The sequence below is a fragment of the Myxocyprinus asiaticus genome, chromosome 15, assembly GCF_019703515.2.
Source record: "Myxocyprinus asiaticus isolate MX2 ecotype Aquarium Trade chromosome 15, UBuf_Myxa_2, whole genome shotgun sequence".
Lineage (NCBI taxonomy): Eukaryota > Metazoa > Chordata > Actinopteri > Cypriniformes > Catostomidae > Myxocyprinus > Myxocyprinus asiaticus.
Genome location: NC_059358.1, coordinates 38942143 through 39052345, shown reverse-complemented (window position 1 = coordinate 39052345; position 110203 = coordinate 38942143). Strand labels below are relative to the sequence as shown.

Sequence of the window (110203 nt, the reverse complement as noted above, 5' to 3'; positions counted from 1 at the left end):
CTTTAAATGTCTTTCAGGGCTAACAACAAGTGCTCTTTATTTGCAAAAATACAGAGAAATCAGTTTGTGGGCAACAAAATATATAATTACTTTTGTGGGATATTTACATATATCTTTCCATTTAATTCATGCAGTGATAATGTTCCAAATTAACAAAATAAATTTATGAAACAAGTAATTTATGGGATTTCTGTCACACTGATTGTTGTCATGACTATATTACTGGACAACTGGAGTTTTATTTTCATCAAAAGTTATTAGGAATATTTAAAATGCATAGTAACAAGAAGTCTTTAAATGATTTGAGTGCCTGCTGAAATTTGTCAACTACTAAAATATGTCAATAAAAAGTGTTTTAGTTAAAAAACAAAAACAAAAAGTTATTTTATTTTATTTATTTATATCCTAATAAAACAAACACAGTTTGCATATTGTTCGAGTCAAATGAATTAGTACAACATTTGTGAAAGGAATGATTTTACAGAACAGATTTTTTTGCAGAAATCATATTAAGCTCAAAGTATAGTCAGAACATATATCATCTAGGATGTTAATGCAAAAGGTCACAGGTTCAGTCCCAGTTATTAATGAAGAAAGAACTGGATTACATTACTGATATTATCATGTCAATTAACGTGCTTAAGTTTCCATCTTCTGTAATTGTATTGATAATCAATTCAGCAGGGGTTTTTAAACTTTTTGATGCCAAGGACCCCAACATACGATGATAGCCTTGCGAGGGACCCCCTTCCTAAAATATAAAAGCAGCATTCTATTTGCATGTTTAAAGACCCAATTTTACTGTGTGAGAAAAAATAGTGTGATACTCTAAAGATAACATGTTAGCTAAATTAAATAATTGGCTTTCATAATGCTATTTTTAAAGCCTAACGATAATTCAAAGCCCCTCGTACATCTGAAAAGTTGTAGGTAGGTGCGTAAGAGAAAGATATTATCAAGACAAAAATACAAAATCCCAGATGACTCTTGTGGTTAAATCCATATCTTCAGATGTGATTTGATAGGTGTGGGTGAGAAACAGATCAATATATAAGTCCTTTTTTTTTTTTTTTACTATAAATTATCCTCCCTGTTCAGCCAATGTCCACTTCACTTTCACATTCTTCTTCTTCTGTTTTTGGTGATTCACATTCTTCGTGCATATCGCCCCCTACTGGGCAGGGAGAAGAATTTGTGATAAAAAATGACTATTATTCTTTTAAAATGATCTGTTTCTCATCCAAACATATCATATTGTGTCTGAACACACTGATTTAACCACTGAAATCATATGGATTACTTTTATGCTGCGAGCGTTAAAATTTTGGCACACATTCACTTGAACTGTATGGACATACAGAGCTTAAATATTCTTCAAAAAATGCTGTGTTCTGCAGAAGAAAGAAAGTCATACACATCTAGGATGCCAGGAGGTTGAGTACATCATAAAAAATGTTCATCCCTTTAATCATAAACCAAACCTAATTTATGCAATTTTGCTTGTCAGGTAATTGATTTTCTTTTTTCTTTTTTTTTTATAGATCCTAAAAGTTCGATTTTTTTCTTTTACAAATATAGTGAATAAGAAAAAATATATGTTTGCAGTGTAAAACACTTTCTGACATCATCAGCCTGTTTTTAAAATAAATAAAATATGCAACATGAAAGCTTACCTTTTGTTTTATATGGTATTTATGGGTTGTCACTGCATTTCGCATCAGGATTCCTGGCAAATAGGACAGTCAGCTAATTTTATGCCCATGCTGTGTTGATTTGCAATGGTCAGTTCAACTAATGAATACGTCTGCTTTACCAGGTCATTCCACGTCGGTCAGAGTCAGGTGCGCAACACAAATCATGTTGTCTTTTACTTCAGAATGTGATTTCTGAAATAGAACACATTTCCAAGCTGATGCCCTTTGAGAATTGAAAATATCACGAGCCAAGAAATCTTTGCTCTCATTAACAATAGGCTATGTTTCCTCCATATGATGCCATGGAATGTTTTTCAAAAACAATGCATCCATTACCAATATTTCCTTTTTACTGCGTATATTTTAATGCATTTTCAAATAGTTATGTAAAATTAATATAGACTAATATCGGCTGGATAACAGTCACTTCTGATTAGAGTGCATAGTTCCATACTTTTTCATTCTAAATGTGGGTTATTATATGAAAAATGGAGTTTATAATCAATCTTTTCAGTTCATTACTTGTCCAGTTGGAGTCGCCAATTCACACACACACCAGTAAAAGAGTGTGCTCACTCAGTCAAGAGTGTGCGGATGGTGCACACATATTTACGACAGGTTTATTTAGTATAAATCCCAATGTGTGAATGGAAAATTGTGCACGCACATTTCAATGCCTATTTTGTTCATACATCAGGCCCCAGGTGATTGGCTCAAAAAAATCCAAACCCACAACTGAGTGCCCATGAGCAAAGATGGGTTGCATGCAGGTCGCATACTTCCTAGGCTGCATGTGCCAGCCAAGCAACTGCCAATGAGATGAATGGAAATGCTAGCGGATAGCTTTCTCCAGGCATTATTGACCTCCTATAGTCTACTATAGTGCATTATAATATTCCACAGTAAGGAACTCATGCAAATTAACCTTTTCCATTCATATGCCTTTATAGAAACCATGAATCCATACACTGATTGTTGAACACAGAGTCAGTGACCCTTTTTCAGCCTGGCATATTTTCTGAGACATTTTGACAGTCAATAAACCATCAGACTGAAAGTTCAGATCATTACATAACAAATCATCTACCACTTCATAAAAGGTAAAACCAGAAGCCTCTGTGACTTTATAGGTAAATAATTGTTTTGCCTTTTTTCGAGATTACTTGTGTGCTCCTGAATTCTGGCTGTTCATTATGTGCAATGGCCACAATCTGAAAAACAAAACAAAAAAACAACAAAAACATTTCACGGCTGCTGAGGATGACCACTGGTAAACCCGGCGTAAACAGACACAGATGCACACCTGAGCACAGATGGGAAAATCAGATCGCTTAGGAGGTGTCAAACAGGCAAATCTTCATATTAGGCAAATAAATGAGCTGATTTAGACACAAAAATGACAGACTAACAGTCATTGATTGAAGTTAAACAGCAGCTGCTGACACTTATGAGACAAATAGGCACAAATTTGACCATCTGTAAAACATAATCAATTTAAACAGGCTATGGTAGATGGGGGTAGGCTGGTTGCTTGGGTAATTTCTGCAATTCGGTACCTTTTGAACTCAGAAACATTTTTAAAAATGAGGTAACACTTGAAGGCGTTTTACCCTTGTCTCTTCAGCTTATTGATGAGTTGAATACATTCAATAGTAATTGTTATAATCAAAAGTTCCAGCTGGATAAGTCCTGTGTCCCATTGAGGTCCAAATCATCCATGAGAGAAAAGATAGCCTATGTTGTGTTCTGTCTAATGATGTCATTGCAGGGATTGTTTGTAGTTTTGAGAATCATGTGACTAAGCCAGTGGAACAGGACGCCAGTTTATATTATATTATATTATATATATATATATATATATATATATATATATATATATATATATATATATATATATAAATGCTTAATAAATACACTTATTCATACTTATATGAATCAAAAACACAGCAACAATTTCCCTAATTCATGATTTATGTAAGAATGCAGCAAAAATAGAATATGACAGTGAGATTTAAAGTTGTGATTATGTCATCTTGCTACAGTCTGCTTTGTGTTTATATTCATTACTGTAATGTCTTGAATCACTTGTGTTTAAAGGTCTTCAAGGGTCCAAAAATTCATGCCCGAACCCAAAGACACCCGGAAATGTACCTATCGGACCCGAACCGGACCCATCTATTATTTGAAAGCTTGGACCCATACCCAGCCCCGCTTACTTGTGGGGTTCCCCAAGGCTCCATTTTGGGCCCTGTTCTCTTTTCATTGTATATTGCCATTGGGGTCTATCTTTAGATGATATAAAATTCCTTTTCATTGTTTTGCTGATGATATACAAATCTATTTGCCTATAAAAATAAAAAGTGAAGAGTCAATTCAGCCCTTGCTGGATTGCTTAAAAGATATTAAAACCTGGATGGATTTGAACTTTCTGAATCTGAATGAAAGTAAGACTGAGATCGTTATTTCTGGACTACCGGGCCTTTTGGATGATCCTGATGGGACTCTTGGCCCTTTGGCTTCATATAGTCGATCTGATGTGAAAAACCTTGGAGTAATATTTGACAGCTGTTTTAAATTTGATAAACAGATCAGCTCAGTTGTCAAAACTAGCTTCTTTCAGTTAATACTTTTAGCCAAGGTAAAGGCCTATCTCTCTCCCAATGACTTTGAAAAGGTTATTCATGCTTTTATTACCTCTCGTTTAGACTACTGCAATTCTTTGTATGTGGGTATAGACCAGTCATCTCTCCATCATCTGCAACTGGTACAAAATGTGGCTGCTCGTCTTCTAACAGGAACAAAAATGCGTGATCACATAACACCAGTTCTAGCCTCTCTACACTGGCTTCCTGTCCGTTTTAGGATTGATTTTAAGATTTTATTGCTTGCTTTTAAGGTTTTAAATGGCTTGGCACCATCTTAATTAGCAGATCTCTTGAATCATTATAGCCTGGTTAGAGCACTGAGGTCAAACAACCAGATGCTCTTGGATGTTCCGAGATCCAGGCTCAAAAAGAGAAGCGATTGAGCCTTTGCGGTGGCTGCTCCTAATCTATGGAACAGCTTACCTTTCCATATAAGGACTGCTCAGACTATAGACATTTTTATGTCGCTACTGAAGACCCATCTCTTCACATTGGCGTTCAACTCGAGTAGAGCTTGACACCCTGATTTCTTACTCTGTGTTGTAACTCTATAGCCCTGTCATAATTTTATTGTTTTCTTTTATTTATTTATTTATTTATTGTGTTTATTGAGTTCTATGGCTTTGCTTTTCTAATTGTACAGCACTTTGGTTCAACTCTTGTTCATTTTAAATGTGCTTTATAAATAAATTTGATCTTGACCTAGACCATGCAGAACCAAGAAATGCCGGACCCGGACCCGAACCAGACCTGTCTATTATTTTAAATCTGGGACCCGGACCCGGCCAGAAGACACAGATCTCTTCGACACCGAATTCACAGCTGATTGCTATTAACAAGTTAATTTACAAGCTGTGAAAACAAAACTTCTTTCTTACCTAATGTAACGTTAGTAGCCTTCTGCCCTGTGCCAGGCCTTGATGCATATAATCCATCCTCCTGGCCAAGAAAGTTGGTAAAATACATCCAGGTTTTCTGTGATTCCTCTCTTGCTCATTGAAACAGCATAGCTAATCCACTCATTATTTCAGCTTCAAAAGTCCACTTGCCGTCATGGTGACAGATGACAAACGCGACTTGTTTAGAATCAGCTTTGCAGTTTTTTTATATCTTACATAATATATCATCCTAATTTTACATGTTACAGCACACACACACAGCACCATCATCATCAGTGCTGTCTGATCACGGCCGGGTCTTCTCGGATCGACTCGGGTATTACACATAATGTTAAACAGACCTGGGACCTGCAGCAATAGAATGGGACCCGACCCGGACCTGGCTGACCATATAAAACGTGGATCCGAAACCGTACGGCTCCCGGGTCGGGTCTCGGGTCCTCGGGTTAGGGTGGACCCGTGAAGACCTCTAGTTGTGTTGTCAATTTTCTTGTCATGTTGATTTTTAAAAGAATGGTGCTACTCCGAGTGCTGTCCCAACTTACCTAGTCCTAGTTACCTAACATCCTCTGCAAAAACACTTTTCAGCTCTTCATACTCATTCATAGAATATATTATATAATAAAGCCTGATAACCATTAAACACTACATAATTTTATATATAGGTTTCCAACGTTGGCAGCTCCTTAATAAATGCTTCATATATGTCCACTTTACATTAAGGTAAACTTTCATAGTTTACTAATGTTGAATAAGTGTTAACAAGGATTTATAAAGTGAGGTAAAATGGCTCACTATTTGGCAGATATTGTATGAAAGTCACCCTTTCTTTGAATGTTTTTATAACTGGATATCAATGATTTATAATGCATTTGTAAATAAATTATTAGTGATCACTGAACCTCTTTATAAACCTTCATCAAAGAGAACATTAATGTAAAGTGCTATATATATATATATATATATATATATATATATATATATATATATATATATATATATATATATAAAATAATAATAATATGCTTGTGTTTATTAAATTTGTGTATTTCCATAAAAAGATAAACCCGGCTTTCAGAAATATGCTCTGGTCAAGCTCAGGCACTTAAATGCTATTAATTATAACTTCATAATTTACACAATAGCAAGAAAATGTACAGGATGCCAAACTGGATGGAAATAAAAAGCTAAAGTTACACATTGCTCATGCCATTGCCATTGCTGTGTAAATTTAGCAAACTCCTTTATATTTGTATATACAGTTGAAGTCAAAGGTTTACATACACTTTGGCTGAAGTCATTAAAACTAATTTTTTTAACCACTTACAGATTTCATATTAGCAAACTATAGTTTTGGCAAGTCATTTAGGACATCTACATTGTGCATGACATGAGTAATTTGTAAACAGTTGTTTACAGACCGATTGTTTCACTTTTAATTGACTATATCACAATTCCAGTGGGTCAGAAGTTTACAAACACTAAATTAATTGTGCCTATAAGCAGCTTGGAAAATTCCAGAAAATGATGTCAAGCTTTTAGACAATTAGCCAATTAGCTTCTGATAGGAGGTGTACTGAATTGGAGGTGAACCTGTGGATATATTTTAAGGCTTACCTTCAAACTCAGTGCACCTTTGCTTGACATCATGGGAAAATCAAAAGAAATCAGCCAAGACCTCAGAAAAAAAATTGTGGACCTCCACAAGTCTGGTTCCTCCTTTGGAGCAATTTCCAAATGCCTGAAGGTACCACGTTTATGTGTACAAACAATAGTACGCAAGTATAAACACCATGGGACCATGAAGCCATCATACCACTCAGGGAGGAGACACATTCTGTCTCCTAGAGATGAGCGTAGTTTGGTGCAAAAAGTGCAAATCAATCCCAGAACAACAGCAAAGGACCTTGTAAAGATGCTGGAGGAAACAGGTAGACAAGTATCTATATCCACAGTAAAACGAGTCTTATATCGACAACCTGAAAGGTTGTTCAGCAAGGAAGAAGCCACTGCTCCAAAAACACCATAAAGAAGCCAGACTCGTGTATATATATATACACTACCGGTCAAAAGTTTTTAAACACTTTCATTCTTTATTATATATATATATATATATATATATATATATATACAATTTATTTATTTCTTTATTTTTACATTTTAGAATAATAGTAAAGTCATCAAAACTATGGAATAACATAAATGGAACTATGGGAATTATGTTGTGACTAAACAAAATCCAAAATAAATCAAAACTGTATTATATTTTAGCAACTTCAAAGTAGTCACCCTTTGCCTAGAATTTGCAGACATGTACTCTTGAAATTTTCTCAACCAACTTCTTGAGGTATCACCCTGGGATGTTGGGCACTTATTGGCTGCTTTTCTTTATTATTTAATTTTAGTTTTATAATGAGATAAATTAATATGGTGGCACAGTCATATTTTTGTCTACAAAAATAATTTCAAACATTTACGCATATGCCTTCAGATCAAAAGATTTTTAAGATCATGAGAAACATTTCAGTCGTTTTTCAAAACATTTGACCGGTTGTGTATATATATGTTTTTTTGTTGTTTTTTTTTACATTTATAACATTATTTCTTGAGTTATATTACCTTGTCATTATAGCTAATTTCTTTTCAAGAGTTACTGTAGCTTATATAAGGGTGTCAAATTTAAGTTGCTTTAGATATTTTAACCATTTTTGGAGAATTTGATGCCATACCAATTTCTGTACAGAGTATGGGATGTACAAGTACATAAACCAAATAATACCATAAAATGTCACATAATTCATAAACACAGTAAACTGCTCATTGTTACTGATGTCTGTACACTGTAAAACATGATAGCCCCATTAAGTTATGTTAACTTATTTCTTATCTTTAACTCCAATTGTCATGACAAGTTTTGGATACTGAGCTCAAGTTTATAAGTTTTCAAAAAATTAAACTTAAAATAATCCATTGTGAGTTTTCAGTGTTAATTTAACTCATGTCTATAAGTTATAAGTTGAACAAGGGGAAGGGGGAGGAGGAGGAGGGGTGATACTGAGCGGGAAATACAGAGAAGTTGCCGCCTTTTTGAGTGAGCTGGAGTAGCTGAATTTCTGTTGAATAACACAAAGGTGGCAAGGAGGTGAGTTTGTATTTTTTTAATTTGTGTTGATAAAATTTAATAATGTTGCCACATTCTTGCATGGTGAAAAGTTCAGCACATTGACTGTGCTCTGCGAATGTGACAGCACCAGTTCTGTAAAACATTGGAGAAACCTGGATATTATTTTGATGAAATAGATGTTTTTACAACCAGTCTTTATTAGAACCTGTTGTCCTACTAGGAATGAATTCCCAAACCAATGTTAAAGCTTGTGTAATATTGTTCTTGTTAAAATACATTTTAGATTTTTGAGCAGTTAAGTTGTAAGTTCATTCAGTGTAAATAAGGAAACTGGCAAACTTGCCTTTATTAGTCAAGATGAGAAATAAATTTAAGAAACTATTTAAAAACATTAGTGCTCTTAACTTAAAATGGCAATTGATATGAATATAGTTTAAGTTATCTTAATTTGAAAATGTGAGTTGAAATAGTGAGGAATTGAATGTTTATTTGACAAGATAAAGTGAGTTTTCTTGAATTGATAATGTAACATAGTAAGTTGTTTTAACTCAGAGGATTAAGTTAAACAACAAATGATCATTAGTTAAACAACTTGTAAAACGTAACTATTTGAGTTGATACAAAGGTTATCTTCAAGTTGAGTTTACTCATGTTTTTAAGGCAGCAGGTGAACTTTCGTTTCTAAGTTTAACCAACTTGAAATGTTTTACAGTTTACTGCTGTTTTCCCACCCAAAATGATAAAGGCAGGCACGTGCAGAAGGGGTGGATCTAGGGGCTCGAGCCCCTGGCCTTTTGCTGAAGTGCCCCTCTAACGGAGCAGTGGCTTGTGTTACGTTCCGTGTCTATTTATATAATATTGTTGGATGCTACATGCTGCTGTGTGCTCTTTCTCTCTCTCTTTCTGTGTTTCTCCGTGTGTTACTGCCGCTCAACCAGGTGCGGAGGAGAGGAAGGTGATCGCTCGCAACTGCCGCTCGTTACTGTGCAGAGGCTGCAAGCTCAAAAGCTGTTCAACATGCCTACCACACTGAAGCTTGACTTCCAGAGTGCTGTACTTCTCACCTGCCTTGTGGTGTTCTAGCAGTTTTGTCAGAGATTGATACTGTGTAAAATTTACTCAAGTTATGGCTTATTGTAGCCCTCCAAATAAGTAATTAGCGTTGTTGTTGCGCTACGTGTTTCTCTGTGTTGGAAGCTGTAGGGAGGTGGGTGCCATTTTATTTCTGTGAATCTTTTTCTCTTGTTTCTGCTTCGTTAGGGAGTTGGTGTACATTTCTGTTGTTAATTTTCTTTTGTTTTGTCAGTTTAGACAGTTTTACTCCTTAACTAGTTAGAGGGTCCTTTTGTTTGTTGTTTTGGCCTTTTCCCCCTCCTGAAGTCTATTTTGCTTCCTATTTTACTTTTGTCATTTGGAAATATTGTAAATAAAATACTTGACTTTGGAATTTGACGTGTCTGTTGTGCTTGGCACGGGACTGGTACTCACTCACCCCAACCAATGTTATGTTTACTTTTCTCTGTTACTCCTTACCCTAGACCTTTACATCTGGGACGTAACAGTGAACATTTGGGGGCTCGTCTGTTGATTATTCAACACTGTAAAGCAGTGAAATATTCCATTTGGTGCAAAGTGAAGCTGAAAATGTTGTTTTATTCTATGTAATACTAAAATTTGTGTTTGAAATCTTGTGCAAAGAAAAACTAAAGTTATTTATTGTGAGCATTTCAAGCTAATTTGTTTTTTGATATTTCTTGTATTGCTTAACTAAGTTTTGGCTGTTTTCTTTTTTTGGTAGGGGCGGAGAGGTTATACTATGTGGAATGGAATTTGATTTGAGTTTATCCTCGCTCCCTCAGTAGAAGTTTTCAATCGCTGCCGTAAGAAGGACTTGCTGTTAATTGCTGACCTCTTTAATATGTCTGTGTCTAAAGATGTAACAAAACCGGTTTTAAAAGATCAACTGTACACTGAGTTAACGCTGGTATTCTACCGTCTGATTCACAGACTGAAGGGGTAGAGGAGGAGAATGAAGTAGCTGTAATGGCTGAAACTAGTTCTGTTGCTGTTCCCCTTGATACAGAACCGAGCATGGATCCTGTATTAGCGATCAAGCTAAAAGAACTTGAGCTAGCCATTTAAACAACAGTATGACACTCAAGTTATCCAGCTCCATGCTATTGAAGCTCAAGCTCACTGAGACATTAAGCTGAAAAGTTTAGCAATTGAGGCAGAGACTTTACGCCGTAAGCCTGTGCCAGCTCCACGCTCTAGACCTTCCTCACCTTTGTCTGCTGTTCCGGCACAGTAGCACTGTTAATTTTGGTTCTCCGAATGATGCTCCGGTTAACTTTGATGTAGCAAAGTATATAAAATTAGTGCCTCCCTTTCGAGAAGCTGAGGTAGATGCCTACTTCATAGCCTTTGAGCGAATTGCTGAAAAACCAGGTTGGCCCAAGGATATGTGGGGTCTACTGCTTCAATGTAACTTTGTGGGTAAGGCTCAAGAGGTATGTGCTGCGCTACCAATAGAGCAGTCCCTAGATTACAATGTTGTGAATGCAGCGGTGCTACGTGCATATGAACTGGTGCCTGAGGCATATCGCAAGCGCTTTCGAGGTACAGCGAAAACAGCCAAACAAACCTTTGAGTTTGGACGAGAAAAGAGAACCCTGTTTGAGAAATGGTGTTTGGCTAGTAAAGTTACCAGTCCTGATCAACTGCAGGAACTTATTTTGCTTGAAGAGTTCAAAAACTGTATTCCAGAGAACATTGTAGTTCACCTAAATGAGCAAAAGATAAATTCACTCTCTGAAGCCGCAGTGTTAGCGGATGAGTTCGCACTCACACAGGTCAATATTCTTTTCTACACGCCAGTTTAAACGCGGGAGTTTTGTAAATGAGCAGACAGAGAGGGTAATGTCACCTGCTTTTTCCTCTGAGAAATCTGAGATAGAGAAGCCTACGCTGGATCGCTCAAGCCGCAAGCGTGTCTGTTTTTACTGCTTAGATCCAGGTCACCTGATATCCAACTGCAAAGTGTGGAAACAGAAGTCCGCTGCTGAAAAAGCTAAGAGTGTAGCTTTTGCTCAAGCTGGTTCTGTCTCTGACCACTCATTCCCACAGCTCCAGAGTTCTGGCTACCAACCCTTCTTGTTAACTGGCTCTGTGTCTCTTTCAGCTGACTCACCTGGCCGACCAGTAACCATCCTGCGAGATACGGGGGCTGCACAGACCTTTATTTTAGCTGAAGCCTTCCCTTTCTCTCCTGAAACATACTCTGGTGCAGATGTATTAGTTCGAGGGATTGAACTAGGCTGTGTTAAAGTACCTTTGCATACTGTCTTCTTGAAATCCAATTTGGTCATAGGTCCGGTTCGGATTGGAGTAAGGACTGAACTGCCTGTGGAGGGCGTAAGCGTCATCCAGGGAAATGACCTGGCTGGAGGTAAAGTGTTCCCTTGTCCTATTGTGGTGGATAAGCCTGAGGTGACAGGACAGCCAGATGTTGCTGCTCATTTCCCTGCTGTTTTTCCCGCCTGTGCTGTTACTCGAGCACAGTCCCAGAAGTGGGATGTTGTGAACCTCATTAACTCATTTATGAACCCTGTGTCAGACATTTCAGAGTGCACACTGCTCATTAAACCTGATATCTCTTCTTCTTGTGAAAAGATGGATTCTGAATCAGCCACAGCTTCCTTAAAAGTTGGAAAGGAGGACTTTGCTGCTGTTTAGAAAACTGATCCGTCACTGTCGTTCTGTCTAGATGCTGCTGTCAGTTTGGATAAAGCTCCAGGTGGTCCAGTTACATATTATTGGGATGATGGTGTACTCATGCGATGATGGCGACCACAAGTGAATGGTGACGTGTTAGCTGTACATCAACTTGTCTTACCTTCTGCTTACCGTCCCCAGGTCCTGAAGTTGGCGCATGAGCATCCCTTGTCTGGTCACCTTGGTATCACTAAGATGTATAAGCGCATCTTAAAGTACTTCTTCTGGCCTGGATTGAGGAACAGTGTAGTGAGTTACTGCCAAGCTTGCCATGATTGTCAAGTCTCAGGTAAGCCCAACCAGACTGTTCCCTCTGCTCCTCTTCATCCTATACCAGTGACGAATGAGCCATTTGAACGCTTGATCTTGGATTGCGTTGGATCCTTGCCCAAGTCAAAAACAGGTCATCAGTATCTTCTAACGCTGATGTGTGCTGCCACACGGTTCCTGGAAGCTGTTCCATTGCACTCTCTGAGAGCTAACATCATAGTCAAAGAGGTCATCAAGTTCTGCTCAACATTTGGACTACCGAAGGTCATCCAAACTGACCAAGGCTCTAACTTCACCTCAAAGCTGTTTGCTCAGGTTTTGGAAGAGTTGGGAGTTTCTCATCAGATGTCTAGTGCCTATCACCAAGAGTCGCAAGGAGCGTTAGAACGATTCCATCAGACTCTCAAGTCCATGCTCTGTACATACTGTGTGAGTACAGGAAAAGACTGGGTAGAAGGTCTGCCTTTGCTGCTGTTTGCTGTCCGAGAAACTGTCCAGGAATCATTAGGGTTCAGTCCGTCTAAACTTGTGTTTGGTCACACAGTTCGCGGACCCTTAAAACTCCTTCAAGAGCAGCTGATATCAAAAAACCCCACTTGCCACCAACCTGTTAGACTATGTCAGTAACTTCCATGAATGACTGCATAGTGCCAGTGACATTGCTAAAGCTCATCTTATGTGTACTCGGTCTAAAATGAAGTCGAGATTTGATACAAGGTCTGTTAAACGCAACTTCCAGCCTGGTGATCAAGTGCTTGTTTTACTCCCTGTTCCGTCCTCAGCACTGCATGCTAGATTTGCTGGCCCCTACAGTGTCGAGAAAAAGTTGAGTGAGACCGATTATGTCATTTCTACTCCAGATCGCAGGAGAAAAAGCAGAGTATGTCACATTAATATGTTAAAGTCTTATGTTGGCAAAAGTGAGACAGAAGTTACTTCAAGCAAGGATGTTGAAGCAGTTAAGCCTGCTGCTCTTTGCTCCTCTGTAGATGACCCAGACATGCGTAAATTGACTGCGGAACATTTTCGAAATTCAACAGTGTTAAGTCAACTTGATGACTACCTTGCATATCTGCCTCAGGATCAGAAGGAATCTATTATTTGGCTGTTTAATAAGTACCCCATGATCTTTTCTGATGTTCCTGACAGAACCTCTATGGCCACTCATGACATAGACGTAGGTAACTGTTTCCCCATAAAGCAACACCCATACCATGTTAATCCTCAAAAACGAGCGAATAATGAGGAGGGAAGTTGAATATCTTCTAAAGCATGATCTTGCCACACCAAGTCAGAGCCCTTGGAGCTCCCCTTGTTTACTGGTGCCCAAACAAGACTCAACGTTCCGTTTTTGCACAGACTACCGCAAAGTAAATAGTATGACCAAGCCAGATTCCTTTCCTCTGCCCAGAATGGAGGACTGTGTGGACAGAATTGGTTTTGCCCATTTTATCACAAAACTTGACCTTCTAAAAGGGTATTGGCAAGTACCATTGACCGCTCGTGCGTCTGAGATATCTGCCTTTGTGACCCCTGATAATCTGCTGCAATACTCCGTTATGGCCTTCGGGATGCGCAATGCTCCTGCGACGTTCCAAAGGTTGATGCAACGAGTGCTGTCAGGAATCCCTAACTGTGAAGCCTACTTGGATGATGTAGTAGTTTACTCCCACACTTGGGAAGTGTGCCTTGATCAAGTTTTTAAGCAGTTGGTCAATGCTTCACTAACTCTTAACCTGAAAAAGTGAGTTTGCCAAAGCAGTGGTTACGTATTTAGGTAAAAAGGTAGGTCAGGGTCAAGTAAAGCCTGTGGAGGCAAAGGTAGAAGCTATCTTGAAGTTTCCCATACCCCGTAATAAAAGAGAGTTAAGACATTTCCTTGGAATGGTGGGGTATTATAGGAGTTTCTGTAGGAATTTTGCTACAGTAGTCACCTCTTTGACTAACTTGCTCAGTACTGCCCGAAAGTTTGCATGGTCCCCTGAGTGTGACACTGCCTTTAATGCTGCCAAAGACCTCTTAAGTAGTGCTCCTGTGCTTTCTGCTCCTTGTTTCACTCTCCCGTTCAAACTGCAGGTAGATGCCAGTTGCTCAGGTGACGGAGCTGTGTTGCTGCAGGAAGATGCCAATGGCATAGAACATCCTGTGTGCTACTTTTCAAAGAAGTTCACAAATGCTCAGCAGAAGTATAGTACTATTGAGAAAGAGGCCCTAGCCCTGGTGTTGGCGTTACAACATTTTGAAGTTTACCTTGGAGGTAGTAATCACGTCATCACTGTCTATACAGACCATAACCCCCTCATTTTTCTGCATAGGATGCGAAATTCGAATCAGCGTCTGATGAGGTGGTCCATCATTATTCAAGAGTATAATCTGAATATCCAGTACTGTAAAGGTTCTGAAAATACTGTAGCAGATGCCCTTTCGAGAGTATATTGTGCTGTAGAGTGAAAGAAGTGAGTATTTGGTTTGTATAGCTCTTATTTTCAAGACATTGGTTGATGCTTGAAAACTTATGGGTGGGGATGTTACTTTCCATGTTTATTTATATAATATTGTTGGATGCTATGTGTTGCTGTGTGCTCTCTCTCTCTTTCTGTGTTTCTCCGTGTGTTACTGCCGCTCAACCAGGTGCGGAGGAGAGGAAGGTGATCGCTCGCAACTGCCGCTCGTTACTGTGCAGAGGCTGCAAGCTCAAAAGCTGTTCAACATGCCTACCACACTGAAGCTTGACTTCCAGAGTGCTGTACTTCTCACCTGCCTTGTGGTGTTCTAGCAGTTTTGTCAGAGATTGATACTGTGTAAAATTTACTCAAGTTATGGCTTATTGTAGCCCTCCAAATAAGTAATTAGCGTTGTTGTTGTGCTACGTGTTTCTCTGTGTTGGAAGCCGTAAGGAGGTGGGTGCCATTTTATTTCTGTGAATCTTTTTCTCTTGTTTCTGCTTAGTTAGGGAGTTAGTGTACATTTCTGTTAATTCTTTTGTTTTGTCAGTTTAGACAGTTTTACTCCTTAACTAGTTAGAGGGTCCTTTTGTTGTTTTGGCCTTTCCCCCTCCTGAAGTCTATTTTGCTTCCTATTTTACTTTGTCATTTGGAAATATTGTAAATAAAATACTTGACTTTGGAATTTGACGTGTCTGTCGTGCTTGGCAGGGAACTGGTACTCGCTCACCCCAACCAATGTTATGTTTACTTTTCTCTGTTACTCCCTTACCCTAGACCCTTACATCTGGGACGTAACACTTGGATGTTCCAGGGTAAGCAAATGCCACCCAAAATAAAAGCTTACACACCCAAATGAAATGACGTTTTTACATGCTTAATAATATTATGTAGGTGTGTACAAATGCATCAATATTACACTGAAACTTTGATGCATAGATTATAATTGATTATTAAATTACATAAAGACTATATAATACTCCAAAAATGCAAAGAATATTTTAAAATTGTTTTCTTACAGTAGTGTTTTGTTCTGTTCAACACAATGCATAACCTATTTATTTCTTATCCACAATTATGTTTTTGAACCAGTGAATGTAACCTAATCCCACTTTTTTTTTTTATTGACTTTTTTTGTGTCCATTTTTCTGTATAGTGCAAATTATCCCACAAAGTGAAAATAATTATGAATACAAAATAATTTAATCAAATTTTATGAATAATTGAGACACAGACTAATATTTTGAACATTATCAGGCCTATTTACTCCATTGATAAAAGTGTCAATAATTTGTTTAGCGTTAAAAACGTAACTGAGGTCACGCATCGCACCCACCCAGTCCAACGAAGATTGTACACCCCCCCCCCCCCCCCCCCCCCCACACACACACACACACACACAACCCCCCTAGATGGACAATTTTGAAGAGACTGCCCTTCAAAATGTTTAAAGCCCTTACCCCTCAAAATGTCTGTGCACATCTCTTGATAGAGGACTTTTTTTAGAAGTTGATGTCATTAGGGAACTGGGTTTTGTTAATTCAAGAGATAAGACCAAACAGCTGTACAAGTTACACTGCGATTTATTTGTGTTAATCTTGTTAAAACTATGCAATTTTTTGGTCCTTTTTCCAGGTAATTTGTTTAATTGGGTTCATCATTATATACAGTAGATTTGTTGAACAGTTAGACAGAGCAATCATTAGCAGGTTATCAAAAGGCTCCCCTGTAGGGTAAACACAATTGTAATGTTTCCTGGAATGGAGTTTAGCCTTATCTTGTGTTCGCTGACAGTGTCCGTGCTCAGATAGTTTCGCCTCAGTGCTTGTGTTGTCAAAGAGCACCAATTATGGAGCACTTTGGGCTACACAAGGAAATGGTGTAAACGCATCCATTACCACTGCCAATAAACAACAGCAATTACCCGTAATTTCATTTCATGTTGCAGTGGTTGAATCTAAAAGCATATTTGCAAAGGACAAAAACAAGAGCAAAGTGCACTATGGAGAATGATCACATATTCCTGTTTTTAGGATTGTGTTTTCCCCGTTTTTTTTTTTTTTTTTTATGCTACTAAAGCACAGGAAAAATACGTCCCATGATGCAAAAATGTTTACCATCATATGCTGAGGGGTTTTGTGTGCCATCGGACACGAACCAGACTGATCTCACAGTGAAATCGGAAACAGAAGTTTGACTTTTCTTAGTTAAAGTCGGTCTGTGCTTACTGAAATCAGAAACACCACCTGCAGTGGCTAAAGCAGTTAGTGTTGTTGGGTGTAAGTGCATGTGTGAGCTCCATTTCTGGGCAAAATGTCCACAGAGTGACGCCAAAAGTGAGTTGTGAAGCTAGTTGTTTTCATCTGTACTGTGCTTTCATCTTGCTATAATACAGTAAAGTGGAATACATATTTTATAAACTGTACCCCCCAACCCAAACCCTAAACCTAAACCTAACCATCAGTGGAGAAAAATACAACCTCTGAACCACACTGGTCACTGTTTATGAAGACATGATTACTTCTTGGTTTCAACACAGGTTGCGAAGCCTGGTGTCCCACACTGGTGACACAACGTGTTACCTATCTGTCACTCACTCGACATTGTGTCGAAGTAGTGACACTAGGGGTCACTCTTGGGAGCCCCAAACACCTCTGCTTTTTTGAAAAAAGGCCAATGAGAATTGGCGAGTGGAATTTGCATGCCACTCCCCTGGACATACGGGTATAAAAGGAGCTGGTATGCAACCACTCATTCAGATTTTCTCTTTGGAGCCAAGCGGTTCTATTCATTGAAGCTGAATTCATCCGCGAAGTTCATTCACCTCATCTGCTGGATTCTATGGCGCATTTCAGCGGCTTCTCCACATCTGTACCCGTGGAGTGTAGAGAACGCTCCTGGGTGCTTCGGCAGAAACAACTAAAAGTGTATATTCTAAAAAAAAGAGTATATTTTCTTTCTAAAAGAGTGGCACACACAGAACGTCTTTTGAAAGATGCCTTTCTGTCTGTGTGTTATTCCTGGTTGCGGTCGATATCTCTCCGCTTCTGATGGCCACGATCGCTGTCTTAAGTGTCTGGGCGCTGCCCACACGGAGACATCGTTTGTGGATGGGTCTTGTCCTCACTGCGAGAACATGACCATGGCAATGTTGCGGTCTCGGCTTGCATTCGTAAGAAAGCAAGCCACCCCAGCGGCTCCCCACCTCAGTCCTTCTACCTACGGGTATGAGGCCATGCCGGTTAGCACTGGGGGCGATTTGGGGACCTCAATGGGACCACCTCCGCCGGGTTTCCCCCCATGGACCTCCCATTCCCCAGCATGCTCGCTTGCTCCGGTCGGGTGCTCGGACAAGATCGCCGGCTCATCTCAGGGCGAGTTCGACATCTCGTTCGGAGCCCGGGAAGAAGACAAGTTAACGAGCACAGCATCGGAGAGTGGGTTCATCCAATCAGATGCAGAGGCTTCGACTGGTCTCGCAGTCCCAGGCCGACGCGGAAATGATGGACATGCTTTCCTGGGTGGCCGCGAGCGTCAGGCTAGAGTGGAACCCTCCGCTCTCCCCTGAACCCTCGTGGCTAGATGATCGGTTCTTGGGCTCGGGGCGCCCCCATAGCCACGCCCCACCCCTGTTCCTTTCTTCCCGGAAGTGCATGAGGAGCTGACAAGATCGTGGGAGGCACCTTTTACTGCCCGGTCCCGGTCTTTCAGCTCCCCCGCTCTTGCTACCCTCGATGGCGGAGCGGCCAGGGGGTATTCGGTGATCCTCCAGGTTGATAAGGCGCTCGCGGTGTACTGGTGTCTGCAGAGCGCCGCCACCTTGCGTGGGCGCCCAAAACTCCAGTCCAGGGCCTGTATGTTTACGTCGTCCCTGACGGCTAGAGCCTACGGTGCCATGGAAAAGACGCCTCCGCCCTGCACACCATGGCTCTCCTGCAAGTACACCAAGCCAAGGCGCTAAAAGAACTGCACAAGGGTAGTTCTGACCTGGGATTGATGCAGGAACTGTGCTCGGTGACCGACCTCGCTCTCCGGGCGACGAAGGTCACAGCGCGGTCTCTCGGGCAGGCGATGTCCACCCTGGTGGTCCAGGAGCGCCACCTTTGGCTCAACTTGGTTGAGATGTGTGAGGCTGATAAGGCACGGTTCCTTGACACCCCATCTCCCAGGTTGGCCTATTCTGCATTTGCCCAGCAGTTCTTGGAGGTGAAGCAGCAGACAGAGGCCATACAGCACATCCTGCCCCGGCGTGGCTCAAGACCCCGCACCCCGTCTGCTCGTCACCAAGGGCGTCCTCCTGCATCTACAACACCGGCTCTGCCGCAGCCCACCCCGGCATGGAGCCCAGCGCAGGAAGCAGACGCCACCCATCTCACGGCCGGCCGCCAAGAACCCGAGGAAGGCTTCGAAGTGCCCCTGAGATGGGCGACCAGACCCGTTTCTCCGGAGCTGGTGAGCAGACCACTCCATTCCCCCGGTGGAGGTCCGGGAGGAGAATCTTTTGTTTCGTTTTCATTTAATTTCGCCGCATGTCCAAGAGGCTGCGGTACCCAAAAAGTAAACAAAAGAGCGGTTTTCTTGTTCCCTGGGTCACATGTTCGGTGTGCACAGCCGTTGTCACGACCACCGTCCCATCTTTGCAGGTATGGTGCCCCAGGGGCGTTCCCCCCACCCCTGTGTGCCCAGCTGTGGCACAAACACACCCACACGGGATTGGGTCCGGTGGACTACGGGGACGAGACTCCTCCTCCCCCTCCTCAGCCAATCTTATGGTGGGCGGCAGGAGCCAGGTAAGTGCTCCAATGTCCCTGGACTCAGCACGGCCATGGGGCTCGAATCTCCTCGACGTGGTACCTCGAACTCCGCCCCGCCGCGAGGCCCCACCCGCTGGTACGTCCCTTGGTCCCCGTCACCCGGAGTTTGGACAAGTGGCTCATGCTTTCCAACCCATCGCGGTGGCTGACCCAGACCGGTGAAGGGCGAGAACGCCGCTACCTTGCATGCGGATATTGCTACCCTTATGCGCAAGGGTGCGATAGAGCCTGTCCATCCAGCCGAGATGAAGAAAGGGTTCTACACCCCTTACTTCATCGTACCGAAGAAAGGTGGTGGGTTGCGACCAATCCTGGACCTGCGAGTACTGAACCGGGCTTTGCACAGAATCCCATTCAAGATGCTGACGCAAAAATGCATTCTAGCGAGCATCCGGCATCAAGATTGGTTCGCTGTGGCTCAAGGATGTGTACTTTCATGTCTCGGTCTTACCTCGACACAGACCCTTCCTGCAGTTTGCCTTTGAAGGCCAGGCGTACCAGTACAAGGTCCTCCCCTTCGGCCTGTCCCTGTCCCTCGCGTCTTCACGATGGTCGCAGAGGCTGCCCTTGCCCCGCAAAGGGAAGTGGGCATCTGCATCCTCAACTATCTCGACGACTGGCTAATCCACTCTTGAGAGTTGCTGTGCGCACACAGGGACCCTGTGCTCCCGCACCTCAGCCGACTGGGGCTTCGGGTCAACTGGGAAAAGAGCAAGCTCTCCCCGGTTCATAGCATCTCTTTTCTCGGTCTGGAGTTGGACTCAGTCTCGATGACAGTGCGCCTCACAATGAGCGCGCACAGTCGGTGCTAAACTGTCCGAAGGCATTAAGATGGAGAGCAGCGGTTCCACTGAAACACTTTCAGAGGCTCCTGGGGCATATGGCATCCTCAGCAGCGGCCACACTGCTCGGGTTGATGCATATGAGACCGCTTCAGTACTGGCTTCAGACTCGAGATGGGCATGGCGCCGTGGGACACATCGCGTGGCCATCACGCTGATCTGTCGCAGTCTCTTCAGCCCTTGGACCGACCTTGCATTTCTACTGGCAGGGGTTCCCCTAGAGCAGGTCTCCAGGCGCGTCGTGGTTACAACAGACTCCTCCAAGACGGGCTGGGGCACCGTATGCAATGGGTACACAGCCGCCGGCTCCTGGACTGGCCCGCAGCTGCATTGGCACATCAACTGCCTAGAGTTGTACTGCTCGCCCTGCGGAGGTTTCGGCCGTTGATCCAGGGCAAGCACATGTTGGTCCGGACGGACAACAAAGCATCGGTAGCATACATCAACCACCAAGGTGGTCTACGCTCCAATTGCATGTCACAACTCGCCCACCTTCTCCTCCTCTGGAGTCAGCAGCGCCTCAAGTCGCTACGAGCCACTCACTTCCCGGGCGACCTCAACACCACAGCGGACGCGCTGTCATGTCAGGTTACCCTCAGGAGAGAGTGGAGACTGCACCCACAGGTGTTCCAGTCGATTCGGTCAAGCACAGGTAGATCTGTTTGCATGGCTACTAAACAAATAAATAGATTCATGGACATTTTGTATTGATTTGTATTGAATTATGTAATTATGTCAGAAGAAATAAATCACTGAAAAGCTGAAATCCACCTCCGGTTTGCGTCGGAGTTCTATTGATGTTTATTCTGTGAAAATTGCCATGTGACTCTTAATTATTCAGCCTGTTACAAGACTACTTGCCAGATAATTAAGTAAATAGACATGAAACATTGATTTGCATTATTAATTTATGTCATCATGTGAGAAGAAAGAAAACGCTGAACAGCTGAAATCAACCTCTGGTTTGCATCAGTTCTGTTGGTGTTTATTTTTATAATTAATGAATGTCTTATTGCTTATTATGCATCTTGTTACAAGACTACTTGCTAAATACATAAACAAATGCACATGAAACATTGGTTTGAGTTGAAATTATTTTATTAGCATATTGTAGAGATTGCACAGTAATCTGAGAAGCAGGAACGATGGCTTGCAATACCCAGACGAGCGGTCTGATACATGGATGTGCGGTTGTTACCAAAGTAACGAATTACAACTATTCTCGTTACTTGAGTACATTTTTGAGTATAAATAAATCATGGTACTTTTACTTGAGTTGATTAAAAATGAAGTATTCATCTTCGCTAATTTTTTTTCACAATTACAAAGTACAAAAAAATAAATAAAATAAATGACAACATTCCTGAATGTTCGGCAAGTTATAAATGCTAAATCTGCTTCCAAACTGAAACGTGCTCTGCATGGCAAGATGGAAACCCACAGGGCACAGAAACATGAGTGCAGGAGTTAAAATATTCCACCACCGATACTCTCTTCTCTCGCTTCTCCACAATATTTTCTGCCCTGTCAAGAACTGTAATTGTCTGCATACTTCATCTTATTATGGAAGTAGCCATTCATTCAGATAAGATGGGACTGTCAGACGTGTTTAACCACCGATCACACCTTTCAAGGTATGTCTTAACTGTATTAAACATAACATAATAGTTTGACAAACATATCTTGTTTACTTGTGTAAGGAAATACAGTTATAACCACGAGAGAGACCAGTATGTTACAATAATGACCAGGAGTCAAAGTTGAAATTTCAATCAAGAGAGAGAGAGAGTTTACTCAAGACAAAGTTCTCCACATTTCCAAAGGCAAAAGCAGAAATGAGTTGAGGATCGAACCGTGAACTAGCTTAGATTACAGAAACAACAGTAATTATAGGCATATGCAAATTAACTGACATCAACTCTTATACGGAGTACAGAGATCTGATAAGTGAACAGTACAGAAAATTCTAGAAATCTTACAAACATGAAGTTCTGTTTAACTACGTGAATGCAATAATTCAAAAGATTAGATTTTTAAAACACTAAGTCAAGTTGGTAAGCAGAAATGGGTCAGAGGTGAGTCTTCTCTTTAGATAAACTGCCGTCCTGTTCCGCTGACTTAGTCACATGATTCTCAAAACTAAAAACAATCCCTGCAATGACATCATTAGACAGAACACAACATAGGCTAACTTTTCTCTCAAGGATGATTTAGACCTTAATGAGACACAGGCCTTATCCAGCTGGAATTTTTGATTATAACAATTACTGTTGAATATATTGGAGTAAAAATTACCTTGCAATGAGTTTCTATGCTCAAAAAGGGGGGTGCTGGGTAAGAGGATATATACACTGGTGGCCAAATGTTTGGAATAATGTACAGATTTTGCTGTTTCGGAAGATAATTGGTACTTTATTTCACCAAAGTGACATTCAACTGATCACAAAGTATAGTTAGGACATAACTGATGTGTTTCTTTGCCAACTCTAGCCTTGTCTTTTTATTTTTCTGTTTCAAAAGTGGCTTTTTCTTTGCAATTTTTCCAATCAGGCCTGCATCTCTGAGTCTTCTGTTTATTGTTGTAAATGAAACTGCTGTTGAGCAGGTAGAATTAAATGAAGCTGTCAGCTGAGGATATTTGAGGCATCTATTTCTCAAACTAGAGACTCCGATGTACTTTTCCTCTTGTTTAGTTGCACATCTGGCCTTCCACATCTCTTTCTGTCCTTGTTAGAGACAGTTTTCCTTTGTCTTTGAAGACCGTAGTGAACACCTTTGTTTCAGTTTTTTGTTTTTGCTTTGGCAATTTCAAGCATTGTATAGCCTTCATTCCTCAAAACAATGACTGACTGACGAGTTTCTAGGAGAAAGCTGTTTCTTTTTTGCCATTTTTGACCTAATATTGACCTTAAGACATGCCAGTCTCTTGCATACTGTGGCAACTCAAAAACAAACACAAAGACAATGTTAAGCTTCATTTACCGAACCAAATAGCTCTCAGCAGTGTTTGATATAATGGCAAGTGATTTTCTAGTACCAAATTAGCAATTTAGCATGATTACTCAAGGAAAAGGGGTTGGAGTGATGGCTGCTGGAAATGGGGCCTGTCTAGATTTGATCAAAAATGACTTTTTTCAAATAGTGATGGTGCTGTTTTTTAACATCGTTAATGTCCTGACTATACTTTATAATCAGCTGAATGCCACTTTGGTGAATTAAAGTACCATTTTCCTTCTGAAACAGCTAAGTCTGTATTATTCCAAACTTTTGGCCGCCAGTGGGTGTATATATATATATATATATATATATATATATATATATATCTCCTCGGCTGATTAGCCAGCCCTCCTCCTCGACACACTCCTCCCTCCTTTGTCTCAGGCCGTGGTACCCCCAGCATGACGTATATATATATACAGGGTTGGGAGGGTTACTTTTGAAATGTATTCCACTACAGATTACAGAATACATGCTGTAAAATGTCATTTGTAACGTATTCCGTTAGATTACTCAAGGTCAGTAACATATTCTAAATACTTTGGATTACTTCTTCAGCACTGGTAGATATTTTCACTTGTTTTGACTACAAAAACTCTCCCAGTACAGTAAGACAAAATACACATGTTAAAAATACATTCTCTGAAAAACCTAAATATCTTATGCAGTGTTGTTAAGGATTTTTTGCTATTTTTACAGGAAAACGATACAAAAATTATTATCAAGAATACGATTTTTGCCCTAATATCAAAGGTCTTACTAGAAAAAAAAGAAATTATAATCCAACGTGAATTTTCTTGATAAAAAATATGATCGTGCCTCGTAACATGTACATGTAAAATGGCTAGAAATAGCATTTTAGATTAGCATAAAGCTGACAATTTACACAAGGTTTATTTCTATTTCTTCTGCTCCAAACTTACTTCAGACTTACTTCTCTGTCTGCTCATATGAATCTAGCACATCATAAGAAAGTGTTTCACCGCTGTTCAAATGCACTTTTGATCGCATCATTTATATGTATAAATATTTTCCATCTGAAAGGACTAAATATTAAATTAAACAAATGACAATAAAATGCAAAGTAATCTCTTCAGTAATCAAAATACTATTTGAATGTAACTGTATTCTAATTACCAATGATTTAAATTGTAACTGTAGTGGAATACAGTTACTTATATTTTTTATTTTAAATACGTAATCCCGTTACTCCCCAACCCTGTATATATATATATATATATATATATATATATATATATATATATATATATATATATATATATATATATATATATTAATCACATGAATGATAACATTTAAATTAAGTAGGGTTACAATATTTAATCATATATGAATGTTGTGAATCATTTGTGAACATCACTAGATATTACTCAAATACTAAACAAAGATGGTTCTTTAAAGTTATTTGCTGGTATTAATAGTTATATTTAGAACCACATCTTCCTGAATAGCCCTTTTATACTGAATCGGTTATTATTATTGTTGATTGTTTTTGTTTTTTAACTCTGTAACTGTCAAAATATACTTTCAAAGCCACTTTGCGACTGCTTTTCCTAAGCACTTTACTCCTGGTAGCTCAACCAAATGCAGACTGTTAACACCCAATCAAGGTACACTTAATACATCTTAATGACTTTATATTCTAACTTTTATAAATCAAAACTTTATGGAACTTTTTACCAAACATATTGTCCTAATTATTTGTTCTTTAAATTATGGACCAGAACAATTTATTTAACCAGTCAAAGAGCTGGACATGGGTAACTTTTTATTTCCTCCATATTGGTGACTGCACTGGAGAGGAGAGAGCAGGTTTTCAGTTGCCCTTAGACATCTAAACTGAGGACCATTCTAATAAAAAGACTCTCATTGGCATAACCATGTAAGTTATATGATTTAAAGATACATGATCATGCATGTTACACAGACTAAAATTCTGGCATAATGTTTTGAAAAAGGAAGTAATGTTTTTCATTTGTATTGTTATCAATCCCACCAGCAGTATGCAGCATATCCTTGACTTAAATAGTATAGAAGTACATAGGTAAATACTTCTATCTTCTTCACCACTAAGCAAGTAAGTGATGGAGATATTTAATTTTTATCCAAAATTTGTTTACCCAAAAGCTAGCCTGGGACTTCATATCACTTTTTTCACATTGTAAGAGACAGACTGTGACTCTGAACAGAGTTGTTTGTTTCTACCCAGACAGATGCTGTCACACAGCTTCCAGAGAGAGGAACTACCACTCGCCAAAATACACACATATAGTGATGCACAGGGAAGACATAATAGAGGACTGTGCGGATATTTCAATGGAATATTTATTTGTTAAATTATTTATGTTCGATATTCAATTATTTCATCCCAATCATTTATTAATGTATTCAGCTAATAATTGCTACAAGAGCATTCTTACTACAGTTTCATTCTTACTCCCATTTCAATTGAAAATAAAAGTATTTAATTGACACACAAGCTTTATGTTCCTTAAAACAATAGACATCAATTGAAAATACAAAAAGAAACGTGTGTTTCATTTTGAAGAACGATACAGAAAGATAAACAGTCATATAAGGAATATGACATGGATCCAGTGCAATACATGTGCTGGATGGTGTAAACAAAAAAGGGATAGAGCAAAACCTATTGGTTCGATGTTGGATTCCAATAGAATGGCCCCTGAAGGTTTCTATGTTGTTCTGTCTTGTCTGAGTGCTGCAAAAACATTTATTATTAATTTGCACTTTATCAGTTGACTCAATTTAAGTTGACCTCTAATTTAGATTACAGCTCTAGTTAATTTCTGATCATTCTTTTAATTTGGTCTTTTTAAATTATTGATTACTCTGAATCATCTTAATTTTCGTTATCCTTTCATTCGGGTCCCGATTGTCGCTTAGAGTCATATGCCAGCCGATTAATTTCATAGATCTTTCGGACAAAAATCGCCAGCTCGTTCATAGTCAGAGGTTGCAGTGTTTACTAATATCATCTGGATCGGCCGCCTACTGCTTGCTCATAACCAGATGAGTTTTATTTAGTCACGTTTCATACAGCTTGCTAAGACGGTGATAAGCACTGACTGGTAGTCTTACGTGGTTTTCTCCTATTCATAAGCTCCAGTAATGATCATTATCCTGGACATAAGTATGCGGTAACAAAAGGCATCCCTCGAATCTACCGAGGGATAAATGATAATACCGATAAATGATTTCGGATGAATACATAATAAATTAAAAAGTAACAATTTATTTGCCAGGTAGGATTTAAAACATAAGATACAAAATCAATCAAAGCCAATTTCACACATGATCAGAATAAACAAACATTTCTAAAAGTCAAAGTAACATACCTAGCAAAGGAAAGTGACACACAGCAATTGTGCGGGAGATCTGACTACAGATCCCTCGTAGAGAAAACTATACATAGCAATTGTGTGGGATATCTGAATACAGACTCCCCAAGCTCCTCCGCCATCCTTCCTTAAGTACCAAACGATTCTATTGTTATTTCAGATGTGTATGTTTGATGTTATTTAGGATTTGGTTTACAATTTAGGGAGTTGTAAGTAGACCTTTGAAACTTGTGATTGAGTAGGTCGTTTGATGTTTACAAAGAATGCACCTAATCTGCATACAGCATCTGATCCCTGTGAGAGACTTGGGAGGGGCATCTCCCGGATAGAATACAGTATTTTACTAAATTATTAAATCTTACTTGTGATTTGACTTGCTAAAAGTGAATGAGACCGTTTTACCAGTTGCACTGAGACCTCTTGAATGATGCCAAACATGTATGATCAGAAAACCTTTTACATTACAGAACAGGATAAGTCATAACTTAGTTTTTGGTGTCCTTAAAGTGACCAGATTTGCATTTTATGGTCCTTAAAAAGTAGGGTGTGTTGTCTCAGGTGGAGATGCTCTTCTTTGTGAGAGATTTATGACGTTGGCTCTCACAGAGCCTTTTGGGTGTAGACATTTGGGTGCCAGCCTTACAATGGCTCCATACACTGCGCAGGAGCAGATCCAAATAATGTAGGCTCTGATATTGCCTTTTACTGTGGCTGCAAAATGGAAAATCCCTATCCATTTGTGAGGTTGGTCAGCACACCAAAGAATCCCTTTCAAGTTATTAAAAGTATGCTGCTTTATGTATTCATTTACTTATTATTTATAGAACCAGGAAAGTAATGAGACAGGGACTTGTAGCAGATGTACTAACAGATGATGAAATAAAGGACACATTTTTTACTAGGAAATTTTTAGGTGAGAATGTTAAAAAACAATTATCCTCAAAAAAGTAAATATATATTATTTCATAATATATACAGATAGCGACTTTCTTAAATAGCACTTAAGCTGTGTCCTTGGGCCTGTAGAAAATGCTTTAACACTAAAACCTAAAATCGGACATTATTGCGAAGCAAGGCCTAAACAGTTAATTGTCCTTAAGAAGTAATTAACTTACAGTTTACCAAAAGTATCTTTATCCATATTACATAAAACATTGAACCTTGTACTACTATGAAGTTGCACTAAAACAAATATTTTAAGATTTACACATTTCAAATTCACAACAAAATTTCATAAAATTGAATTGTGTATTTTTGAATTAAAATGAAACGTAATAAGACATGTATTTTTTAAAAATGTATTGGTTAAAATTTTCATTATTCAAATGAAATGATTTCTGGGACCTTATTGTAAAACCCAGCCATTACAGTTGTTATATTTGCGGAATTTGATGTTTGTATATAAATATGTGTACATAAAACACATTTCTTTAAAAATCAGAAAGTTGCAGATGACCTTAAAACGGGCCAAGGTGGTGCAGCGGAACAGACCAATCAGTGTAATCTGAACAGTGTGGAAAAGGCAGTTTTTTCTCGGGATAATGGAGTTAAGGGGATCTGCCAATATCCCTTATTTAAATCCAGTGTTGAATAAAATTGATCCGCACCCAACTGATTGAGCAGTTTGTCCATTCGGGGCATTGGGTACGCGTCAAATTTAGACATCGTGTTGACTTTCCGGTAATCTACACAGAACCGGACTGACCCGTCACTCTTAGGAACAAGAACAACCGGGCTGGCCCAATCGCTGTGCGATTCTTCTATTACCCCCATCTCGAGCATTGCCTCTAATTCATCCCGAATCACTTTTTTCTTATGTTCGGGCAAGTGGTACGGCCGACTACACACTACCACTCCCAGTGGGGTCTCGATATGGTGCTGTATGAGGTTAGTACAACCGGGAAGAGGAGAGAACATGTCCGCAAACTCGTTTTGCAATTTGGCCACATCCGTGAGCTGGGACGGTGAGAGGTGGTCTCCACAAGAGACCGGGGTGAATGGGTCGGCTTTGAACTTCACCTCCGGACCGAGCTCTGCCCTCTCTGGGAACTACCATCGCCATAGACATGGGGGCCGTCATTCTCCATAATTTAAGGAGGTTGAGGTGCTAAATTTGACATGCTCCACCTCTATCCATTCGCTTAACCTCATAATCGAGATCCCCGACTCGCCGTGTAACCTTAAAGGGTCCTTGCCACTTGGTGAGCAATTTTGAGCTCGATGTGGGGAGTAATACAAGTACTTTGTCTCCCGGTGCAAATTCCCATAGCTGTGTACCCCTATTATACAGCCGGCTTTGTGTTTCTTGAACTTGGAGCAAATTTTGTTGTGACAACTGACCCAGTGTGTGTAGCTTTGCTCGAAGATCAAGGACATATTGAATTTCATTCTTGATTTGGGAAGGTCCTTACTCCCACACCTCCCGTATGACGTCAAGCACCCTGTGGGGCCGGCATCCATACAGGAGCTCAAAGGGGAAAACCCCATGGAGGCTTGTGGGAGATCCCTGACTGCAAATAATAGGGGTTCCAGCCATTTGTCCCAATTCCTAGCGTCCTCGTGCACGAACTTGCGAATCATGTTTTTCAGGGTTTGATTAAATCATTCCACCAGCCCGTCAGTTTGCAGGTGATAAATGCTGGTGCGAATCGATTTAATCCCCAGCAATTCATAAAGTTTGCGTAGTGTTCATGACATAAACGTTGTGCCTTGGTCGGTGAGGATTTCTTTCGGAATCCCCACCAGGGAGATAATTTTGAGAAGAGTGCCTCCGCAACACTGTGTGCTGAGATGTTGCGTAAAGGCACTGCTTCCAGATATCGTGTTGCATAATCCACCAGGACTAATACAAAGTGATATCCACTTGCTGACCTCCCTAATGGCCCGACGAGGTCCATACAAATTCTTTAGAAGGGGGCCTTGATTAACGGTAATGGGTGCAATGGCGCTCTTGGGGTGGACGGTGGATTCACCAACTGACATTCGCGGCATGCCGCACACCATCTGCGTACATCCCTGTGAATGCCCGGCCAATAAAAGCGGGCCATTAGACGGTGCAGTGTTCATTCTTGTCCTAAGTGACCCACCATAAGATTGTGGTGAGCCGCCTGGAAAAGTGTTTCCTGATGGCTCCTCTGGACTTATAACTGGGATGTATTTTCATGGGTTTGAGTGTCCTGCGTCGCTCGATACAACCGGCCCCTAATAACTGAAAAGTATGGATATGTGAGGGCGACGTCCAGCTGGAGCTGCTGGCCATTGATTACTCTCACTTGGTCAAAGGCATGCCTAAGGGTTCGTCATGTGACTGCTCTAGAGGGAAATCCCCCTCCGGGAACTCCCTAAGGATAGGAATGCCTCCGGCTCGTCCTGGGGGCCCATTTTTGGGAGCAGCAGCTGTGGCTTCATCGCTGCTTCCGGGGCCATGGTGGAGGAACTGCCTGGAGCTAACCAGCTCTGCAAGGCCTGCCGATCCTCGGCTTGGGCTTGGAGGAGCTCCTGGAGATGCCGATCTTGTGCGAAGAGGGCTTGGTGGTGGGTCTCCTGGATGCTGGCCAGGGCATGGATGACTTCGTCCAGTGGTGAGTTGTCCATGGCGACCAGTCTTCTTCCATTTCCTTGGTTTTGGCACCAGTGTGAAAGTTCCAGCAAGAAGGAAGGGAGCAGGAAGCAGGATGGCAGTCCAGGTAAGTCAAATTTTAATGGTCTCTCAGTTTCACAAACACAGTCTTTGGGCTTTTCAGCTTAACAAGCACAGCATTAACTCTTCAGCTTCACAGATATCAATGGTAAGCTTTTCAATAGGCATGCACACAAACAATGTCACTGGACTGTCTCTCTGGCATTCTCGGAAACCTTTTCAAGCCTGTCTCCATCATCACTGTAAGGAGCATCAATAATCACCAGGTGATGGCCCTTACCGCTTCCTCTCTACCCAATGACAGACACACGACCACGTCCCGCTCCACAGCCACCACTGACCAGTCAGAATCGAGTGCTCCAGAGAGTCATGTAATAATGTGCTATATTGGTTGAACCATCATCATAAAATCATGAAGATAAAATTAGCATACAACAATTTGTATTAACTTTTAGTAACTTCACCCAGATATTAACAAACTTGGCCAGCTCCCTAGAAACAACTGAGTTACCTTGGTAAAGGCAAATGGGCATTTGCGAGTTGCCATGTACTAAAACCATTTAACCAGCACGGTTAAGCATGATTAGCTTACTGTGCCAAGAAATCCAGGCAGAGAACCATTTGTAATCGAACTGTGCCAAACAGTGCTTAAGTGGAAATGCTATTGGAACCATTCCTCACTGTGCACAGAACTGTTCAGCCTGATGGTGGAAAAGCACTAGTGATTTTATCACTGGCGGTCGCTAGGTCGCTGTAATGTTGGTTGCAGTGAGCATTCCTACTGCCAATAACAGGTTGCCCTAATGTTACTGGTAGGCTGCACAACAGGCCATAGCTTTTAAAAATCTGATAACAAATGGGATTTATTGCCAGTAAGAAATAAATAAATAAGTAAAATAAAATCTGTTTTCTTGCTACTAAACATTTACATTTTGCAGGACAAAGAGTGTGTAAGTTGCAGTGCATAATCTATGTCATTAACAAAATGAATGATAATCAATGCATGAATCACACTGACTCAGGCTGCTGACAATTTGTGATATTGCAATGACATTGCTTTCCATGTATAATTTTTTATTATATATTTTTTTGTAGGGCAAATCATATGTAGACAACAGAAGAATTCACCACTGCTTTGAGGTCAAGTCAATCAAGTCCTGACAGAATACAAACACTGTTAATAGGTAAATTATTAAGGCAACTGTCTCGGTTTATAAAAGTAGTCCCACAAGTATAGTGCATGAAGGTGACATGGGTTAAGAACACATCATTTTGAGTGACTTTGTATGTCTATTCAGAATTACAGAACTTGACCAAACAGTGTTGAACTGCCTCATCATTACACTACTGTAAATAGATGAGCTAATGATTAGTTCATATTTCATCTCTCTATTTGACATACTGCACCATCTTGTGGCCAGTGGTAATAATGCAGTGCTTTCTACACTTACAAGTGATAGAACATGAAGAAAAATAAATAACAGATGTTCAATATTTGTTAATGAATACAGAAAACAGCCACTATATCTCCCTGTCCAGCCATCTATGTGAAGTGCATGTGAAACATTTGTGAATGTCTAGTACCACCTCCACCCCAGTAAGACAGTAGATCTGAAAGCAGATTTAGAGGATCACAGACTGATGTCTCTGCTGGCTTTGATGTTGTCACCCAAAGATCTCTCTGCAAGAACACTGTGTAAACAATGTACAAAGAGGCCTCTGCTATGTAGCAGACAACAGACTTTGTCATTAGGTTAAAGGGTTATGCTATTTGTAAAGAGTAATTCTGATTTCAGCAGCAGTGTTTATGCTTAAGGGCAGTGTGAGCATAAAAATGTTGGCCACTTTTAATTTGTCCTGGATCAGATATGCCAAGAACAGATACCAAGGACAGATTATTGACCAGACCAAAGGGGCCAGTTTATAATACAATATTCGATTATTAACATAATTATTGTTTATCATCAGATCAGTGAGAATGCATACGTGAGAACGCCATAGAGTAACTTGGAGTGCTGAATTTAAACTTAAATCACTGGTCTTAAAAATGCACATTCCAAGTGCATCATTGTGATTGACTTGAAAAGTAACTCAGTTTCTTGGAATTATTGTTTAAATAGATATGGTAAAGTTTCAGTTAATGGACCAAAATCACTGGAGTCGTGGTGCATAAACACTGACCAGATTTTGGGTAAAGGCTTTTGGTAAAATATCTGAAGATGTGAATGGATGACAAATGAGAGACACATTGAAGCCACTACACTCTGCCAAACTGGACACTTTAGACATGGTATTATCATACTTTACCTTTTCTAGACCAACCCAAAGCTTACAGAGAACTAATGTTAACATTTCAGCAGCTATGCAACTCGTCAATGTAGGAGTTTGTTACAGCAAAAGACCAATTTGAGACATTTTAAAGAGAAGTCTGCTTAAAACCTGCCCAAAAGAAGCTAAAAATAGCCCAAAATTGTAATTGGTCAATCACTGTAAAAAAAAAAAAAAAAAAATATATATATATATATATATATATATATATATATATATATATATATATATTGTGGGATTCCCATCCAGGACCTTAATATGCATGTTTAGTATCCTTATAAATAAGTATTTTTTGACTGTTCGCAATGGCACACTATCATACTACTCCATACTTTTCTGGAGTATGTATACTGTGCACAGCATGTGCATTTTCTGCATGTATGGAATTCCTGGATGAGCAACTACATTTGCTAAAATTTGCAACTAGAGCACACTGCATGAGGAAAGATGCAGATTCTCTCCTCATTTACTCACCCTCATACCATTCCAGATGTGTATGACTTTCTTTCTTCTGCTGAACACAAATGAAGATTTTTAAAATAATATTTCAGCTCTCTAGGTCCATACAATGCAAGTAAATTTTGGCCAGAACTTTAAATCTCCAAAAATCAAATAAAGGCAGTGGAAAAGTACTTACAGTAGAAGAATCATGATGCAACAACATTTGTATTAACATGTAATGCTTTATAGGTAATGCCTAAAAAGTGTTTTGATAGTTGTGTAATGGGCAGTGCTTCTTAGTATATCTGTTCGGGCACTAGTTTTATAGGAAAAACTAGTATGGAAACTTTCCTGAACCTTTGTCTATACAGATGCTCTAATAAACCACATTTACAGAGTCTCTTTCCCCTGGCATAATCTTGCAAATGGTCAAAGCGTTTAACACACAGTTGTTATGCAACACACCAAACAAACATGTTTTTTTGTTCCAGTATATGTCTAGGTTAGAGGAACAGTAGGGTTGTACTAGTACCTTAATTCCTTGGTGTCCAATTAAACTGATAGTGAATGGAGACTCAGCCGAGTTTTACTCGATTATGTGCGTCATGCATCCTTATCCTAAAATGGTCAAACATTAATGTTTGGATGTAGTATATTTACTCACACAAAAAAGGGTTATTTTTGAAGGAACATAAATTCACAATTACTAAAATAATACATTTACTAAAAGTCACTATCACCTCTAATTGGTGGTATGGTATCAGCAGGCTTTAGTCACTATAGAAACCATTGGAAATACACAAAAGTTTCCATGATACCCGCCGCGCGCTCGACACGGAAAGGCGTTCAGTGCGCAAGATGCCCGCGTGCCCCTCTCCATGCAAGACAGTCATTTAGCATCTTTTCTATTTAGTGTGCACTTTACATCATATATTATGAGATGAACATCTAGTTGGATGTTGGTTTATTACAAGATCGTATTTTTCCCCCGCTTGCACACTGGTTGTTGGCTTATTGTTTTTCAAATGCATGTTCATTTTAAACACGTTTGAATATGCATCTGTGTTGCTTCGACCGTGAGGATAATTTGCACAGCACCTCATTGGACATATAGCTGCTGGACATCCATCGCGTCCCTCACAACTTTTTTCTGTTGTTGACTTTCACCTCGCGTGGCCATGAATGCGGAGAAGCCAAACTTTCTGTCTCAACCTGAAGTGAAAAATATCTATTTTTTTCGGAATGGGGATCCGTATTACGAGCCCAGACGTTTGGTGATCAACGCGAAGAGAGTGTCGACCTTCGACACGCTGTTGCGGGAGGTGACGGGCGGCGTTCAGGCTCCGTTTGGCGCGGTGAGAAACATCTACACGCCGAAAGGAGGACACAGAGTGGACTCAATGGAGCACCTGAGGAGCGGAGAACAGTATGTGGCTGCTGGGCGAGAGAAGTTCAAGAAAATAGAGTAAGACACGCTTGAAGTTGTAGATTTGAATAGAACATTCAGTGAGACTTATTATAACATCTGACTGAACTATGTGTGTACTGTGTATAATGCGATATTTGTGAATTGTGTGTTGCATCCATCCATTCATCCTAACATCCATCCATAACCCATCCATCATCCATTTTGTTGAGGTGCTTTAAGTTGCTTTATAGCAACAACTGTAACAAGAACTTCACAAAATCTGCATCTAATCTCTGAACATGCATTGCTACTAGAACAGCTAAAGATTTACTTTGTTTTAGTTATTTACAGATAGGAACCAGGAAGAAAAGAACACTTCAACCCAATGGACTGGTAAGGACTAACACGTTTATACTTCATTTGTACAGGTGAAACCTATGCAGATGTTTAGCTTGACTGAATATTTTTTATCTGAAGTAAGTTTAAAGACCCTGTGCAAATAAAATTGGAGTTGTCTGGCTTTTAGTTCTTATTTGTTAGCTTTGAGGTCATCAATATGCTAGTGTTGTCCTAAAATAAAAAAAGAAAATAAAAAAAAACTTTTAGCAGAATATACACATTTAAATATTTACATTCTTTCTATTCCGGGGAAACAGACCTTCATATAGAGCGCAACAGTGCCCGCCCTCTTTTTCAGCAGTCTGGGTTCCGGAAATATAGGGATTTCATAAAATCCTCCATAAACAAGTTGTAAGCCATGAACCAAACCAACCAGCTCCGAGGTGGATCACAAAATCACAAACTTTGTTTTGAGGCAAAAAAGTATTTGAAAATCGGACAAAAAGACAAAAGCTCAAGGCTGTATACTTACTGTCTTTCATGAGGGCATGGACTACAATCCCATGATGCCTTACGAATTGTGTGATTGAATAAAATATGATGGGAATATATAAAACTATTGATTTTAGGTTGTTGATTATAAGTATTGAAACAATATCTTTTACGTTGATTGCATAATATTTTGATATGTACAAATAAATAAGCAGTTTAAGTAGTTTAAGGGAGAACGACTCCGAAACGTCATTCACTGGAGTGTGGCGTTGCTCCTGGGCATGTTTCCTGGGCTTTGTTGGCCGCAGCTCTCTGATTGGTGAAGCTTTCCCTGTTGTAACATGGGTAATTTAGTTGTTTACCAGGAATTCTGCTATCAAACACGATTTTTAAGCAATAAAGTTGAAATAACACAGACTGATGGCTTCAACAGAAGCACATACCATCGATGAACAACCTCGGAGCTCATGGTAGGTCTGTCTTTAATGGTTTATAAATAATTGTTGAAAATCAATCGTCTATGTAAAAAATGAATTGGATTTTTACTTCCGGAACCCAGACTCTTGTGCTCTATTGAGGACTACACAGATATTTGTCCAATCAAATGCTCTCTAGAATGTGGACACCCCTCCCCCTAATACCACCTGCCTCTGACTAGCAAAAGCAAACAACAAATCATGGTTCATGGGTAATCATGGGATGTTTGCCAATGCTAAGATCGCAAAGAACGAACTCGGGAGTACAGGAGGACACAGAGCACATCTATGCAAGTTTGAGATGTGATATGCAGACTCAACAACCTCTAATCTATTTTCTTTTTTTATGTGGTGGATGATGATGCCCTGATGGGTGAGCCCTGTGAAATGTCCCACCCAAACTTTGAACAGGAAATATGTCAACAAAGGATAGAACTTATTTTAAACTGTGCACATCAAGCCATTTCACAGGGTCTTTCACACCTATAAGAAACCCTCCTTGTCCATTTTATTGAAAGCAAAAATAAAGCTTTTTTTGTGCTGATATTCAGTGTAGCTATTCCTGACCTTGTCAGGTTGGTTGCTAATGGAGTCATGTACATGTACAGTATGTACAGTTAAATGTCCCAGAGGACCAGGTACCATAGCACTGAAGGCTGAACAGACTGTTGGCTGGCAGTTGACCCCAGTGAATAAAGGCATTGGCAAACAAAGTGAAAATTTTAAGAGCGATCCATTATGTTTTTTGTTTTTTTTTGCAAGTTAGGTATGTTTCAAGCAAGTGTATTACTTCACACATACAGTACAGTGACACCAAAATGTTTATTGATGCTTAAATACAAGCATCCAAATGACGCTCCTCAAAGCATGTCAAAGCAAACGGCATGTGCACACAAACCACATTAGACCTTTTCTAACTAAAGCTATGTTTACACAGGTAGAATTATTATTTATTTTGGCCTATCAGACTCAAATCCATTCAGGTTTTTGTAGTCTGAACAGGACAAAAATACATAAAATCCGATTATTACAACCCTGATTCAAACCACTTTCATAGGTGGTTTGGAATCAGATGAAAATCAGATTTTTGTTAATGCATCTTAGTCCGAACAGTCGGATTTCATGTTTTTTTTTTTTTTTTTTTTTGTCATTTAGCCATTTACCCATGTGCGCGATGGGTTGATGAACACACACCAGCACAATGTGTTAAGGTATTGAATGTCACGTGCAAATTCGGAATGCTTGAGCATTTTAAGCGATTCAGTATAGGAAGGGAGTCCTGTTTAAGAGTCCCGCTGTTCGACACTTTTATGCTTCAATTCGGGACACAAAGCCTTCAATATGGGATGTTTTGTTGCCCACTAAAATACAGGACAATAGGCGTCCCATGTGGGACTTCGTAATTTCGGCCAAAATATCCGACGTCCCGGCTAAAACAGGATAGTGTAAACCCTAGCATCACCTCTCCCATTTTTTAAGCCGTTGTCTGTGACAAATGTGTTAATATTTGGATACTGCCCTCATGAAAAATGGCAATTCATTGCTAAACCCTCACACATGGTGAATATACACAAGTTTGAATTGTTACTATGACCACTAATGTGGAAAACAAGCAAAAGCGTACAGGAAAAAAAAAAAAAAATCTGATCTGTCCACGTATAACTTACTATTGAACATTCAGTCTAAAGAATTGGGTTTGAGAAAAAAAAAATCTGATTTTTCCTGTGGCCTAAATTCTAACCTTTCTGAGACATTTTTCAAACTAAAACTTGTGTCAAGATAATTTCTTGTTGCTGTATGAAGTCAGTTCCCCTCAAGTTCACACAGGTGTCCTAGCAGAGTTATAGTATGTTCCACTAATGTTTGACAAAAAGAAAGTGTAATAGTTTGTCCAAAAAATGTTCAAATAGTTTGAAAAGTGAGCTTGAGATTTCTTTCTTCAAAAAAAAAAAATGTATAAAATCTAATGCACATTTTTAAGTATTGATTAAGTGTCCATATACATTTTGGGGCCACTGTATGCCTGGATCATTAGTGTGTCAGTTGAGCATAATGCACTTGCTTTAGTGTTCAAGAAAATCCACCTGAGCGAGGTGCAATGTTTAGACTCACAGTCTCCATTGTCGTCTGGGAAGAATCACGTAGTTGTCAGCTCATTTGGCAATGAATTATTAACCTGTGAATTATTATCCACCTCCTTGGATGGATATTTAAGTCTATGGCTCAGTCCCAATGCTGAAAGCCCTTCAGAGAGAATTTGAATGACACTTCATAGAGTCACTAGTTACAACAGAGAAGAATGAAAAGAAAGAGAGAAAGAAAAGAAGTACAGGGACTTTACGACAGTCTTAAAATTTTATGAACTCTCCAAGGCAAACCAAGTGAGTATCGTCACACTCAGGACCTTTTTTATCAAAACACTTCATTGAATGCGAACTAAAGGGCTGTTGTCATGGTTATTGGTGAAACAATGTCATAATCATCATTAGGTAAGCTTTATCAGGCTATTTTATTTATGATGAGTGCCACACTTTGTTCGTACCGGTTCCTGATTGTCTCAATTAGAGAGGCCCTTCAGAAAGAGACGTTCTGCACAGCTTCTCTGCGGCCTGGCACTGACCCAAATACACACTGTCCCTCTGCTCTTTACACAAGTGCCCTACAGGGTTACCAGGGGATACGTCAGGGCCCAGAGAGACACTGAAACAGTAGATGAGAGCAATTGTCTGTCTGTGTTTGGGTTGGACCTAGCAAGGCCCTCACTTTAACACACTGGTTAATTTAACTTAAGTCTGACACCAAAAAGCAAAGTGAGCAGGTAGTCATGAGGAGTAGTCATGCTTTCTTTTGTCTGGAATCTACAGTAATATACAATTTAATTCAATTTCAGTTGATCAAGTATAATTGTATTTAAAACAAAAACTGATTCAGACTGGTAGTACTGCAGTCTTCAACACCAGGTCCGGCAATTATTTTCTATCTCAAAGTAATTGTGGTGAAAAAATGGAAATATGAATGAAATAAAAACACAATATTAACCTAATGTTCATTGTTTTATTGTCCCTCCAACCTGGTCTCATGACAGATCGTGATAAGCCTTATAGGCCAAGGGCTATACAGCGATTCCCCCGGTGGATAAGGCGCTCGCGGTGCACCTATGCCCGCAGAGTGCCGCCACCTGGCATGGACGCCCTAAGCTCCCGTCCAAGCCCTGGAGGCTCATGTCGTCCCTGACGGCTAAAGCCTACAGTGCTGCTGGACAAGCCACCTCTGCCCTGCCTGCCATGGCTCTCCTGCAGGTCCACCAAGCCAAGGCGCTGAAAGAACTGCACGAGGGTAGTTCCGCCCCAGATTTGATGCAGGAACTGCGCTCGGCGACCGACCTCGCTCTCCGGGCGACGAAGATCACTGCGCAGTCTCTCGGGCGGACAATGGCCACACTAGTGGTCCAGGAGCGCCACCTTTGGCTCAACCTGGTCAAGATGGGTGAGGCCGACAAGACACGGTTCCTTGCTGCCACCATTTCCCAAGCGGGCCTATTTGGTGACACTGTCGAGGACTTTGCCCAGCAGTTCTCGACGGTGAAGCAGCAGATGGAGGCAATCCGGCACATCCTGCCCTAGCGCGGCTCAAGATCCCGCACCCCGTGTGCTCATCGCCAAGGGCGTACCCCTGCGGTGACTGCACCGGCTCCGCCGCAGCCCGCCCCTTCGGCCCGGCCCCGGCATGGAGCCCACCACAGGAAGCCGACGCCACCCGTCTCACAGCCGGCGCCGAAGAACCCACGGAAGTCCTCGAAGTGCCCCTGAGATGGGCGACCCAGAGACGAGGGAACCCACTCACGTGGAGCTGGTAAGAAGACCACTCCATCCCCCGGTGGAGGGCCGGGTGGAAAATCTTTTGTTGCCTTTTTGTTTGATTTCGCCACATGCCCAAGTGGCTGCGGTACCCAACAGTTCAGCAAAAGAGCGGCTTCCTTCCTCCCTGGGTCACATACCCGGTGTGTACGGTCGTCACCACGACTACCGCCCACAGGCTTTTTCTTGCAGGATTGGCGCTCCAGTGGTGGCCTTTCCGCCCCTGAGCGCCCAGCTGTGGCACACAGCCGCCCCCAATGTGGCAGTCTCCACGTGTTATGAGGACAGGCCTCTTCCTCCCCCATCCCAGGCTGTTCCAGGGGTGGTCACAAGGAGCCAGGTAAGTGCTTCGATGTCTCTAGACTCAGCAAGGCCACGACGTGCTGTGGCACCTCGCGCTCCGCCCCGCCGCGAGGCCCCACCTGCCGGTACGTCCGACGACGTTGTCCTCTTGGTCCCCCTCACGCAGAACTTGGACGCGTGGCTCGCGCTTTCCAATCCGTCACGATGGCTGATCTGGACCGTCCGACTCGGCTACGATTCAGTTCGCCAGGTGCCCGCCCAGGTTCAGCGGTATTCACTTCACCTTGGTCAAGGGCGAAAATGCTGCCACCCTGCGTGCGGAGATTGCTACCCTCCTACGGAAGGATGCGATAGAACCTGTCCCTCCGGCCAGGAAAGGGTTTTACAGCACCTACTTCATCGTACCGAAAAAAGGTGGTGGGTTGCGGCCAATCTTGGACCTGCGAGTACTGAACCGGGCATTACACAGACTCCCGTTCAAGATGCTGACGCAAAAATGCATTCTGGCGAGCTTCCGGCATCAAGATTGGTTTGCGGCGGTAGACCTGAAGGATGCGTACTTCCACGTCTCGATCCTTCCTCAACACAGACCCTTCCTGCGGTTCGCGTTCAAGGGTCAGACGTATCAGTACAAAGTCCTCCCTTTCGGCCTGTCCCTGTCTCCTCGCATCTTTATAAAGATCGCAGAGGCTGCCCTTGCCCCGTTAAGGGAGGTGGGCATTCGTATTCTCAACTATCTCGACGACTGGCTAATCCTAGCTCACTCTCGAGACATGTTGTGTGCACACAGGGACCTGATGCTCTCACACCTCAGCTGACTAGGGCTTCGGGTCAACTGGGAAAAGAGCAAGCTCCTCCCGGTTCAGAGCATCTCTTTTCTCGGATTGGAGTTGGACTCAGTCTCCTTGACGGCGCACCTTACGAACGAGTGCACCCAGTCGGTGCTGGCCTGTTTGAAGGCATTTAAACAGGGAACAGCGGTTCCACTGAAACTTTTCAGAGGCTCCTGGGGCATATGGCATCCTAGGCGGTGGCCACCCCGCTCGGGTTGATGCATATGAGACCGCTTCAGCACTGGCTCCAGACTCGAGTCCCGAGATGGGCATGGCACCACGGGACACATCGCATGGCCATCACGTCGGTCTGTCACCGTCTTTTCAGCCCTTGGACCGACCTCTCGTTTATACGAGCAGGTGTTCCTCTAGAACTGGTCTCCAGGCGCGTCATGGTCACGACAGATGCCTCCAAAACGGGCTGGGGCGCTGTCTGCAATGGGCATGCAGCCGCCGGCCTCTGGATGGGACCGCGACTGCATTGGCACATCAACTGCCTCGAGTTGTTGACAATTCTGCTCACCCTGTGGAGGTTCCGGCCATTGATCCAGGGCAAGTACGTGTTAGTTCAGACAGACAACACGGCAACGGTAGCATATGTCAACCGCCAAGGTGGTCTGCGCTCTCGTTGTATGTCACAACTCGCCCGCCGTCTCCTCCTCTGGAGTCAGCAGCACTTCAAGTCGCTGCGAGCCACTCACATCCCGGGCAACCTCAACACTACAGCGGATGCGCTGTCATGGCAGGTTACCCTCGGGAGAGTGGAGACTCCACCCTCAGATGGTCCAGCTGATTTGGAGTCAATTCGGACGGGCACAGGTGGACCTGTTCGCCTCCAAAGAATACTACCACTGTCCGCTCTGGTACGCCCTCACCGAGGCTCCCCTCGGCATAGATGCGCTGGCACACAGCTGGCCCCCTGGCCTACGCAAATATGCATTTCCCCCAGTGAGCCTGCTTGCACAGACCCTGTGCAAGGTCAGGGAGGACGAGGAGCAGGTCGTCCTGGTAGCACCCTACTGGCCCACCCAGACGTGGTTCTCGGACCTCACGCTCCTCGCGACAGCTCCCCCCTGGCAAATTCCCCTGAGGAAGGACCTTCTTTCTCAGGGACGGGGCACCCTCTGGCACCCGCACCCAGACCTCTGGAATCTCCATGTCTGGCCCCTGGACGGGACGTGGAAGACCTAAGCGGTCTACCTCCCGCGGTGGTAGACACGATCACTCAGGCTAGGGCCCCCTCTACAAGGCGCCTGTATGCCTTTAAGTGGCATCTGTTCACTAAGTGGGGTTCTTCCTGACGCGAAGACCCCCAGAGATGCGCAGTCGGATCAGTGCTTTCCTTCCTGCAGGAGAGGTTGGAAGGGAGGCTGTCCCCTTCCACCTTGAATGTTCACGTTGCCGCCATAGCAGCACACCATGACGCAGTCGACGGTAAGTCCTTAGGGAAGCACGACCTGATCATCAGGTTCCTAAGAGGCACCAGGAGGCTGAATCCCTCCAGACCACACCTCGTTCCCTCATGGGACCTCTCCGTAGTTCTTCAGGGTCTACAGAGAGCCCTCTTTAAGCCTTTGCAGTCAGCCGAGCTTAAGGCACTCTCCTTGAAGACTGCTTTCCTGACTGCGCTCACTTCCATCAAGAGGGTAGGTGACCTGCAAGCGTTTTCTGTCAGCGAAACGTGCCTGGAGTTCGGTCCGGGTTACTCTCATGTGATCCTGAGACCCCAACCGGGATATGTGCCCAAGGTTCCCACCACCCCTTTTAGGGACCAGGTGGTGAACCTGCAAGCGCTGCCCCAGGAGGAGGCAGACCCAGCCCTGTCGTTGTTGTGTCCGGTGCGCGTTTTACGTATCTATTTGGATCGCACGCAGAGCTTTAGAATCTCTGAGCAGCTCTTTGTCTGCTTTGGTGCACAGTGGAAAGGAAGCGCTGTCTCCAAGCAGAGGATCGCCACTTGCTCATTGACGCCATAACTATGTCATATCTCGCCCAGAACATGCCGCCCCCGGTAGGGCTACGAGCCCATTCTACCAGAGGTGTAGCGGCTTCCTGGGCCCTGGCCAGAGGTGCCTCTCTAACAGACATTTGCAGAGCAGCGGGCTGGGTAACATCCAACACCTTTGCAAGGTTCTACAACCTCCGGGTGGAACTGGTTTCGTCCCAGGTAGTGGCACGCAACACAAGCGGATAAGCCCGGGATAGCTGGCCGGGTGTATCGCTTACACATAGCGCCTTCCACCTCCCATGGAGCTGAAGACGTGCGCCATTAATTCCCAGTAGTGTTCACAAACACAGTTCAGCCAGTTGTGGCGTTTCGTATAGGGATCCCTAGTGTCACTACATCGACACTACGTCGAGTGAGTGACAGATAGGGAACGTCATGGTTACTTGTGTATCCTCTGCTCCCTGATGGAGGGAACGAGACGTTGTGTCCCTCCTGCCACAACGCTGAACTACCTGCTGAAATGGCCGGACCTTATATCGGCTCCTCAGCATAAAACCTGAATGAGTGGTTGCATACCAGCTCCTTTTATACCCGTTTGTCCGGGGGAGTGGCATGCAAATACCACTCGCCAATTTTCATTGGCCTTTTATCAAAGATCAGAGGTGTCTCGGGCTCCCAAGAGTGACCCCTAGTGTCACTACATCGACACAACTTCTCGTTCCCTCCATCAGGGAACAGAGGTTACACAAGTAACAATGACGTTTCCTAACCCCTATCTCAAACCTAAATCTAAAAATAATGTCCAACCCCTTACCCAAAAAGTTCAGTTTCAGGCTGCAGATGATGTTTGGATGACTTAGCATGTTTGGCAGACATGGGACAATGGTAATCAATACATAGATTCAGAATTTATAATGCTAAATTTTATTTTAACATAGTTAGCAGTGATTTGATGATGCTGGCCATTACTTTTAATCAGAATTATTTATTCAGCTTTATAGAAAATCAGCTGTAATGTCTATAACGTTTCAAAAACATGAATAACCAACACTCATGGACACAAAAACTATTTGATGAAAAAAATCTGACTTTCTATAGCTTGATATTATTTCACAACTTAGTCCCATTGTCCACATACAGGTGCATCTCAATAAATTAGAATGTCGTGGAAAAGTTCATTTATTTCAGTAATTCAACTCAAATTGTGAAACTCGTGTATTAAATAAATTCAGTGCACACAGACTGAAGTAGTTTAAGTCTTTGGTTCTTTTAATTGTGATGATTTTGGCTCACATTTAACAAAAACCCACCAATTCACTATCTCAAAAAATTAGAATACATCATAAGACCAATAAAAAAACATTTTTAGTGAATTGTTGGCCTTCAGGAAAGTATGTTCATTTACTGTATATGTACTCAATACTTGGTAGGGGCTCCTTTTGCTTTAATTACTGCCTCAATTCGGCGTGGCATGGAGGTGATCAGTTTGTGGCACTGCTGAGGTGGTATGGAAGCCCAGGTTTCTTTGACAGTGGCCTTCAGGTCATCTGCATTTTTTGGTCTCTTGTTTCTCATTTTCCTCTTGACAATACCCCATAGATTCTCTATGGGGTTCAGGTCTGGTGAGTTTGCTGGCCAGTCAAGCACACCAACACCATGGTCATTTAACCAACTTTTGGTGCTTTTGGCAGTGTGGGCAGGTGCCAAATCCTGCTGGAAAAAGAAATCAGCATCTTTAAAAAGCTGGTCAGCAGAAGGAAGCATGAAGTGCTCCAAAATTTCTTGGTAAACGGGTGCAGTGACTTTGGTTTTCAAAAAACACAATGGACCAACACCAGCAGATGACATTGCACCCCAAATCATCAGAGACTGTGGAAACTTAACACTGGACTTCAAGCAACTTGGGCTATGAGCTTCTCCACCCTTCCTCCAGACTCTAGGACCTTGGTTTCCAAATGAAATACAAAACTTGCTCTCATCTGAAAAGAGGACTTTGGAACACTGGGCAACAGTCCAGTTCTTCTTCTCCTTAGCCCAGGTAAGACGCCTCTAACGTTGTCTGTGGTTCAGGAGTGGCTTAACAAGAGGAATACGACAACTGTAGCCAAATTCCTTGACATGTCTGTGTATGGTGGCTCTTGATGCCTTGACCCCAGCCTCAGTCCATTCCTTGTGAAGTTCACCCAAATTCTTGAATCGATTTTGCTTGACAATCATAAGGCTGCGGTTCTCTCGGTTGGTTGTGCATCTTTTTCTTCCACACTTTTTCCTTCCACTCAACTTTCTGTTAACATGCTTGGATACAGCACTCTGTGAACAGCCAGCTTCTTTGGCAATGAATGTTTGTGGCTTACCCTCCTTGTGAAGGGTGTCAATGATTGTCTTCTGGACAACTGTCAGATCAGCAGTCTTCCCTATGATTGTGTAGCCTAGTGAACCAAACTGAGAGACCATTTTGAAGGCTCAGGAAACCTTTGCAGGTGTTTTGAGCTGATTAGCTGATTGGCATGTCACCATATTCTAATTTTTTGAGATATTGAATTGGTGGGTTTTTGTTAAATGTGAGCCAAAATCATCACAATTAAAAGAACCAAAGACTTAAACTACTTCAGTCTGTGTGCATTGAATTTATTTAATACACGAGTTTCACAATTTGAGTTGAATTACTGAAATAAATGAACTTTTCCACGACATTCTAATTTATTGAGATGCACCTGTATGTGGACATACATTTTTAGGAAAACTATTTGTTATAGAATTATTTATTTATTTATTTGCTTGTTTATTAGGTGCTACTAGTTACAAATCAAAAAGGGGAATGGAAAATGCACACAGCATTCACGATAAGGTCTCAGGAGGTTAAAGTTGTACAAAGTAATGTTTATCTTGAACAATGCTGTCAAAGTGGATATCATGCACAACAACGCTGCTACAACATGGGCCACCATCTTGATTGTTTTGGGTTGAATGGATCACATGCTGCATCACATGACAACAAATATGTCATCGTTTTCCAATGTCTCCGTTTTCCCAGTCCACAATACAGTAAACGTGAAGACAGCATTTTCAAATTTATCCACTTGGGAGAGCATTTTCGAAAATCTCAGTTTCTGCTGTCACCTCAGTGTGGACGAAAGGCTAAAACTTACAGAAAAAGATGCGTAAAAAAAAAAAAAACGTATTAGTGTGGACATAGCCTAAATCTAACCATGATTTTAACAGGAAAATTACTCATGTTTACCACAGAAGTAGGAAAATTTCTGGGTTTGGATCAAGACGAGGGAAGTACTATTGGTTGTTTACACACATCAGTTATTAATATTGCATAAATAAATGTGGAATGAGTAAGCAAATTGTCCACTGACATTTTTTCCTTTGTAAAAAGAAAGTGCTGACTAGAAGGCAAGCTAAAATTCGATGCCTGTATTGTATCGATTTGAAATTATTTTTGTTGATTGGTTGGTCTCTATGGAAATAAAAGTTGTAGCTTTTTATACAAGCCAAGTCATTTCATATATCTTATAATTTTGCCAGCTCATACAAATTATTACGAGTTGTCATGAGACTGCATTATTCCCTTCTATGTTTCAATGTAGAGTATATGATTCTGTTCAAAATAATGTTTTTTTTTTTTAATGGCTTTGCAATGTAAGCATCATAACAAAGTTTGTAAATACATTAATATCATATGCTCAATATCATTGTTCAACCTCTTTAGCATTTTGCATTGAAGTAATGCAGATCACTAATAAGCATTTGCATGAAGGCCTCTCAACGCCGTTATTACTGTTTTCGTGACAAGCACATATCTCTGGTGAGCAACGTGTTTGACACAAACCACAAATTTGCGCTGTGATGAGAGACTCTTATAATGAGATTGAGAGCGAGCATGTTTGATTGACGGACCGCACGTGTGTGCACATACTGTTTCTATGAATGTGTGCGCAGACTGTCTGCCGCTCTAATGTAACATCAGCTATATTCAGATACTCTTTGTTGTTTTTTAAATTTGTACTTATTTTTGCAGTTTGTTGCCCTCTCTAACTGTACTGCGGTTCAGCGATACAGAGAACTACACTAAATACTCTTGAAGATGGACATCTCACAATTCTTTCACATTTGATAGGCCATTGATTAATATAGTTTGGTAATGAAATTATAACACAGGCCACAAAATATTGCTCGGGGGCCGCATGTGGGCTGCGGGCTGCGTGTTGAGTGGTGCTGATGTAGACTAATCAAGATCAGATGTTAGGTTGAAAGTTCTTCAACTGAAATTGGTCTGTGCTTACCGAAATTCAAATCACTGCCCGCAGTGCCTAAAACTGGAAGTGTTGTTGAACGGATGAGCACGTGTGAGCACCGGTTTCAAGGTGAAATGTGCACAATGTGACGCCAAAATTAAGTTGTATTTTTAATTGTAAATTATGAAATGCAGTCAACAGGAATGCATATTTTACTAACCAGACTCCCCAGCCGAGACATCAACCCTAAACCTATCCATCAGTGGAATAGAAATGTAATCTTAGAGGGAAAATGCAACCTCTGAATCGTGCTAATAATTGATTAAATTAATGCGATTACTTCCTGGTTTCCATGGGACAAAAATCCTTGTCTCTGAGGCGGTTGTGCAACACGCCATCAGTAGTGCCACAGGAAAAGGTAAACGCATTTGACTTGATGCAAAAATGTCTGAGAGGGGATGGCGATTGTCGGTAATTTGTCAGATTGGGTTTGATTTCAGTGTACCAGGACATTCGGAAGCAACATATCAATTTCCTGTGTGACCATGTTGCCAAGAATTTCACCCCTTTTATTCTGTGTGACCCTATTTTGAGTTGATTTGGATAGATTTAGATAGTGTCATTCATGCTACATTTTACTCTTTTCTTCTGAACCTCACTTCTTATTTATCACTCTCCTCTGTGTGCAGTTGAAACCTGTGCCTCAGAGTCGCATGATAGTGTCTGCCAGATTCCTCAAACCCATCAAAGAACCCTGTGCAATATTGTAAGTATCGTTTACTTTTTAGGAGCTTTTCTAATTACCTTGAACTGTAGACAATTTCAGTTCATAATTGCTTAGTTGGTATAACCAGAAACCTTGGAGCTAGCTTAATATTTGAAAAGCAATATTGGAGAGAAGTCACTAAAAAGATATTTCAAAGTGTTGTGGTATTTCTGTGATTTATTGTTATAACTGTTATTATTTTCAGAATTAATCAAGTATCATAATGGGGTGCTTAGAAGCTTACGGAACGAATAACCAAGCACTTAAAATAAAAATAAAAATATTTGGACATTTTTGGACACTTAAGCCACACTAAAGAGTAAGAATGCCATTGCATAAGTTAAAAATATATTTATATCAGACCAAATGGCATCTGCAAACAAATGATGATTTGACCTTTTCTCAAAACTTCTCTTCTCTTATCTATTTTTTTTCAATGACTTTCAACCAACTGATTCAAGGTGATTTTTAGTAGATGCATAAAGTCAGTTTTCCTCAGCCAGAGAGTATCCATACTTTTTTGAATTATACTTGAACAGTATATCTTTGTGATCTGTTTTAAAAACCCAGCAAATAACTTTTTGTAAAATGTATGCTTGAATAGTCTGCTTGAGCTGTCTTTCTTTAAAATATGTTGCTCTTAGTTTGATATGTTTTTGTATCTAATACAATGATATTCATATATTTTTAAGTGTGATTTAAGTGTCCAAAAGGTTCATAGGGCCACTATATGATACACATTTAGAACTGTCCTAAGTGGAAGGGTAATGATTTTGAGTGTATTTGTGTCTATGCACCAGCAAAATCGGACAAATTAAACAATGCAGTATGTGTGTATTTGTGTGTATCCTCAGTGTTGTGGCAAATGGAGATGTCCTGAATCCAGCTGTGAGGTTTCTAATTCCGAACCGTCTGATTGGCCAGTTTGAGCGTATTCTGGAGATGATCACAGAGAAAATGAGGCTAAGAATTGTGGGGGGTGTGAGGAGGTATGCATGCATTAAAAATGAATGATTACAGTGATTACTTTGAGAATGTTGTTTACATGACAGGTACAGTGTAGTAGTAAGATTTGTTTATATTTACTGTACATGTATTTAGTCAGCATTTACACTCATCCTGATGCTTCTGAAATAATATTCTAAGAAAAAAAAAAAAGTGCTGCTGGCACTCATTTTATTCCATTTACATTTACGTACAAACTTCAGTCTGTTTACCTTCTCTAGTTATTAGTATTTAATTTTGTATATATTTTTAAGGGATTGCCCTGGGTACTACAATTTAAAAGATTTACATAATTTTAGATTCACACAATTACTATATCTACAGTACTTTTATTATTACATCTCTCCAGGACATTGCACAGCCGTGAAGTGCTCATAAAACATTATCTAGAAATGTAGTTATTTTTACTTATTTGGACAAAGAAAGCATATTATACTGTATATCACCCTGGCAATATTTTCCTAATTTAGCTTTTGAAATTTTGTGTTTCAGCCTGTATACCTTTGATGGAACTCTCATTATGGAGGGAAAAGAGTTGGAAAATGGACAGTTTTATGTCGCTGTTGGCAGAGACAAATTTAAAAGACTTCCATATAGTGACCTTCTGTTTAACAAGCCCATAGGCATGAAGAGAGTGTACGGGTAAGATAAAGAAAAATAAAGAAGTCGTTTTTTTACCGCAGATTTAGTATGTTCTCAAACAGAATGCAATTTTAATGTCAATTTAGGTCGAAAGCAGCGTCACTGCCACCTATATATAAGTACAGAAGACAAAATGGAGATGTGAGTACAAAACATACAAAATACATTTGCACAGGCTGTCCAGCCATTCAAGATTTTTAATATTAAATTAATACAAACATTCAATTAATATTTGTGTTTGTAGCACCACCTCAGTAAGTCCATGGTGGGTGGCGGTGAATGTGGACAGGACAAGATCAGTCCCCCAGCACAGAGTTCTAAAGAACAACTATCATCCTTCGTCAGAGAGATCTCTCAGGCCAGACTTATGACCGTTCGCAAGAAGAGGAGTGGTCTCACAGCATCTCATGAGGCTCAGGACAATGGTAAGACATTAAACCATGAAACACCAGGATCTGTCTGTATGAGGTTTGGTCCACTTTGCACTTATTCTGGCCAAGAGTGTGAAGAATTTACATGTTTCAGTTGATCTTTGTATAAATATTGGGGGGGGTGGGGTTGTACTTTCTTGTTTTTATTATATAAGGGTGGTTACCTCTCCCCCATCCCTCCTGGAATCTACGCCCCTACGTGTCTCGATAATGAGTGGAGAGTTGAATTATTTAATTACTCTTTACACTGCAGCAGATTTGACTGCTAGAATATGATCAGGATTGAAAAGTTGCATCTTTGTCCGTCATTGTTTTCTTTGTCATCATTTAACTGAGTTTTTCCAAGCTCCTCTTTATTAGTATGTATCTCTTTGTGTGTGTGTACCTACTTGTTGTGGATTAAAGTTTTCAGCATCTACTATTGTCTGGAAAACGGTGATGTAATTCAATGTTAGTTATATAACTCATTCTCCTGTCTGACCAAGAGATGGCAATGGTGGTCTGCGAGTAGGTGGTTGAGGTCCCAGTGTTCATGTGGTTGCTGTGGCATGAGAGGGATTACATCATCATTATCATGTTTCTTCAGATTGCAGCCGGAGGTGTGAGATGAATGCCATGCCTGACTACACGCGCCTCTTTCTTGAACATCCCATACAGTGATGACATTTCTGTGCAAAAAGAGCATTGCAGAGAAGGGCTGGAAATGCTTTTAGTTACAGAGCAGATATTAGAAAGAAATTTAATTTGTATTTACAGGGATGGTTCACCCAAGAGTGAAAATTCTGTAAATAATTACTCACCCTCATGTTGTTCCAAACCCAAATGATTTGTATCAGAGATTATTTAGCAGAGACGGGCCACTTCTATTAAAATGAATGGGAGAAATTGGACTGCTCAACCAAGGAGCTCTGAGCGCCCAACGGTGAACGGATGCAGAAAGGAAGTCCTGCCTTATAGTTAAAAGAGCCAATCACCTTTCAGATACAGACATCACCTCTCAATCAACTTTAGAATGCGCATGCGCATTAGCAGGTTAGGGAGGGTTACTTTTTAAATGTATTCCACTACAGATTACAAAATACATGTTGTAAAATGAATTTGTAACGTATTTCGTTAGATTACTCAAGGTCAGTAACGTATTCTAAATACTTTGGATTACTTCTTCAGCACTGGTAGATTTTTTTCACTTGTTTTGACTATAAAAACTCCGCCAGTACAGTGACAAAATACACATGTTAAAAATACATTCTCTGAAAAACCTAAATATCTTATGCAGTGTTGTTTCTATAACAAGATCAATCAAACTGATTTTTTAAAAAGATTTTTAGATATTTTTACAGGAAAACAATAGAAAAATTATTATCAAGAATATGATTTTTGCCCTAATCTCAAGGTCTTACTAGAAAAAAAGAAATTATGATCCAATGTGAATTTTCTTGATAAAAAAATATGATCGTGCCTGGTAACATGTGTATGTAATATGGCTAGAAATAGCATTTTATCTTAGCGTAAAGCTGACAATTTACACAAGGTTTATTTATATTTCTTTTGCTCCAGACTTACTTCAAACTTACTTCTCTGTCTGCTCGTATGAATGTAACACATCATAAGAAAGTGTTTCACCGCTGTTCAAATGCACTTTGGATTGCATCATTTATATGTATACATTTTTCCATCTGAAAGGACTAAATATTAAATGAAACAAATGACAATAAAATGCAAAGTAATCTCCTCAGTAATCAAAATACTATTTGAATGTAACTGTATTCTAATTACCAATGATTTAAATTGTAACTGTAGTGGAATACAGTTACTTATATTTTGTATTTTAAATACATAATCCCGTTACATGTATTCCGTTATTCCCCAACCCTGCGCATTAGCTACACAAGCCGGGAAAATGTTTTTTAGCGTAATAAGAGGTAAAGAATCACAATTTACAATACCAATATTGTCAGATGTTATTGTTGATTTGAAATATGTTCTTTGATCATAATCTTGACCAACCGTTTTTGAGATTTTGGTCTTTCTCCATTCAAGTAGATAGTAGCTGCACTGGCATGACTGGAAATAGCCTGCTGGGAGCATTCCAAAGATGGCCGACAGTGGACTGACTTGCTAGAAAGACTTTGTTTTTATTCTTCTGTGGAACTTTAAATAAAGGTGGAATTTTAAATAAAAAATGACAGTTCATAATAACTATGGCAGTCAAGCTCCAAAAAGGACAAATAAAAAATAAAATAAAAAACAACAACAACAACAACATCATAGAAGCAAATATGTCTCATGGACTAAGTCTATGTTGGGATTCCAAAAATAGGTCTGTGTGAGGAACAGACTGAAATTTAAAGGAATATTCTGGGTTCAATACATGGTAAGCTCAATCTACATGCAGCATTTGTGGCATAATGTTGATTATCACAAAAATACTGTCGACTCGTGCCTTCTTTTTCTTTTTTTTTTAAAGCAAAAATCAAGGTTACAGTGAGACACTTACAATGGAAGTGAATGTGGCCAATATTTGGAGGGTTTAAACAGAAATGTAAAGCTTATAATTTTATAAAAGCACTTTCATTATATTATTCGAGCTGTAAAGTTGTTTAAATTGTCATTTTTACAGTCATTTTACAGTTTTAGTGTTTGTTGACATCACATCATCTTGGCAGCGTAGTTGTAAAACTGGCTATAACTTTACACAGAAAACGTTAGTAAGAGATTTGATCACACAAAAATCATGTTTACATGCATATTGTTTAGGTCTTGTGGCTATACTTTTGAAACAGTGAGTATTTTAATGTTCAAAAACTGGCCACATTCACTTCAATTGTAAGTGCCTCACTCTAACCCAGATTTTATTTTTATTTTTTTTAATTAAGAACAAAAGGGAAGAGTCTAAATTATTTTTGTGGTAATCAACATAATGTCACAAATGCTGTCAATTAAGCTTAACTTGATCCCGGAATATTCCTTTAAGTCATTAGTCCTGATCATCAGAATTATCTTTTGAATTCAAAAATGTAATCTGAGTCAAATCATTCAAATTTTTATTAAACAAATGCAAGATGTAAGAAAGATGGCATGGCTTTAGAGGACTTGGTATATAGTGTACCTAATTCATCTGTAAGTCATATGGACAAATTAAGTGGTACTTTTTTCAAGAAGAGTGTGGTTGTTAGAGGTTATCATTTATTACGCTGTGTCTGAGTGCGTGTGTACATTTGTGTGCTTGTAGTTAGAGTCGAAGCGTCAATCTCTCATTAGCACTCTAGGGGTTTTGCTGTTACCCAGGTGGCTAATAGAAGCCTATTAAATCACCATGGTGATGAATTAAACAAAAGCGCATCACATCCTCTTCTAGCTTTCACAGACTCCAAGCTTTATGATGGAGTTTCTGTTTCCCCTAAGCTGGTTTTCTGGTCTTAGCTGGTTTCCCAGCCTGACTAGCAGACAAAAGCTCAAGTCCCCTTTAAAACCAGTAAACCAAACCAGGCTGGGAGATCAGCTAAAAACAGCACACCAGTTTAGGCTGGTTTAAGCAGTTTTTTTTTTTTTCATCAGGGTCAGGACTCTTCATATTGGTTTTAATTGCTGTTACTTGCTTCATTTCTAGGAAGATATTTAATAAGATTAATTTAGGTAGTGATTTGAGTGAATTAGTGTACTGTAGACAGTGATTGAGTATAACAGAATGTGCAAACATGCCTGGCCAGTGATAATAGTGATTCAGTTTTACCATATTAAATTCTAAATGTATATAGTTTCCAATGCCTCAGAATAACTGTTCCCATGTGATTCCTACATGCAGCATCTAGGATTACAAAACCAGGGAGTTGTTGCCTGGTTTAGTATATCTGCCGTCGTTTTCTGCACTGATTAGTCAAAAATGTGTTTTTATTGTAGCAGTGATTTGCTTAGGACTTATTCATTTGTGTAGAAGAAGAATTCAGCACATTTTGGGCTGCTCTAATGGAGTTTCAGGTTGGCTGTGGGCCACTATGTAGTAGTGTACTGTATAATAGGAGCTAGCTGAGGAAGCAAGTTTGTGTTAATGTAATTCTGAGCATCACTGACACACTTTTTTTATTGTGGCAAAATTATATTTTTTTTCTAAATCAACTAGTCATTGGGTTGCATGAATGATTAGTTGGTCTTAAGGAAGCCCTGCATAATTAACTAAAACAATATTTCAGCCTGCTTTTAAAATTGACACATATCAGTTGTATGAAACATTTCCATCTAATTTAATTGTAGGCTGTTAAATTGTAGTTGAGTAGGCCTATTCTTTAAATGATATGCCTATAATAAGTTCCGGGAAAAAATATAATTTAAGTTGATTAATAAGGAGAAAGAACTTTAAAGGTTAGTAAACAAAATTCATACATTTTAAACAATACAGTATGTTAAAAAATTGCCATTAAACAAATGTTATTCTTGGCAAAGTTAATAATACATAAATAAATCAAATGTAAAAAAAAAATAATAATCTTAGTTTTGCTATATATATATATATATATATATATATATATATATATATATATATATATATATATATATATATATATATTTATAGTTGAAGTCAGAAGTTTACATACAGCTTATCCAAATACATTTAAACTCAGTTTTTCACAATTCGTTACATTTAATCGTAGAAAACATTCCCTGTCTAGGTCAGTTATGATCACTACTTTATTTTAAAAATGTGAAATGTCAGAATAATCGTAGAGAGAATGATTTATTTCAGCTTTTATTTCTTTCATCACATTCCCAGTGGGTCAGAAGTTTACATATACTTTGTTAGTATGTTAGTATTTGGTAGCATTGCTTTTAAATTGTTTAACGTGGGTCAAACATTTCGGGTAGCCTTCCACAAGCTTCTCACAATAAGCTGCTGGAATTTTGGCCCATTCCTCCAGACAGAACTAGTGTAACTGCGTCAGGTTTGTAGGCCTCCTTGCTCGCACACACTTTTGCATTTCTGCCCACAAATTTTTTTTTTGAGGTCAAGGCTTTGTGATGTGCTACTCCAATACCTTGACTTTGTTGTGCTTAAGCCATTTTGTAACAAATTTGGAGGTAAGCTTGTGGTAATTTTCCATTTGGAAGACCCATTTGGGACCGAGCTTTAACTTCCTGGCTGATGTCTTGAGATGTTGCTTCAATATATCCACATAATTTTCCTTCCTCATGATGCCATCTATTTTGTGAAGTGCACCAGTACTTCCTGCAGCAAAACACCCCCACAACATGATGCTGCCACCCCCATGCTTTATGGGTGGGATGGTGTTCTTCGGCTTGCAAGCCTCACTCTTTTTCCTCCAAACATAACGATGGTTATTATGGCCAAATAGTTACATTTTTGTTTCATCAGACCAGAGGACATTTCTCCAAAATGTAAGATCTTTGTCTCCATGTGCACTTGCAGACTGTAGTCTGGCTTTTTTATGGCAGTTTTGGACCAGTGGCTTCTTCCTTGTTAGCAGCCTTTCGTGTTATGTCGATATAGGTGTCGTTTTACTGTGGATATAGATACTTGTCTTCCTGTTTCCTCCAGCATCTTCACTAGGTCCTTTGCTGTTGTTCTGGGATTGATTTTCACTTTTTGCACCAAACTACGTTCATCACTAAGAGACAGAATGCATCTCCTTCCTGAGCAGTATGATGGCTGCGTGGTCCCATGCTGTTTATACTTGCATATTATTGTTTGTACAGATGAACGTGGTACCTTTAGGCATTTGGAAATTGCTCCCAAGGATGAACCAGACTTGTGGAGGTCCAAAAAAAATTATTTTTTTTCTGAGGTCTTTTTTTCTGATTTCTTTTGATTTTCCCATTATGTCAAGCAAAGAGGCACTGAGTTAGAAGGTAGGCCTTAAAATACATCCACAGGTACACCTCCAATTGACTCCAATTAGCCTATCAGAAGCTAATTGTCTAAAGGCTTGACATTTTCTGGAGTTTTCCAAGCTGCTTAAAGGCATAGTTAACTTCTGACCCACTGGAATTGTAATATAGTCAATTAAAAGTGAAGTTTGCTTGTTTTGACTATAAAAACTCTGCCAGTACAGTAAGACAAAATATTTAAACAATAAATAAACAAATTTATTTATTTTTTTGCAATAATAACAAGGTTCTGTTTGGTTTATAATGTTTTAGTTGTGCCTGCTTGTGGACTTAGGACAGTTAAAATTTATATATTTGATTTACAAATGTACAGCATTTTTGCTCAGTTTGAAGCAGAGAACATATTTGTCATAACCTCTATTAAATTTTATGTTACTTTGTTTAGCACCCTTGTATCCAGGCTTTGTAAATCACTGAAATAAGCATTTTTCTTCAGAATCGTGAAAGAATCGTGATCTTTATTCTAAGCAAAAAAATCGTGATTCTCAATTTATCCAGAATTGTGCAGCTCTAATATACAGTATATATATATATATATATATATATATATATATATATATATATATATATATATATATATATTTGGAATGCATCATGTCCACCAAACAACAATTAGACAAGTTTTGCTTGCGATATATGGACGCTAAACACATTTGTGATAAGGATAAGTTCATGGGCAATGGAGGAGTCAGAAGACAGCGAACAGTTGAGTGTTTATTCACACACTTTAGTTTACACACACACAAAGCAAAATGGCTCTAGTGGCCAACTCAATATAACTCTCTCTAAAATACAGTCTCTGTTGCGGGTCTTTCCTCCACCACTGCTCTGGGCCACTCTCTCTCTCTCCTCTGCCGCTCTGATGAGCCTTATCAGGTCTCCCTGGTAACTGGCATTCATGGCATGCCGCACACCATTTGCGTACATCGCCGTTAATGCCCGGCCAAAAAAACTGGTCAATTATATGGTTTAAAGTCTTTTCATGACCTAAGTGACCAGCCATTAGGTTATTGTGAGCCGCCTGGAAGAGTGTTTCCTGATGACTCTTTGGTACTAATAGCGAAGTTGTATTCTCTTTGGTCTGAGTGTCCTGCGTCACTCGATATAACCGCTCTTTAATAATCAAAAAGTATGGGTATGTGAGCACAACATTAGGCTGGAGCTGTTGACCATCAATTACTTTCACTTGGTCAAAGGCATGCTTGAGGGACTCATCACATGACTGCTTCAGAGGTAAATCCCCCTCAGGGAAGCCACTGAGTACAAGAATTCCCTCATCTGCATCATCCTGACATGGAGCAGAATTTGACGGCCCTGGCACTGCCTTTCCAGCCATAGCGTCGCACATCACACACCACAACAGCATTTTGCGGGACCCATCCACACACATTACCCTCAATACATTTTTAAAACCAGGTCAATTGGTTCCCAGAATTAGTGGATGGGTGAGGCGGGAATTAACCATGGCCTCGAGTTTATGCCTTTTTCCCCTGAATCGTATCTCAATGGTGACCACTGGATACTTGTGAATGTCACCATGCACACACCTCACCCTCACCTGTTTATTCTTACCCAATGCCCTGCCTTGCACCAAGCGTTGGTGGATAGAGGATTGGGAACAACCCGAATCCACCAAAGCTTGATGTGTATCCCATTTTACTCTTACCGGTATCTGATATGCCCCTGCCCGATCGGGGGTGACCTGTGGAGTGTCGGGGATCCAGATCAGTGTCCCCACCTCCATCACCAGACAATGATCCTGGCCATGCCCAGCTTCCCCACAGCTCCAACAGACCAGCCCAGGCTTTCCTTCTGCACTCATGGGGGCGGTCTCGCCAACCTGGGGGGGATAGTGGAGGGAGACGGGGGAGTAGGAGGGACAGACAAGGGGAGGGGTCCCCTGAACTGGGGATGCTCCTCCCCACTTCCGAGGAGCCGGAACTGCGCGAGAATAAGAGGAACGGGGGGGGGGGGGTGGAGGACATGAGACACAGGGGGTGGAGAGAGAGAAGAGAGAGGAGATGGAGAAGAAAACACTGTTTCGCTGCCTCCTGGAAATGCCGCCATGTAGTCCTCTGCCAGCTGGACAGCTGGGCGGTGGCACTGGACCTTTTCGGACATGCCTCGAGGAAGTTGGGAGATGAACTGCTCCAGCACCACCAGATCGACAACTTCCACGGTGCTGTGGGTTCCCTCCACCAGCAACCATTTCCAGCTGGCGTCCGGGAGCTGTTGGGCAAACGCGAACGGGCGGCCGTGCTTCCCAAAGCTCAGGGATCTGAAGAGCTGTCGACTCTGCTCCAGGCTATGACCGACCCGTTGCTAGATGGCCTTCTTCAGATGGTTGTAATTAAGGAGGCTGGTGGTGGGAAGTTGCTGTGCCGCTAGCTGTGCCTCCCTGGAGAGTGAGGGCAACAGGCGGGCCGCCCACTGATCAGGAGGCCACTTCCATACCTCGGCTGTCCTCTCGAACAGTTTGAGGAAAGCCTCCGGATCATCATTTGGCCCCATTTTCATCAGGGCCACGGGTGGGGTAGGCTCCGGGGAGGTCACAGCGCCAGCCCCCTCTCTGGTGATCAGGCTCCGGAGAACCTGCTGATCCTCGTGCCTGGAGCAGGACTTGGAAGCGCTGTTCCTGCTCCAGGCGTACCTCCATGAGGGCTTGATGCTGGCTCTGCTGGATGCTGGCGAGGGTCTTGAAGACTTTGTCAGTGGTGAGGACTCCATAACAGCTTTCTCCTCCAAAGGATAAGTTTGTGGGCAATGGAGGAGTCAGGAGACAGCGAACAGTTTATACACACACAAAGCAAAACAGCTCTAGTGGCCAACTCAAAATAGCTCTCTCTAAAATACAGTCTGTGCTGCGGGTCTTTCCTCCACCACTGCTCTGGGCCACTCTCTCTCTCTCTCTTCTGCCACTCTGGTGAGCCTCATCAGGTCTCTCTCCGCCATCACTATAATGAGAGACAGGTAATTACAGCCCAGGTGATGAGCCTTACTGCTTTCCCTCTCCCACAGACAGACACATGACCACCCCCCCCCACCCATGCCACAACAGACTTTCAATATGGTAACAGATATATATTCAGCAAAATAAATAGACTAAACAATTTCACCTTTTACTGCACAAAACTATCACAGTCGTTACATAAAAGCAGAAACCTTTCACCAAGCAGTGAAAACAGATCTGTGTGAATTCAATACTGTTTTAAGTTGAACGATGTGAAATGATAATGTAGTGTCATTAGGGTGAAAATATCTATCATTTCAGATCTCTTTCAATGTCTAATGCAAGATAAGTTGTTTACACATCCATTTCAAATTTCAATGAATCATAAAGACTGTTTTAAAATTCATTTTTGTTCAGAGTAAAGCTTGGTCTGAAAACAGCTCCTCAAGCAGGAAAAACATTTTGTGGCTCTCGTGTTGATTAATATCCCTTTTTGATAAATAAACCGAGCATTAGAAGGCAGGCAACTGTGTGCTGGAATATGACACTTCTAAATCTATGTGCATACATTTGAATATCAATGAATTGCAGAGGAACTGACACCATTAACGAGGGAGTCTAACAGATGGCACAAGTGTTACGTGAATGTAGGGCAAATTCTCCAATCACATCGCATAATGAAGTCTAGAGTTACTAGAGGAGAGAGATACAGGATGTGTGGATGTGTAGGAGATAGAGACGAGAGGAATCAGAGGGAAATTGCTGTGGCTCTGTCCCACTCCAGTAATAACAGAGAGAGAGATCAGAGGAGTGTGGAGACGAATGAGAGCCGCTGATGGCTTTCACACTTCAGTATCTCAGGGCTCCTGGTGACAATCCATCCACAATACTGTAATAATGCTGAAATAGGCCATTAAGGTGCCTCTCTTTCTGCCTCACTTCACTGATCAGAACTCTCCCAGTGTGTGTGTGAGAGAGAAAGAAACTCTGAACAGACTGAGATGTGACAAGTGCTAAAGTCTTGTTCAGTTCTAATTAGATCATGGCCTGCAGTGATGGCAGTAATGCAATATCTGAACCAGAGTCAAGAGTCGAGCGAATAAAAGAGAATTTGGAAGAGGGAGTGGGAGCCCTTTTTTTTAAATGTATAAATATAATTTTTTGTCACACTCTCTTTTCATCATTCTGTATGTGCTTGTGTTTTCTGTGTGCTCTACCAATGTAATATTTGTAGGTATATTTATGAAAAGTGTGGTTCTAGCACACATACATGTTTTTTTTTGTTTTTGTTTTTTACATGAGGATTTACAATCTAATGAACAATATCGATATATATAGACAGCTTAAAAAAATGGACCCCATTTTTACTTATTTTCAACTTTAGGGTTATAAAATTACATTCATTCTTACAAAGAGGTAGGGCTGCATCGTGAAAGTGTCAATAAAATAATTCCCTTTGGATATTTTACATTTGTGTTTGCATTTTATTTTTTCATTAAGCATTGCAACCAATCAAAGACATGTCTTTTGTATGCATGAATGCAGTAATGAGGCCCAGACACAATCTGACTTTCTTTTGGCATTTTCTGTGCTGATTTCTGTTGGAAAATCTACTAAATGTTGCAGAAAGGACTTGATCATGGTAAAATATGTTAAATTGAGTTGAGAGTGCTACAGTTTTAATGTTTGCTGGATGTATTATCAAAGTAGTTTAAAATGTAATAACAAACACACAAGGGGCAGGAATGTGTGGAAATTGCATGACCGTGGCAACATTTTTGCAAAACGAAATTATGTGCTTCATTACACGTTTGGCTGCAGTTTCCCAGTGTAATGTCCAGTGTGGGGCGCCAAAAGTGAGTGAAATGGTGTCGTAATCACATGAGGTTTTTGGTTAATATTAATAACCTAGAATACCCTAACCCTAACCTAACCCTAGTGTTAAATGTTATTTTAAACAGTTAAACGTTTCTCCCTTACCTGAAACTTTAACCTAACCAATAGTGATCTAAAATCAAATAAGAGGTAAACAAAACAGACAACCTTACCCTTAACCAACACCTAAACCTCACTGATAATGTCCTAAAAGTAAATGCGACATGAAAAGCTAATTTTCTGAAGCAACCACGTCATCTTGTGTTGCTTCTTTAACACTTGCATCTCGCATGTCAGCTTACATGTTTTGACTTCGGAATACAAATTCCAACACTCTATCAAGTGAGCTACCTCTCAAGCTAGTCACATTGGAAAATGTGTGTTATTACAAGTCTGTAATACAAATAAATCATTTTTCAAAGGATATGTTATAGTAAAAGTGTTTTGATATCATAACATAGCAGTGTATGAGTAATAGAGCGCAACAGTGCCCCGCAACTCTTTCAGCCGCCTGGGTTGTGGAAGTATTTTTCCCATTTATTTTTTGCATCAGGATTTCAAAAATCCTCCATAAAAGAGTTGTAAGCCATGAACCAGACCAACTAACTCTGAGGTAAATTAAAACATTGCAAACTTTACTTGGAGGCAAAAAAGTATTTGAAAATCAGACAAAAAGACAAAGGTACAAACTGTGGACTTACCATCTTCCGAGGGCACAAACTATAATCCTGTGAAGCATTGCAAATTATGTAATCGAATAAAAAATGTAAAACTATTGATTTTAGGTTGTTGATTATAAGTATAGAAACCGGATATTTTAAGTTTAATGCAAAATATTCTGATATGTACAGTACAAATAATTAAGTAGTTTAAGGGTAAAGGGAGGCCAAGTGGGCGTTGCTCCTGGGCACATTCTTTGGCCGTGGCTCTCTGATTGGTGAAACTTCTCTGCTGGACCATGGATAATGTAATCTTTTACCAGGAATTCTGCTATCAAACATGATAACCTACGTAGCTGTTCTAGTTTAAGTCTCTTGTATCACAGTGGTTTCATGTCGGTTTATTTATTTATTTGGTTAGTAGCTGTGCAATATGTGGAAGATCTGATCACCCTCTCTGTATTTATTTTGCTATAATGACCAGATAACTGTACATTATCCTTTACATGTTGTGTGTATGTTAGTGAGTTCCAAACATTTGTAAAGAGGGGTGTGTACACATTCATTGACAATTATCATAATCCACACCCATGAAAACGGCATATAAGGAAGGCACCAGACTCGCTAGTAAATGCTTTTAACATCAATGTGGAACGGTAATGAAATCATTTTTATGAATGAAGTGCATTCACAGCGTAAAATCTTGATTTAGCAAGCACAATAGCATCTCAAAGAAAGTAAGAACTTACTGTCATTGCATGTTTCTGCTGTCATATGACACTCTTTTTTTAATCAAACAGTTAAAGAAGATATTGAAAATGGTTTGACGAGTGTAAAAAAAAATCAGTTCACTCCGGGAGGAGGATGTCCACCACCATTAACCTTCTCTGGTTCAGTTCGCAGCATAATTTGTGAAAATTCTTGGGTAAATCATGATGGTATAGTGATATACTTGCAACTGGAAGAATCTATAGAGAAATTAATAGAATACCTGAAGATCTTTGACCGAAACGCTGTTAGATATTACAGATTTGCAAGCTATACGACATACGATATATTTTGTGTATGCTTCTGCCCGTGATGTGTTTATTTATGGATTTAACAGCATTAACATTGACCATACATTATCAACTGAACCAATTAACCGATTCCTATACTAAATTATGAACCCTAAATTATAGAGCTCATATAAAAAATAAAAAAAAATAAACTGTCCAATCAGTCACGTTAGAGGGCATTAATTTGTTAAAAAAAAAATCAAATGCAAACTGCGTCTTTCCATGAACCTTTCACAACATGTCAAGCACTTCTGCTGGAAAAATGCGTTTGGAAAAAATTACACTTTGAAAAAGTAAATGCAAGCATAAAACAAAGCTTTTCTTCTTCTTCTTCTTCTTTTTCTTTTTACTAATTTGTTATTTCTTAAGATTAATTTCACTCATTTAATTATTAGTTAATTGTTTCATTACTTATTTAATTTCACTTCTATCAAAACGTAGTTCATGTCAGTTTGCCTGAAAGAACACAAAACGTTTGGAAGTCTTAAGCACGATTTACACTTGGTCGGGAGCAGGTGTAAATTTTGTTTGTACCAACTAATGTTTAGAAAATAAGAAAACTTTCATGAATCTGAGAATTTACGTCAGTATGGCTTTACGAATGATTGACACAAAAATTAGTTCTGCTTGTTTTTCATGAATAAGCCCAGTCAGTCAGACACACACGCACGCACGCATGTGCACACACACACACACACACACACACACACACACACACATGCATATGCACACCCCCAAGGAGGAGGCTTACATCAGCGGGTGACAGCCCCATTCCTCACTCTCTCCTGACTGTCACACACTTGACATCTGGCCCCCATACAGGGCCAAGATAGAGGACAGGGGACACAGCTGTCCGAGAGATAAATCTAAACAGATTTTTCTTTGAAAATTTCTTTGATTTTTTTGTATTAAATAGTAATGTTCACAACTAAGCTTAGTGCTGGGTTAACATTTGGTTCAACATTAAGTCTAAGCTTTTCCGAGGCCTGGATATATAACATTTTTAAGAAACTTTTGGAAAGAGGTTGACTTATGTGATTGGCTGAGACTGAAAGCATGTGTAACAGTTTCTGGGTGGAGATTGGACAGTTGCCTTCTTTGGTTTGCCACAAGCTGGTAACAGGGCTCTTTTAGGAGTCTCCAGTCTGCATGTCAAATCAACAGTAATGCAAGAAAACATTCCAACCAATGAAAATGAGTACTGATTTAACCGCCTGCAGTTTCCATACACACTTAGACAAGGAGGAGGTGGTAATCAGTCTGATTTTTATACAGTCCTCCCACCAAAAGCATGGTCGTTTATTAGCAGCAAATTGCTTTCCACCAAAAGGGCACAATGCACTCAGACTGTGGCTTAAAATATCCCCAATTAAACCCCATTCCAGAATGATTTGTGCTGATTATGCAGTGTATTGCTTGTAGGGTTATGGCAAGGCCATTAAAGACTCAAAATCCCAGAAATGGGATTTCATTATGAGACATACAAGCTTCACTTCACTATTATAGGTGAATAAATTGCATTTTGAGAGCTGTGCTGTCAGCCAAATTGGAATTATAAGTGTTGTTTGTTTAGGCAAGTGTCACTAGTACTAGTGCTTATACTTTACCCCAAAATGAAAATTCTGTCATCATTTACTCACCCTCATGTTGTTCCAAACCCATATTACTGTCCTTCTAATGCATAACACAAATTGTGATATTTTAAGCAATGCTGCAATCACTGATTTCTATACAATATCAGTGGGTAGTGCCTCACTTTAAAGCTTAAAAAAGCACCCAAAAGTGCCATAAATTAGTCAATGCAACTTGTGTGTCATATACCAAGTCACTCTGTGAATAACATAGAGTGAATTAGGGCTGGGCAATAAAACAATATTTATATTTATCGAAATAAAAAATAAAAATTCGATATCGATTATAAACTTTTGAGTAATTTTCACTATTTAGCCTTTGTTCTTTATCTAGATGATTGGATCAGAAACGTGTCACATGAAATCAGCCTGTTAGGAAGTATTAGCAGGCAGCCATGCTGTCATGAAAATCAATCAGGCTCGGTAGCTGTTAGCTAGCAGCTAGCTTTCCACCTTTTTCCTGAATGTGGATGTGTTCCACGATTCGACTGTTTTCAATTTCTGGTCTACAGTGTTTTCACTCGCATCTGCGTTTATTCTTAGCAGGTAAAGTACATTTGTAAAAAATTGTCAAAAAACGTACGGATACTTCACAGAGTCGAGATTACGTTTTTTTTTATAGACAGTGCCTCACCTGAGTGTGTAGATGACATAAAGTGATGAGGTGAGTTACGTTGATATCATTAATTATTCTAAGATGTTATGACAGCTAACAACTGCACACGTTGAGCCTGAAATTAATTTTTACTCCAAGTAACACTTAGTTGTTGTTCTCCTCTGGATCGCTCATTTTGGCAGTATTTACTTGGCGCCTCGAGACCAGAAATACAAAACAGGCAATTAGAATCATCATGGTGCTGCCCAGTGTGGATATGGGTAATTTAATATCATTGTGTATCAAACAGGAGAGCAATGACAACGCAATATAACAGCTGTCGACCAAACACAACAACAACTCCAACATCAACACAATTGCTGTTTATTTATGCACTATTTAGTTAAATGTTTTTTGTGTTCTGGTGATGTTTATTGCTGGTTGGCAATCCAGTTTATGGTACATTACCACCACCAACTGAGCTGGACAGTGAAATGTCACAAGAAAGTCTTTCAGTGGAGGCAAACATCAACTGAAGATAATGAAATTGGCTAAATTTAATCAAAAAGAGGTCACACACCTTATATAGGATTGAATCCTAAACTGAGTGTACTTTAAAGGTAGCTTAACCTATGGAGTTTACTCGTAAAAAAACAAGTTCCCTATCTGTCACTCACTCGACGTTGTGTCGATGTAGTGACACTAGGGGTCACACTTGGGAGCCCAAGACACCTCTGGTCTTTGATAAAAGGCCAATGAAAATTGGCGAGTGGTATTTTCATGCCACTCCTCTGGACATACGGGTATAAAAGGAGCTAGTATGCAACCACTCATTCAGATTTTCTCTTCGGAGCTGAACGGTCATGCTCATTGAGCTGAATTCCCACGACTGTTCATTCACCTCTGCTGGATCTGACGGAACATTTCAGCGGCTTCTCCCTCCTCTGCACTGGTGCACTGCAGAGAATGCCCCTGGGCGCTTCGGCAGAAATAAAAGAGTATATTTCTTTAAAAGAGTATATTTCTCTAAAAGAGCGGCACACACGGAATGTCTTTTTAAAGACGCGTCTTTTTAAAGATGCCTTTCCTTTGTGTGTTATTCCTGGTTGTGCTCATTATCTCTCGCCTTCTGACGGTCACGATCACTGTCTTTATTGTCTGGGCACTGCTCATGCAGAGACAGCATTCGTGGATGGTCATGTACTCATTGCGAGGACATGTCCATGGCAACGATGCGGTCACGGCTTGCCTTCGTAAGAAAGCAAGCCACCCCAGAGGCTCCCTGCCTCGGTCCTTTTACCCACGGGTATGAGGCCAGCGCAGCTAGCACTAGGGGCGATTTGGGGACCCCAATGGGACTGCCTCCGCCGGGTATCCCCCCACGGACCTCCCATTCCCCAGCACGCTCGTCTGCCCCGATTGGGCTTCCGGATGAGTCCGCCGGCTCGTCTCACGGCGAGTTCAACCTCTTATTCAGAGCCCGTGAAAGTGATGAGCTCTCGAGCGCAGCATGGGAGAGCAGGCTCGTCCAGTCGGACGCGGAAGCCTCAGCTGGGCTCCTCCCTTTGGGGACGATTGCCCAGTCACAGGCTGATGTGGAAAGGATGACATGCTTTCCCGGACAGCCACGAGCGTCGGCTAGAGTGGAACCCTCCGCTCTTCCCTGAACCCTCATGGCTTGATGATTGGTTCCTGGGCTCACGGCGCCGCTCAGAGCCAGGCTTTTTCACTAGAGGCACTTTTTTACTGCCTGGTCCCGATCTTTTCAGCTTCCCCGCCCTCACTACCCTCGATGGTGGGGCGGCCAAGGGCTATTCGGCAATCCCCCGGTGGATAAAGGTGCTCGTGGTGCACCTATGCCTGCAGAGCGCCGCCACCACGGTGCCGCTGGACAAGCCGCCTCCGCCCTGCACGCCATGGCTCTCCTGCAAGTCCACCAAGGTGCTAAAGGAACTGCACGAGGATAGTTCCACCCCAGGATTGATGCAGGAACTGCGCTCGGCAACCGACCTCGCTGTCTGAGCAACGGAGGTCACGGCGCGGTCTCTCGGGTGGACGATGTCCACATTAGTGGTCCAGGAGCGCCACCTTTGGCTCAACCTGGTCGAGATGGGTGAGGCCGACAGGACATGGTTCCTTGCTGCCCCCATCTCCCAGGCTGGCCTATTCGGCAACACCGTCAAGGACTTTGCCCAGCAGTTCTCGACAGTGGAGCAGTAGATGTAGGCATTCCGGCATATCCTGCCCCGGTGCGGCTCAAGATCCCACACCCCGTCTGCTCGTCGCCAAGGGCATCCCCCTGTGGTGACTGCACCAGCTCTGCCTCAGCTCCGCCTCAGCCTGCCCCTTCGGCCCGGCCTTGGCGTGGAACCCACCGCAAGAAGCAGACGCAACCAGTCTCGTAGCAACCAAGAACCCGTGAAAGGCTTCAAAGTGCCCTTGAGATGGGCGACCCAAGGACGACAAAACCCGCTGCTCTGGAGCTGGTAAGCAGACCTCTCCAACCCCCGGTCGAAGGCCGGGAGGAGAATCTCTTAGTTACCTTTGCATTTAATTGCGCTGCATACCCAAAAGGCTGCAGTACTCAAGAGACCCAGTTCGGGTCAACTGGGAAAAGAGCAAGCTCCTCCCGGTTCAGAGCATCTCTTTTCTCGGTTTGGAGTTGGACTCAGTCTCTTTGACAGCGTGCCTCACGAACAAGCGAGCCCAGTCGGTGCTGGCCTGTTTGAAGGCGTTCAAACAGAAAACAACGGTTCCACTTAAACTTTTTCAGAGGCTCCTGGGGCATATGGCATCCTCAGCGGTGGACACCCCGCTTGGGATGATGCATATGAGACCACTTCTGCACTGGCTTCAAACTCGAGTCCCGAGATGGGCATGGCGCTGTGGGACACATCATGTGGTCATCATACCGGTCTGTCACTGTCTTTTCAGCCCTTGGACCGACTTCTCATTTCTACGGGTAGGTGTTCCCCTAGAACTGGTCTCCAGGCGCTTCGTGGTCATGACGGACACCTCCAAAAAGGGCTGGGACACTGTTTGCAAGGGGCACGCAGCCGCCAGATTGTGGACGGGCCCGCGACTGCATTGGCACATCAACTGCCTCGAGTTGTTGGCAATTCTGCTCACCCTGCGGAGGTTTCAGCCATTGATTCAGGGCAAGCACGTGTTAGTTCAGACAGACAACACGGCAACGGTAGCACATGTCAACCGCCAAGGCGGTCTGCGCTCTCGTTGTATGTCACAACTCGCCCGCCGTCTCCTCCTCTGGAGTCAGCAGCACTTCAAGTCGCTGCAAGACACTCACATCATGGGCAACCTCCTCAACACTACAGCGGACACGCTGTCATGACAGGTTACCCTCAGGTGGTCCAGCTGATTTGGAGTCGATTCAGACAGGCACAGGTGCACCTGTTTGCCTACCAAGAATCCACCCACTGCCCGCTCTGGTACGCCCTGACCGAGGTCCCCCTCAGTATAAATATACTGGCACACAGCTGGCCCCCTGGCATGCGGAAATATGCGTTTCCCCCAGTGAGCCTACTTGCACAGACCCTGTGCAAGGTCAGGGAGGACGAGGAGCAGGTCGTCCTGGTAGCAGCCTACTGGCCCACCCAGACGTGGTTCTCAGACCTCATGCTCCTCGCGACAGCCCTGAGGAAGGACCTTCTTTCTCAGGGATGGGGCACCATCTGGCACCTGTGACCAGACCTCTGGAATCTCCATGTCTGGCCCCTGGATGGGACGCGGAAGACCTAAGTGGTGGTAGACACGATCACTCAGGCTAGGGCCCCCTCTACGAGGCACCTGTATGCCTTTAAGTGGCGTCTGTTCGCTAAGTGGTGTTTTTCCCGATGGGAAGACCCCCAGAGATGCGCACTTGGATCAGTGCTTTCCTTCCTGCAGGAGAGGTTGGAAGGGAGGCTGTCCCCTTCCACCTTGAAGGTGTACGTTGCTGCCATAGCAGCACACCACGACGCAGTCGACGGTAAGTCCTTAGGGAAGCACGACCTGATCATCAGGTTCCTGAGAGGCGCCAGGAGGCTGAATCCCTCCAGACTGCGCCTCGTTCCCTCATGGGACCACTCTGTAGTTCTTCAGGGTCTACAGAGAGCCCCCTTTGAGCCTTTGCAGTCAGCTGAGCTTAAGGCACTCTCCTTGAAGACTGCCCTCCTGACTGCACTCACTTCCATCAAGAGGGTAGGAGACCTGCAAGCGTTCTCTGTCAGCGAAATGTGCCTGGAGTTCGGTCCGAGCTACTCTCACGTGATCCTGAGACCCCGACCGGGCTATATGCCCAAGGTTCCCATGACCCCTGTTAGGGACCAGGTGGTGAACCTGCAAGCACTGCCCCAGGAGGAGGCAGACCCAGCCCTGTCATCGCTGTGTCCAGTGCATGCTTTACGCATCTATTTGGATCACACGCAGAGCTTTAGGATCTCTAAGCAGCTCTTTGTCTGCTTTGGTGCACAGCGGAAAGGAAGCACTGTCTCCAAGCAGAGGATTGCCCACTGGCTCTTTGACGCCATAACTATGGCATACCACGCCCAGGACATGCCGCCCCTGGTAGGGCTACGAGCCCATTCTACCAGGGGTGTAGCGGCCTCCAGGGCCCTGGCCAGGTGTGCCTCTCTGACAGACATTTACAGAGCAGCAGGCTGGGCAACACCCAACACCTTTGCAAGGTTCTACAACCTCCGGGTGGAACCGGTTTCATCCCAGGTAGTGGCATGCAATTCAAGCGGATAAGCTCGGGATAGCTGGCCGGGTGTATCGCTTGCAAATAGCGCCTTCCACCTCCTTTTGAGATGAAGATGTGCGCCATTAATCCCCAGTAGTGTTCACAAACTTTGTTCCCTGGTTGACTTCCTCCGAGCCGTGTGGCAGTCGAGTTTTCGGAGAGACTCGCTGCCGGCCCAGTACACGTGCTAATTAAGAGCCCTGTTCTGGGGTAGGTGCTCTGCATGTGGCGGTTCCCTGTAAGACTAAGCCCGTGTGATATATATCTTCCGCTAATTCGTTTCCTTGTTGGCAAACTGCATCTTCCTTGGGCAGAGCCCCTCTGCCCCAGTCTCCATGTTTGTAGTAACTCCTCCCCCGTTGGGTAGGATCTACCTTGAAGAATCTCCACATGGTTGGAAAGACCATGTGACGTATTTTTCCACTTAAATATCCCCCCCCTCACTTTGGGCAAGGTGTGGTCTCCGTGGTGTCCTCCCCTTTGGAGGGACACCCCCCATTTAGACCTGTCGGCCCAGTAGGATAATCCTCCTTCTTTTTTAGGGAGTGGAAAAAGAGAAGGGGAAAAGAGGCCACGACTGGGTTAGCCTGTCTCTATCTTTTGGGTAGTTGACTTGTCCCCAAAGGGCCGTTCGACACTCATAACTATGTTGGGGGAGGTTACGTGTCAACCTGGTGTGCTGGCTATGAGGCACACAGTGGTCTGCCCACCACACACCGCCAGTTCACGTAACACAGTTCAGCCAGTTTTGGTGTTTCGTATAGGGACCCCTAGTGTCACTACATCAACACAACGACGAGTGAGTTGCATACCAGCTCCTTTTATCAAAGACCAGAGGTGTCGCGGGCTCCCAAGAGTGACCCCTAGTGTCACTACATCGATACAATGTCTCGTTCCCTCCATCAGGGAACGGAGGTTACACAAGTAACCATGACGTTATGTTTATTTCAGTCTTGAGATCTAACAAACATGTGGAATGCAGATCTGCCCCAATTAATGATATGAAGTGTATATTGTGATAAGTATCGATATTGGACAATAGGATAAAACATGTTGTCATATTTTTGTTTTAATGTTTTTGCCCATTTCACCCAGCCCTAGATTGCTTAACAACTTACATTTCATAATTTGAGATTTTTGTAGAAAAATATTTTTTAGAGAAATAAGAACTCAACATCCGATGCTGTTTTGTTTTTTTGCGTTTTTTGGAAAGTCTAAATTGTAGCAGAATTACTAGAGATCATCAATGTATTGTTTTGACCATGTGCTTTATAGTTGCTAAGTGGATACTTACCCATGTCAAAAGAATCCATCTATAAGTCTCTAAAATCATGTTTCAATACAAGTTACAAGTTTAATATATACAAAAAATCTGAATATCATAAAAACAATTAGCAAATAAAGCAGCGTTTCTATCCCATGTGTTTAGGAGAACAAATCCCATGTGTTTAGGTTAACAAAATCATCACTTCAGATGAAATTATCAAAATAGAAATAAAAATGGATGTTAAAGCCATGTACTGTGGCTCTTTTCTTAAAGTTAAACAATTGTAGCAGAAGAACTAGTGATCATCAATGTATTGCTGTGCCCTTGTACTTTGTACACTAGTAATAAAGGACCTAATGTTGAATTGGTTCCTTTCATTGCCAGCATATTTAATCTGTGATCAGCCTTCGAAGAGATTGAAGGCTGCATTTTCCTTCTAATGGCACCATTAAAGCACAATAACAATTCAGCCAAATTGAGTTATGTTTATCAAGTAGGATACATTTGCTGTCACACTTAGGTTTAAATTGCTTTTTAACGATTAGACATTGTCTGTTTCAAAATAATAAAACCGAGTTTCTTTGGTCATTGTTACATTTCAGGGCCTTCACCTAAGAAAAAAAAAGGGTTTTTCTGTTTTTTCGTTGTTGTTTTTTTCTGTTTGCACACTCTTTTCATTGTTTAACCTTCTGGGTGCTGATAAAATGTGAACAAGTTTGTGGCCATTAAAATCAAGCAATGATTATTTTTCCTTTGTTGCCTTGCAAGCACTGGTGTTTTCTTTTAATTTAAATTACAATTAATGCTGATGTTTTCTCAGTTTTACTTGGACAATGCTGCCACACTCATAACCACCAGGACCTTCTATTCCCCTGGTCTCAAGGACTGTTATGTCATTGACAATAGGTTCCAATATTGCATCAAATCCATATGTTTTGATGTCCTGAGCATGGAAAAGTGCACATAAATGTATGTTTGCTAAAGATGAATTTAATTGTGGTGGGAAATTTCTCAAAGTAAAATATACACCGCCCAATTTGTGAATTCCTTTTTCTGACCCCAATGGATTGGCAGTCTCGAAATCATCGTAATACAGCTGAATTTGAAGTGGATTTTTTCAGTGGAAAACGTCATGGTTACTTGCATGACCTCCGTTCCCTGATGGAGGGAACGAGATGTTGTGTCAATGTAGTGACATTAGGGGTCACTCTTGGGAGCCTGAGACACCTCTGGTCTTTGATAAAAGGCCAATGAAAATTGGCGAGTGGTATTTGCATGCCACTCCCCTGAACATACGGGTATAAAAGGAGCTGGCGTGCAACCACTCATTCAGGTTTTATGCTGAGGAGTCGAGACAAGTTCCGGCCATTTCAGCGGGTAGTTCAGCATTGTGGCAGGAGGGACACAACGTCTCATTCCCTCCATCAGGGAACAGAGGTTACGCAAGTAACCATGACGTTCCCTATCTGTCACTCATCGACGTTGTGTCGATGTAGTGACACTAGGGGTCCCTGTACAAAACGCCGCAACTGGCTGAACTGTGTTACATGAACTGGCGGTGTGTGATGGGCAGACAACTGTGTGCCTCGTAGCCAGTGCACCAGGCCAACATGTAACCTCCCCGACATATTTATGAGTGTTGAACGACCCTTTGGGAATTAGTCGACTACCCAAAAGATAGAGACAGGCTAACCCAGTTGTGGCCTCTTTTCCCCTTCTTTTTTTTCCACTCCCTAAAAAAAAGGGTGATTATCCGACTGGGCCACCAGGTCTAGTCGGGGGGAGTCCCTCCCAAGGGGAAGACACCGCAGAGACCACACCTCGCCCAAAGAGAGGGGGGGATATTTAAGTGGAAGAATTCTTCACATGGTCTTTCCAACCATGTGGAGAGTTTTCAAGGTAGATCCTACCCAACAGGGGAGGAGTTACTACAAACATGGAGACTGGGGAAGAGGGGCTCTGCCCAAGGAAGACGCAGTTTGCCAACTGGGAAACGAATAAGTGGAAGATATACATCGCATGGGGTTAGCCTTACAGGGAACCGCCACATGCGGAGCACCTACCCCAGAACAGGGCTCTTAGTTAGCACGTGTACTGGGCCGGCAGCAAGTCTCTCCGAAAACTCGACTGCCACAGGGCTCGGAGGAAGTCAACCAGGGAACAAAGTTTGTGAAAATTACTGGGAATTAATGGTGCATGTCTTCATCTCAAAAGGAGGTGGAAGGCGCTATGTGCAAGCGATACACCCATCCGGCTATCCCGAGCTTATCCACATGTATTGCGTGCCACTACCCGGGACGAAACCGGTTCCACCCGGAGGTTGTAGAACCTCGCAAAGGTGTTGGGTGTTGCCCAGCCTGCTGCTCTGCAAATGTCTGTTAGATAGGCACCCCTGGCCAGGTCCCAGGAGGCCGCTACACCCCCGGTAGAATGGGTTCATAGCCCTACTGGGGGTGGAACGTCCTGGACGTGATATGCCATAGCTATCGTGTCAATGAGCCAATGGGCGATCCTCTGCTTGGAGACAGCGCTTCCTTTCCGCTGTGCACCAAAGCAGACAAAGAGCTTCTCAGAGATTCTAAAGCTCTGCATGCGATCCAAATAGATGCGTAATGCGCGCTCCGGACACAGCGACAACAGGGCTGGGTCTGCCTCCTCCTGGGGCAGCGCTTGCAGGTTCACCACCTGGTCCCTAAAGGGGTGGTGGGAACCTTGGGCACATAGCCCAGTCAGGGTCTCAGGATCACGTGAGAGTAACCTGGACCGAACTCCAGGCATGTTTCGCTGACAGAGAACACTTGCAGGTCACCTACCCTCTTGATGGAAGTGAGTGCAGTCAGGAGGGCAGTCTTCAAGGAGGGTGCCTTATGCTCGGCTGACTGCAAAGGCTCAAAGGGGGCTCTCTGTAGACCCTGAAGAACTACAGAGAGGTCCGATGAGGGAACAAGGCATGGTCTGGAGGGATTCAGCATCCTGGCGCCTCATAGGAACCTGATGATCAGGTCGTGCTTCCCTAAGGACTTACTGTCGACTGCATTGTGGTGTGCTGCTATGGCGGCAATGTACACCTTCAAGGTGGAAGGGGACAGCCTCCCTTCCAACCTCTCCTGCAGGAAGGAAAGCACTGATCCGACTGCGCATCTCTGGGGGTCTTCCCGACGGGAATAACACCACTTAGTGAACAGACGCCACTTAAATGCATACATGCGCCTCGTAGAGGGGGCCCTAGACTGAGTGATCATGTCTACCACCGCAGGTCCCGTCCAGGGGCCAGACATGGAGATTCCAGAGGTCTGGGCGCGGGTGCCAGATGGTGCCCCATCCCTGAGAAAGAAGGTCCTTCCTCAGGGGAATTCGCCAGGGGGGAGCTGTTGTGAGGAGCGTGAGGTCCGAGCACCACGTCTGGGTGGGCCAGTAGGGTGCTACCAGGACAACCTGCTCCTTGTCCTCCCTGACCTTGCACAGGGTCTGTGCAAGCAGGCTCACTGGGGGAAACGCATATTTGCACATGCCAGGGGGCCAGCTGTGTGCTCGGTCAGGGCGTACCAGAGCTGGCAGTGGGGAGTATTCTTGGTAGGTGAAAAGGTGCACCTGTGCCTGTTGAATCGACTCCAAATCAGCTGGAACACCTGAGGGTGGAGTCTCCACTCTCCCCTGAGGGTAACCTGTCATGACAGCGTGTCCGCTGTAGTGTTGAGGTTGCCCGGGATGTGAGTGTCATGCAGCGACTTGAAGTGCTGCTGACTCCAGAGGAGGAGACGGTGGGCGAGTTGTGACATACAATGAGAGTGCCAACCGCCTTGGCGGTTGACATATGCTACCGTTGTCGTGTTGTCTGTCTGAACTAACACGTGCTTGCCCTGGATCAACGGCCGAAACCTCCGCAGGGCGAGCAGAATTGCCAACAACTTGAGGCAGTTGATGTGCCAAAACAGTCGCGGACCCGTCAAGAGGCAGGCGGCTGCATGCCCATTGCAAACAGCACCTAAGCCCGTTTTGGAGGCATCTGTCGTGACCATGACGCGCCTGGAGACCAGTTCTAGATGAACACTTGCCCGTAGAAACGAGAGGTTGGTTCAAGGGCTGAAAAGACCACGCGATGTGTCCCATGGCACCATGCCCATCTCGGGACTCGAGTCTGGAGCCAGTGCTGAAGCGGCATCATATGCATCAACCCGAGCGGGGTGGCCACCGCCTAGGATGCCATATGCCTCAGGAGCCTCTGAAAAAGTTTCAGTGGAACCTCTGTTTTCTGTTTGAACGCCTTCAAACAGGCCAGCACCAACTGGGCACGCTCGTTCGTAAGGCGCGCTGTCAAGGAGACGGAGTCCAACTCCAAACTGAGAAAAGAGATGCTCTGAACCGGGAGGAGCTTGCTCTTTTCCTAGTTGACCCGAAGCCCTAGTCGGCTGAGGTGTGAGAGCACCAGGTCCCTGTGTGCGCACAACATGTCTCGAGAATGAGCTAGGATTAGCCAGTCGTCAAGATAGTTGAGAACGCGAATGCCCACCTCCCTTAACGGGGCAAGGGCAGCCTCTGCGACCTTCGTAAAAACATGAGGAGACAGGGACAGGCCGAAAGGGAGGACTTTGTACCAATATGCCTGACTCTCGGACGCAAACCGCAGGAAGGGTCTGTGTCAAGGAAGGATCGAGATGTGGAAGTACGCATCCTTCAGGTCTACCGCCACGAACCAATCTTGTTGCCGGACGCTCACCAAAATTTGTTTTTGCATCAGCATCTTGAACGGGAGTCTGTGTAAAGCCTAGTTCAGAACTCACAGGTCCAAGATTGGCCGCAACCCACCGCCTTTTTTTGGTACGATGAAGTAGGGGTTGAAAAACCCTTCTTCATCTTGGCTGGAGGGACAGGTTCTATCGCACCCTTCCATAGGAGGGTAGCGATCTCAGTGCAAGGTAGCAGCATTTTTGTCCTTCACCAAGGTGAAGTGGACACCGCTGAACCTGGGCGGATGCCCGGCGTAGTGAATCGTATAGCCGAGTCGGACGGTCTGGACCAGCCCTCGCGACGGATTGGAACGCGCAAGCCATGCATCCAAGTTCCGCGCAAGGGGGACCAAAGGAACAATGTCATTGGACGTACCAGCAGGTGGGGCCTCGCGGCGGAGCGGAGCTCGAGGTGCCACACCACATCGTGGCCGTGCTGAGTCTAAGGACATCGAAGCACTTACCTGGCTCCTTGTGACCAACCCCGGAACAGCCTGGGTCAGGGGAGGAAGAGGCCTGTCCTCGTGACCCGTGGAGACTGTCACATCGGGGTCGGATTTGTGCCACAGCTGGGGCCAAATAGAGTGGTGGACGGTGGTCGTGATGATGGCCGTGCACACCGGATACGTGACCCAGGGAACAAGGAAACCGCTCTTACTGAGCTCTTGAGTACTGCAGCCACTTGGGCATGCAGCGCAATTAAATGCAAAAGGTAACAAAAAGATGGAGATTTACTTTCCAGCTCCAGAGCAACACGTTTTGTTGTCCCTGGGTCGCCTGTCTTAAGTGCGCTTTGAAGCCTTTCACGGGTTCTTGGCGGCCGCGAGACGGGTGGCGTCTGCTTCCTGCGGTGGGCTCCACGCCGGGGCCGGGCCGAAGGGGTGGGCTGCGGCGGGCCGGTGCAGTCACCGCAGCGGGACGCCCTTGGCGATGAATAGACGGGGTGCAGGATCTTGAGCCGCGCCGGGGCAGGACATGCCGGCTAGCATCCGTCTACTGCTCTACCATCGAAAACTGCTGGAAAAAGTCCTCGACGGTGTCGCCTAATAGGCCCACCTGGGAAATGGGGGCAGCAAGGAATCGTGTCTTGTTGGCCTCACCCATCTCGACCAGGTTGAGCCAAAGGTGGTGCTCCTGGACCACTTGTTTGGCCATCATCCGCCCGAGAGACCATGCCTTGCGCCTTGGCGGACTTGCAAGAGAGCCATGGCATGCAGGGCGGAGGCGGTTTGTCCAGTGGCACCGTAGGCCTTGGCCGTCAGAGACGATGTAAACCTACAAGCCTTGGATGGGGGCTTTGGGCACCCGTGCCAGGTGGCGGCGCTCTGTGGGCATAGGTGCACCGTGAGCGCCTTTATCCACTGGGGGATTGCCATATTGCCCTAGTTTGAGGGTAGTGAGGGCGGGGAAGCTGAAAAGATCGGGACCGGGCAGTAAAAAGTGCCTCCTGTGACCTTGTCAGCTCTTCATGCACTTCCGGGAAGAAAGGAAGGGGGGCAGTGCGTGGCTTTTAGCGGAAAGCATGTTGTCATCTCCGCGTCAGCCTGTGACTGGGCAATCGACCCCGAAGGGAGGATCCCAGCTGAGGCTTCCGACTGGACGAGCCCACTCTCCGATGCTGCGCTCGAGAGCTCATCACTTTCGCGGGCTCCAAATAAGAGGTCGAACTCGCCGTGAGCCCGATCGGGGCAGACGAGCGTGCTGGGGAATGGGAGGTTCGCGGGGGGATACCCGGCGGAGGTGGTCCCATTGGGGTGCTAGCCGCACTGGCCTCGTACCCGTGGGTAAAAGGACTGAGGCGGGGACCCTCTGGTGTGGCTTGCTTTCTTACGAAGGCGGGCCGCGACCGCAATGTTGCCATGGACATATACTCGCAATGAGAACATGACCATCCACGAACGCTGTCTCCGCGTGAGCAGTACCCAGACATGAAAGGCAGTGATCGTGACCGTCAGAAGGCAAGAGATAACGAGCGCAACCAGGAATAACACACAATCGGAAAAGCATCTTTAAAAAGACACGTCTTTAAAAAGACATTCCGTGTGTGCCGCTCTTTTAGAGAAATATACTCTTTTAGAGAAATATACTCTTTTATTTCTGCCAAAGCGCCCAGGGGCATTCTCTACAGTGCACCAGTGCAGAGGGGGGAGAAGCCGCTGAAATGCGCCGTCAGATCCAGCAGAGGTGAATGAACAGTAGTATTCAGCTCAGTGAACATGACCGTTCAGCTCCAAAGAGAAAATCTGAATGAGTGGTTGCATACCAGCTCCTTTTATACCCGTATGTCCGGGGGAGTGGCATGCAAATACCACTCGCCAATTTTCATTGGCCTTTTATCAAAGACCAGAGGTGTCTCGAGCTCCCAAGAGCACTAGGGGTTGTCTGTGACAACCCCTAGTGTTGCCTAGTGTCACTACATCGACACAACATCGAGTGAGTGACAGATAGGGAACCAGACTTAAACAATATGCTTGTCAATGATTATAGTTTGATAACTACATGCTTACTGAATTTCTGCGAAGTTTTTTTTTACAACTTCGTTGTCATGAAGATATAACATTGTAAACCCTACAACAACCATAAAAATTATTATTTAAACAACTTTACAGCTCAAATAACCTGAGAAGAACAGAATTCTTTAACAGAAGAATTAATGTAAGGCCTTTTATATAATTACAACATTCACATTTCTGCCTTTAAACAACCAAAAATTGGTACTGTTCACTTCCATTGTAAGTGCCTCACTGTGAACTTTTTTTTTAGAAAAAGTGGGATGGGTTGATATTTTTTTTTATTTTTTTATGGTAATCAACATTATGCCACAAATGCTGTCAATTAAGCTTAAAGGAATAGTTCACCCAAAAATGAAAATTTGCTGATAATTTACTCACCAACAGGCCATCCAAGATGTATCTGAGTTTCTTTCTTCATCAAAACAGAATTTAATACTTTTAGGATTTCATTTTAGGCCTCCTCCTCTAAACAATGCAAGTGAATGTCCTTCATTTTTTGACGGTCCAAAATGCATATTTAGGGTGCATCAAAATAATCCACACGACTCCAGTCAACAAATAAAGTTCTTCTGAACGCAAACGATTAATTATTTTTAGAAACAAAACAATACTTATATACTTTTTAACTACAAATATTCGCTTCTGTACATCTTTGTGACGTGCGCTTATGAGAGGGATGATGTATGCTCATTGGTAAGGTCACGCGTCACATGGAGGAGGAGTCAGGAAGCGCGTCATTGTTTACAAGAGAAACTTGTGCCATTCACAAACCAAAACAGTCCAAAACAATTTCAAAACAATATAAATAAAATAAAAAATAATTTCAAAATAATAATAATAATAATAAAAAAAAAAAACAATGTAAACAATGACGCGCTTCCTGACTCCTCCACGTGACACGTGACCTTAGAATGACTTTTGGACCGTCATAATGCTGGCACCCGTGTACTTGCATTATAAGGACCTTACAGAGCTCTATCTTGTTCTAAAAATCTTCATTTGTGTTCTGTTGAAGAAAGACAGTCATACATATTTGGGATGGCATCAGGATAAGTGGATAATTAGAGAATTTTCATTTTTGGGTGAACTTTTCCTTTAATAACTTCCATGTTATTTTTTCAGGCCTGAAAATATAAAAATTACAATTTCCTGATATTTTTAGGTTTTCCATTTCCATGTGACTCCATGATATAGAATACAGAATACTTGAAATACGACGACATGACAGACATGATATTCAGCGCAAAAGTCATGCAACGCGCAAAGGAAAATATGCAATGCACATTTTAGCGTTGGCCGATTGAATAGCGTTTTTACGTGCTCTAATTTCAAATTTCTGCATGTGTAAACGCAACCTGCTTGCATGATTACTGAACAAATGTATGCAGAAATTGGTTGATTGACAATCGATCAATGAATCATGAACACGATTTAATAATAGCCTGATCTAAATAGACTTATTAATTACTCATGATCTAAACACACGTATTTTTCACATTCAAAACGTAATACGTTCCATTATCATGAATTTAATTCAGTGTTCTACACTTCCCCACCCCAATCAGAGCACAAAGACTGTATTTTAATGTCTAATTTGTTAAATGCGTCACATAAAAAAAAAAAAAAAAAAAAAATTGTGAATGCTTGACAGTCCTACTTTTACCGTTTGTAATGCATTGACGTAAAAGTAATGTCATTACCATTTGACGAATTCTCTAATCTGAGCTGAAAAACACAAAAATGTGGCTGCTTCAGGACATCCTCGAAAATATACTCATCAGCTTCAGTGCCAGACTCATTGTAAAGCCTGGCCTCATGATTAAAGGTGGGAATGTCGAATTTCACAAAGGCTAAGAACAAACCAAAATGAGATTCAATTCAAATTGGCATGAGAAACATACACATACTACTGTTCATCTCTGAACTTAACCCTTGTGCGACCTTCGGGACATTTTTGTCTTTTTCATTTTTGTTTTTTCGATCATTTTGGCTATGTTAATGCCAACAGCATAAATTTTGCCAAAGCTGTGTATTTTTTGGGGAATTTTGATATTTCAACCTTAGTTCCTATAATACATCTAAACTCAGCAAAAAAAGAAACATCCCTTTTTCAGAACACTGTATTTTAAAGATAATTTTGTAAAAATCCAAATAACTTTACAGATCTTTATTGTAAGGGTTTAAACAATGTTTTCCATGCTTGTTCAATGAACCTTAAACAATTAATGAACATGCACCTGTGGAATGGTCATTAAGACACTAACAGCTTACAGACGATAGGCAATTAAGGTCACAGTTATAAAAACTTAGGACACTAAAGAGACCTTTCTACTGACTCTGAAAAACACCAAAAGAAAGATGCCCAGGGTCCCTGCTCATCTGCGTGAACATGCCTTAGGCGTGCTGCTGCATGGAGGCATGAGGCCTGCAGATGTGGCCAGGGCAATAAAGTGCAATGTCCATACTGTGAACACCTAAGGCAGTGCTACAGGGAGACAGGAAGGACAGCTGATCGTCCTCTCAGTGGCAGACCACATGTAACTACACCTGCACAGGATCGGTACATCCAAAAATCACACCTGCAGGACAGGTACAGGATGGCAACAACAACTCCCCGAGTTATACCAGGAATGCACAATCCCTCCATCAGTGCTCAGACTGTCCGCAATAGGCTGAGAGAGGCTGGACTGAGGGCTTGTAGGCCTGTTGTAAGGCAGGTCCTTACCAGACATCACCGGCAACAGTGTCGCCTATGGGCACAAACCCACCTTCGTTGGACCAGACAGGACTGGCAAAAAGTGCTCTTCACTGATGAGTCGCAGTTTTGTCTCACCAGGGGTGATGGTCGGACTCGCGTTTATCGTTGAAGGAATGAGTGTTACACTGAGGCCTGTACTCTGGAGCGAGATCGATTTGGAGGTGTAGGGTCCATCATGGTCTGGGACGGTGTGTCACAGCATCATTGCAGGCAATCTCAACGCTGTGCATTACAGGGAAGACATCCTCCTCCCTCATGTGGTACCCTTCCTGCAGGCTCATCCTGACATGACCCTCCAGCATGACAATGCCACCAGCCATACTGCTCGTTCTGTGCGTGATTTCCTGCAAGACAGGAATGTCAGTGTTCTGCCATGGCCAGCGAAGAGCCCGGATCTCAATCCCATTGAGCACGTCTGGGACCTGTTGGATCGGAGGGTAAGGCTAGGGCCATTCCCCCCAGAAATGTCCGGGAACTTGCAAGTGCCTTGGTGGAAGTGTGGGGTAACATCTCACAGCAAGAACTGGCAAATTTGGTGCAGTCCATGAGAAGTGTCTCGAATCCTGCCTCTGTAGTTCCTCCCGCTCACCACCAGAGGGCTCCATCACCTTAGTATTGTCTCTAACTCTCCGGACTCCATTTCCCATAATCCCCGTACCTGGCACTGATTACCTCCTCACCTGTTGCCTATCTACTCATCTATTTAAGACTCGCTCTCACTCTCTGTTATTGCGAAGTCTTGTTTTGCCCTGGCTGACATTTCTGAGCATTCTCAGAGTTTCCTGAATTACCTGTGTATGATCCTGGACTGTTTTCCCTGTTTTGACCCATTGCTGCCTGTCTACTATTACTGCCTTGTTTACCTGGAGATAACCTGTGATTGTCTGCTGCCTGCCCTGACCTCTTGCCTGTTTATTGACTACCCCTCTGGATTGCCTTTGATATTACTGTTGATAGTACTTGACCCCTGCCTGTCTGTATTACTACGTTTTATGTTATTAAAGCTGCAAATGGATCTCAACCCTGCTAACTCATCATTACAAGGAGGAGATGCACTGCAGTACTTAATGCAGCTGGTGGCCACACCAGATACTGACTGTTACTTTTGACCCACCCTTTGTTCAGGGACACATTATTCCATTTCTGTTAGTCACATGTCTGTGAAACTTGTTCAGTTTTTTTTTTTTTATCCATGCTGAAAATAAAAGCAGTTGAAAGTGAGAGGACATTTCTTTTTTTGCTGAGTTTATAATACACTGTGTATACAAAATAGTTACACTCAGGACCTTAAGGACAAAAATGTCCCCACTGAAACCCACTAAAATTGCAATATTTGATCCCAGTGCCATTAAAGCATAAAATCTTAAATTCTATGATATTATGCTTTCATTCCGGAGCCCTCACTTCTTTTTTTCTTTTCTTTTTTTTTTTTTTTTTGGTTTACATTTTTATCATGATTAGCCTATGGAGCAAATACATGCTTTTTTCCTATTTTCTGTTTGCTGTATTATAGAGCACTGCAGGCCAACTGAATAAAAGATGCAGCTAAAATTGTGTGGGTGTGTTGGTATGGATGTCAGAGTGTGTTTTGTATGTGTGTATTGAGAAATTTGTGTGTATGTGTGTAAAACATTTTTGTCCTCTAAGGTCATGAGAGTGGTTTTTTTTAAATCTGTCACTGCACAAAAAATAATAATGCATCAAAATCAATGTTGTTGCTAATCATTGACATATTTCAGACTGTGATAATAATAATAATAATAAAAAATTTTTTTTAGAATTTAGTATATGGAAAATAATTACTTTTTTTTTCATAAAAAACAACAGTGGCATTATATAAACAAACTGGCATTTAAAGGGTTAAAATCCTGAAAATTAATGAATATTTGGTAGTTATGATCTGGACTGATGCTGGTTAAAAAAATTAACTCATTAAAAGTGGAAAATAATATTAATATATAATATTAAATTATATTAATTAATTTAATTATATAATATTTTTTGACGCAGACATTTTTGTCCCCTAAGGATCTCTGAGTAACTTTTTTAAATTGATTCATACGAGATGGCGAAATCGTAAGACGACTTACGACTTTGCTCACATGACAAGTTAACACTTTTATTCCCATAGAGATAAACTAATCAACAAAGAGATTTTCGCATCGATACGATGCATCACATTTTAGATTGCCTCCTATCCAACACTTTATTTTAAGACAGGAAATTTGTTTACTCATTCCATTGAACAGTGATTTTCATGGTTAGGTTTAGGTTTGTGTTAGGCGTTAAACTTAAGAAAAGTAGTAATACCATTGTTAGTTGTTTGATTGTTTTTCTCTCTGGGAGTAAATGTCATTAGTTTTTCTATGAGCCAACTTGTAAAAACATTTTTGTGATTTTGCCGACTCGTACTATTATTATGACTTGTCATTTGACCGGGTTGAAAGCCCTTTATTTGTAAAATTTCACAGGGCCTCGTGTCAACAAGGTGTGTCGCAGTGGAAGGCAGCTGTTCCGTTATGAGTGACAGTTTTACGGCTCTGTCTGTTTATGACGACATAGCAGAGCACAGTCTGTGATTAAAAGCATGCTCGTTAATCTGACTATCAGCATGCTAAAAGCTGCTTTTATAAGCAAACAACAAGATTTAATATTTCCCCCCGGCTCTGTAAAAAGAAGGTGATGCTGCCAAAGCGAATTAGCCAATCAGTACGTCTTCCTCATGCTTCCCAGCAGTCTTCACTTATGAGGGAAAATCAAATGCTGAGACTGTACAGAAACACGTCTGAGCAGACAGGACTGTCAGTAAGAGAGCCGCGTCGCTGAAGACAAGCATGCGATCTGGCTGTCATAAGGCTATGTCTCTTGTCACTTCCTCACAAATTGTTGTAACAACACTACATCCTTATCCTGCATGCCACATGTCCCCCGTTTTTATGATCCTTTGAAAGAGGCTTATTGGATTAGGAGAAAGAAATAATATTCTGTTGCTATAGTCTGCAGACCCATGAGGTGCAAAAAAAATAAAAAAAAAAATTCTAAATGTTTGGCTGCTTTTAAGGGGAATTTGCTTGTCTTTGAAAGGATGATTTATGTCCAACATATTTTTTCCTGCTTTTGATTTGCACTGTTTTATTTCTGTTAAACTGCATCAAACCATTTTTACCCTTAGGAAAAAACAGATTAAGCTTGGTTGTTATATTCTTCTGAAAATGTAATGTGGTTCTTGCCAGTGCAAAAGTCACCACCACATTGCTTGGGTTTTGTAGTTGCTTGCCAGGGTATGCTCTGCAGTTGATAAGTTGTTTTGAGTGTTTTTTAGCATGTTGCTATGTGGTTGCTAGGGTGTTCTGGGTGGTTGCTAGGGCATCGTTCTTTTGACCCAATACTGCGTTCCATTTGTCTCGGAAGTCGGAGCTCAGGACTCGGATCGACATCATATCCGTTAAAAAAATCAAGAAATCCGAGTTGGATGCGTTCCATTACACACAAAGCTACAAGTCAGAAAAAAAGATGGACGCCTCCAGGAAAGTAATTGTTGCACTAGCTCTTTTGGAGTACAGAGAGCTACAAAATAAGTATGCCCTTCACCTAAGGGACCTCGAGGAAGATGACAGAATGCGGAGGAGGTATATTAATGTTTCCACGTATTTGATTGTATCAAAACATGTTAACCAAGTTTTAATCGAACCAGCGGTGTAAGGCAATGCCCTATGGAAGTACAAACGTATATATTTGCAATATAAATGTTCCTAACGGGATTTATGTGTAAACGGTTTTACGGTTTGTAACGTTAGGCAGTGTTGTTGTAGCAACATTGACCATTGTTCTTGTAGCAGCAGCGACCATTGTTGTTGTTAGCAGCAGCGACCTAGCCAATTAGCTGTACCAGTATATAAACAACACATTACGTGGTAATTCACGCATAACAGGATCGTAGCAACATGCCTGTAGGCAATGGTAATACAGTATTGTGTATACGACTTAATAAATTGGACACAAAAAAAGACAAAAGTACTAAAAAAACCTTTAAACCCACAGCATACTACAGTCGATGCTCTTCGCAGCCATCTTGCTTTCTGAACTCGGGGTCCTCTTAGTTCGTCCGACTTTCCGAGTAGGAATTCTGACATCGGGGGGCGTTCCATTTGTCAGTTCCGTTCTCAGACAAATGGAACGCACCATAAGTGAAAAGAGCCCACCCCAAGCCTCAATGACATTTCACAAAAACAATAACTTGAATACACCTCTACTATGATGAAAATGTTTTTTTTTAGTTTCTGAGTTCAAAGTCATTTAGATATTTTTAAACTCAAAAATGTTTAAGTGGTGTAGCCGTCTGGAGACAGTAAAAAATGTAATAAAAATAAAAGTCTTATTAAAAGATGAATTCTTAAAAAAAAGGGAAAAAAGCAAAAAAGAAATGTTGGCATAGTTTGGAATAGTCTTTATTTATTGTTTTTATTTATTTATTGTAATAATCATAAGCAGTGAAACTTTTTGTTTTATGATATTATTTATATTATAACTGAAAGCTTATTTACACCAAATGGTGGTGTAACCAACTTGTAACCATTCTGTTGTCATGTGACAACAGAGGTTAGATACTTTATGTGATTTAGATTCTAATGACGGTTCAGCTGCACATTGTCTGTACAGCAGGAGTTGCACTTACTGCCCCCTGCTGACTGGGACTCATAAATGTGGTACTTCAAGCTTGAATTGCTCAACCCATTCTCATAGAATGAACATTACTAAAACATTTTTGCAAACTGACTTTTGTGTGACCTTTGCGTGCCGTGTTGTTTTTCGCCTCAGTTTCCTTGTGAAATTAATACTAGAGGTGCTAACAGTGCATCTGTCAGGTAAGTCGCGACAGACGCAATGACTCAGATAATTTCTCTCTCTCTTTCCTTCTGTCTCTCAAACACACACACACGCATCCTTGTTTCTTCAATGACTTGTTAGAAACAGCACACGCTGTAATTTCTAGCACTAAAGTGATGTTTTCGATTTAGTAAGGGAGGCTTGTGTGCATCTTTTGAACTAGAAATGGCAGATTCTGATCCGTGGCGTAAGAAAGTTGTTCCATGCACAAGTATGTGTTTTTTTGTGACAGTCCTTAGTTTTTCCTCATTTTTTTATTTACTTGTTTGTTGAACTGCTGTATATTAGCAATATAACACTCACAGCCATGCTGATGTAGGGCCATACAGCAATCTTTCCCATGTGATATTAGTGAAATATATACATATATACTGTATATATGAGAAACCAACAAAGATTGCACTTCTACAATCTTTGCACACAAAAATTAAATAAGCACTAAAAGGTCAAATAGAGGTCAAATCTAAATTCTTTAAAAACTTGCACAACAATGTTGAAATTAAACAACCCTTATGCAATGCTACTTTTGCTGCTAAATATTAATGTAATAAAAGTGAATCAGTAATAATATTGTAATTAAAGAAACATTTCATATTTAACAGTTATATTATATTTAATATTTAATATACACCCATAGAAGCTCAAGTTTACAGCAGCTTCACATTTTAAAACTAACATTTCACATCACTTGAGATTAAGCTGCTTCTGTCATACATATATAGTGCATTATCAGTGTTTATGAACGTCATTGGTTGCTTCTAAAAGCAGCACAAGCTCTGTTCTCTTTTGCATAAGCACAAACTCATTTAATGCTTTTGATGCCAGGTGGAGGCATACTAATCCCATTTGCACATTTTATTACCATATTCCCATATTTCTTTGACTTAATCACTGTGATGGTGTAATTTGATGTCCATTGGATTTATTGCATATCATGTTATCTAAAAATGGAAGTACCTTTTCAAAAACAGTGATGTAAAGCAGACATCATTGGTAAGACAAGACCCATAATAGCAGTGCAACTCTGAACGTTCCAGTCCTGAGACAAGATTACTGTACGTCTTGTGCAAAGTGTACTTTGGTTTGTTACATTATGTAGATGAACATTCAGAACACTATACAGAATCTTGGGAGGTTTTTATTTAAATAATCCATAAATACCCCATCTAGTACCATGCAAACAACAGGACTTGTTCTTCTGCAGCCCACGGGAGTTAAAAAGATTGGCCAAGCGCCTAGCAACCAGTGACTGCCTTAACAGCTTCACAGGTCTACGATTCACATCACCACTTGAGTTCGTAAGACCTTTGTGTAAAATTGGCTGATAAGTATCTTTCAAACACAGATCACACTTCATACTGTAACTCCCACTTTCAATACATTTTTATTTTCTTGTTCATGTTTTATGTGCTTAGTAAGTCTTTAATTCTAGAAAGGAGCAGAATAAATTGCAAGACAGGACTGTATTTTTTGAACTTCCTGATTAGTGGTTCTTTAATCCAACCCTAAATTGACTTCACCTTGAACCGCTTAACATACTCAAACGTCAAACTTTGTTTTGTAGATAAACACAACCAAACAATGTTTTTCATTTCGGTTCGTTCTGAGCAAAAACAGTATTTTTTCGTTCTGGTTCAGAAGTTCCGCAGCCTCCTTTCCAAATGTTAACTGGTTAGAACAAAATAAAAGAATGGTTAATAATGTTCTTTTTAAAATGAGAGTACTCTGAGCTAAGGGTGGGTGAAATACCAGTTGCAGTGTTGCCAGATCTCGCAAGAGAAACAAGCAATGTGCTCTGGAAAACAAGCCCAAAACAAGCCACTTACCTCACCAAAATTAGCGAAAATAAGCAATTTTGTTTCCTGTGTGGTGGATTTATTGGCATAGAAATCATAACAAGCATACAGATAATTATAAGTTACTGTAAGTATAATTTTAATTACAGATCTGCTTCTCAGTCAAAACACGGCAGCATAAAATCTGTATTAATGCATCATATCTAACAACAATTCAATGAAGACTCGGAAACTAATTTACTTTTCACCCTTAGTAATGTTTTCCTTGCATCTGGATTAGCCGTACATGTACAGTATATGTAGTAATTATAAACAGTATAGTTGTTAAAAAGGTCTTCATTCACAGAATGTGACATCCACAAGGGGCATTTAGGCAAAGAAATGTGTGATGCAGAAGTTTCCTTTATGATCAAAGAACATGTTTAATTTTTTCAAGCAACATGAAGTGGTGTGATTCCAAAAATGTACTGTGATAAACCCTTTGGCCTTTCGTTTAATGAAAAATTATAAGAATGAAATTAACCGGTTATAACCGGTTACCAGCATTTAAAAATAATGTTTTCACTCCAGAACATTTGAAAATCACTTTGTTCCCATTTTCAGACAAAAAATGTTTTGGACAAACTTTGTTTGTTTTTGGTTTTCGTTCCTTGAACCATTTTTAGTCCCTGCACAAATCAGACATCCTTACCCTTAACTAACGTCTAAACCGAACCACTCGTGACCAAAAACAAAATGTGAAATGAACAGCACATTTTCTGAAGCAACCATGTCATCTTGTGTCGCTTCTGTGACACTTTTATCTCACGTGTCAACTTGCACACTTGACTGGGCTTGAACCGCAGTCTTCAGATTCTAAAGTCCACACTATCAGGTGAGCTACCACGCTAGCTAATCATGGTAGATTAGTGTATAAATGTGTCTGTTATACAGTACAAGCATTAAACATTTATTGTTTTTCAAATGATACTTTATAGTAAAAATGTTTCAATGTCATAACATAGCAGTGTGTGAGTAATATTGTGAATCAGCCGTTGTACTTGTGATGCGTATGAAAGTGAATAAAACACAGAGTTGTTGTAACGTCTCTAGTGTTAATTTCACCAGGAAACACCTTCATGTTTTTATGATTCCTAGTCAGCAGGGGGTAGTAATCGCAACTCCTGCTGTACAGACAATGTGCAGCTGTACAGGCCAACAAACCATTACTGACAGCAGACAACACGCATTCTTCCATTGAAACAGCTGGACAGAGCGCAACTCGGCCTGTCCCTGTCTCCTCGCATCTTTACGAAGATCGCAGAGGCTGCCCTTGCCCCGTTAAGGGAGGTAGGCATTCGCATTCTCAACTATCTCGACGACTGGCTAATCTTAGCTCACTCTCGAGATGTGTTATGCGCACACAGGGACCTGGTGCTCTCACACCTCAGCCGACTAGGGCTTCGGGTCAACTGGGAAAAGAGCAAGCTCCTCCTGGTTCAGAGCATCTCTTTTCTCGGTTTGGAGTTGGACTCAGTCTCCTTGACGGCGCACCTTACGAACGAGCGCGCCCAGTCGGTGCTGGCCTGTTTGAAGGCGTTCAAACAGAAAACAGCGGTTCCACTGAAATTTTTTCAGAGGCTCCTGGGGCATATGGCATCCTCGGCGGTGGCCACCCCACTCGGGTTGATTCATATGAGGCTGCTTCAGCACTGGCTCCAGACTCGAGTCCCGAGACGGGCATGGCGCCACGGGACACACCGCATGGCCATTACGTCGGTCTGTCACCGTCTTTTCAGCCCTTGGACCGACCTCTCGTTTCTACGAGCAGGTGTTCCCCTAGAACTGGTCTCCAGGCGCGTCGTGGTCACGACAGACGCCTCCAAAACTGGCTGGGGCGCTGTTGGCAACGGGCATGCAGCCGCCGGCCTCTGCACATCAACTGCCTCGAGTTACTGGCAATTCTGCTCGCCCTGCGGAGGTTCCGGCCGTTGATCCAGGGCAAGCACTTGCTAGTTCGGACAGACAGCACGACAGCGGTAGCATATGTCAACCGCCAAGGCGGTCTGCGCTCCCACTATATGTCACAACTCGCCCGCCATCTCCTCCAACGGAGTCAGCAGCACCAAGTCGCTGCAAGCCACTCACATCCCGGGCAACCTCAACACTTTGGCGGACGTGCCGTCACAACAGGTTACCCTCAAGGGAGAGTGGAGATTCCACCTTCAGGCGGTCCAGCTGATTTGGAGTCGATTCGACAGGCACAGGTGCACCTGTTCGCCTCCCAAGAATCCTCCCCAATGCCCGCTCTGGTACGCTCTGACCGAGGTCTTCCTCGGCATAGACGCGCTGGCACACAGCTGGTCCCCTGGCATTCGCAAATATGCGTTTTCCCCCAGTGAGCCTGCTCGCACAGACCCTATGCAAGGTCAGGGAGGACGAGGAGAAGGTCGTCCTGGTAAGCACCCTACTGGCCCACCCAGACTTGGTGCTCGGACCTCACGCTCCTCGCGACAGCTCCCCCCGGGCAAATTCCCCTGAGGAAGGACCTTCTTTCTCAGGGAAGGGGCACCATCCGGCACCCACGCCCAGACCTCTGGAATCTCCATGTCTGGCCCCTGGACAGGACGCGGAAGATCTAAGCTGTCAACCACCTGCGATGGTGGACACGTTCACTCAGGCTAGGGCTCCCCCTACGAGGCACCTGTATGCCTTTAAGTGGCGTCTGTTCGCTAAGTGGTGTTCTTCCCGTCGGGAAGACCCCCAGAGATGCGCAGTCAGATCAGTGCTTTCCTTCCTGCAAGAGAGGTTGGAAGGGAGGCTGTCCCCTTCCACCTTGAAGGTGTACGTTGCTGCCATAGCAGCACACCACGACGCAGTCGACGGTAAGTCCTTAGGGAAGCATGATCTGATCATCAGGTTCCTAAGAGGCGCCAGGAGGCTGAATACCTCCAGGCCGCACCTCATTCCCTCATCGGACCTCTGTAGTTTTTCAGGGTCTACAGAGAGCCCCCTTTGAGCTTTGCAGTCAGCCGAGCTTAAGGCACTCTCCTTGAAGACTGCCCTCCTGACTGCGCTCACTTCCATCAAGAGGGTAGGTGACCTGCAAGCGTTCTCTGTCAGCGAAACGTGCCTGGAGTTCGGTCCAGGCTATTCTCACGTGATCCTGAGACCCCGACTGGACTATGTGCCCAAGGTTCCCACCACCCCTTTTAGGGACCAGGTGGTGAATCTGCAAGTGCTGCCCCAGGAGGAGACAGACCCAGCCCTGTCGTTGCTGTGTCCGGTGCGCGCTTTACGCATCTATTTGGATCGCACGCAGAGCTTTAGAATCTCTGAGCAGCTCTTTGTCTGCTTTGGTGCACAGCGGAAAGGAAGCGCTGTCTCCAAGCAGAGGATCACCCACTGGCTCATTGACGCCATAACTATGGCATATCTCGCCCAAAACATGCCGCCCCCGGTAGGGCTACGAGCCCATTCTACCCGTGGTGTAGCGGCTTCCTGGGCCCTGGCCAGAGGTGCCTCTCTAACAGACATTTGCAGAGCAGCGGGCTGGGCAACACCCAACACCTTTGCAAGGTTCTACAACCTCCGGGTGGAACCGGTTTCGTCCCAGGTAGTGGCACGCAACACAAGCGGATAAGCCCGGGATAGCCGGCCGGGTGTATCGCTTGCACATAGCGCCTTCCACCTCCTTTTGAGCTGAAGACATGCGCTGTTAATTCCCAGTAGTGTTCACAAAAGTTGTTCCCTGGTTGACTTCCTCCGAGCCCTGTGGCAGTCGAGTTTTCGGAGAGACTCGCTGCCGGCCCAGTACACGCGCTAACTAAGAGCCCGGTTCTGGGGTAGGTGCTCCGCATGTGGCGGTTCCCTGTAAGGCTAACCCCATGCGATCTATATCTTCCGCTAATTCATTTCCCTGCTGGCAAACTGTGTCTTCCTTGGGCAGAGCCCCTCTGCCCCAGTCTCCATGTTGTAGTAACTCCTCCCCCATTGGGCAGGATCTACCTTGAAGGCTCTCCACATGGTTGGAAAGACCATGTGATGTATTCTTCCACTTAAATATCCCCCCCCTCTCTTGGGGCGAGGTGTGGTCTCCGCGGTGTCCTCCCCTTGGGAGGGACACCCCCCGACTAGACCTGGCGGCCCAGTCGGATAATCCCCCTTCTTTTTTAGGGAGTGGAAAAAGAGAAGGGGAAAGAGGCCACGACTGGGTTAAGCCTGTCTCTATCTCTGGGTAGTCGACTTGTCCCCAAAAAAGGCCGTTCGACACTCATAACTGTGTTGGGGAGGTTACGTGTCGACCTGGTGTGCTGGCTATGAGGCACACAGCAAGTCTGCCCACCACACACCGCCAGTTCACGTAACACAGTTCGGCCTTGTGGCGTTTTGTATAGGGACCCCTAGTGTCACTACATCGACACCAACGTCGAGTGAGTGACAGATAGGGAACGTCATGGTTACTGGTGTAACCTCCGTTCCTTGATGGAGGGAACGAGACATTGGTCCCTCCTGCCACAACGCTGAACTACCCGCTGAAATGGCCAGACCTTATATCGGCTCCTCAGCGTAAAACCTGAATGAGTGGTTGCATACCAGCTCCTTTAATACCCGAATGCCTGGGGGAGTGGCATGCAAATACCACTCACCAATTTTCATTGGCCTTTTATCAAAGACCAGAGGTGTCTCGGGCTCCCAAGAGTGACCCCTAGTGTCACTACATCGACACCAACGTCTCGTTCCCTCCATCAGGGAACGGAGGTTACACCAGTAACCATGACGTTATCAATACTTTTGGTCCATTTTCTTAAAGAGAAACACTGTATATTTTAAAATGCATATATATGATATAAGTACATTTTGTACACATGTAGGAGTACACATACTGTATTTTGGCCTAGTTAAAAGACATGGACTAAAAGCCACAAAACTCTATTTATTTATTTTTCCTGCAAACTGTTCTTTCCTTTTAGAAAATGCTAATCTAGTTTTCTTTTACAACTGGTGTATGGAGTGCAAGTCATTTACATGAAAAGCAGCATTCAAATTGTGCTTAACAGGTAATGATTCTGGCACACCAACATCCAACAGCAGTGGTGTTGGAAATTTAGGCTTACAAACAGGCGGTAAAACTCTAGTCATTCATGTCAGGCTTTATGACATCGTACCGTATCCCCTCTCCCAGCCAACTAGTTTTAATGAAGGCAGGTTTTAAATTGTTATATTTAATTTGATTTAGCATTTTTATGAGATAAGTCCTTCTCTCAATCACATTTAAATGTTTATTGTTACATTAGCTGTCCTGCTTACAGTCAGGGTTTTGGACTACAGTTAATAAATGAGAGTGATTTCCATAAAATATTCAAAGAAGCCCATTATTGCTATGGCGGCACATCTCCACTGCTAAACTTCAATCCGTTTTGCATTTGAAATGCATTAAATGCCTGGGTAAAATGCTATAATCTGCACGCCGATATTTTTATAGCCGCTATTGGGGAAAATGTGAACTTATATTAGGCACATTAATTCTGCTGTTTAATTATTTAGAGTGTATTGATTTCTCACACATTGTTTGGATTTATAACTCATTAAGTATTAAAACACTCATTTAATTGTCTTGTTTACTAGAGAGTACAATGGTATGAATGTAAATCTTAAAAAATAATTACACAGTGCCGTTGAAAGTTAATGGTCATTTTAATAGCTCCACTTTAATTACTGGCATTATTATGCATGTATTTCGTGAGAGAGCACCTTCGCATGCTATTTTATTTTTAGATAAGTGTGACAGTCTATTTCCATATATGCATGTTTTATATATTTGTATACCTGTCATTTCAAACACTAGTTCTGTCATGATGGTCATATTGATGTCTTCATCTCTGATTTCATCAAAGAGGATTTTATATTTTCTTTTTGGCTTTTTTTTATTTTTTATGTTAATAATACTATAGTTAGGCATTAAATATAAGGAGAACAGATAGAAAAAATAATTGGAAAATTCAGCCACATCAAACTCATGTCACCCACATGTACACCATCACTTAATGTATTAGAGGTTATGTGCCACCTGTAGTGAAATATCTGAATAATCAACATTTGGCCTTTCTGATAAACAGAAGTGTCACTGCTGTGTCACTGGACGTATTCTATTTTTGAATTAGTGAATTGTGTGTAAATATTGTGTACAATAGGTGTTGAATTCAGGTTGTTTGTATATCTCTTTTTCGCTATCATTTCATTAAATTATCATTATCATTTATCATTATCATTAAATTGCATTATTTATTTTGCCATTATTAGTCAACCACTAAATGCTAACCACTATGCCATTATTATTATTATTATTAGTAGTAGTAGTAGTAGTAGTAGTATTTTAAAGAATTATATGTAACTTAACTGATCACAGAAGGATCAGAATTCAGAAACAGACTAAAATAAATCACTGAATACAAGTAAATAAATAAATAAACAAATGATTAAAATCAGATGACATGTCTGATTACAGCCTTATACAGACCTTTATTCCAGAATTGTCCAAAACTAACTGTGGACTTTGTAGTATCTTGTAGTTTTAATCTTTACCAATGGGTGGCGCTGCTGTTTCATTTTTTCCCATGTGTGTTTTCCTGCAGATGTAGAGGACAGGGGTGCAGAGGATGACAAGTCTTCACCAGAGGAGGGCTCTGCAGTCAAGCAGGTTAGGACCACTAACTTGATCACAATTTGTAACACCCTCACAAGTCATAAACTCATTCCCATATATGATGCAATTATGGGTTTTTATGTAGTTTTCAGGGTTAATATTTGCAAAATGAAGTAACTGTATTCAGCCCCCATTACGTTTTCAAGCACCTGTATTCAGAATACAGTTAATATTTTTATAATGTCCTCAAAATATGGCAGAAAGAAAACAATTCTTGTAAATCAAGTGATAAACTTTATTGTTTTTCTGAAGTTTTTCTGAACATCACAGATACGAGCTGCACTCACTCTCTCTTCCCCAGATGAGCAGCAGCGCGTGACTGCATCGTTACCAGGGTTTCATGCCAAATTTGACTCATTTCAAAACACACCGTGGGTTAAAATTTTAGAATCGCGGGTTGCGTTTTTGGACCGCAGTCACCAAAAGGTTTGATGTCAGGCACTAAAGAATGAAAATACAACATATTATTCATGTACAATGATTGCTGGATTGAATATCTGGCAACTGCATGGCACACCGTTGTGGTAACAATATTCAGCACACAATATTCAGCATGCTGTCAGCTGTGCACCAATACAGCCGACAATTTTTTTTTTACACAAATATAACATTTGTGCGCATTATACGTTGTTTCCCGCGATTGTTGCTATGTAAATACATTTAAAGACGGGGTAAAGACAGACGGCTCTTGATAGCATTTGGTGAGTCACATACACATCAGAAGCTCACAGAATGAAGAACTGTTGAGAAATAATTTGAGAAATAATTGTTGAGAAATTTTAATGTCCAAAGAACCAACTAGCCAATTTAAGAACCCCATACAGTTAAAAAATGCTTATGATAAGAAGAGGGTTGTTTGCTTAACCTAAGGTGCTAAAATTATAATAGCTACTAATTTTTTTTTTTTTTTTGAAAACCTAATAAATGACTTATATGATGCTTATTTGTTATGTTATCTTAAAAGGTGGCAGAAGAAGCCAGTCCAGACCCTGATCAAGAGGATAACTCTCAAGAACAGACTGACATAGACAGCTCATCCAAAACAGAAACCGTAAAAGAGCCGGCTGATCCAGACCAAACCACTGAGGAATCACAGTGTAACGGAGAAGAAGAGAAGAAACCAGAGGATGAGAACACAGGAGAGGATGAGAAAAAAGAGATGGAAGAGGAAGAATATGAAGAAAAAGATGGAGAGATAAAAGAGGAGGGAGAGACATCAGAACTAGAGGCAAATAATACTAATGGAGTAAAGAAGGAAGAGGAAACAAAAGCTAATGGGGAGGAGACACAGAATGAAGAAGAGACTGCAGAAGAATCTGAGCAGAAAGAGCAGCAAGTGGAAGGAGAAGAGGAGGGAATTGAGGACAAACCAGTGAATGAGGGAAATCAGACAGAAGAGAGTCCAGATCAGAGTGAGGAAGTATCAGCAAATACCGAATGAGAGGACTAGGAAACTAACACTGTCCTAACCAGACATAATAAAGTTTACAGCGACAAGCAGTTTGTCGACAATGAACGCGAAACTGCTGCGTGACGTGACACGATCACAGCGAATCAGAAGATAGTTGATGCTCTGCACAGTTATGTGGAGCAGGATTTTCGCCCAATGAGATTTCACAGTGGGTGGGGCTATCTAGCGTGACGCTGTGGAAATAGAAACCAAGTGATCTACAAAATGTTGCAGCTGCTTAAGACAAAAACTCAGATTTACATGGTGAAATGCAGAAGCTTTTATCAGATGTTGCTTTATCTTGTCTTTTATCTAGGATACTGTGTTTAGATGAAAGACTAATTGCTTTGAGTACTACTAATTTATTCATATTAATAACTCATTTCATTCAGATAATAATGTCAATACATTTTATAATGAAATATCTATTCTCCATATTGTACTAAAACAAACTCCAGTACTATTATCTGCTTAAGCTAGTATGAAATTATTTAATGTTAAAATAAGATGTTTATTTTAGATAAATGTATAGATGTCTATGTTAAGCCTCTTCTTGTAATGTCTCTGTTGAATATGAGATGTGATATCAAATTCATTATCACCATGGTTGTATTCGTATCATTCTAACATTTAACTAACTAGAATAACCTCAAATCAAATCACTTTATTGTCACTCAACCATGTACATAAGTGCAACAGTGGGTGAAAGTCTTGGGTGCAGTTCCAAGCAACATAGCAGTCATGACAGTGATAAGACATATACCAATTTACAATAAACATCAGATTTACACAACACAATTTACATATCTAATATACACATATTTACACACAATACAATATACAAATAATAATATACAATGTACAGTAGACAATACACACAATATAGAATACACAGTATACAATAAAAATAGTATTTATAAAATATACAGTAGTTTGTATTGTACTGTATTGACATTCAGGCTGTCGGTTGATAGTCAGTTGCCAGTGTGTTGTTAAGAGAGAATATAATTTATGACAGTCCAATGTAAGATGAATAAAGTGCAGTGCTGATGTATATTGATCGTGAGAGATCAAGAGTTTAACCACTGGAGATTGCTTGGGGGAAGAAGCTGTCATGAAGTCGGCTGGTGCGGGTCCTGATGCTGCGATACCACCTGCCTGATGGTAGTAGTGAGAGCAGCCCATGGCTCGGGTTGCTGGAGTCTCTGATGATCCTCCGAGCTTTTTTCACACACTGCCTGGAATATATGTCCTGGAGGGAGGGAAGCTCACCTCCGATGATGTGTCTGGCAGTTCGCACCACCCTTTGCAGGGCTTTGCATTTGAGGGCAGTGCTGTTGCCGTACCAGGCAGTGATGCAGCCAGTCAGGATGCTCTCTACAGTGCTGGTGTAGAACCGTGTGAGGATGTGGTGGTTCATTCCAAACTTCCTCAACCGTCTCAGGAAGAAGAGGCGCTGGTGAGCCTTCATCAAAATGGCCTCAGTGTGGACGGACCATGTGAGTTCCTCTGTGATGTGGACACCGAGGAACTTGAAGCTGCTGACTCTCTCCACCGGTGCTCCATTGATGGTGATGGGGCTGTGTTCTCTGTCTTTTCTCCTGAAGTCCACCACAAGCTCCTCGTTCTTGCTGACGTTGAGGGAGAGGTTGTGCTCCTGACACCAGCGTGTCAGAGTGTGCACCTCCTCTCGTTAGGCTGTTTCATCATTGTCAGTGATCAGACCTACCACCGTCGTATCATCAGCAAACTTAATGATGGCATTGGAGCTATGTGTTGCCACACAGTCATGTGTGTACAGGGAATACAGGTGCGGGCTGAGAACACAGCTCTGCAGGGCTCCAGTGTTGAGGGTCAGTGATAAGGAGATGTTGCTGCACATTCTAACCACCTGGCGTCTGTTTGATCCAGCTGCACAGCGAGCTGTTTATGCCCAGAGCCCGGAGTTTCACATCAAGCTTGGAGTCCTGAACATTAAGCTTCATGTATACTTATCTGGATACAGTTGACTGGTTCTGTCCATCCATCCATCTACATACCTTCAGTCCATTTGTACCTCATTCATTTAAGTACCTCTTAGCTCAGCAGAGAGCATGATACTGCAACCATCTGATAGTACCCAATGAGAAACTGAGACATACGTATACACTCTAACAGCTGTGCATGTCTGCAGGTGATCTTTCAAAGGATGCTCAGTGTAAATGTAGTCAGGTAACATTTTATCAAGGTGATGGTATGGGGGAACATGTCTGAAAACCGGCATTGGGACAGACACTTGATGTTTTATGCAACAATTGTACCAGGTATAGCTATACTAGGAATAGTTCACCCAATTTTTTTTTAATTAATTTAAAATCAACCACTCCCCCTTATGTTCCACATTGGACACTCTTCCTTGGAACACAGAATCTTCTGAAGAATGCTGATGCTGCTCATTTCCATTAAAGGTTCGGTTCACACAGAAATTTGTATTTATTTACTCACCGGTATGTTGTTTCAAACCTGTATGACTTTCTTCCATGTAACTTAAAAGGTGATTTTTTTTAAGGGTTGTACTATATAAAAGGTTTAATTTGTTAACATTAGCAAATGCATTAGGTATAATGAACTAACAATGACCACTGTGGTGGTTGAGGAGAACCCCCTGTTAACTATGTAAAGCACTTTGAGTGTAATATCAGAAAAGTGCTATATACAAATGTAACATTCATTCATTCACTTGTTTTTTTCAGTATTTATTCATCTTTGTTAATATTAGTTAAGAAAAACGAAATTGTTAATTGTTAGATCATTTTATTTCATAGTGCATTGTCTAATGTTAACAAATACAACTTTTTTTTTTAAATGTATTAGTACGTTGAAACTAACAATTACCAAGATTAATAAATGCTGTAAAAGTATTGTTCATTGTTAGTTCGTGTTAACTAATGTAGTTAACTAATGTTAAAAAAAATTTAACCTTTTTTTAAAGAGTTACATTAAAAAGTCTTAATAGGGTTTTGTTTGTCATAATGACAGTGAATAGTCAATTGCATCAAACCTCATTGGTTCTCATGGCATCTCCTGACAAAACATGAGGCATGACGTTTGGTCACGAGACTTGAGGTCTGGAATATAGTGCAGTCCTATCTTACTTTAAATGTGGTGTAGTGGTGCTTTCTTTTGTTCACTGTGAGTCACTAGTCACTGTCATTATGGCAAATAAGCCCCGTGAAGACTTTTAAAATTCACTAAAGCATACAGTGACCAGCGGAGGGCAAGATTTTCAGTGAATATTGACTGAAATGTCAATCTGTTCCTTATTTCAAGTTATCATACGGCATAGACAACCTGTTATGTAGCGCACAAGTGAACTACTTTAATTATGCGTTTATGGTCATTTTTGTACTTTTTGGAGCTTGCTGCCCTGGTATGATGGCAGTATTTTCATTTTTGGGTGAACTATTCTTTAAATATTACTGAACTTCAGTAGTCCTTTTTGTCTTACTGTCTTTCCTCTGATCCATTATTAATATTCACTCTCAGATGTCTATCTGTCATTTATTTAATTTGGTCATATACTATGGTAACCAGACAGTCAGTTTTTCTTCAATATAAAAAATGGGATCTTCCACAAGATTCTTACTCCTGGCTAACTGATTGGTCCATAAGCACTAAGTCCACCCCTAACCATAGTAGGGAGTCATTGGTCCCTATCCCTAAAGCCCACCCCTACACCTACCTCTAAAGATACTAGGGAGTCAGAAATCGTCACGACACAGGGACTGTGCAGCATCACTGTGATCCAGACACCTGAATTATCACTTTAACAAGGAAAGTGTGCTTGACTATTCCACACATTTGGATATATGCCAAGACATGATGCTCTTCTCTGTCATTTGATCATTATTTAATTCATTACTACTGATATGATCGATTGAAAATGTACACAAATATCTCTTTTAAATAAAATTTGTTTTATAGCCTGCTTTAATAGAGCAACGTAAATTGCACTTTTTTTGTATATGATGTGTATGATGCGCATTTTTGTGTATGATGTACAATCTATAACAAGCCAAATTTACATAGAAATGAGGCATGTTTTTGTTTGGAAAAGAATTACAATGACTTTTAATTCATTTAAATACTCAAGATACTGCACAATTTCAGCACTGATTGCGCCTGCTTAAACTAGATTGCGGGTGGTTAGTGAATAAGGTGCAGTTTTCTTTTTTGTTTTTGTTTTTGCACTGAAAAACTGTTTAGTGAATTCACCCGAATGTGTCTTGCCATAAATGATACATACAGAGGATTTACAGAGGATTCCTGGTTAAAAAAAGAAAAGAAAAGTAGATTGTGTTATGCCGCTAACTGCTGCAGTGTTTCAGGTTAACAGTGTGAATGAGTCATCCCCATCTGAAAGGCAGCAATTAATCCCTTAACCATGACTCATTCAACTTCACATCTTTTTCTAGCCCACTGACTGCCTCCCTACAGACTTGAGGGTTAAATGGAAAACATAGCAATATAACTCATTTGAAGACATTTCATACTGTAGGTTGTATTATGCAATAATTCTGTGTACCTTATAAATGAAACTTTGTCAGTCCTATCAAATTTTTGAGAGGAAAGGTTTGCAGTATGAAAGTAGCATTGAGGTTTACCAGTTAAGAAGTATATTTCACATTTAAAATACAACCAAAAAGACTAAAAGGAACCAATTAAGTCTATTGAGTGGTATGGGTTGGCATCATATAAATATTCACACAATTGGTTGGTCATTTTTTTAATTCCATTGGACAGTATACTTATCATGGCAATGAGCCATTGGCATTCATGAAATCAGTAAATACTAACTTATAGTTTTTAATAATAGTCTATCCACATTAAGATCAGATACAAGAAGTCCTTTTAACCGGGAAAAAAATCAATAAAAGACAATGGCGGTAACAAACAGTTATGTTTATTCTGTTTGCTGAAAAATAGACATGTTCCAAAAGAACAAACTGATACATAATGTTCTTAATACTTCCTCTTTCCTTTCCAAATACTGACAGCTCAAACCAAAAGCTTTTATAGTTTGAGGAAATTAACAACATTGCAATGGACACACTTCTGCAAAGTCACAATCAATGTCATGTCCATATATACCATTTTACACAAGAAATTGGCTCTAGATTCATGTAAATTATTAAACATATCATGATTGTTATATATTTTAGACTTAATTTGCTCAAGTAGGCCTTTCTGAGAGATTAAATTAGATTATAAAATAGTTTAGAATACCTGTGCTCAGTGTGAGAGGTGCATACAATTAGAAAGCCTTTACATTTCCCAATTTTTTACATTGCCAAGTTTGAATGCACTGGTTGATTTGGCAAGAAGTTTTTCACCAATTTTTCATTCTAATCAACTTTCTTGAAAGTAGTTTATAATGTTTTTGAACAAAATGAATGACATATCTAAATCAAATACTAGCAAATACCTACACAGAATACATTTTCTTAGGTTTTTAATTTGTATGAATGGATGCCGCAAATATTTGTAGCAAAACATTTGGGACAAAACTGCAGGGTTGAAACAGACATGGAGCGTGATAGCGCAACACAGCAGTGGAGCTACCATGAAGCCAAATAGCGACACAAGAAAGCCATACAAACCTAACACAGAAAGAAAAAGTGGCACTTACTCCAGGACATTAGCTAAAGCACATGAAATCTCTTAAAGGTTTAGTTCACCCCAAAATGAAAGTTTTTTATCATTTACTCACCTTCATGCCATCCCAGATGTGTCTGACTTCCATTCTTCTGCAGAACACAAACAAAGATTTTTATAAGAATATTTCGGCTCTGTAGGTCCATACAATGCAAGAGAATGGTGGCCAGAAATCTGAAGGTCCAAATATCAGATAAAGGCATCATAAAAGTAATCCATACGACTCCAGTGGTTAAATCAATGTCTTCTGAAGTGATCCAGTTGGTTTTGGGTGAGAACAGACCAAACTGTAATTCCTTTTTCAATATAAATCCTAAAATCAGCAGTCTCCTTGGCGATCAGGATTTCAAGCTCGATTACACTTCCTATAGTGCCATCTAGTGCTCTACGCATGCGTCAAGCACAAGGAAGTGTGATTGAGCTTGAAATCATGATTGTGCCTAGAGACTACAATATCAAGATGTACAGTGAAAACGGAGTAATATTTTGGTCTGTTCTTACCAAAAACCATTTTGTATGGCTTAAGAAAACATTGATTAAACCACTGGAGTCATATGGATTAATTTTATGATGCCTTTATCGGATATTTGGACCTACAGAGTTCTGGCCACCATTCACTTGCATTGTATGGACCTATAGAGCTCAAATATTCTTCTAAAAATCTCTGTTTGTGTTTTGCAGAGGAAAAAAAGTCATACATATCTGGGATGACATGAGGGTGAGTAAATGATGAGAGCATTTTCATTTTTGGGTGAACTATTCCTTTAATAGGCTCTGCTCCAATGAGTTTAATTACCAACTCTAAAGACAGTGACTGGGCTTTAGTGTCCTCTTGAGAAAATGGAGGCTGAAGCAAGAATTATGTGCTGCACAATGAGATGATATTACAGAATCCCACAGGCGTCTCTTGATGTCATTCTATTTTTGCCCTTGATATTGCAAGTGGTGATGCATTTGAGTAGAAAGGAGATATACATGGTATTGAGATGCTGTTGCTGTGTGAAACTGTGGCTTTAGCTGTCTGGAACACTTCGTGTTCTGTCAAGTAACTATTTATTGACTGTAGCAATAGATGGTGAAGCGTTTGCTTGTGAAAGATTTAGAGAAAATGTGTGCCTTGTGAAGATTTTTAAACAAGCAGTGAAAAATTGTTGTAGTTTACGTTGAAAATGTTTGTAAGGCAGCGATGATGAATCAGATGGTAACACACAGGGCCCTCGTAGACTTTATTTTTGCTTGGGTTTTACCTAGTTTTAATTTGTAATACAACTACTACTCATATATCAAGATAAGAACTGAGACTGTGCATCTATTTAACTTTTTCCAATACTGGTGAAGTTGTAAAGTGTCAAAAACTACGAAGATCATTCTGGTTAACTTTTTTTAAGGTACAGTTTGAGGTTTAGTGTATTGGAGAAACTATTCTTGCTTACTTGATAATGTTTGCATTAGTATGCAGAATTAATATCAGCCACATGCCTTGATGCCCCTTAAGAATATGTCAGAATTTGCCCTTTAGAACAGCTGCCTAAATGTGATCATAGTTTTGTTTCCTAGAAGTTGTTATCAGCAGTTGGCACAGCACGTGAGTATATATGTACTGTATATTTTTGTTCAGAAGCACTGGTTACCAGTGTTGTATCTTGATAATCTACAGCAGTGGTTCTCAAGCCTGTTCTTGGAGGCCCCCCAATACTACACATTTTGAATATCTCCCTGATCAAACACACCTGATTCAACTCATCAGCTCGTTAGTGGAGACTCCAAGACCTGAATTGGGTGTGTCAGAAAAGGGAGATATTCAAAATGTGCAGTGTTGGGGGGGGCCTCCAGGAACAGGGTTGAGAACCACTGATCTACAGGGTACAGTTACGTTAAAGCCTTATCACCATTTATATTCTTGGTACTCTTGGTCATTATAGACGAATGATACATATGCATCAGAGAAAGTGCAGTGTTATCTATCTCTACTGTTCATGGAACTGGTGTTTACTTTGAAACCATTTGAAACACAGTTATCTGAACTTTAACAGGAGTCGTTTCCGTGGTAAAGCGGGGGCAGAGGTCAGGTCTCTGCCCCTGGTTGGACGCTCTGCACCTTAGAGAGAGTGACGGGCACTTTGCCTTCTCCTGGGGTAGGAGCGTGAGTGATTGGATGAACAGAGGCCTGGATCTCAGCTAGACGCTCTTTGAAACATTGTTGCAGTCGAAGCTCTTCTTTTGAGGTGCCCTGAGAGCAAGCAGCCAGGAGCAGCCCCAATGCCATACCGCTGCCTCCCACGCAGAACAGCACAGCTCCAGCTAGCTTACAGGCATCCAGTGCCCGGTTAAAGCGCACAGCACGGCCATCCACAAACAACAGCTCATCTTCACCAAAAGCTTCTAGACGAGGGGGAGTAGCATAGCCTACCAGCAGCACTGATAACCCGGCTACCAGAATCAAAGCTCCCAGCGCGAGACAGACCTGAGATATATAGATCGAGAGAGAGAAAGCGAAAAATAACCTTGTTATTTTGAATACCAGGTACAAGTTTTGAGTTTAGTAGGATTAGCATCTTGTGAAACATTGTTGTATACTGTACATGTATACATTTATACTGGTGACATTTTTCTTGCACAGACATAAAGCACTTTTCTGCCATCGGCCCGATTGTTTCTATGCATATTAAGAATTTCCTATTGAGCATGGTTTGGTACAGTTTGATTACAAACCGGCCCCAGATTTTCTGCACGGTTAGCTAACCATACTCAGGACAGAGAACAATGCTGGTGTAATAACTTTAGTAACACGGTGAATCATGATTGGTCACTTGTCCAGTAAGTACATTCAAATTCTGATTACACAGCACCACAGTGGAAAAAGAAACCATAACCAGGCTAACGAGCTTGGATCAGCACTGAACACCACAGTTTTGCAACGAAAATCATTCAGCCTGTTGGTGGAAAACCACAGACAGGCTTAATTTCATAAGCAAACGAGAAGCAAACATGAAGCAAACGAGATCTCGCTGTTGATTCTAATAGTTTGATGTTAGCACGTTGTTACTGTAAGTGATCACTATAGGAAAGTATGCCTAAACACTCATATATTGGGTAAAATCTGAGTAATAATTGGGTAATGTATCAGTTTCATGTCTAGTTGCATTCCAAAATGTTAGACCACAATTTATAACCCAATGCAAGAATGCATTGCAGTCACAACGTTGCCAGAAGGGGCACCAACCACAGTGTGAACCATCCACTTCTACGGTTCTGACTCTCAAGTCAACTACTCTCATGGCAGAGCAAGAGTTTGAAGAGAATACTGCTGAGCAAGTATGGTAAACTCAATATATGTACTGTAGTTTACCTGAATAATAAGAAATCAGATTTCATGGCTCAGACTTTTGAAGTTATCTCGATCACACCCTACAGTATTGAGGTTTGTTACAGCTACAGTAATGCAAGAACGCATGTTATGTACAGGTGCATCTCAATAAATTAGAATGTCATGGAAAACTTCATTTATTTCAGTAATTCAACTCAAATTGTGAAACCCGTGTATTAAATAAATTCAATGCACACAGACTGAAGTAGTTTAAGTCTTTGGTTCTTTTAATTGTGATGATTTTAGCTCACATTTAACAAAAACCCACCAATTCACTATCTCAAAAAATTAGAATATGGTGACATGCCAATCAGCTAATCAACTCAAAACACCTGCAAAGGTTTCCTGAGCCTTCAAAACGGTCTCTCAGTTTGGTTCACTAGGCTACACAATCATGGGGAAGACTGCTGATCTGACAGTTGTCCAGAAGACAGTCATTGACACCCTTCACAAGGAGGGTAAGCCACAAACATCCATTGGCAAAGAAGCTGGCTGTTCACAGAGTGCTGTATCCAAGCATGTTAACAGAAAGTTGAGTGGAAGGAAAAAGTGTGGAAGAAAAAGATGAACAACAACCGAGAGAACTGCAGCCTTATGAGGATTGTCAAGCAAAATCGATTCAAGAATTTGGGTGAACTTCACAAGGAATGGACTGAGGCTGGGGTCAAGGCATCAAGAGCCACCACACACAGACGTGTCAAGGAATTTGGCTACAGTTGTCGTATTCCTCTTGTTAAGCAACTCCTGAACCACAGACAACGTCAGAGGCGTCTTACCTGGGCTAAGGAGAAGAAGAACTGGACTGTTGCCCAGTGGTCCTAAGTCCTCTTTTCAGATGAGAGCAAGTTTTGTATTTCATTTGGAAACCAAGGTCCTAGAGTCTGGAGGAAGGGTGGAGAAGCTCATAGCCCAAGTTGCTTGAAGTCCAGCGTTAAGTTTCCACAGTCTGTGATGATTTGGGGTGCAATGTCATCTGCTGGTGTTGGTCCATTGTGTTTTTTGAAAACCAAAGTCACAGCACCCGTTTACCAAGAAATTTTGGAGCACTTCATGCTTCCTTCTGCTGACCAGCTTTTTAAAGATGCTGATTTCATTTTCCAGCAGGATTTGGCACCTGCCCACACTGCCAAAAGCACCAAAAGTTGGTTAAATGACCATGGTGTTGGTGTGCTTGACTGGCCAGCAAACTCACCAGACCTGAACCCCATAGAGAATCTATGGGGTATTGTCAAGAGGAAAATGAGAAACAAGAGACCAAAAAATGCAGATGAGCTGAAGGCCACTGTCAAAGAAACCTGGGCTTCCATACCACCTCAGCAGTGCCACAAACTGATCACCTCCATGCCACGCCGAATTGAGGCAGTAATTAAAGCAAAAGGAGCCCCTACCAAGTATTGAGTACATATACAGTAAATGAACATACTTTCCAGAAGGCCAACAATTCACTAAAAATGTTTTTTGTACATTTTATGTACTTATGATGTATTCTAATTTTTTTGAGATAGTGAATTGGTGGGTTTTTGTTAAATGTGAGCCAAAATCATCACAATTAAAAGAACCAAAGACTTAAACTACTTCAGTCTGTGTGCATTGAATTTATTTAATACACAAGTTTCACAATTTGAGTTGAATTACTGAAACAAATGAACTTTTCCACGACATTGTAATTTATTGAGATGCACCTGTATGTCCAACTTGATCATGTGTAGGTCAAACGCTCACATCTTTTTGCACATACTTGCGTGAAGTATGTCTCTGGCCTTATCCATGAAGATTACATGTGATGCTGCCTTGAAATTAGGCCAAAAAGAGGTATCTGAAAAGGCAGCATAATTTCGCTGCCAAGAGCCTAATGTTATGAACAGTCTTAGTGTTGGGATCCTGCTTATAATACCTTAAAATGCTGTCTAGATAGGTAGCTCTGCTCACTAGGTTTTGGAGCAAAGCCATAGCCTACCTGTTTATACTAAACTCAGGGCCGGCCCTGTGCAAATTGTCAAAATTGGCCCCTCTACCTACTGGTACACCTAACCACACACACCCAACTTCAATAATCAAGCAAGCTTAAACTGTGCAAACAAACAAGAACATTTATTCAAAAGTATAAAGCTTAAAAATGCAAGTTTAATAGCACAGGTATAACTGCTTCAGAAGCGCAAAAATGGAAGATTATATATTTTTTTTAACTAACCAAACTCACCAATCACATGCAGAAATTAATAATTAACTTTAATGAAATTCCAAGACTGTGCAAATGAATAAGAAAGAGATAAATTACAAAATGAACGTAAGGTTAATGCTATTTACACTTATTGAGAATAGTGGTGACAAAATGCACCTGAATTTTCACGTAATGATGCCTCGTTACTCCTTTAAATGCTGAGCACGGCAATAGAGGGAGAGACTGTTCTCTTCCCCTTGCGCACAAAAGGTAGATTTGAACACAGGTTGCTTGTACTGATAGACACCTGTCATACTAATGTCATCACACTACTTCTTAAGGAAATAAGAGTCAAATTTACAAACTTATATCTTTATGTGTTTCCTTTGATGATTATATATTTTTTCATAATTTTGAAACAATTGGCATGCATATGGCTGGGCTGTGTGCCCAGTGCTATATACTCCAGGGCAAATAATTATTTGGCCACACTGAACTCGTGGTAGGGGGCCCTTTGGTTGCTTATTAGGCAGGACTGGCACTGACTGTGTATATTAAGATTAAGAACCACATCCCAATACTTTACATACAACCCCAATTCCGAAAAAATTGGGACAGTATGAAAAATGCTATATTGAAAGCAGTACAACTAAACATTATATGATGTTTTACCTTGTGAATTTCATTTTTTTTTTTTTTAAATTGTACAGTAATTTCAAATCAAATGATTGCAAAACACTCCAAAAAAGTTGGGACAGTCGAGTGTTTACTGCTGTGAAACATCACCATTTCTTCTAATAACACTTATTAAGCATTTAGGCACTGAAGACACAAGTTTGTTAAGTTTTGAAAGTGGAATTTTTCTCCATTCATCCATTATGCAGGTCTTCAGCTCCACAATTGCACGGGGTCTTTGTTGCCATATTGTGCGCTTCATAATGCATCACACATTCTCAATTGGAGATGGTCAGGACTGCAGGCAGGCCAATCTAGCACCCGCACTCTCTGCTTATTCGGCCAGTATATGGTTTGAAGTTGTCCTGCTGAAAATTTTGGGATGTCCCTGGAAAAGACGGTGCTGGATGGCAGTATATGCTGCTCCAAAATTTTTACATATCCGTCTGCATTAATGGTGTCCTCACAGATGTGCAAGTTACCCATGCCATGGGCACTGACACACCCCTGGCCCATACAGACACTGGATTTTGGACCTGACGCATTCAGAATTGGTTTTCGTCTTACCCTTTACACACTGACATTTGACCATTTTCCTTGAATCTTTTAACTATACTGTGCACTGTAGAGGGTGAAATGCCCAAAATCCTTCCAATTTGCCTTTTGGGAACATTGTTCTCAAAGTGCTGGATTATTTGCTGAAGCATCTGTTGGCAAATGCACAAATCTTGAATGATCCTTGCTCTTGAAGGACTATGCTGTTTTTGGAGCCTCCCTCACCTGTTTAACATCTCCTGTTTCACATTGCCTTGTTATTTTAACTCGTCAAATTGTTATTATTCTTAAATTGCCCCAGTCTCAACATTATTGGAGTGTGTTGCAATCATCTGATTTTAAATGACTAAACTTTAAAAAAGAAAGAAAAATAAAAATAATTCACAAGGTAAAACATCATATAATGTGTAGTTGTAGTTTTTTCAGTTTAGCAAAAGGTGAATATCATTTACAAATCACTACTTTTTGTTTTTATCAGCTTTTTTCATACTGTCCCAACTTTTTTGAAATTGGGGTTGTAGACAGTTTTGTATATCAGGTAAGCAGACCACTCACCTTCCAGAGGACAGAGCTCCAGCGACTAGGCGATCTCTGTGTCTGAAAATCTTCATCGCGCTCCCAGATGGACGCGGTGCACTCCTCGTAAAACTGGTGCAGGTAGGAACGCACCCCGTAACCTTGTTTACCGCTGCTGAGTGCACCATGGCCACGCTCAGCATAATCCGACCCACAGATCTCTGAGCAAGAAGTCATCCTTCACATCTACACACATGCATAGACACAGACACATTTTGTTATGCAACATCCAGATATGCACAAATTACTGTTTTGTAAGTCAGCCATCGCTGGAACACGTCTTAGCACAAAACAATTCCTTGTATCCCTACCAACAAGTTAATGTATAAGAAATCATTCAAATCATTATGATCTTATTGTAGGTGAATATGAAAACTATTATTCAAAGTAAATTAAGTTCATTTCAATCTGCACTAAAGAAAGAAAAAAAAAAAAAAAAAAAAAACGTAGGTCTCTCCAACTAAAAAAATATTGTATTTAAATTGTAATTGTAAATCTAATTTGTTGTTAAATTTCTGCATCTTTAAACATATTTTGGATTTTCAGTAGTTTTCACATTTTGTGATGTTTAGGTAATGTTTGCATTTGACACTTCTATCCGAACCAACTTCCATTCAGTGATGACATTTAAACAGTAGGGATGTGCCCGAAGCTGAATACCCTATTCGGAAAGGCACGAGTAATGACTTCAAAATGAATAAAAGATTCATCTGCATAATATAAAAAAAAATATTCGTTTGACTGATTATCCAAGAAACACAAGCATAAAGCGACATTGAAAAATGAAAATATTCTAAATTACAATGAATTTATGAATCTGTGCAGCCAATATTTCTAAAGTGTAAACCTTATGAATGAAAATGTGCACTTTGTGATTTCAGATCGGATGGGTGCAGTCTCGACTCCGTTTGTGGTCTCTGTTAATTGTTCACGTCTGGAGCTTGTCAAGTGTAATATTAACTAAGATAGACATCATGTTCACTTTCCACTTCTTGAAATGTCTTTGTTAATGTATCACACGATTCACATGTGATTCCCATGTATTTATTTATTTATAGCCTAAACCTGAGCATGATGTTAAATTAAGTGATGATTTCTCGTCAGAGCCTGTCTATCCATCTCTTAAAGTTGACCATATTTATTCACATCAGCGATTAATGTAATTAACTGGTTAAGACTTTATTCTGAAAAAAAGTTAAAATGCTCCATATACTGTAGTATTCATCTATTATGTAAAATTACAGTATGTCAAACAAAGAAACTGAAACTTGCTCTGTCTTTTTTCTTCTTGTTCCTCTTTAAACTGTGCTAAATTTCAGAATGTTAAGTGTTCTTGAGCTCTGAAAAGGCACTGTATAAATGTAACATTATTGTTATTAGTAGTAGTATTAGTATTATTTTTATTTAACTAAATAATGGCGTCCTATCATAAAAATTCCTGATAGACTTATGGGGCTTTCACCTGTTTGTACAATGTGATCTCATAAGAATTCGTATGTACTCTTATGTAATGTTTGGTTCTAGCAAACGTACATTCTCTTACATTTCATAGACAACGAAACGTACAATATTGACATATTGACAGCATGTAAACGTCATCATTTTACATATTAACACCTATAGAAACATACAGATGTTTAAGTGTT

General features: G+C 41.6%; 2 protein-coding genes across 2 annotated transcripts in view; one reads left to right on the top strand and one right to left on the bottom strand.

The window, feature by feature from the left end:
- Positions 1 to 34470: 34470 nt before the first annotated feature.
- LOC127452697 (doublecortin domain-containing protein 2-like) lies at positions 34471 to 95520 on the top strand. The gene is made up of 9 exons (XM_051718313.1): positions 34471 to 34757; positions 35042 to 35093; positions 47882 to 47958; positions 48813 to 48947; positions 49456 to 49605; positions 49692 to 49746; positions 49850 to 50030; positions 94009 to 94073; positions 95044 to 95520. Exons 1-9 carry the CDS (start codon positions 34471 to 34473, stop codon positions 95518 to 95520), a joined length of 1479 nt encoding a protein of 492 aa, XP_051574273.1.
- A 6371-nt stretch (positions 95521 to 101891) lies between these two features.
- LOC127452652 (neurensin-1-like) overlaps positions 101892 to 110203 on the bottom strand; it is a 12953-nt gene continuing 4641 nt past the window's right edge. Inside the window, exons 2-3 of the mRNA XM_051718287.1 lie at positions 108537 to 108743; positions 101892 to 103687 (exon numbers count right to left, since the gene is read on the bottom strand). Coding sequence (XP_051574247.1) covers positions 103289 to 103687; positions 108537 to 108734 — 597 coding nt within the window. The 5' untranslated portion in view covers positions 108735 to 108743 and the 3' untranslated portion in view covers positions 101892 to 103288. The remainder of the gene's footprint in view (positions 103688 to 108536; positions 108744 to 110203) is intronic.

Excerpts from the sequence above, each read along its gene's own strand:
- LOC127452697 (XM_051718313.1), top strand. The coding sequence starts at position 34,471 with ATGAATGCGGAGAAGCCAAACTTTCTGTCTCAACCTGAAGTGAAAAAT. Across the intron at positions 35,094-47,881 it reads CACTTCAACCCAATGGACTG|TTGAAACCTGTGCCTCAGAG; the intron begins GTAAGGACTAAC and ends CTCTGTGTGCAG. Across the intron at positions 47,959-48,812 it reads AAAGAACCCTGTGCAATATT|TGTTGTGGCAAATGGAGATG; the intron begins GTAAGTATCGTT and ends GTGTATCCTCAG.